Here is a 144,179-nt window from a genome sequence, read left to right as displayed (position 1 = left end):
ATCCATTCTAACAGTACCCATTCTAACAGTATCCATCCTAACAGTACCCATTCTAACAGTACCCATTCTAACAGTACCCATTCTAACAGTACCCATTCTAACAGTACCCATTCTAACAGTACCCATTCTAACAGTATCCATCCTAACAGTACCCATTCTAACAGTACCCATTCTAACAGTACCCATTCTAAAAGTATCCATTCTAACTACCCATTCTAACAGTATCCATTCTAACAGTACCCATTCTAACAGTACCCATTCTAACAGTATCCATTCTAACAGTACCCATTCCAACAGTATCCAGTATCCATTCTAACCGTATCCATTCTAACAGTATCCAGTATCCATTCTAACTGTAACCATTCCAACAGTAACCTAACAGTTTCCATTCCAACAGTTTCTAACAGTATCCCAACAGTATCCATTCTAACAGTATCCAGTAACCCTTCTAACAGTATCCATTCTAACAGTATCCATTCTAACAGTATCCATTCTAACAGTATCCATTCTAACAGTATCCATTCTAACCCTGTCTGTTCTGTTGGTCTGTGCTGCAGATACTGGAAGACCAAGCAGCTGTCACCGAAGCGTCTGAGCACAGGGATCCTCATGTACACTCTGGCCTCGTCCATGTGTGAGGAGATCCACCTGTACGGCTTCTGGCCCTTTGGCTGGGACCCCAACACGGGCAAGGAGCTGCCCTATCACTATTATGACAAGAAGGGTACCAAGTTCACCACCAAGTGGCAGGAGTCCCACCAGTTGCCAGCAGAGTTCAAACTGCTCTATAGGATGCACACAGAGGGACTTATCAAACTAACGCTCTCACATTGTGCCTAAACCTGACTGGACTGGACCGAACCAGACAGGACCGGACCGACCTGGACTGGACTGGACCGACCTGACTGGACTGGACCGAACCAGAGTGGACCGGACCGACCTGACTGGACGAACCAGACTGGACCGGACTGACCTGACTGGACCGGACCGACCTGACTGGACCGGACCGACCTGACTGGACTGGACCGAACCAGACTGGACCGGACCGACCTGGACTGGACTGGACCGAACCAGACTGGACCGGACCGACCTGACTGGACTGGACCGAACCAGACTGGACCGGACCGACCTGGACTGGACTGGACCGAACCAGACTGGACCGGACCGACCTGACTGGACCGGACCGACCTGACTGGACTGGACCGAACCAGACTGGACCGGACCGACCTGGACTGGACTGGACCGAACCAGACTGGACCGGACCGACCTGACTGAACTGGACCGAACCAGACTGGACCGGACCCGACCTGGACCGGACCCGACCTGGACCAGACTGGACCGAACCAGACCGGACCAGACTGGACCAAACCAGACCGGACCAGACTAGCATGGACTAGATCAGGCTAAAAGTTATCTGATTGTAAACTGGTTTTCTGGTTACGAAGGTGCTATTTAACCAGATTACAACCAACTGGTCTCTGTTACTGTACAACCAAGTGGAAAGGTAACGTCTGTTTCATGACAACATCAATAAATATTTTGGGTTGTTGTCTAGTTAGATAGACTTATTTTCTGCTTGATTAGAAAAAGGGGTTTCCGAAAGGGTTCTTCGGCTGTCCCAGTAGGAGAACCCTTTTTGGTTCCAGGTACCTGGGTTCTTTCTACCTGCAACCAAAAAAAGGGTTCTTAAGTAAGTATTTCACGGTAAGGTCTACAACCTGTTGTATTTAGCGCATGTAGACAGATAAAGTTTGATTTGAGTTTTCCTATGGCGACTGCTGAAGAACCCTTTGGTTCTAGATAACACTTTTTTTATTTTTTCGAAGTGTACAACCTTGACCATGACGTCATAAAATATGTCATTGCAAACAATTTTGCCCGCTGCGGATGAGTGCGTGAGAGCAATAGGCACCTAGCCCCTGTGCTATCTGATCCGAGATGGCTGCCCAAGATGGCTGTCCAAAATGGCTGCCCAAGATGGCTGCCCAAGATGGCTGCCCAAGATGGCTGCCATGTTGCTGCCTGCTAGTGCTACGCTTTGATACAGATAAACTACAGCAGATAAACTACAGCAGATAAACTACAAGACAGTAATATCAGCCTATATCTTTATAACCTGAGCTCATCAGTCTTTATCAGAGCTATGGTTAACTTATGGCACAATAGAAACAACAGAAATAGAAACGACAGAAATTCCTGTATTTATATTATACACGTGCAGGGGCCAGTTATATTGTGATTATTCAGTTTTTTATTATTCTGGATATCTATCCTGAAATAGAACTGGTTCTAAGAGGATACTGTGTGCTGTTCATTCAAATTCTGAGTTATTATTATATACAAATGAGACTAACTAATTGTTGTTGAACAAACACAACTATTTTTGTAATCTAAACTAATTTCAAATAGCTATTTTTCTCCTGGTCTTACAGAGTTTCCGTGGCTTTTGTTTTTCCTTGTTGAAAGTTACTTGCTCCTTATCTGTGGATTAATTACATGAATAATCAGATATTGTATGTATATTGATATACTGTACATATATCTATGACACTTGTTTTTTTTTCAATATGTCAACTTGAAATAATGACATAGAAATGAATTTTATTGGAGGATATTGGGCAGGTTGGTTATTTTTTTGTATGTTGTTTCCTCGATGCCAATGATGATGATTATTTTTTTATCATGTTACCATTTTTATGACATAATTTACTCTTTGACTTGCAGATTGATCAATTCTTACAGCCATGGAATAATGCTATTAATATTATCTGTTAATTAATTGTACCTTTATTTAACTAGGCAAGTCAGTTAAGAACAAATTCTTATTTTCAATGACAGCCTAGTGGGTTTAACTGCCTGTTCAGGGGCAGAACGACAGATTTGTACCTTGTCAGCTCGGGGGTTTGAACTTGCAACCTTCCGGTTACCGCTCTAACCACTAGGCTACCCTTAATACTCAAAGCTCCTGCAAAGCTACAGCACAAAGCTACAAGACATTTGATATATCCTGAGACACATAGAGTCATTAACATTTTTAAAAAAAACTTTATTTAACTAGGCAAGTCAGTTAACAACAAATTCTTATTTACAATGACGGCCTACCGGGGAACAGTGGGTTAAATGCCTTGTTCAGGGGTAGAACGGCAGATTATCTTTTACCTTGTCAGCTCGGGGATTTGATCGAGCAAACCTTTCGGTTACTAGCCCAACGCTCTAACCACTAGGCTAATTTAAGGGCGAATCGCTGAAGAATTTTAATTTTATAAGGAAAATTGCTAGCATCATCTATAAAGTGGATGTATGTCAACAACATGGCTACTGTAATGTCATCTTATTGTACACCAAAGACTACAGAGATTAGATTTATTGCAAAACAGCCTTAACAAGCTAATGGAAACTCCTCCATCGTAGCCGCTTGAGAACTCTTATATAGCTGCAATGCTACAATACAGCCACAATGCTACAATACAGCTACAATGCTACAATACAGCTACAATGCTACAATACAGCTACAATGCTACAATACAGCCACAATGCTACAATACAGCTACAATGCTACAATACAGCTACAATGCTACAATATAGCTACAATGCTACAATGCTACAATGCTACAATATAGCTACAAAGTCATTTTGTATTTGAACCAAGAACAAGAGTCATAGCCTCTGAAATGAATGAAAAAGTAGTATTATGTCAAGTATTTCAAGTATAATAAAGTATAATAAAAGTAGTATTATCTATCCGTAGAACCAGACTACTACAGAACAGTGAAGGTATTGGTCCAGACTACTACAGAACAGTGAAGGTATTGGTCCAGACTACTACAGAACAGTGAAGGTATTGGTCCAGACTACTACAGAACAGTGAAGGTATTGGTCCAGACTACTACAGAACAGTGAAGGTATTGGTCCAGACTAATACAGAACAGTGAAGCTATTGGTCCAGACTACTACAGAACAGTGAAGCTATTGGTCCAGACTACTACAGAACAGTGAAGGTATTTGTCCAGACTACTACAGAACAGTGAAGGTATTGGTCCAGACTACTACAGAACAGTGAAGGTATTGGTCCAGACTACTACAGAACAGTGAAGGTATTGGTCCAGACTACTACAGAACAGTGAAGGTATTGGTCCAGACTACTACAGAACAGTGAAGGTATTGGTCCAGACTAGACAAGCTCAGTTGTTTTAAATTTACCTCACACATACAATACAGAGCATAACATAAGCAAGCCCCCCCCCCCCTCTCTCTCTCTCTGTCTCCCTCTCTCTCCTTTCGATCTCTTCTGTCACATTCTCTCTCTTTTCTCTCATTTTCTTTCCTCTCTCTCCCTACTTCTCTCCTTTCTCTCTCTCTCTGTCTCCCTCTCTCTCCTTTCGATCTCTTCTGTCTCTCTCTCTCTGTCTCTCTGTCTCGCTCTCTCTTTTTCTCTCCTGTCTCTCTCTTTTCTCTTTCTCCTTATCTCCTTTCTCTCTCTCTCTCTCTCTCTCTCTCTCTCTCTCTCTCTCTCCTTTCGATCTCTTCTGTCTATCTCTCTCTCCCTGCCTCTCTCTCTCTCCCTGCCTCTCTCTCTCTCCCTGCCTCTCTCTCTCTCTTTTCTCTCATTTTCTCTCCTCTCTCTCGCTACTTCTCTCTGTCTCGCTCTCTCTCTCTCTCTCTGTCTCCCTCTCTCTCCTTTCGATCTCTTCTGTCTCTCTCTCTCTCTCTCTCTGTCTCTCTGTCTCTGTCTCTCTCTCTCTCCGTCTCTGTCTCGCTCTCGCTCTCCCTCCCTCCCTCCTGTCTCTCTCTTTCTCCCCCCCCCCCCTCTCTCTCTCTCTCTCTCTCTCTCTCTCCGTCTGTCTGTTTATTCACCACCTCTGACTCTCACCACATGGCTTCTGTCCACAGTCCAATACACACAATCATTAAAGGCTGCTTCATTGACTTTCCTTTGGAAATCAATTATTTTGTATTCCGTCTGTCTTCCAGCCCTTGACTGAAGAGCTTTTAGGCTTTCCAAAGCTCACGGGTTATAAAGTCCTCCTTTTCTACTCTCTCATCTTCTTCTATGGTTTTCTGCAATGACCCTTTATTCTCCTCCTTGAAAGCAAATGCATCAGACCTATATCATATAGCAAAAAGGCCTCTATGTGAATCCCATACGAGTGCTGTTGGTGTTGTTATAACACGTTAGATCAATTAGCTGCTTTTTCTGGTTTATGCTGGTTTATGTACGAGCCAATGTTTGTATATTTGCCCCTGTTACTCGAAGAATGATAGCACTTGATGACTTTGACAGTCATAGATTGTAAAATCATGTGTAATTTTTGTGTGTGTGTTCGTGCATGCGTGCGTGTGTGTATGTAGGTGTGTGTGTGCGTGCGCGTGTGCGTGCGTGCGCGTGTGTGTGTGTGTTTCAGTCACAACATTTCCCCTTTTGTGAGCCGTTTCCAGGTCTGTTTCAATATTTGATTAAATGAGAGTTTATGACTTTATTATTTTTGGAACAAAACAATGTGTGCATATCATTGTGTTTGGATGTTTGAATGAGCATATGACTTGGTGACGGAGGTATACATGATTTACGTGTATGTTTATGACTCCTTTAAAGCTATAGGATACAGAGGAATCACAACCTAGTCTATAGAAACAACTGAATGATCATGTACGGAATGTGATTGGTCTGATGATGCGTCCGTCAGGAGAAGGCATCCTCCTGTCCTCCAGTCTTGTGAATGTAAAAAACACACCGTTGTGATTACTGTGTCTCACACACCAGGAATACTCTGATGCAGAGTGCTGTGACAAATACATTTCAAGTTTATCAATAAAAGTGTAATTTATTTACATGTACACGTGTCTTAAGTCTGATAAGAGGTTTAATATAAGTTTAATGATGTTATGATGTTGGACCCCTCAAATAATCATAATATACTGTACAGGACATATTGTAAATATTAGATTTAATATTACACATACAGGAGGTAATGTAAATATTAGATTTAATATTACACATACAGGAGGTAATGTAAATATTAGATTTAATATTGCACATACAGGAGGTAATGTAAATAGGCAAATGTAGCAATTCAAATGTTAGTAGAAATGGACTAATGGAAAGGCTTATTATAATATTATAATAGAGGGTCCTTTTCACAGCTGATCAGTCATATATACATGTGGTGTGGAGAAACTGGAGCCCCCCTTTAATTTAACCTTTATTTAACTAGGCCCTCTAGGCCAGAAGTCCGCTTGAGTCAGGCCTTCCCCAGCTTGAGTCAGGCCTTCCCCAGCTTGAGTCAGGCCTTCCCCAGCTTGAGTCAGGCCTTCCCCAGCTTGAGTCTGGCCTTCCCCAGCAGAAGTCTGCTTGAGTCAGGCCTTCCCCAGCTTGAGTCAGGCCCTCCCCAGCAGGAGTCTGCTTGAGTCAGGCCCTCCCCAGCAGGAGTCTGCTTGAGTCAGGCCTTCCCCAGCTTGAGTCAGGCCCTCCCCAGCAGGAGTCTGCTTGAGTCAGGCCTTCCCCAGCTTGAGTCAGGCCCTCCCCAGCTTGAGTCAGGCCCTCCCCAGCAGGAGTCAGCTTGAGTCAGGCCCTCCCCAGCAGAAGTCTGCTTGAGTCAGGCCCTCCCCAGCAGAAGTCTGCTTGAGTCAGGACTTCCCTAGCAGAAGTCTGCTTGAGTCAGGCCCTCCCCAGCAGAAGTCTGCTTGAGTCAGGCCCTCCCCAGCAGGAGTCTGCTTGAGTCAGGCCCTCCCCAGCTTGAGTCTGCTTGAGTCAGTCTCTTCCCAAGCAGGAGTCTGCTTGAGTCAGGCCTTCCCCAGCTTGAGTCAGGCCCTCCCCAGCTTGAGTCAGGCCCTCCCCAGCAGAAGTCCGCTTGAGTCAGGCCCTCCCCAGCAGGAATCTGCTTGAGTCAGGCCTTCCCCAGCTTGAGTCTGCTTGAGTCAGGCCCTCCCCAGCAGAAGTCTGCTTGAGTCAGGCCTTCCCCAGCATGAGTCTGCTTGAGTCAGGCCCTCCCCAGCAGAAGTCTGCTTGAGTCAGGCCCTCCCAAGCAGGAGTCAGCTTGAGTCAGGCCCTCCCCAGCAGAAGTCTGCTTGAGTCAGGCCCTCCCCAGCAGAAGTCTGCTTGAGTCAGGCCTTCCCTAGCAGAAGTCTGCTTGAGTCAGGCCCTCCCCAGCAGGAGTCTGCTTGAGCCAGGCCCTCCCCAGCTTGAGTCAGGCCCTCCCCAGCAGAAGTCTGCTTGAGTCAGGCCTTCCCTAGCAGAAGTCTGCTTGAGTCAGGCCCTCCCCAGCAGAAGTCTGCTTGAGTCAGGCCCTCCCCAGCAGAAGTCTGCTTGAGTCAGGCCCTCCCCAGCAGAAGTCTGCTTGAGTCAGGCCCTCCCCAGCAGAAGTCTTCTTGAGTCAGGCCTTCCCTAGCAGAAGTCTGCTTGAGTCAGGCCCTCCCCAGCAGGAGTCTGCTTGACTCAGGCCCTCCCCAGCAGGAGTCTGCTTGAGTCAGGCCCTCCCCAGCTTGAGTCTGCAGGTCTCTTCCCCAGCAGGAGTCTGCTTGAGTCAGTCTCTTCCCCAGCAGGAGTCTGCTTGAGTCAGGCCCTCCCCAGCAGCAGTCTGCTTGAGTCAGGCCTTCCCCAGCTTGAGTCAGGCCCTCCCCAGCTTGAGTCAGGCCCACCCCAGCTTGAGTCAGGCCCTCCCCAGCAGAAGTCCGCTTGAGTCAGACCCTCCCCAGCAGGAGTCTGCTTGAGTCAGGCCCTCCCCAGCAGAAGTCTGCTTGAGTCAGGCCCTCCCCAGCAGAAGTCTGCTTGAGTCAGGCCCTCCCCAGCAGAAGTCTGCTTGAGTCAGGCCTTCCCTAGCAGAAGTCTGCTTGAGTCAGGCCCTCCCCAGCAGGAGTCTGCTTGAGGCAGGCCCTCCCCAGCTTGAGTCAGGCCCTCCCCAGCTTGAGTCTGCTTGAGTCAGTCTCTTCCCCATCAGGAGTCTGCTTTAGTCAGGCCTTCCCCAGCTTGAGTCAGGCCCTCCCCAGCTTGAGTCAGGCCCTCCCCAGCAGAAGTCCGCTTGAGTCAGGCCCTCCCCAGCAGGAGTCTGCTTGAGTCAGGCCTTCCCCAGCTTGAGTCTGCTTGAGTCAGGCCCTCCCCAGCATAAGTCTGCTTGAGTCAGGCCCTCCCCAGCAGAAGTCTGCTTGAGTCAGGCTCTTTCCCAGCAGAAGTCTGCTTGAGTCAGGCCCTCCCCAGCAGAAAGTCAGGCCCTGCATAAGTCTGCTTGAGTCAGGCCCTCCCCAGCAGAAGTTTGCTTGAGTCAGGCTCTTTCAGGAGTCCAGCAGAAGTCAGGCCCTGCTTGAGTCAGGCCCTCCCCAGCAGAAGTCCGCTTGAGTCAGGCCCTCCCCAGCAGGAGTCTGCTTGAGTCAGGCCTTCCCCAGCTTGAGTCTGCTTGAGTCAGGCCCTCCCCAGCATAAGTCTGCTTGAGTCAGGCCCTCCCCAGCAGAAGTTTGCTTGAGTCAGGCTCTTTCCCAGCAGAAGTCTGCTTGAGTCAGGCCCTCCCCAGCAGAAGTCTGCTTGAGTCAGGCTCTTTCCCAGCAGAAGTCTGCTTGAGTCAGGCCCTCCCCAGCTTGAGTCGATTAGGACTCTTAGTCTCATAACAAAAGCTACAAACCAGAACCTCAGTTTATACCCAGAGGCAGGAGAAAACACGGTGGGTATCTGTTGCTGTTTGATGGAAAACATGATCCATCATTGCTTTTATTATACATTGTGTATATATGTCACACAATCAAACATATTACATACCACAATATTCTACTTTTACACTGGATCAGAATTACATTGTATATGTATATTTAAGTTATTTGCCAGTTATTATCCAGAGCAACTTACAGTCAGGACATTCATCTCAAGACGGCTCAGACAACCACATTACAGTCAGACGGCTCAGACAACCACATTACAGTCAGACGGCTCAGACAACCACATTACAGTCAGACGGCTCAGACAACCACATTACAGTCAGACGGCTCAGACAACCACATTACAGTCATAGTCAACACAATAGCAGCTGTCAGAACAGTCAGTCTTAGTAAGACAAGTACCAGTGTGCCTACAAGAACACTAAGCAAATTATGTCTGGCTTTATTTTAAAGGTTATTTCACATTTATATAAGGGTTTGTCAGCACTCTGTTTATAATAAATGACATAAATTCACCCATCAGACATTCTGGAACAACACAATATAAATCTTCATCTTCAAATAAACCATTTTTGCAGGAATCTCCTTGCGAATGATTTTGTCGGAGAGTGTACAGTGGGGCAAAAAAGCATTTAGTCAGCCACCAATTATTTTCCACCATAATTTGCAAATAAATTCATTAAAAATCCTACAATGTGATTTTCTGGATTTTTTTTTCTCATTTTGCCTGTCATAGTTGAAGTGGTACCTATGATGAAAATTACAGGCCTCTCTAATTTTTTTTAAGTGGGAGAACTTGCACATTTGGTGTCTGACTAAATAATTTTTTGCCCCACTCTATCTCTGCCGGGCTGGGCAACCTGAGCTTTTGCTATCTCATTCGCCATGACGCTATCTCATTCGCCATGACGCTATCTCATTCGCCATGACGCTATCTCATTCGCCATGACGCTATCTCATTCGCCATGATGCTATCTCATTCGCCATGACGCTATCTCATTCGCCATGACGCTATCTCATTCGCCATGACGCTATCTCATTCGCCATGACGCTATCTCATTCGCCATGACGCTATCTCATTCGCCATGACGCTATCTCATTCGCCATGACGCTATCTCATTCGCCATGACGCTATCTCATTCGCCATGACGCTATCTCATTCGCCATGACGCTATCTCATTCGCCATGACGCTATCTCATTCGCCATGACGCTATCTCATTCGCCATGACGCTATCTCATTCGCCATGACGCTATCTCATTCGCCATGACGCTATCTCATTCGCCATGACGCTATCTCATTCGCCATGACGCTATCTCATTCGCCATGACGCTATCTCATTCGCCATGACGCTATCTCATTCGCCATGACGCTATCTCATTCGCCATGACGCTATCTCATTCGCCATGACGCTATCTCATTCGCCATGACGCTATCTCGATGATCATTTGAACTGTTTTTGTTTCCTCAAGTCATCCATTTACTAAAATAGTCAATGTTGCTATTCTTTAGGTGTTATTTTTCCTTACCTTTTTCCCTTACCTAATACATTCTGGAACTACACAATATAGAGGATCGACCGTATGATGACTAACTTCCATCACCAATCGGGGAGGAAGTACCCTCCCTCTGTGTTATAGAAGAAGACACAGAGTGTGTGTGTTTGTGTGTGTGTGTGTGTGCGTGCGTGCGTGCACCTCAGTCACTGTCTTTGGTTGTCAATTGTTAACATCAAACTCACTGTTGTAAAATAAAGATGACAACGAGGCTGGATGTGTTAGGACCACATTTAACTCACAGAATGGACACAGTTTGTTTCTATTAGATAACAGTCACTGTTGGAGCAGGTCAGACCCTGATGACCCAGTCACTGTTGGAGCAGGTCAGACCCTGATGATCCAGTCACAGTTGGAGCAGGTCAGACCCTGATGAAACAGTCACTGTTGGAGCAGGTCAGACCCTGATGACCCAGTCACTGTTGGAGCAGGTCAGACCCTGATGATCCAGTCACAGTTGGAGCAGGTCAGACCCTGATGATCCAGTCACTGTTGGAGCAGGTCAGACTCTGATGACCAGGTCACTGTTGGAGCAGGTCAGACCCTGATGATCCAGTCACTGTTGGAGCAGGTCAGACCCTGATGATCCAGTCACTGTTGGAGCAGGTCAGACCATGATGAAACAGTCACTGTTGGAGCAGGTCAGACCCTGGTGATCCAGTCACTGTTGGAGCAGGTCAGACCCTGCTGATCCAGTCACTGTTGGAGCAGGTCAGACCCTGAACCCATACTGAAGGGCATTGAACCCATACTGAAGGATATTAAACCCATACTGAAGTACATTGAACCCATACTGAATCACATTGAACCCATACTGAAGGGCATTGATCCCACACTGAAGGATATTAAACCCATACTGAAGTACAGTGAACCCATACTGAAGTACATTGAACCCATACTGAAGGACATTGAAGCCATACTGACTCACATTGAACCCATACTGAAGGACATTGAACCCATACTGAAGGACATTGAACCCATAATGAAGGACATTGAACCCATACTGAATAACATTGCACCCATACTAAAGGACATTGAAATCATACTGAAGAACATTGAACCCATACTGAAGAACATTGTACCCATACTGAAGGGCATTGAACCCATACTGAAGGACAATTAACCCATACTGAAGGACAATGAACCCATACTGAAGGGCATTGCACCCATACTGAAGGACATTGAACCCATACTGAAGGACGTTGAACCCATACTGAAGGGCATTGAATCCATACTGAAGGATATTGAACCCATACTGAAGTACATTGAACTCATAATGAAGCACATTCAAACCATGCTGATGCACATTGAACCCATACTGAAGAACATTGAACCCATACTGAAGGACATTGAACCCATAATGAAGGACATTGAACCCATACTGAAGGACATTGAACCCATACTGCAGGGCATTGAACGCATACTGAAGGGCATTGAACCCATACTGAATTACATTAAAACCATACTGAAGGACATTGAACCAATACTGAAGAACATTGTACCCATACTGAAGGACATTGAACCCATACTAAAGCACATTGAACCCATACTGAAGAACATTGAACCCATACTGAATGACATTGAACCAATACTGAAGAACATTGAACCCATACTGAAGGACGTTGAACCCATACTGAAGAACATTGAACCCATACTGAATAACATTGAACCCATACTGAAGGACATTGAACCCATGCTGAATAACATTGAACCTATACTGAAGGACATTGAACCCATACTGAAGAACATTGAACCCATACTGAAAAACATTGAACCCATACTGAAGAACATTGAACCCATACTGAAAAACATTGAACCCATAATGAAGGGCATTGAACCCATACTGAATAACATTGAACCCATACTGAAAAACATTGAACCCATACTGAAGGACATTGAACCCATAATGAAGGGCATTGAACCCATACTGAATAACATTGCACCCATACTAAAGGACATTGAAATCATACTGAAGAACATTGAACCCATACTGAAGAACATTGAACCCATACTGAAGGATATTTAACCCATACTGAAGGACATTGAACCCATACCGAAGAACATTGAAATCATACTGAAGAACATTGAACCCATACTGAAGAACATTGAACCCATACTGAAGGATATTTAACCCATACTGAAGGACATTGAACCCATACCGAAGAACATTGAAATTATACTGAAGAACATTGAACCCATACTGAAGAACATTGAACCCATACTGAAGGATATTTAACCCATACTGAAGGACATTGAACCCATACCGAAGAACATTGAACCCATACTGAAGGATATTTAACCCATACTGAAGGACATTGAACCCATACCGAAGAATATTGAACCCATACTGAAGAACATTGAACCCATACTGAAGGACATTGAACCTATAATGAAGGACATTGAACCCATACTGAAGGAAAATGAAACCATACCGAAGGGCATTGAACCCATACTGAATGACATTGAACCCCTACTGAAACATTGAACCCATACTGAAGTACATTGAACCCATACTGAAGGACATTGAACCCATACTGAAGAACATTGTACCCATACTGAAGGACATTGAACCCATACTAAAGCACATTGAACCCATACTGAAGAACATTGAACCCATACTGAAGAACATTGAACCCATACTGAATGACATTTAACCTATACTGAAGGACATTGAACCCATACTGAAGGACATTGAACCCATAATGAAGGACATTGAACCCATACTGAATAACATTGCACCCATACTAAAGGACATTGAAATCATACTGAAGAACATTGAACCCATACTGAAGAACATTGTACCCATACTGAAGGGCATTGAACCCATACTGAAGGACAATTAACCCATACTGAAGGACAATGAACCCATACTGAAGGGCATTGCACCCATACTGAAGGACATTGAACCCATACTGAAGGACGTTGAACCCATACTGAAGGGCATTGAATCCATACTGAAGGATATTGAACCCATACTGAAGTACATTGAACTCATAATGAAGCACATTCAAACCATGCTGATGCACATTGAACCCATACTGAAGAACATTGAACCCATACTGAAGGACATTGAACCCATAATGAAGGACATTGAACCCATACTGAAGGACATTGAACCCATACTGCAGGGCATTGAACGCATACTGAAGGGCATTGAACCCATACTGAATTACATTAAAACCATACTGAAGGACATTGAACCAATACTGAAGAACATTGTACCCATACTGAAGGACATTGAACCCATACTAAAGCACATTGAACCCATACTGAAGAACATTGAACCCATACTGAATGACATTGAACCAATACTGAAGAACATTGAACCCATACTGAAGGACGTTGAACCCATACTGAAGAACATTGAACCCATACTGAATAACATTGAACCCATACTGAAGGACATTGAACCCATGCTGAATAACATTGAACCTATACTGAAGGACATTGAACCCATACTGAAGAACATTGAACCCATACTGAAAAACATTGAACCCATACTGAAGAACATTGAACCCATACTGAAAAACATTGAACCCATAATGAAGGGCATTGAACCCATACTGAATAACATTGAACCCATACTGAAAAACATTGAACCCATACTGAAGGACATTGAACCCATAATGAAGGGCATTGAACCCATACTGAATAACATTGCACCCATACTAAAGGACATTGAAATCATACTGAAGAACATTGAACCCATACTGAAGAACATTGAACCCATACTGAAGGATATTTAACCCATACTGAAGGACATTGAACCCATACCGAAGAACATTGAAATCATACTGAAGAACATTGAACCCATACTGAAGAACATTGAACCCATACTGAAGGATATTTAACCCATACTGAAGGACATTGAACCCATACCGAAGAACATTGAAATTATACTGAAGAACATTGAACCCATACTGAAGAACATTGAACCCATACTGAAGGATATTTAACCCATACTGAAGGACATTGAACCCATACCGAAGAACATTGAACCCATACTGAAGGATATTTAACCCATACTGAAGGACATTGAACCCATACCGAAGAATATTGAACCCATACTGAAGAACATTGAACCCATACTGAAGGACATTGAACCTATAATGAAGGACATTGAACCCATACTGAAGGAAAATGAAACCATACCGAAGGGCATTGAACCCATACTGAATGACATTGAACCCCTACTGAAACATTGAACCCATACTGAAGTACATTGAACCCATACTGAAGGACATTGAACCCATACTGAAGAACATTGTACCCATACTGAAGGACATTGAACCCATACTAAAGCACATTGAACCCATACTGAAGAACATTGAACCCATACTGAAGAACATTGAACCCATACTGAATGACATTTAACCTATACTGAAGGACATTGAACCCATACTGAAGGACATTGAACCCATGCTGAAGAACATTGAACCCATACTGAAGCACATTGAACCCATACCAAAGAACATTGAACCCATACTGAAGAACATTGAAGCCCTACTGAAGGAAATTGAACCCATATTGAAGGACATTAAACCCATAATGAAGAACATTGAACCCATACTGAAGGACATTGAACCCACACTAAAGTACATTGAACCCATACTGAATGACATTGAACCCATTCCGAAGGACATTGAACCCATACTGAAGGACATTGAACCCATACCGAAGAACATTGAACCCATACTGAAGGACATTGAACCCATACTGAAGGACATTGAACCCATACCGAAGAACATTGAACCCATACTGAAGGACATTGAACCCATACTGAAGGACATTGAACCCATACCGAAAAACATTGATCTCATACTGAAGGACATTGAACCCATACCGAAGGACATTGAACCGATACCGAATAACATTGAACCCATACTGAAGGACATTGAACCCATACCGAAGGACATTGAACCCATACCGAAGGACATTGAACCCATACCGAAAAACATTGAACCCATACTGAAGGACATTGAACCCATACCGAAAAACATTGAACCCATACTGAAGGACATTGAACCCATACCGAAGGACATTGAACCGATACCGAATAACATTGAACCCATACTGAAGGACATTGAACCCATACTGAAGGACATTGAACCCATACCGAAGGACATTGAACCCATACCGAAAAACATTGATCTCATACTGAAGGACATTGAACCCATACCGAAGGACATTGAACCGATACCGAATAACATTGAACCCATACTGAAGGACATTGAACCCATACCGAAGGACATTGAACCCATACCGAAAAACATTGAACCCATACTGAAGGACATTGAACCCATACCGAAAAACATTGATCTCATACTGAAGGACATTGAACCCATACCGAAGGACATTGAACCCATACCGAAAAACATTGAACCCATACTGAAGGACATTGAACCCATACCGAAGGACATTGAACCCATACCGAAGGACATTGAACCCATACTGAAATTAGCACACGTACTTATTTAATTTCAAGCCTGAAGATTTGCCATTATTTCTATTTATTTTTATTGTGAGTTCATATACCAATTCTAATAGGATCTGGTTTCAAATGTAACTTGATATCTGTAGGCTATTTGTAGAACACATGATATTGTCTATAATTTATTCTGTAATTGTCATCAATGAGAAGCCCAATAAGAGTAAATGAGTACAATAATGATAATGATATCTTACTGAAAAATAGTATGACTACAATAACAATTCCTATTTATATAGGCAGGTTTAGTACATATAAATGGTATGTAGTTTAATAAACATAACTGTTGAGGTGGATGTACTATGTCTTCTATGTTCTATGTTTTGTATGTGTTATGTCTTCTATGTTCTATGTTCTGTGTCTTCTATGTTCTATGTTCTTTGCTCTATGTCTTCTATGTTCTATGAATTATATGTGCTCTATGTTCTATGTCTTCTATGTCCTATATTCTATGTATTCTATGTATTTTATGACTTCTATGTTATATGCATTCTATGTCTTCTATCTGTTCTATGTTTTCTATGTTCTATGTCTTCTATAATCTATGTCTTCTATGTTCTATGTGTTCTATGTCTTCTGTGTTTTATGTTCTATGTATATGTGTTCTTTGTCTTCTATGTTATATGTATTCTATGTCTTCTATGTTCTGTCTTCTATGTATTCTATGTTCTATGTATTATATGTTCTATATTCTATGTTCTATGTCTTCTGTATCCTATGTTCTATATTCTATGTGTTCTATGTATTCTATGTTATATGTGTTCTATGTTCTATGTCTTCTACATTCTATGTATTGTGTATTCTATGTTCTATGCATTCTATGTGTTCTATGTTCTATGTATTCTATGTCTTCTATGTTCTGTCTTCTATGTACTATGTCTTCTATGTTCTATGTATTCTATGTTCTATGTCTTCTATGTTCTATGTCTTCTATGTTCTATGTGTTAAATAAGAGGCCTGAGTGGTCGTCTTGTCTTGTCTTGTCCTGTCCTGTCCTGTGCTGTCCTGTCCTGTCCTGTCCTGTCCTGTCCTGTTGTGTGGCTGTGCCAGGTCAGGAGGCAGCTTGGTGGTCTGTGTGATAGAGGGGGTTAAATATCAAAGGTCAGGAGTCACGAGGAGAGTGTTTATATTTGCCTGCTGAGACTAGGTACAACAACCCTGGGAGAGGTTAGGTACAACACTGTGAACCTACAGAGTGAGAGGCCCTTTGCACACAGTTAGTTTAAAACTGAAAAAGATAGAAAACATTGATGAATAGAGTAGTTGAATCTATAACAAAATTATAGATGTTTCTATACAAGGGAAGCTAAAACCATGTACAGCGTTGGAGAAGAAACAACACAAAATTAAACAGAACTTCGGTATTATACTTGTATCGCAAAGAGAACACGTCGACTGGGTGTTGAAAAGGCTAGCTAACACAATTATAAATATTTATATGCAAGGGGAAAAAAAGAAAAAAAAAATGGAGTGAGAGAAGATTGTCAGAATACACTATATTCAGAAGAGACACATACATATATACATCAGGTGATAACTAGCATTGGTAGTAGTTTAGCCAAACTTCTGAACAAAGGCTTCTCCACTCAAAATGGTTTGACTCAAAATTGTAGCTTTAAACTAATGTGGATAGATACACAGTTGTCTTTAAAAGCTGGTGAATGGATAACATCTCTATCATATAATAATAATAATAATAATAATAATAATAATAATAATAATAATAATAATAATAATAATAATAAAGACAATATTTGTTTTACTTCCCAAAGTGTTTCTTGATTTCTGAAATAAATAATAATTCATACATTAATGTAAATCATTTTTTAATTTCTAGTCTTTATAAAGTATTACAATAATTTGTTATTTGCTAGTTTCTTTATATATTAAATCCAATAATGTATTACTTTATTCTAGTAGAAATGTCGACTTGATCTAAATATTTACAATTAGAATAGTAATTCACTTCGAATGTTTTGTTGCTATATAAAAAATAAAAATTCTTCCGTCGAAAAAGCGAGTCATCCCAACAGGATATAATATGCAAATGAGAGGGGTCAGATGGCTCGAGCTGAGGGCCTGACCTCTGATCTCTGATGACCGCTCATTCTTGTCTCCTAATGTCCCGTGCTTGTAAAGAGGCCCTAAGACAGAATGCCCTTCAAAAGCATCATGCTGAAAACAACCGGTCATTGAGGATGGAAATTCTAAATGTTGAGAAGAAGATTTTGTAAAGCCAGCATTTATATATATATATATATATATATATATAGGCTTTACTTTACTCGTGACCTGTTGGCGGCAAACTAGTATAACCAAGACGCATATATTTAAACGTTAACGTTATTAGTCAGACTTGCATGAAAAAGAATAGTTGATCATTATTGAAGTTGACTACAAAGTATAACAAACAAGGTGCATTTTTAAAAACGTATACTTTTTTTCCCTAACGTTATTCTACTGTCGCAACTACGTATAGGCTATAGTGTTCTATTCGTTTCATGTCAGTTGTCATTATAACCTAATTGTATAGGCGTCATGCTGCACACGTTTAGGACAGTCACATACCTGAATGTGAAGGTTAAATGTATAATGTATAATATTACATGCATAATAAGCTCCAAAGGGATGAAGTGTACATATTTTGTTCTAATTGTTGCTGTCTTACTACACGTCAATCAATAATTCAATAAAATGTTGTGATTAAAAGACCGCGCGCGCCTGAGGACATTAAATAATCATGGCGTTGAGATAGAAGACTCCTTCTTTCCTCTCCTATAAATGACGACTCCTGTATGTAGCTGTGTGTATCTGTATGTATCTGTGTCTATCTGTGTGTATCTGTGTGTGTCTGTGTCTATCGGTGTCTATCTGTTGCGTTTCAAGTGCCGGGCTTTCCTGTATTAAATTATTCACAATCACCATACCGGGATGTTAATTAAAATCATCGTTAATATTACACGAAAGGGTCAACAACAAAATACCACAATTATGGACATTTCTGAATCGTTAATGTTTTCAATCTGACTGACTGTAAATGACCAATGAAAGTATTTCTGCAACTAACAACTAATTACTCCGCATCCTATGTATTACCTTCCCTGCCTTAGCAGTCACATTCTACTTTTAAATATTGGAGTAAATTAATTTGTAATGTGTGTATTGTCAATAAATAAATATATGCAACATGTAAAAAAAAATATATTACAGAAACAAGAGTGATAAGCTATAATTAATTAACTATACCATGTTCGAAAATTAAAACGGTCAGAAAGATATCAGTGTAAGATAGTCTGAAAACCTGATAGTTAGCCTATAGTCCAAGCAACAATATATCTCCTCCTTGAGAACAGGGATGTGAATGGAGATGGCATGTGGCCACGCTCTGCGGTCAAAACATGAGTTGTGTTCATCTCTCCTTATTGACGAGTAAAACATCTTCTATTGTCCCCTTATTAAAACAGCTTTCACGCATAACATAGCACGAACAATGAGGCCGCATGTCAAAGTTTGGACTGAGAGAAAGAGAAGAAGAAGAATGGGGCGGCATTTCCTTTCAGTACCTAGAAACGAATAAAGTGTCAGAAAGTTGTTGTTAATGTCTAACTATCTAAAATGGTAGAGCTGTATGCCGAGGTGTATGCTACAATATATATAATATATATATATATATATATATATATATATATATATATATATATATATATATATATATATATATATATAAGATGGGTGAAGGATGAGGCCCACGTGTATCCTGTTGAAAATAGGTTATTTGCGTTTTTATTTTATTTTTTATTTGCAGTAATAAAGACAATTCAATAATTTCACTAACCGGCTGTAGGCCTACCAGATATTATTAGTAGCCTATGCATACACTAACATGTCTGGTTGATTAACGCAATGTAATAATAATACCAATAAATGCACAATAACAGTATTAATGATAATATTATTATAATGAATTACAATTATATTGGTAATATTAACATTAAGACATAAATCAACTTTTATCGTCTATTTTAAGACTTCAAGTTGCATAAATCATAGAGTAGCATTAATGCGTATTGTTTCGTGGTTCAAGCTAGGATTCGTTGGACACACACTTTAAGAGTAGCCTATTTGTGATTGAATGGAAATAACTATGGACTACTACAGTTCAACCAAGCCATTCTAATGATTCTCTCATTTTCTTTGGTATACAATTTTACCAACGACTTTAAATTGAAACAAATATATTTCGAGTATCAACTTGGTTTCTTCACACACATTAGGATACAGCACATGTTTCTGCATAGCCCACGGAGTGTGTGTCTCCCGGCCAGTCAGTCAGCACCGTCTGTAGAAAGATTCCCGGCCTACCTATCGCCCTCTCCCCTTCTCTCTCCCGTCACTAGTCTAGAGAAGCTTTCCCTTTTCTGAACCCTTTATTTAAGAGCCGCTCATTAAATGTTTAGTCCACGAATCCAATGACAGCAATAATCACAAGCAACAACCCAGGCTGGTAACAAAGGAATGTGGGCCACTTACCTAACGCCTCACCTGAAACAGGGAACAAGGCATGTAAGGACGCTGGGTAATGGACTCACATCGCGGCTAGCTATAGCAGCGTAGGGACAGATGAAAAGCACCAACTGATTGCCAGTAACGGTATAGATTAGCATGGGCTCTGCAGCACAATGATTCTAATCAATACTAGACTACTGCATTTGCTGAGCAGATGGCAGGAGAGACCAGGACGAACATGAAAGAAGAAAATAATAAATAAAAAATGTCGCAATCTCAACCCGGAATTATATATACTTTATCTTTGCGTTTTGGTTAAGAAAGTACCAGACTCGGAGAGACTTGTACATTATGTTTTATTTTTAGATGTTAAGGTTAATTTGTGAGGGGGATTGGATTTTAATTTGTGGCCGACGATATTTGCACCTATCTTGTTTTCAGACAGATTTTAGTGTGTCTCTGCATAGGCATCTAATATTAGACTACTTTATAGGCTAATCGTAATTCATTTTATTAATGTGTTTGGAAACTTGTGGCTTTACAGATTGCTAAAAATGTAATCTTTCGCTTCTTAAATTGATATAGACTCAGACTACAAATTTAGAGGAAAAAGTATCGTTTTCACAGACAATGTTACAAGACATGTTCAATTAGTTCAGTATTGTGATTTGTATATTAGCTATACATTACTGTACAGAGTAGTCAGCACACAACCCATTTTTTTGTCTCCATACATTGGGGGAAAATGTAGGCTACTCGGCCATATTAAATAGACTTAAGGCCCATATATAGAGTAGCTTAGAAACCATGTTGATTCGGACTCATTTTAGAATAGCCTACATTGATTTGTTGACTACTGGTAAACAATTTCCAGCAGTACGTATTTTGACGCATAGTCTAGGTTGGAGTCCCAACACGGAAATAATACAAAACCCACTCTCAAAAGAGGTGAAAGCAAAAGGAGCCTAAACGTTTGTTGATCATTCAATCATAATATCCGCGGAAGGTAATTGTGTCGGTGCAGTGCACCACGCGTTGTCCAAACGACCAACAAAGGGAGAAAAGCCCCACAGGTACAATACTGTTGTTCCCCCCCAATTTGCGGTCTCGTCTGCTGCTAGCTGGAAGTTTTAGAATAGGCCCGTGCTCGAAGGGACCCCCTGCTCCTCCTTTGACAGCTGATCAAAAGAAAAATAGGACACGCTTTTTCAGACTTCTGTCCTTCTTCCTTAATTACAGTGTCTTCAAACCAAAGCAACATCTGCGCGATTTCCAAACAAAATAGCCAACCGCGGCTTCCGAGAAATCTGTTACTTTTAAAGCTGTTCTGTTCAAACCAAATGTGACCAATGCTGTTTCTTTGTGCCGTCTCTCAGTGCTCTCAAAATACGTTTTTGTGTCACCCAATTATAATGGTGAATTTCGACATCATACCGAGTGTACAACTTGCCTGCCTGCCTTGAAAGACCAAAGAGACAAAGATGTGGATAATGTATAAGGGTAATCTTGAATAGGCCTGGGTAAGATGGAGAAGAGAGAACGTATAAAGGTGATATAGGGTAAACTATCACATGATAGGGTGTATGTGTTTCAAGTTTCAAGTTGTATTTGTGTGTGAGTGTTGATGTGTGAGAGTGGAGAAAAACAAAGAGAGAGAATGAGAGAGAGAGAGAGAGAGACAGAAAGAGAGAGAAAGAGAGAGAGAGAGAGAGAGGGAGACAGAGGAGAGAGAGAGACAGAGAGAGAGAGAGAGAGAGAGAGAGAGAGAGAGATAGAGAGAGAGAGAGAGAGAGAGAGAGAGAGAGAGAGAGAGAGAGAGAGAGAGAGAGAGACATGTTTACTGTAAAAACAAAATGTTTTATTCACATAGGTTTATTATCTACTTCACTTGCTTTGGCAACGTTAACATATGTTTCTCATGCCAATAAAGCCCCCGAGTTTGAATTGCATTGAGAGAGTTTGTTCTAGTTTTCAGAACCTGACCTTGAAAATGTGATGAAAAGTGAACAGAAGGCTATCCTGCACTTTGTTTTATCCAGTGGTGTAAAGTACTTCAAGTACAAATACTTTTAAGTACAACTTAAGTAGTTTTTGTGGGTATCTGTACTTTACTTTACTATTTAAATTTTTTGACAACTTTTACTTTTACTCCACTACGTTCCTAAAGAAAATAATATACTTTTTAACTACTTACATTTTCCTTGACACCTAAAAGTACTCGTTACATTTAGAATGCTCAAGCAGGACAGAATTATGGCACCTGTCAATATAACACTTTGTCATCCCTACTGCCTCTGATCTGGCAGACTCACTAAACACAAATACTGTGTTTGTAAATGATGTCTGAGTGTTGGTGGAGTGTGTCTCTGATCTGGCAGACTCACTAAACACAAATACTGTGTCTGTAAATTATGTCTGAGTGTTGGAGTGTGTCTCTGATCTGGCAGACTCACTAAACACAAATACTGTGTCTGTAAATTATGTCTGAGTGTTGGAGTGTGTCTCTGATCTGGCAGACTCACTAAACACAAATACTGTGTTTGTAAATGATGTCTGAGTGTTGGTGGAGTGTGTCTCTGATCTGGCAGACTCACTAAACACAAATACTGTGTCTGTAAATGATGTCTGAGTGTTGGTGGAGTGTGTCTCTGATCTGGCAGACTCACTAAACACAAATACTGTGTTTGTAAATGATGTCTGAGTGTTGGTGGAGTGTGTCTCTGATCTGGCAGACTCACTAAACACAAATACTGTGTCTGTAAATTATGTCTGAGTGTTGGAGTGTGTCTCTGATCTGGCAGACTCACTAAACACAAATACTGTGTCTGTAAATTATGTCTGAGTGTTGGAGTGTGTCTCTGATCTGGCAGACTCACTAAACACAAATACTGTGTCTGTAAATGATGTCTGAGTGTTGGTGGAGTGTGTCTCTGATCTGGCAGACTCACTAAACACAAATACTGTGTTTGTAAATGATGTCTGAGTGTTGGTGGAGTGTGTCTCTGATCTGGCAGACTCACTAAACACAAATACTGTGTTTGTAAATGATGTCTGAGTGTTGGTGGAGTGTGTCTCTGATCTGGCAGACTCACTAAACACAAATACTGTGTTTGTAAATGATGTCTGAGTGTTGGTGGAGTGTGTCTCTGATCTGGCAGACTCACTAAACACAAATACTGTGTTTGTAAATGATGTCTGAGTGTTGGTGGAGTGTGTCTCTGATCTGGCAGACTCACTAAACACAAATACTGTGTCTGTTAATTATGTCTAAGTGTTGGAGTGTGGCCCCTGTCTGTCTGTAATTAAAATTAATATACGAAAATAGTGCCTTCTCGTTCGCTTAATATCAGGAATTCGATGTATGGCATCTACTTTTACTTTGCATCAACTATTTAGTACTTTTTCTACCACTGTACTTAAGTACATGTAAAACCAAATACTTTTAGACTTTTTACTCAAGTAGTATTTTATTGGTTATCTTCCACTTTTACTCGAGTCATTTTCTGTGAATAAGGTATCTTTACTTTTACTCAAGTATGACAATTTAGTAATCCGCCCCCCCCCCCCCCCCCCCCCCCCCCCTGGATGCTACTCTTTATTACGTCATAACATGACCATTACTGCGACAGCTCATAATTCCATGTTGTATTTCTCTACATCTTTTGTCAAATTACCAAAAAGCAGTAGAAATGTGTACAGTATGACTCTAGCTCTATAAGGTTATGACTTTCTTAACATAACCTAACTAAAGCCCCACTGTAGGCTAGAACTGGTTTATAATTACAACATAAACCAAAACATGAATAATGAAAGTGCAATTTATTAATCGAATTATGCACCCACTGGTTATCCTGAGTAGCCGATTCTAAATTATGTTTGTTATTGTAGGCCTATACGCAAAATTATTTCAAATATATCTATTTTATTTTTTATTTTACCTTTATTTTACTAGGCAAGTCAGCTAAGAACAAATTTGTATTTTCAATGATGGCCTAGGAACAGTGGGTTAACTGCCTGTTCAGGGGCAGAACGACAGATTTGTACCTTGTCAGCTCGGGGATTCGATTTTGCAACCTTTCGGTTACTAGTCCAATGCTCTAACCAATAGGCTTCCTGCCTCCCCAGTTACAGAGAGGAGATACAGAGAGGAGACACCGAGAGGAGATACAGAGAGGAGTTACAGAGAGGAGAAACAGAGAGGAGATACAGAGCGGAGATACAGAGAGGAGATACAGAGAGGAAGTGGTCACAGAGAGGAGATACAGAGAGGAGATACAGAGAGGAGATACAGAGAGGAGACACAGAGAGGAGATACAGAGAGGAGATACAGAGAGGAGAAACAGAGAGGAGATACAGAGAGGAGATACAGAGAGGAAGTGGTTACAGAGAGGACATACAGAGAGGAGATACAGAGCGGAGATACAAAGAGGAGATACAGAGAGGAGATACAGAGAGGAGATACAGAGCGGAGATACAGAGAGGAGATACAGCGAGGTGATACAGAGAGGAGTTACAGAGAGGAGATACAGAGAGGAGATACAGAGAGGAGATACAGAGGGGAAGTGGTCACAGAGAGGAGATACAGAGAGGAAGTGGTCACAGAGAGGAGATACAGAGAGGAGATACAGAGAGGAGATACAGAGAGGAAGGGGTCACAGAGAGGAGATACAGAGAGGAGATACAGAGAGGAGATACAGAGAGGAGATACAGAGAGGAAGGGGTCACAGAGAGGAGATACAGAGAGGAGATACAGAGAGGAGATACCGAGAGGAGATACAGAGAGGAAGTGGTCACAGAGAGGAGATACAGAGAGGAGATACAGAGAGGAAGTGGTCACAGAGAGGAGATACAGAGAGGAGATACAGAGAGGACGTGGTCACAGAGAGGAGATACAGAGAGGAGATACAGAGAGGAAGAGGTCACAGAGAGGAGTTACAGAGAGGAGATACAGAGAGGAAGTGGTCACGGAGAGGAGATACAGAGAGGAGATACAGAGAGGAAGTGGTCACAGAGAGGAGATATAGAGAGGAGATACAGAGAGGAGATACAGAGAGGAGATACAGAGGGGAAGTGGTCACAGAGAGGAGATACAGAGAGGAGATACAGAAAGGAATAGGTCACAGAGAGGAGTTACAGAGAGGAGATACAGAGAGGAAGTGGTCACGGAGAGGAGATACAGAGAGGAGATACAGAGAGGAAGTGGTCACAGAGAGGAGATATAGAGAGGAGATACAGAGAGGAGATACAGAGGGGAAGTGGTCACAGAGAGGAGATACAGAGAGGAGATACAGAGAGGAGATACAGAGAGGAGATACAGAGAGGAGATACAGAGAGGAAGGGGTCACAGAGAGGAGATACAGAGAGGAGATACAGAGAGGAAGGGGTCACAGAGGAGAGATACAGAGATGAGATACCGAGAGGAGATACCGAGAGGAGATACAGAGAGGAAGTGGTCACAGAAAGGAGATACAGAGAGGAGATACAGAGAGGAAGTGGTCACAGAGAGGAGATACAGAGAAGAGATACAGAGAGGAGATACAGAGAGGAAGTGGTCACAGAGAGGAGATACAGAGAGGAGATACAGAGAGGAAGTGGTCACAGAGAGGAGATACAGAGAGGAGATACAGAGAGGAGATACAGAGTGGAAGTGGTCACAGAGAGGAGTTACAGAGAGGAGATACAGAGAGGAAGTGGTCACAGAGAGGAGATACAGAGAGGAGATACAGAGAGGAGATACAGAGAGGAAGTGGTCACAGAGAGGAGTTACAGAGAGGAGATACAGAGAGGAAGTGGTCACAGAGAGGAGATACAGAGAGGAGATACAGAGAGGAGATACAGAGAGGAAGTGGTTACAGAGAGGAGATACAGAGAGGAGATACAGAGAGGAGATACAGAGAGGAGTTACAGAGAGGAGATACAGAGAGGAGATACAGAGAGGAGTTGAGAAGACATTTAGACATTCTGACATTACACTCCAAATGCAAGAGATGCGTCTAAATCTCTACCAACCCTTATATCTGACTGGCACTCTACCCAGTAAACATGGATATGGGAGAGGCAGCCAATGAAATGCCTTTGTTTAAACCAAAGAGCGACTGTGGGTGGTCAGATCAGCCGTCCTTAACAAAGAGCCCTCCCCTGCCAGCGCGTTAGGCTGTCCGTTCAGCAAGCCCATCCTGGACAGCTCCAGTGTCCTAAACAGAATACGTAGGAGGAGGAGAGGGCTCGGACATGGATCTAGGAAGACTCAGCACTGGCCCGTCTGATAGAGATCGGTAAAAAAAAAAAAAAAAGATTTATATTTAAAATTTAAAAAACCGAGAGGCCTTAGAAAAAAGAAACCGAAGGAATTAGCAAAACCCATCCCGGCACAAAATATTAAATAGATCAATGGACTGAATGAGGGCTGAATGAAGACTGCCTATAACGCCTATCGATGCCTGTCCAAGGATCTGGATGCCTACGCCATGAACCCAGAGATGACAATGGACAGCATTGGCAATCTGCATGGCGGACTGAGCCATGACCAGGACTTGATGAACAGCCACAGCCCCCATCACAACCGGAACGCGGGGGCTTCTGTGCGGTTACATCAGGATCTGGCTGCTGCATCGTCGCGGTCCGCCATGGTGTCCAGCATGGCAACGATTCTGGACGGAGCCGGAGAGTACCGACCAGAATTGTCTCTCCCGCTCCATCACGCTATGAGCATGCCGTGTGATACATCCCCGCCGGGGATGGGTATGAACGGCACATACACCACGTTAACTCCACTTCAACCTTTACCCCCAATTTCAACCGTTTCGGACAAATTCCACCATCCGCATCACCATCACCATCACCACCAGCGTCTCTCTGGGAACGTAAGCGGGAGTTTCACGCTGATGCGGGACGAGAGGTGTTTACCAGCAATGAACAACCTCTACAGTCCCTATCATAAGGACATGACCGGGATGGGTCAGAGTTTATCCCCCCTGGCCAGCAGCCCTCTTGGCAATGGCTTGGGTTCTCTTCATAATACACAGCAAAACCTCCATAACTATGGCACTCATGGGCACGACAAGATGCTAAGCTCCAACTTCGATGCCCACACTGCCATGCTGTCCAGGGGTGATCAACACCTCTCACGAGGCCTCGGTGGCCCCACGGCAGGTATGATGCCGCATTTGAACGGGATGCACCACAGTGGGCACCCGGGCCACCCTCAATCCCACGGGCCTGTGTTGGCTTCCAACCGGGACAGACCGCCCTCCTCCTCGGCACAACAAGGTAACAACTCGGGGCAGCTTGAAGAGATCAACACCAAAGAAGTGGCACAAAGGATCACAGCTGAACTGAAGCGGTATAGCATCCCCCAGGCTATATTCGCTCAGAGGGTGCTGTGTCGCTCGCAAGGCACCCTTTCAGACCTCTTAAGGAACCCCAAACCTTGGAGTAAACTTAAATCTGGAAGGGAGACCTTTCGAAGAATGTGGAAGTGGCTGCAGGAACCCGAGTTTCAGAGGATGTCAGCCCTACGGCTTGCAGGTAAGACAAGGTATCCTCAATAAAACATAACCGTCTCTGCTGATGTTTGTTGTCTGTCTGCCTGCCTGCCTCTCTGCTAGTAGTCAGGCTATAGCCCTGCACTAAAATACAGTTCAGTATCTATCTATCTATCTATCTATCTATCTATCTATCTATCTATCTATCTATCTATCTATCTATGTATCTATCTATCTATCTATCTATCTCACTGCTGACAAGCTTAGATGAATGAATTTCGTCCAAATTACAGTAGTAGTATTGTTATCATTGATTCATAATAACAATCGATATCAATGACAAGGTCAATTTATCTGTCTAAAATTATTTCTCTATTTAATAATGAGCTATTTATGTTATTAATATTCTGTGTTTATTGTAGCCTAAACCTTTTGGGGGGGAATTCTCTTTTAGTGACGAGCAAGTTCTTCTGATGAAATATTACTTGTGGTAATATTTTCATTTTTATATGATATTATTATAATCATACCACCAGTCCCTTAATTTGAAATACCCCTCAAAATTGTATGTTGATGTTGGATTTTATGGGGGAGGCATATTAATGAATTTATTTTAAATTGTATTGTATTTGTTTATTTATTGAATAGACATATTTACACCTGGAGTAAAGCAGTTTAAGGACTATTGTGTAAATATATTGCTTGGACTTTTTCTGTGGCTGTTCGGTCAAGGAGAGGGAGAGAAAGAGAGAGAAAAAAGAGACAGGGGACCGTTTCAGACAGAGAATGCCAAAATGCTGTTGAGTGTGAGGAGCTTTTTTCCAATCAAAGCCAGAGAATGCGTTGAAAACAGGCCAAATATATCTAAGGCTATAGGGTCTATAGTAAGGCTGGTGCCCCCTCTAGCGAGAACGCGTAGAACGACTAGAACGGCTTTCTTTTGTTCGGGCAATGCGAAAAAATGAACCGTTGGTTTCCTTTCAGAATTGATTGTGGATTGTTTTTACTAAGGTTTCTCGTTTTATTTTAGTTCACTATTCTCACGATCCTCAAAAAAATATTGTTTAAATATGTAGTAGACAAACATTTTCTATTATTTCAGTAAATGCTATTTATTTATTCTTCACTGATTAATAACTTGATATAGCTACGTAATCCTAAATGTAAACTATCACAGGCGTATAGGCTGTATATTGATGTTTACAAGTATAGTGTGGAAAGTTGACTGTTTTGACTAAAACCGAAGGGGATACTGCCTAATTGAGATGAGATTTAGAGAGGAAGACAGACCAGCGGCGAATAGTGGATCAATATTTCAAAATTGTGCGCATTTTCTAACAAGGCATTATCAAAAAAATCCAGCCTGCTATACTGTAAGACCCAAACAACTACAACATTAGATTTCATTTATATATAAATTCTTAATGTATTGGCGATAATGACATTTGACGAGGCTATAATGCAGTAACTGAGCACATTTGAGTAATTTAACAGATGCTCTTATCCAGAGCGAATTACACTACTGAGTATATATATTTTCATTCGTGCTTGTCCCCGATGGGAATCGAACCCAAAAGCCTGGCGTCCTAAAAGCCATGCTCTACCAACTGAGCCACACGGGAAAACATACTGTTGAAATGGAAAGATATTAGGTTGCTCCACATGCTCTCTGTCATATATATATATATATGTCCCTTCTATGATCAGTAAATTGCCTGGACCGGAATCCGGTGAATATTGAATCAGGCCGTTTTAAAACAAATATATATATTCGTATTAGTTATGGAACGATTGTAAAATAATTGGCACCATTAAATTATCACCAAATATAGCCTATCACTGGTAGCCTATTTGACAGAGGAAATGCCTTCCCTTCTTCCCCGCAGCAGAATACTATAGTTTACAGATGGCCGTAACTCTGCGGCCATGCAGCTCCGGGCTTTGGGGGAAGGTATTATGTGATCGGCTCGCGAGGCAGCAGCCAGGGAATTGAATAGAAGAACAGAAGCTGCAGCGCGCGGGGCTCAATGAATTATTGATAGAAATCTCTGCGTGACCAACAGCTTGAGCACAAAAAACGTCAGCTTGTCGCGGGTTAACCAGCTAGGCAAAATGTGGAGACAGGGCGCCCAGGCTTTTGTTCGTTGTTCGTTGTGCTGCAGGTGTAATGACGTAAATAAATATCACTGATTGAAAATAAAATTATGTGAAAGATGTGGTTGTAATACAATTCGAAATGCGGCATGTTTTTACTGTCCAGTGAATCACCTTATATAAAATAAATGTATATAGTATGCTTACAGGCGTATTAATAGGGATATAACCATTAACAACCATTACAGTAGCTGTTGGTCGTATACTAATTATTTGATACAACAGTTTCTACTGGAGGAAATAGAAAATCTCCAGGTGTCCTTTTCACTGCAGGGTCTCAGCACAGGGAAAATGGACCCTTCGCCAATTTATTAGTCTGGTCAAATCAAACGTGACACTTGACTCAAGCTTATTCCGCGCGCACTCACATTGCCGCATGCAATCAGGCTGTCCTGGTCCTGCCTGACACCTTGAGGTGCCTGCCACGGACCCGATAACATTCCCTGTTACAGTTAGCCTAGCCTACATCATTGACATGCAACTCACAAGTCCAGCTGAACTAACTTTACCAAATAAAGAATCACACGGGATAGTCGTCATGATTGAATTATGGACGGTTGAGATCGACCATGTGGACCTTATAGCCTCCTTAAGAATGAAGGAACGAGTGGATATATATAGTCACAATAAACAAATTAATAGGCCTATAGAGACATAAGAAAACCAACGTTTTATAATAATGCACCACTAGACTATCGAACATTTCCTTGTTTATATTTATGTATACTCTAGGCTAAGGCTTTTATTTAGATGTTTAAATAAAATGTCAGATATATTGAGATTTAGTGAACATTAGCTATGTCATAACCCTAGAACAATTCTTACAATAGAAACATGATCAGTAGGTCAATATCTTACCAAATGTCGTGAAAACATCAAAAGCGCCAATAGGCCACGTTTCATAATGTTTCACAATATTCCTCTGGCATCATTGTGAAGTTAGACACAAACTAAAAAGAGTTATTCAAAATCACATGTAACATTAAATGACATAGTTACATCTTTACTGAAGTAAAATTATGTTAATGTTATATATATATATATATATGGACACAGAAAACAAATGGAAACATGATTAACGAACAGAAACACAAGACCAAGCTCAGAATTAAGACAACACACATTCTTGTTTACTGTCACTCCTGTCTTTCAGTTCAGACATGTTAATGTCACTTTTTCAAACAAATCTGTTAGGCAGTGGATCAATGGCGATAATCCCCACAAGATTAAAAGGGCATTAATGCTGACAACAATAACATAAACGTGTGGACCCAGATCGCATTGATCTACAGAACCTGATCCGAAGCCGTTCCAGTAATGCTGACGAATCAGGCGGGGTGATACCCTCTTCCCATCACTGGGGCTATCTCTGCAGCGTCTCCTCTCCTAACACCCACATCAACCTATCCTCAGACCGAAGAATGTCTTGTTGGATTGACAGTGCACTTTGAGAAAGACTGAATTTAAACGTGTGTGTAAAGAGTATTATTGCAGCCTAAAATAACATGTTTTAAATGTGATTTTCCTTGTATTTAATGCATAAATTAAGAGTGACAGTGTGTGTGTGTGTGTGTGTGGGGGGGGGGGGGTTCCAACTCGGACCTGTTAGTTAGGCTCGATGTTTGCATATATTCGTATAAGGTGCTCTCATCCAGAAATGGGGACATTATTAATCAATTAATATTCAACATGTTCTCCTGTTTTATTGATTTTTGATATTTTAAAATCTACATTGAAGAGTGAAGTACACTATATATGTGTGTGTGTCGTTTCTATCTCATGTACACTGAAGCGGGAAATCCTTAATAATGACATTACAAATGCAGAGTAATAATAAATTAGTGTGTATTTATTCCTAATGTTGTAGTCGGCTAAACAAACAGCGGCCAGAGAACAGATCACCACACCAAGCCTTTTCCCTGTGTGCCTCCTCCCTTACAGGTACCAGTAGAGAGCACGCCATGATTGGGTCAAATGGGATGCATTGTCAGACACTGACAACATTGTGCACAGGGACTCAAAACTATGGTATGTCAAAAAACAATAAAGTAAATATGTAGTAATGCTCAACAGATACACATATACCTAGTATTATATACCTAGTATTATATACCTAGTATTATGTACCTAGTATTATATACCTAGTATTATATACCTAGTATTATATACCTAGTATTATATACCTAGTATTATGTACCTAGTATTATATACCTAGTATTATATACCTAGTATTATATACCTAGTATTATATACCTAGTATTATGTGTAGTTAGTAGTTGTGTGTTTAGTATGAAATCCCACTTGAATTGATTTAATGGGATTATTGGATTCATTTTATAAAGAATATATCCGGTGTTTAAATAAATGTTATGTTGTATTGGAAAGATCCAATTGTGGATAATAATCTTTAATCTGTGGTTTAAGGCCATTTTAAGGTAAACTAGACCTACTTATGATGAAAACACAACCGTTATTAACCCAGACATTTATCAGATAAAAAATGACGAGAGGGTTGTTTAGAAAAGTAAAGATTTATTTTTATTTTTATTTATTTTTGTCAGTAGGTAACGTGTGCATGGGTTCTTTGACAGTGCTAAGTTATCCAATGAGTTGACGAGTTCACGTTGCTTTGACATTAGCCAATTTTATAAACTACAACATAAAGATGAGTTTTTACTGAGCAACATGTGTTCTCTCTAACACAGTGTGTTTTCCAACCCCAAGTCTAAGATAACAGAAGGCTGAGTAGCAGTATTTCTCCTCTCCAGTTAAAGCAGTAGCTATTAGATCATCTGCTAGCCTGGTCTGACTGGCCACACAGTCCAACAGTGACCCTCTGTATCGCCTTGTCATCTTCCTGCTACACAGCTTGTGTAAAAAGGGCAAAGTTGATCCCCCCCCTGCTCTCTTCTAAAACCAAAAGTACACTGACTCACTCACTCTTGGTCACATGCAACCCCTGTCTGTCTATAGACAAAACCACTGAACCAAAACCATGCTTGGACATGTGAATTATGTAGTCATCAAACAAATGATGCTTTTCAGAATCTTACTGGCTTTGTGATTTTTTATTAATTAGGATATATCTGTCGGTCATATTCGACTTTGAAGCAACCGAAATGCTGGACACTTATATGTGGTCGATACAGGTCTTTAATGCGTCTGAAGTATCAGTTATTTCTGTATTATAAGTAGTATTGTAAAGAGTAATATAAGGAGTATCGTGAGAAGTATTATAAGGAGTATTACAATGAGTAATATACATAGTATTTTAGGCAGTATTATAAGGAGTATTATAATGAGTAATATACATAGTATTTTAGGCAGTATTATAAGGAGTATTATAATGAGTAATATACATAGTATTTTAGGCAGTATTATAAGGAGTATTACAATGAGTAATATACATAGTATTTTAGGCAGTATTATAAGGAGTATTATAATTGGTATTACATGGAGTACTATAATTAGCATTATACGTAGTAATATAAGGAGTATTATACAGAGTAATATAATGAGTAATATACAGAGTATTATACAGAGTATTATAATGAGTAATATACAGAGTATTATAAGGAGTATTAGGAGCATCATTTTAAGGATTATAATAAGTAATATTATAAGGAGTGTTATAAGGAGTATTGTGGGAAGTGTTATAAGGAGTGTTATAAGGAGTATTATGAGAAGTGTTATAAGGAGTATTATGAGAAGTGTTATAAGGGGTGTTATAAGGAGTATTATGAGAAGTGTTATAAGGGGTGTTATAAGGAGTGTTATAAGGAGTGTTATAATTAGTATTGTGAGGAGTATTATAATTAGTATTATGAGGAGTGTTATCAGGGGTGTTATAAGGGGTGTTATAAGGAGTATTATAATTAGTATTATGCGGAGTGTTATAAGGAGTGTTATAATTAGTATTATGAGGAGTATTATAATTAGTATTATGAGGAGTGTTATAAGGGGTGTTATAAGGGGTGTTATAAGGAGTATTATAATTAGTATTATGAGGAGTGTTATAAGGGGTGTTATAATTAGTATTATGAGGAGTATTATAATTAGTATTATGAGGAGTGTTATAAGGGGTGTTATAAGGGGTGTTATAAGGAGTATTATAATTAGTATTATGAGGAGTGTTATAAGGGGTGTTATAAGGGGTGTTATAAGGGGTGTTATAAGGAGTATTATAATTAGTATTATGAGGAGTGTTATAAGGGGTGTTATATGAGGAGTATTATGTTAGTATTATGAGGGTGTTATAAGGAGTGTTATAATTAGTATTATGAGGAGTATTATAATTAGTATTATGAGGAGTGTTATAAGGGGTGTTATAAGGGGTGTTATAAGGGGTGTTATAAGGAGTATTATAATTAGTATTATGAGGAGTGTTATAAGGGGTGTTATAATTAGTATTATGAGGAGTATTATAATTAGTATTATGAGGAGTGTTATAAGGGGTGTTATAATTAGTATTATGAGGAGTATTATAATTAGTATTATGAGGAGTGTTATAAGGGGTGTTATAAGGGGTGTTATAAGGAGTATTATAATTAGTATTATGAGGAGTGTTATAAGGGGTGTTATAAGGGGTGTTATAAGGGGTGTTATAAGGAGTATTATAATTAGTATTATGAGGAGTGTTATAAGGGGTGTTATAAGGGGTGTTATAAGGAGTGTTATAATTAGTATTATGAGGAGTGTTATAAGGAGTGTTATAAGGGGTGTTATAAGGGGTGTTATAAGGAGTATTATAATTAGTATTATGAGGAGTATTTCTCATAGAAAAGCTCAAAACGCTTCATCTTTTTGGGTCTGAGTTTATCCTGATGTGTGTGTGTGTATGTGTATGTGATGTGTGTGCGTGCGTGTGTGTGTGCGTGTTTGGTGTGTGTGTGTGTATGTGATGTGTGTGCGTGCTTGCGTACGTGTGTGTGTGTGTGCGCGTGTGGAACAGGATTTTATTCCCCCAAATCCCTCTGAGACTATTTCCTTATCAGTACAGTGACATCACTAAAAGTCAATGAGAGGGAGCTGTGATTGGTTGTTTCACAGAGCTAATAAATAAGTCTGGTTACGAACCTTTGGACTGTTGGCTGTGTGGACACTGTGATTCCTTGATAGGCTGCCGGGCTCCAACCATTATCCTGTTGATTAGAGAAAGAGGGAGACACTGTGTGTGTATTTTGTGTGTGTGTGTGTGTGTGTGTGTGTGTGTGTGTGTGTGTGTGTGTGTGTGCCTGCGTGCTTGCGTGTGAGGTAAACAACCTCACTATCCATCCTCAGTCTTTGATATGGTTGAATGCAGTGAAATGATGTCAGTTAGACTCTTTATGCAAATGTAAAAACTGAGTAGGAACTGTCTGCCTGTCTGTTGTTACAGGAAGGGTGTACCTGTCTGTTGTTACAGGAAGTGTCTGCCTGTCTGTTGTTACAGGAAGTGTCTGCCTGTCTGTTAGCAGGGACTGTCTGCCTGTCTGTTAGCAGGAACTGTCTGCCTGTCTGTTGTTAGCAGGAAGTGTCTGCCTGTCTGTTGTTACAGGAACTGTCTGCCTGTCTGTTGTTACAGGAAGGGTCTACCTGTCTGTTGTTAGCAGGAAGGGTCTACCTGTCTGTTGTTAGCAGGAAGGGTCTACCTGTCTGTTAGCAGGAAGTGTCTGCCTGTCTGTTGTTACCAGGAACTGTCTACCTGTCTGTTGTTACAGGAAGTGTCTGCCTGTCTGTTGTTACAGGAAGTGTCTGCCTGTCTGTTGTTAGCAGGAAGGGTCTACCTGTCTGTTGTTAGCAGGACGTGTCTGCCTGTCTGTTAGCAGGGACTGTCTGCCTGTCTGTTAGCAGGAACTGTCTGCCTGTCTGTTGTTAGCAGGAAGTGTCTACCTGTCTGTTGTTAGCAGGAAGTGTCTACCTGTCTGTTGTTAGCAGGAAGGGTCTACCTGTCTGTTGTTAGCAGGAAGTGTCTGCCTGTCTGTTAGCAGGAAGTGTCTGCCTGTCTGTTGTTACCAGGAACTGTCTACCTGTCTGTTGTTAGCAGGAACTGTCTGCCTGTCTGTTGTTAGCAGGAAGTGTCTGCCTGTCTGTTAGCAGGGACTGTCTGCCTGTCTGTTAGCAGGAACTGTCTGCCTGTCTGTTGTTAGCAGGAAGTGTCTACCTGTCTGTTGTTAGCAGGAAGTGTCTACCTGTCTGTTGTTAGCAGGAAGGGTCTACCTGTCTGTTGTTAGCAGGAAGTGTCTGCCTGTCTGTTAGCAGGAACTGTCTGCCTGTCTGTTGTTAGCAGGAAGGGTCTGCCTGTCTTTTGTTAGCAGGAAGTGTCTACCTGTCTGTTGTTAGCAGGAAGGGTCTACCTGTCTGTTGTTAGCAGGAAGGGTCTACCTGTCTGTTGTTAGCAGGAACTGTCTACCTGTCTGTTGTTAGCAGGAAGTGTCTGCCTGTCTAGCCTGTCTGTTGTTAGCAGGAAGTGTCTTCCTGTCTGTTAGCAGCAAGTGTGTTCCTATCTGTTGTTAGCAGGAAGTGTCTTCCTGTCTGTTAGCAGCAAGTGTGTTCCTATCTGTTGTTAGCAGGAAGTGTCTACCTGTCTTTTGTTAGTGCAGGAGCAAGTGTGTTCCTATCTGTTGTTAGCAGGAAGTGTCTGCCTGTCTGTTGTTAGCAGGAAGTGTCTACCTGTCTGTTGTTAGCAGGAAGTGTCTACCTGTCTGTTGTTAGCGGGAAAGGTCTACCTGTCTGTTGTTAGCAGGAAGTGTCTGCCTGTCTGTTAGCAGGAAGTGTCTGCCTGTCTGTTGTTAGCAGGAAGGGCCTACCTGTCTGTTGTTAGCAGGAAGGGTCTACCTGTCTGTTGTTAGCAGGAAGTGTCTGCCTGTCTGTTAGCAGGAAGTGTCTGCCTGTCTGTTGTTAGCAGGAAGTGTCTACCTGTCTGTTGTTAGCAGGAAGTGTCTACCTGTCTGTTGTTAGCAGGAAGTGTCTACCTGTCTGTTGTTAGCAGGAAGTGTCTACCTGTCTGTTGTTAGCAGGAAGGGTCTACCTGTCTGTTGTTAGCAGGAACTGTCTGCCTGTCTGTTGTTAGCAGGAAGTGTCTACCTGTCTGTTGTTAGCAGGAAGTGTCTTCCTGTCTGTTAACAGCAAGTGTGTTCCTATCTGTTGTTAGCAGGAAGTGTCTTCCTGTCTGTTAGCAGCAAGTGTGTTCCTATCTGTTGTTAGCAGGAAGTGTCTGCCTGTCTGTTAGCAGGAAGTGTCTGCCTGTCTGTTGTTAGCAGGAAGTGTCTACCTGTCTTTTGTTAGCAGGAAGTGTCTGCCTGTCTGTTAGCAGGAAGTGTCTGCCTGTCTGTTGTTAGCAGGAAGTGTCTGCCTGTCTTTTGTTGGTCAGTCAATCTCATCTAAGAGCTAGGAACTGCAGTACATTAAGGACATCTGCTAGCTAGCTAGGCTGGAGAGCTAAGAGCTACAGTACATTAAGGACATCTGCTAGCTAGCTAGGCCGGAGAGCTAAGAGCAGCAACATTATGCACTGACTGTGTTATTGGCATTCAGTACAGAGTACAGCAATGTCGAACTATTTCTCTGAAGGAATGTGTAAAACTACATATATTTGTATTTATTATGGATCCCCATTAGCTGTTGCCAAAGCAGCAGCTACTCTTCATGAGGTCCAGCAAAATTAATGAATTTTATACAATTTTAAAACATTACAATACATTCACAGGTTTTACAACACACTGTGTGCCCTCAGGCACCTACTCCACCACTACCACATTATCTACAGTACTAAATCCATGTGTATGTATAGTGCGTATGCTATCGTATGTGTGTGTGTGTGTGTGTGCGTGTGCATGTGTCTTTGCCAATGTTTGTGTTGCTTCACAGTCCCCGCTGTTCCATAAGGTGTTTTTTAATCTGTTTTTTTAAATCAAATTTTACTGCTGCATCAGTTACTTGATGTGGAATAGAGTTCCATGTTGTCATGGCTCTATGTAGTACTGTGTGCCTCCCATAGTCTGTTCTGGACTTGGGGACTGTGAAGAGACCTCTTGTGGCATGTCTTGTGCGGTATGCATGGGTGTCTGAGCTGTGTGCCAGTAGTTTAGACAGCTCGGTGCATTCAACTTGTCAATACCTCTCATAAATAAAAGTAGTGATGAAGTCAATCTCTCCTCCACTTTCAGCCAGGAGAGACTGACATGCATATTATTAATATTAGCTCTCTGTGTACATCCAAGGGCCAGCCGCGCTGCCCTGTTCTGAGCCAATTGCAATTTTTCGAAGTCCTTTTTTGTGGCACCTGACCACACGACTGGACAGTAGTCAAGGTGCGACAAAACTAGGGCCTGTAGGAGCTGCCTTGTTGATAGTGTTGTTAAGATGTAGTTGAGGTTTAGGGTTTAGTGAATGTTTTGTTCCATATACAATGCTTTTAGTTTTAGAAATATGTAGGGCTAACTTATTCCTTGCCACCAACTTTGAAACTAGCTGCAGCTCTTTGTTGAGTGTTGCAGTCATTTCAGTCGCTGTAGTAGCTGACGTGTAATAGTGTTGAGTCATCCGCATACATAGACACTCAGGCTTTACTCAAAGTCAGTGGCATGTCGTTAGTAAAAGTTGAAAAAAACCCAGGGGCCTAAACAGCTGCCCTGGGGAATTCCTGATTCTAACTGGGTTATATTTGATAGGCTTCCATTAAAGAACCCCCTCTGTGTTCTGTTAGACAAGTAACTCTTTATCCACATTATAGCAGGGGGTGTAAAGCCATAACACGTATGTTTTTCCAGAAACAGACGATGATCGATAATGTCAAAAGCTGCACTGAAGTCTAACAAGACAGCCCCCACAGTCATTTGATCATCGATTTCTCCTCAGCCAATCATCAGTCATTTTTATAAGTGCTATGCTTGTTGACTATTCTTTCACTCAAATATATTTCTGGAATTTACAGTATAGTAAACAGCCTTTAAGCGATATACAGTATACAGATGTTTTGAAATCAGAGGCCAGTGTCTTTTAGAGACATATTTTATTTCTCCTCTGGAATTTACAGAAACGGCCTTTTAAGGAATATAAAGTGATGCTTTAAAATCAGAGAGAAAAAGCGAGTGCTAGCCAGAAGTTTTTTTTTAGATAAGCTATGTATTGTCTTCTTAAAGCTTTCCTGATGTATAAAAGCTGATAAACGTGACCCTGCTGTGTTGTGTAACTACGCCTGGTCGGTTTTGTGTCTCTCTGTGTGTCCGTGTGTCTGTGAACAAGAGCAGACATCATTACTGCTTATGTTTCGTGGTAGAATATTGATCTATCTCCAGGACACCCTCCATCCTCCATGTCACTACTCTAGCCATCCTCTCCTTTATGAACTTATTGATTGCGTCCTCTAATGGCACCCTACTCCCTATTTAGTACACTTATTTTGACCAGGGCCAATAGGGCTTAGGGGCTTTGGTCAAAATTAGTGCACCGTATAAGACCGTAAAAGGGTACCACTTGGGAAGCAACCATACAGCTGATATCAGGCCTATTAGCTGACTTTACATTGCTGAATGTTAATTGGAATGTCATGTGAAGTAACTCTGACATGCTGTACTGATAACATGTTTTTATTGTTCTGTTCATCTTACTGTATATAGTTTTAAGGGTCCATGTTGAATCTAAGCATTATGTTAATTTGGGAGTAATTCTGAAAATACAGTGTCTTGTTGATGGTCTGAGAACAATAGAGGGATTCTCTCTCTTGTAGCTTGGTAGTAAGATAGACCTTATGAAAGGATAGCATGTCAATTCAAATCAATTTATATAGCCCTTCGTACATCAGCTGATATCTCAAAGTGCTGTACAGAAACCCAGCCTAAAACCTCAAACAGCAAGCAATGCAGGTGTAGAAGCACGGTGGCTAGGAAAAACTCCCTAGAAAGGCCAAAACCTAGGAAGAAACCTAGAAAGGAACCAGGCTATGAGGGGTGGCCAGTCCTCTTCTGGCTGTGCCGGGTGGAGATTATAACAGAACATGGCCAAGATGTTCAAATGTTCATAAATGACCAGCATGGTCAAATAATAATAATCACAGTAGTTGTCGAGGGTGCAGCAACTCAGCACCTCAGGAGTAAATGTCAGTTGGCTTTTCATAGCCGATCATTAAGAGTATCTCTACCACTCCTGCTGTCTCTAGAGAGTTGAAAACAGCAGGCCTGGGACAGGTAGCACGTCCGGTGAACAGGTCAGGATTCCATAGCCGCAGGCAGAACAGTTGAAACTGGAGCAGCAGCACGGCCAGGTGGACTGGGGACAGCAAGGAGTCATCATGCCAGGTAGTCCTGAGGCATGGTCCTAGGGCTCAGGTCCTCCGAGAGAGAGAAAGAAAGAGAGAAAGTGAGAATTAGAGAGAGCATACTTAAATTCACACAGGACATCGGATAAGGCAGGAGAAGTACTCCAGATATAACAAACTGACCCTAGCCCCCTGACACAAACTACTGCAGCATAAATACTGGAGGCTGAGACAGGAGGGGTCAGGAGACACTGTGGCCCCATCTGATGATACCCCTGGACAGGGCCAAACAGGAAGGATATAACCCCTCCTAGGGACGGCATGAAAGTGCACCAATAAGCCAGTGACTCAGCCCCTGTAATAGGGTTAGAGGCAGAGAATCCCAGTGGAGAGAAGGGAACCGGCCAGGCAGAGACAGCAAGGTCGGTTCGTTGCTTCAGAGCCTTTCCGTTCACCTTCACACTCCTGGGCCAGACTACACTCAATCATATGACCCACTGAAGAGATGAGTCTTCAGTAAAGACTTAAAGGTTGAGACCAAGTCTGCGTCTCTCACATGGGTAGGCAGACCATTCCATTAAAATGGAGCTCTATAGGAGAAAGCCCTGCCTCCAGCTGTTTGCTTAGAAATTCTAGGGACAATTAGGAGGCCTGCGTCTTGTGACCGTAGCGTACGTGTAGGTATGTACGACAGGACCAAATCAGAGAGATAGGTAGGAGCAAGCCCATGTAATGCTTTGTAGGTTAGCAGTAAAACCTTGAAATCAGCCCTTGCCTTAACAGGAAGCCAGTGTAGGGAGGCTAGCACTGGAGTAATATGAGGTTCTTGTCAGGATTCTAGCAGCCGTATTTAGCAATAACTGAAGTTTATTTAGTGCTTTATCCGGGTAGCCGGAAAGTAGAGCATTGCAGTAGTCTAACCTAGAAGTAACAAAAGCATGGATTCATTTTTCTGCATCATTTTTGGACAGAAAGTTTCTGATTTTTGTAATGTTACGTAGATGGGGAAAAAGCTGTCCTTGAAACAGTCTTGATATGTTCGTCAAAAGAGAGATCAGGGTCCAGAGTAACGCCGAGGTCCTTCACAGATTTATTTGAGACGACTGTACAACCATCAAGATGAATTGTCAGATTAAGATCTCATATAATCACTTTGCTGACCAGGGCAATGTTAATGCTGGGGAAAAAATGCAACCATTTAATGTGGTGAGCCAAACAAACAGTCCTTTCTGTTCTCGTTTATACATAAACACTCTTACTTGACATATAATAATATGTCATTACAGGCTCTAAAACATGTGGTTTACACTACAGTATGTAATGTCAGGCTCTAAAACATGTGGTTTACACTACAGTATGTAATTACAGGCTCTAAAACATGTGATTTACACTACAGTATGTAATGTCAGGCTCTAAAACATGTGGTTTACACTACAGTATGTCATTACAGGCTCTAAAACATGTGGTTTACACTACAGTATGTAATGTCAGGCTCTAAAACATGTGGTTTACACTACAGTATGTAATTACAGGCTCTAAAACATGTGATTTACACTACAGTATGTAATGTCAGGCTCTAAAACATGTGGTTTACACTACAGTATGTCATTACAGGCTCTAAAACATGTGGTTTACACTACAGTATGTAATGTCAGGCTCTAAATCATGTGGTTTAAACTACAGTATGTCATGTCAGGCTCTAAAACATGTGGTTTACACTACAGTATGTAATTACAGGCTCTAAAACATGTGATTTACACTACAGTATGTAATGTCAGGCTCTAAAACATGTGGTTTACACTACAGTATGTCATTACAGGCTCTAAAACATGTGGTTTACACTACAGTATGTAATGTCAGGCTCTAAATCATGTGGTTTACACTACAGTATGTCATGTCAGGCTCTAAAACATGTGGTTTACACTACAGTATGTAATTACAGGCTCTAAAACATGTGATTTACACTGCAGTATGTAATGTCAGGCTCTAAAACATGTGGTTTACACTACAGTATGTCATTACAGGCTCTAAAACATGTGGTTTACACTACAGTATGTAATGTCAGGCTCTAAATCATGTGGTTTACACTACAGTATGTCATGTCAGGCTCTAAAACATGTGGTTTACACTACAGTATGTAATTACAGGCTCTAAAACATGTGATTTACACTACAGTATGTCATTACAGGCTCTAAAACATGTGGTTTACACTACAGTATGTAATGTCAGGCTCTAAATCATGTGGTTTACACTACAGTATGTCATGTCAGGCTCTAAAACATGTGGTTTACACTACAGTATGTAATTACAGGCTCTAAAACATGTGATTTACACTACAGTATGTAATGTCAGGCTCTAAAACATGTGGTTTACACTACAGTATGTCATTACAGGCTCTAAAACATGTGGTTTACACTACAGTATGTAATGTCAGGCTCTAAAACATGTGGTTTACACTACAGTATGTAATGTCAGGCTCTAAAACATGTGGTTTACACTACAGTATGTAATTACAGGCTCTAAAACATGTGGTTTACACTACAGTATGTAATGTCAGGCTCTAAAACATGTGGTTTACACTACAGTATGTAATTACAGGCTCTAAAACATGTGATTTACACTACAGTATGTCATTACACAGGCTCTAAAACATGTGGTTTACACTACAGTATGTAATGACAGGCTCTAAAACATGTGGTTTACACTACAGTATGTAATTACAGGCTCTAAAACATGTGATTTACACTACAGTATGTAATGTCAGGCTCTAAAACATGTGGTTTACACTACAGTATGTCATTACAGGCTCTAAAACATGTGGTTTACACTACAGTATGTAATGTCAGGCTCTAAAACATGTGGTTTACACTACAGTATGTAATTACAGGCTCTAAAACATGTGATTTACACTACAGTATGTAATGTCAGGCTCTAAAACATGTGGTTTACACTACAGTATGTAATGTCAGGCTCTAAAACATGTGGTTTACACTACAGTATGTATGTCATCTAAAACAGGCTCTAAAACATGTGATTTACACTACAGTATGTCATTACAGGCTCTAAAACATGTGGTTTACACTACAGTATGTAATGTCAGGCTCTAAATCATGTGGTTTACACTACAGTATGTCATGTCAGGCTCTAAAACATGTGGTTTACACTACAGTATGTAATTACAGGCTCTAAAACATGTGATTTACACTACAGTATGTAATGTCAGGCTCTAAAACATGTGGTTTACACTACAGTATGTCATTACAGGCTCTAAAACATGTGGTTTACACTACAGTATGTAATTTCAGGCTCTAAAACATGTGGTTTACACTACAGTATGTCATGTCAGGCTCTAAAACATGTGGTTTACACTACAGTATGTAATTACAGGCTCTAAAACATGTGATTTACACTGCAGTATGTAATGTCAGGCTCTAAAACATGTGGTTTACACTACAGTATGTCATTACAGGCTCTAAAACATGTGGTTTACACTACAGTATGTAATGTCAGGCTCTAAATCATGTGGTTTACACTACAGTATGTAATGTCAGGCTCTAAAACATGTGGTTTACACTACAGTATGTAATGTCAGGCTCTAAAACATGTGGTTTACACTACAGTATGTAATTACAGGCTCTAAAACATGTGGTTTACACTACAGTATGTGATATCAGACTCTAAAACATGTGGTTTACACTACAGTATGTAATTACAGGCTCTAAAACATGTGATTTACACTACAGTATGTCATCAGGCACTACACACTACTAAATCATGTGGTTTACACTACAGTATGTAATGTCAGGCTCTAAAACATGTGGTTTACACTACAGTATGTAATGTCAGGCTCTAAAACATGTGGTTTACACTACAGTATGTAATTACAGGCTCTAAAACATGTGGTTTACACTACAGTATGTAATGTCAGGCTCTAAAACATGTGGTTTACACTACAGTATGTAATTACAGGCTCTAAAACATGTGATTTACACTACGGTATGTCATTACACACTCTAAATCATGTGGTTTACACTACAGTATGTAATGGCAGGCTCTAAAACATGTGATTTACACTACAGTATGTAATGTCAGGCTCTAAAACATGTGGTTTACACTACAGTATGTAATGTCAGGCTCTAAAACATGTGGTTTACACTACAGTATGTCATGTCAGGCTCTAAAACATGTGGTTTACACTACAGTATGTCATTACAGGCTCTAAATCATGTGGTTTACACTACAGTATGTAATTACAGGCTCTAAAACGTAGTTTACACTACAGTATGTAATGTCAGGCTCTAAATCATGTGGTTTACACTACAGTATGTAATTACAGGCTCTAGAACATGTGGTTTACACTACAGTATGTCATTACAGGCTCTAAAACATGTGGTTTACACTACAGTATGTCATTACAGGCTCTAAAACATGTGATTTACACTACAGTATGTAATGTCAGGCTCTAAAACATGTGGTTTACACTACAGTATGTAATGTCAGGCTCTAAAACATGTGATTTACACTACAGTATGTAATGTCAGGCTCTAAAACATGTGGTTTACACTACAGTATGTACATTACAGGCTCTAAATCATGTGGTTTACACTACAGTATGTCATTACAGGCTCTAAAACATGTGATTTACACTACAGTATGTAATGTGCTCTAAAACATGTGGTTTACACTACAGTATGTAATGTCAGGCTCTAAAACATGTGATTTACACTACAGTATGTAATGTCAGGCTCTAAAACATGTGATTTACACTACAGTATGTAATGTCAGGCTCTAAAACATGTGATTTACACTACAGTATGTAATGTCAGGCTCTAAAACATGTGGTTTACACTACAGTATGTAATTACAGGCTCTAAAACATGTGGTTTACACTACAGTATGTAATGTCAGGCTCTAAAACATGTTCGGACCAGACCAAAAATCAATGTCCGTGGACATGGAAATCAAGGATGGTTCGGACCAGACCAAAAATAGACGTCCAAAAGGCGTAGGCGTCGGTCCGTGCTTAATGAGGTGTAGCCTACCGTGTTGCCTAACTTTTCATTGTATGAATGCCCCAGTCTACGTGGTGGGCCTCGTATTTGTAAAACAGGCCGTTGTATTGACTTTATCAGTCCTGATTCCCGTGACTAATCATTGTGTCTATTTAAGCTCTGAATACCAGCTAACCAACTTTATCAGGAGGTATCGTGACTCTATTTGTAATGTGTTTACACAGCGGGAAATGTAGAAGTTTTTTTTTTTTTTTGTTGCTGTGATCAGCTTTGTCAAAAAAATGTATAGGATTCACACTTGAAACCACTGATCATAACCATTTAGCGCACGGGATGAATTTCCTGGACAGCAGTTGTAAGTAGACTGATTCCATATTAAAACCACTAGTAGACTGATTCCATATTAAAACCACTAGTAGACTGATTCCATATTAAAACCACTAGTAGACTGATTCCATATTAAAACCACTAGTAGACTGATTCCATATTAAAACCACTAGTAGACTGATTCCATATTAAAACCACTAGTAGACTGATTCCATATTAAAACCACTAGTAGACTGATTCCATATTAAAACCACCAGTAGACTGATTCCATATTAAAACCACTAGTAGACTGATTCTATATTAAAACCACTAGTAGACTGATTCCATATTAAAACCACCAGTAGACTGATTCCATATTAAAACCACTAGTAGACTGATTCCATATTAAAACCACTAGTAGACTGATTCCATATTAAAACCACTAGTAGACTGATTCCATATTAAAACCACTAGTAGACTGATTCCATGTTGTCCATTTCATTTTGACCTGTTGTGTTTTTAGGACATGTTGTTTGTTAACATGGCTATATGATTGGCCACCATTCAGGATAGGCTATTTGATTGGCCACCATTCAGGTTAGGCTATTTGATTGGCCAGCATTCAGGTTAGGCTATTTGATTGGCCACCATTCAGGTCAGGCTATTTGATTGGCCACCATCCAGGTTAGGCTATATGATTGGCCACCATTCAGGTTAGGCTATTTGATTGGCCACCATTCCGGTTAGGCTATATGATTGGCCACCATTCAGGTTAGGCTATATGATTGGCCACGATCCAGGTTAGGCTATTTGATTGGCCACCATTCAGGTTAGGCTATATGATTGGCCACCATTCAGGTTAGGCTATTTGATTGGCCACCATCCAGGTTAGGCTATTTGATTGGCCAGCATTCAGGTTAGACTATTTGATTGGCCACCATTCAGGTTAGGCTATTTGATTGGCCACCATTCAGGTTAGGCTATATGATTGGCCACCATCCAGGTTAGGCTATATGATTGGCCACCATTCAGGTTAGGCTATTTGATTGGCCACCATCCAGGTTAGGCTACATGATTGGCCACCATTCAGGTTAGGCTATATGATTGGAGAAACCTGCATGATGTAAAATGCATGATGTGTCCATCTCATTCCATTGTCATCCATTTTATCTCCAGCCTGAAGGCTACAGAAAAGGCCACCTAGTCTTTCTACCACATCCTGTATCTGCTACATGATTGATGTTAGATGATATTATTTTGACGGACTGTTAGTGGAGCGCAGCAGCGATGTATCCCTCCAATAGCACAGATGCATGCTGGGAATGGACAAGATTCGTATTTTGTGTCCCTTTGCCTTTGACTAAGTGGGCACTGCTTACCACAGGGCGGCATTAGTGCTCAACTAAAAAGCCCATATGGTTGAGATAAATTATTATTTTGGGTCCCTTTGACTAAGTGGGCACTGCTTACCACAGGGCGGCATTAGTGCTCACCTAAAAAGCCCATATGGTTGAGATAAATTATTATTTTGGGTCCCTTTGACAAAGTGGGCACTGCTTACCACAAGGCGGCATTAGTGCTCACCTAAAAAGCCCATATGGTTGAGATAAATTATTATAGTTAATAGGTTATATGTGTTTTTTTGGAGGTGTGTCTTGGTTCAGTTCAGCTCAGAAAATGTCGCCCTCGTCATTCTGCCACTGTAGGCAGCCGCCTAATCCTGACTAATAATGCCGTTCCAACTTCAACCGGTGGATCTCCCTATGCGCTTGGCAGTGTGCCAGTAGAAATGCATCACATCCTGATATACACTGGGTGTACGAAACCTTAGCAACACCTGCTCTGTCCATGTTATAGACAGACCAGTTGAATCCAGGTTAAAGCTATGATCCCTTAATTGATGTCGCGTGTTAAAACCACTTCAATCCATGTAGGTGAAAGAGAGGAGACTAAAAGGTTAAAGAAGGATTGTAGCCTAAGCATAATAGAATAATTTCATCATCATACAAAGGTGTTGGCCTTGGTGTTGTGGTTATATCGGGAAGCCTTGTTGATCAGTAATCTGAAGGAAACCTAGACAACAGTAGCCTATTGTGACATCATTTACGGCCATGACATGTAAATTGAGATTTGTTTTGATGCGATAGTCAGAATAGCAATAACAAATAGGCCAGGCTCCCATTTCTAGTACTCAAGATGAATCACAAAGACGAAAGTTTGCATCCACAGTGTGAATAGCCTTAGTAAAAAGGAATTGAAAGCCTTGACACTCGTGAGGCAGTTGCGTTCCAAAAAAAACTGCCCAAGAAAATTTTTTAAATACATAAAATAATTTATCTTTCGACCTGTCTGTATTTGATCATTTTCCTTCAATTTGCAAGTGGCTGAATGTATCTCTACCGGAGAAAGCATCCGTGCGAGCGAAACAGCGCCCCCCTCTGTCTCAATATGTGTAGGACATCTATCTGATGCTGTCTGGTCCAAAAGAGTAGGAAATTGTTGCCGCCCGTAACATTGAAGGCAAGGAAAGCCAGCGAGCATCTGGCCTCCCTTGATAAAAAAAAGTATAAAACATTTGCCAATCAGCATTGAGCTAGCTAAACTGTCCCTTTCCTGAATTAGCCATGGTTGGAGATAGGGATTTGGACTTGGGTTTTACTTAATTCTCCACACTGGCCAATGATTATAACGGAGATTTTGATCCAACCATTAATTCATACATTGTTGTGCCCCTGACCTGAGAGGATGGAAGTTCAATATGTAACTAGATGTAAAAGGCTAATGTTAACTAGCTAACGTTGCCCGTTAATGGAAGTTAGGCTAGCGATCAAACATTTTATCCAAGTGGCCTAGGACAAATAAAAGGATGTACTGTATGACAGAGGGATAGACTGTTTCCTCAACATGAAAGAGAGGAGGAAGGAATTGGCGTTTTTCTACATGTTTTTTACTTGCCTGAACTTGCACAGACACACACACACACACACACACACACACACACACACACACACACACACACACACACACACACACACACACACACACACACACACAGAAATCAGAACCACGGACAGCCACATCATATTTAGCTTACGTTGATTGGACTAAATCGTTTTGAGTGTATTTTTAATGGTCACTGTATTAGACTAAGCACAGGTGATTTGATGATGTCGAAATGTTGCTGGAATAAGTGATGTTTTCTTTGCGACTTGCAGTAACTCTCTGCGGTTCGAAATCAATAGTTGTTTAGTGGTCCGAAAATGTCTGAACCAGTAACTTGTTTGACCACGCTGTAGATCATGTTACTGTCTGTTACTGTACATGCAATATGCCTTGTGGACTTCACTGGACAGAGGTTGCTATCCGGTTTTGTCAGAAAACAAAAGGTGCGGTTGAATTCATTCTGCCACTCTGTTTTCCTATTGTCTCGGCCTTTAGGCCTATAGTACATATATATATATATATATATATCACTGTCGAAAGGCAAATGAATTAGTAGGTTAAAGAGAAAACCATGCAATTATCACAACACATACAGAATGCAAAGAGGGTGCAAAGCTGTCGTCAAGGCAAAGGGTGGATACTTTGAAGAATCTCCAATATAAAATATATTTTTTATTTATTTAACACTTTTCTGGTTACTACATGACTCCATATGTTTTATTTCATAGTTTTGATGTTTTCACTATTATTCTACAATGTAGAAAATTGTTTTTAAAAAATAAAGAAAAACCCTGGAATGAGAAGGTGTGTCCAAACTTTTCACTGGTACTGTAGACTGTAATATGTCTTATTTTTTATTTAATATTTTTTCTGGGGGGGGGGGGTACCCACGCACCGCTACTGTTGTCATGTTATGTGGCGCTTTATACAAATATATACAAAAGGATGTAGATTGAACACAACAATTAAAGACAACAATCACTGAAACAAGCTTAACACTGCAGCAAGCTTAACAATGAAACAAGCTTAACACTGTAACAAGCTTAACACTGCAACAAGCTTAACACTGTAACAAGCTTAACACTGCAACAAGCTTAACACTGTGACAAGCTTAACACTGTGACAAGCTTAACACTGCAACAAGCTTAACACTGCAACAAGCTTAACACTGTGACAAGCTTAACACTGTGACAAGCTTAACACTGCAACAAGCTTAACACTGCAACAAGCTTAACACTATGACAAGCTTAACACTGCAACAAGCTTAACAGATGTAACAAGCTTAACACTGCAACAAGCTTAATAGATGTAACAAGCTTAACACTGTAACAAGCTTAACACTGAAACAAGCTTAACACTGCAACAAGCTTAATAGATGTAACAAGCTTAACACTGTAACAAGCTTAACACTGTAACAAGCTTAACACTGAAACAAGCTTAACTCTGTGACAAGCTTAACACTGTGACAAGCTTAACATTGCAACAAGCTTAGTAGATGTAACAAGCTTAACACTGTAACAAGCTTAACACTGCAACAAGCTTAACACTGTAACAAGCTTAACACTGTAACAAGCTTAACACTGTAACAAGCTTAACACTGTAACAAGCTTAACACTGTAACAAGCTTAACACTGTAACACGCTTAACACTGTAACAAGCTTAACACTGCAACAAGCTTAACACTGCAACAAGCTTAACACTGCAACAAGCTTAACACTGTAACAAGCTTAACACTGTAACAAGCTTAACACTGCAACAAGCTTAACACTGCAACAAGCTTAACACTGTGACAAGCTTAACACTGTAACAAGCTTAACACTGCAACAAGCTTAACACTGAAACAAGCTTAACACTGCAACAAGCTTAACACTGTAACAAGCTTAACACTGTAACAAGCTTAACACTGCAACAAGCTTAACACTGCAACAAGCTTAACACTGCAACAAGCTTAACACTGAAACAAGCTTAACACTGTGATAAGCTTAACACTGCAACAAGCTTAACACTGCAACAAGCTTAACACTGCAACAAGCTTAACACTGTAACAAGCTTAACACTGTAACAAGCTTAACACTGCAACAAGCTTAACACTGTGACAAGCTTAACACTGCGACAAGCTTAACACTGCAACAAGCTTAACACTGAAACAAGCTTAACACTGTGACAAGCTTAACACTGTAACAAGCTTAACACTGTAACAAGCTTAACACTGCAACAAGCTTAACACTGCAACAAGCTTAACACTGCAACAAGCTTAACACTGAAACAAGCTTAACACTGTGACAAGCTTAACACTGCAACAAGCTTAACACTGCAACAAGCTTAATACTGCAACAAGCTTAACACTGAAACAAGCTTAACACTGTGACAAGCTTAACACTGAAACAAGCTTAACACTGTGACAAGCTTAACACTGTAACAAGCTTAACACTGTAACAAGCTTAGCACTGTAACAAGCTTAACACTGTAACAAGCTTAACACTGCAACACGCTTAACACTGTAACAAGCTTAACGCTGTGACAAGCTTAACACTGTAACAAGCTTAACACTGTAACAAGCTTAACACTGCAACAAGCTTAACACTGCAACAAGCTTAACACTGCAACAAGCTTAACACTGTGACAAGCTTAACACTGCAACAAGCTTAACACTGCAACAAGCTTAACACTGCAACAAGCTTAACACTGCAACAAGCTTAACACTGTAACAAGCTTAACACTGTAACAAGCTTAACACTGCAACAAGCTTAACACTGTGACAAGCTTAACACTGCGACAAGCTTAACACTGCAACAAGCTTAACACTGAAACAAGCTTAACACTGTGACAAGCTTAACACTGTAACAAGCTTAACACTGTAACAAGCTTAACACTGCAACAAGCTTAACAGTGCAACAAGCTTAACACTGCAACAAGCTTAACACTGAAACAAGCTTAACACTGTGACAAGCTTAACACTGCAACAAGCTTAACACTGCAACAAGCTTAATACTGCAACAAGCTTAACACTGAAACAAGCTTAACACTGTGACAAGCTTAACACTGAAACAAGCTTAACACTGTGACAAGCTTAACACTGTAACAAGCTTAACACTGTAACAAGCTTAGCACTGTAACAAGCTTAACACTGTAACAAGCTTAACACTGCAACACGCTTAACACTGTAACAAGCTTAACGCTGTGACAAGCTTAACACTGTAACAAGCTTAACACTGTAACAAGCTTAACACTGCAACACGCTTAACACTGCAACAAGCTTAATTTTTATGCACTGTTAAATATGTCAGTTTCTATATCCTGATAATATATATTGTCTGAACATGATCATTATTATTGCCTTTTTTCCCCCTAATAACTGGCCTAGGCTACCTACTGTTGTGTTATTGTGAAACATGAACGCTGTCTAATGATTGTGAAATAATCTATCATATCCAGATGGAATGGGGCGTTGTTTTTGAATCTGTTTTAATGAAGCCCTTTAGGTAAAAGACCCAGTTAGCAAGAAGACACTCACTATTGCCATTACAAGCATATCAGTGGTGTCACTCTGAGAGCATATTGTCAGTGAATACTGCCACCTTCTGGTAGAATCTTGTAAGTTCTGTTTTCTTTTGTTTGTTTCACATTTCACAGCAAGAGTGATGGGAGAGCTCGGTGGTGACAGAGAGAGAGAGCTCGTTGGTGACAGAGAGAGAGCTCGGTGGTGAGAGAGAGAGAGCTCGGTGGTGACAGAGAGAGAGAGCTCGGTGGTGAGAGAGAGAGAGCTCGGTGGTGACAGAGAGAGAGCTCGGTGGCGACAGAGAGAGAGAGCTCGGTGGTGACAGAGAGAGAGAGCTCGGTGGTGACAGAGAGAGAGAGCTCGGTGGTGAGAGAGAGAGAGCTCGGTGGTGACAGAGAGAGAGAGCTCAGTGGCGACAGAGAGAGAGAGCTCGGTGGCGACAGAGAGAGAGAGCTCGGTGGTGACAGAGAGAGAGAGCTCGGTGGTGACAGAGAGAGAGAGCTCGGTGGTGAGAGAGAGAGAGAGCTCGGTGGTGAGAGAGAGAGAGCTCGGTGGTGACAGAGAGAGAGAGAGCTCGGTGGTGAGAGAGAGAGAGCTCGGTGGTGACAGAGAGTGAGAGCTCGGTGGTGACAGAGAGAGAGAGCTCAGTGGTGACAGAGAGAGATAGCTCGGTGGTGACAGAGAGAGGGAGCTCGGTGGTGACAGAGAGAGAGAGCTCGGTGGTGACAGAGAGAGCCCGGTTGTGTCTGTCATAAAGAATCAACATACAAATGCGTTTTTCTATGAAAGGTGTAATACGCTATCCTTTCTAGGTTAACTGATGTCATGCTGTCGTTTCTTCATCTTTAGTCACACGAGGTTAACTCAGAACTAAGATGTGTTGCACATTAAGAACCTACAGTACAGAAAGAAGTCTGAATCCAATAGGTGCTCAATGGATGCCTTTTTTCTCAGCACCATGGACAGAGCCCACAGCATTCTGAATGGGCCGATGTTACCTGACGAGTTTTCTACTAAAGAAAGACTCAGAAATATTAACATTCGCAGATATGAATGTAGTCTACATGATCGTGTCACGGAAGCGAAGAGGCTGGTGGATAGTATATTATAGCAATGCCATGTTGTCAATGTCTTGTTTTTTAGGCTGTTAATTAACTTGTGTTCATTCTTCAAAAAAATGTGAGAATTTAACAAGAGAGAAAGAGGTAGAAAAATGATCCTGTTTCTATTCTATAAGGATCTTGGGCAGTCTCCCTATGTGTTGGCGATAAGGATCAGAGGATAGGAGATGCCTGGATAGACCTTGTGTTTATTGCAAAATAGTTTTGTACTCAATTGAGTTCTAAACCTGATTCATATTGATCTCTCTCGGTCTCAATTGTGCATACTTAATTCAGGGAGGTAATCAAATCAACCCAGGCCGGCGGTGATGAGTGACAGGGATACAGTGCCAGGGATACAGATACAGGGATACATATACAGGGATACAGATACAGGGATACATATACAGGGATACAGATACAGGGATACAGATACAGGGATACAGATACAGGGATACAGTGACAGGGATACAGATACAGGGATACATATACAGGGATACAGATACAGGGATACAGATACAGGGATACAGATACAGGGATACAGTGACAGGGATACAGATACAGGGATACATATACAGGGATACAGTGACAGGGATACAGATACAGGGATACAGTGACAGGGATACAGATACAGGGATACAGATAGAGGGATACAGTGACAGGGATACAGTAACAGGGATACAGTGACAGGGATACAGATACAGGGATACAGATACAGGGATACAGTGCCAGGGATACAGTGCCAGGGATACAGTGACAGGGATACAGTGACAGGGATACAGATACAGGGATACATATACAGGGATACAGATACAGGGATACAGATACAGTGATACATATACAGGGATACAGTGACAGGGATACAGATACAGGGATACAGATACATACAGGGATACAGATACAGGGATACAGATACAGGGATACAGTGATACCAGGGATACAGTGCCAGGGATACAGCAGTGCCAGGGATACAGTACCAGGGATACAGTGCCGGGGATACAGTGACAGGGATACAGTGACAAGGATACAGTGCCAGGGATACAGTGACAGGGATACAGTAACAGGGATACAGTGGCAGGGATACAGTGACAGGGATACAGATACATGGATACAGTAACAGGGATACAGATTCAGGGATACAGTGGCAGGGATACAGTGACAGGGATACAGTGCCAGGGATACAGATACAGGGATACAGTGGCAGGGATACAGTGGCAGGGATACAGTGACAGGGATATAGTGCCAAGGATACAGATACAGGGATACAGTGGCAGGGATACAGTGGCAGGGATACATTGACAGGGATACGGTGCCAAGGATACAGTGACAGGGATACAGATACAGGGATACAGATACAGGGATACAGTGACAGGGATACAGTTGCAGGGATATAGTGACAGGGATACAGTGCCAGGGATACAGATACAGGGATACAGTGGCAGGGATACAGTGACAGGGATACAGATACAGGGATACAGTTGCAGGGATATAGTGACAGGGATACAGTGCCAAGGATACAGTTACAGGGATACAGATACAGGGATACAGTGGCAGGGATACAGTGACAGGGATACAGTGATGGTTATATACAGAATAATGGTTATATAGAAAATAATATGCATAATAATGGTCATATACAGTGGATGCAGATGCCAAGGATACAAGGATCTTTGGAAAACCAAGGATTGATTGAAGGGCTAAAAGGACGGATAAAAGATATGATTCATTCATGTCAGCCGGTATATTAATAAAAAACAGAAAATACTACATTTAAATGATTTATTCCATATGAAGGGTTGTGATTTCAGGCAGTATATTTCATTGTCTTTTGATCACGGCACATTATGAGTAATGCTACGTGTGTTTTTTCTTGTGTCAGTCCGTCGGCTTGTTTGCTAGTCTGTGTGTGTACTTTTGTGTGGGAGGCATGGCAACCATCTTGCAACGGAATGTTGACATTTGATGACATACTTCCTCTGTCAACAAAGAGAAGCTATTTCTTTATCCTTTATCTTCAACCGCATTCCTAGCCCACAGACTGAAGACTACTGTATGGGTAGTGTTGGGTTGTAGCCTGCTGACTGAAGACTACTGTAGGGGTAGTGTTGGGTTGTAAACCCACAGACTGAAGACTACTGTATGGGTAGTGTTGGGTTGTAGCCTGCTGACTGAAGACTACTGTAGGGGTAGTGTTGGGTTGTAGCCCACAGACTGAAGACTACTGTATGGGTAGTGTTAGCCTGCTGACTGAAGACTACTGTAGGGGTAGTGTTGGGTTGTAGCCTGCTGGGTTGTAGCTGTATGGGTAGTGTTGGGTTGTAGCCCACATACTGAAGACTACTGTATGGGTAGTGTTGGGTTGTAGCCTGCTGACTGAAGACTACTGTATGGGTAGTTTTGGGTTGTAGCTCACAGACTGAAGACTACTGTATGGGTAGTGTTGGGTTGTAGCCTGCTGACTGAAGACTACTGTATGGGTAGTGTTGGGTTGTAGCCCACAGACTGAAGACTACTGTATGGGTAGTGTTGGGTTGTAGCCCACAGACTGAAGACTACTGTATGGGTAGTGTTGGGTTGTAAACCCACAGACTGAAGACTACTGTATGGGTAGTATTGGGTTATAAACCCACAGACTGAAGACTACTGTATGGGTAGTGTTGGGTTGTAGCCCACAGACTGAAGACTACTGTATGGGTAGTGTTGGGTTGTAGCCCACAGACTGAAGACTGCTGTATGGGTAGTGTTGGGTTGTAGCCCACAGACTGAAGACTACTGTATGGGTAGTGTTGGGTTGTAGCCCACAGACTGAAGACTACTGCATGGGTAGTGTTGGGTTGTAGCCTGCTGACTGAAGACTACTGTATGGGTAGTGTTGGGTTGTAGCCCACAGACTGAAGACTACTGTATGGGTAGTGTTGGGTTGTAGCTCACAGACTGAAGACTACTGTATGGGTAGTGTTGGGTTGTAGCCAACAGACTGAAGACTACTGTATGGGTAGTGTTGGGTTGTAGCCCACATACTGAAGACTACTGTATGGGTAGTGTTGGGTTGTAGCCTGCTGACTGAAGACTACTGTATGGGTAGTGTTGGGTTGTAGCCTGCTGACTGAAGACTACTGTATGGGTAGTGTTGGTTTGTAGCCCACAGACTGAAGACTACTGTATGGGTAGTGTTGGGTTGTAGCCTGCAGACTGAAGACTACTGTATGGGTAGTGTTGGGTTGTAGCCTGCTGACTGAAGACTACTGTAGGGGTAGTGTTGGGTTGTAGCCCACAGACTGAAGACTACTGTATGGGTAGTGTTGGGTTGTAGCCCACAGACTGAAGACTACTGTATGGGTAGTGTTGGGTTGTAGCCCACAGACTGAAGACTACTGTATGGGTAGTGTTGGGTTGTAGCCTGCTGACTGAAGACTACTGTAGGGGTAGTGTTGGATTGTAGCCCACAGACTGAAGACTACTGTATGGGTAGTGTTGGGTTGTAGCCCACATACTGAAGACTACTGTATGGGTAGTGTTGGGTTGTAGCCTGCTGACTGAAGACTACTGTATGGGTAGTGTTGGGTTGTAGCCTGCTGACTGAAGACTACTGTATGGGTAGTGTTGGGTTGTAGCCTGCTGACTGAAGACTACTGTATGGGTAGTGTTGGGTTGTAGCCTGCTGACTGAAGACTACTGTAGGGGTAGTGTTGGGTTGTAGCCCACAGACTGAAGACTACTGTATGGGTAGTGTTGGGTTGTAGCCCACATACTGAAGACTACTGTATGGGTAGTGTTGGGTTGTAGCCTGCTGACTGAAGACTACTGTATGGGTAGTGTTGGGTTGTAGCCTGCTGACTGAAGACTACTGTATGGGTAGTGTTGGGTTGTAGCCTGCTGACTGAAGACTACTGTATGGGTAGTGTTGGGTTGTAGCCTGCTGACTGAAGACTACTGTATGGGTAGTGTTGGGTTGTAGCCTGCTGACTGAAGACTACTGTATGGGTAGTGTTGGGTTGTAGCCTGCTGACTGAAGACTGCTGTATGGGTAGTGTTGGGTTGTAGCCTGCTGACTGAAGACTACTGTATGGGTAGTGTTGGGTTGTAGCCTGCTGACTGAAGACTGCTGTATGGGTAGTGTTGGGTTGTAGCCTGCTGACTGAAGACTACTGTATGGGTAGTGTTGGGTTGTAGCCTGCTGACTGAAGACTACTGTATGGGTAGTGTTGGGTTGTAGCCCGCAGACTGAAGACTACTGTATGGGTAGTGTTGGGTTGTAGCCTGCTGACTGAAGACTACTGTATGGGTAGTGTTGGGTTGTAGCCCACAGACTGAAGACTACTGTACCCACAGACTGAAGACTACTGTATGGGTAGTGTTGGGTTGTAGCCCACAGACTGAAGACTACTGTCTGGGTAGTGTTGGGTTGTAGCCTGCTGACTGAAGACTACTGTATGGGTAGTGTTGGGTTGTAGCCTGCTGACTGAAGACTACTGTATGGGTAGTGTTGGGTTGTAGCCTGCTGACTGAAGACTACTGTATGGGTAGTGTTGGGTTGTAGCTCACAGACTGAAGACTACTGTATGGGTAGTGTTGGGTTGTAGCCCACAGACTGAAGACTACTGTATGGGTAGTGTTGGGTTGTAGCCTGCTGACTGAAGACTACTGTATGGGTAGTGTTGGGTTGTAGCCTGCTGACTGAAGACTACTGTATGGGTAGTGTTGGGTTGTAGCCTGCTGACTGAAGACTACTGTATGGGTAGTGTTGGGTTGTAGCCTGCTGACTGAAGACTACTGTATGGGTAGTGTTGGGTTGTAGCTCACAGACTGAAGACTACTGTATGGGTAGTGTTGGGTTGTAGCCTCACAGACTGAAGACTACTGTATGGGTAGTGTTGGGTTGTAGCCTGCTGACTGAAGACTACTGTATGGGTAGTGTTGGGTTGTAGCCTGCTGACTGAAGACTACTGTATGGGTAGTGTTGGGTTGTAGCCTGCTGACTGAAGACTACTGTATGGGTAGTGTTGGGTTGTAGCTCACAGACTGAAGACTACTGTATGGGTAGTGTTGGGTTGTAGCCCACAGACTGAAGACTACTGTATGGGTAGTGTTGGGTTGTAGCCTGCTGACTGAAGACTACTGTATGGGTAGTGTTGGGTTGTAGCCTGCTGACTGAAGACTACTGTATGGGTAGTGTTGGGTTGTAGCCTGCTGACTGAAGACTACTGTATGGGTAGTGTTGGGTTGTAGCCTGCTGACTGAAGACTACTGTATGGGTAGTGTTGGGTTGTAGCTCACAGACTGAAGACTACTGTATGGGTAGTGTTGGGTTGTAGCTCACAGACTGAAGACTACTGTATGGGTAGTGTTGGGTTGTAAACCCACAGACTGAAGACTACTGTATGGGTAGTGTTGGGTTGTAGCCTGCTGACTGAAGACTACTGTAGGGGTAGTGTTGGGTTGTAGCCTGCTGACTGAAGACTACTGTATGGGTAGTGTGAGTGGCTTTTCCACAATACATCTTGCAACCCAAACAAATGGTTGCTCTGAAATTGTCTGGACACATGGTAGAATGAGGTAAAATATGTTGTTGTTGGTGTGTACTACATTTAAAGGGGATTTTGACTTCAGATTTAATAATGATAGAAATCTACGATTTATTTTGACTCTGCAGGTTTTACGTCAATAATCATGTTGCTCTTTATAGCACATACAGTTCATTCAGAAAGTATTCAGACCCCTTGAATTTTCCCACATTTTATTACGTTACAACCTTATTCTAAAATGGATTAAATCGTTTTTTTTCCCCACAACACCCCATAATGACAAAGCAAATAAAAAACATTTACATAAGTATTCAGGCCCTTTACTAGGTACTTTGTTGAAGCACCTTTGGCAGCGATTACTGCCTCCAGTCTTCTTGGGTATGACGCTACAAGCTTGGCACACCTGTATTTGGGGAGTTTCTCCCATTCTTCTCTGCAGATCCTCTCATGCTCTGTCAGGTTGGATGGGGAGCGTCACTGCACAGCTATTTTGAGGTCTCTCCAGAGATGTTCGATCAGATTCAAGTCTGGGCTCTGGCTGGGCCACTCAAGGACATTCATAGACTTGTCCTGAAGCCACTCCTGCGTTGTCATGGCTGTGTGCTTAGGGTTGTTGTCCTGTTGGAAGGTGAACCTTCACCCCAGTCTGAGGTCCTGAGTGCACTGAAGCAGGTTTTAATCAAGGATCTCTCTGTACTTTGCTCTGTAGATCTTTCCCTCGATCCTGACTAGTCTCCCAGTCCCTGTCGCTGAAAAACTTCCCCACAGCATGATGCTGCAACCACCATGCTTCACCGTAGAGATGGTGCCAGGTTTTCTCCAGACAGGACGCTTGGCATTCAGGACAAAGAGTTCTTGTTTCTCATGGTCTGAAAGTCCTTTAGGTGCCTTTTGGCAAATTCCAAGCGGGCTGTCATGTGCCTTTTACTGAGGAGTGGCTTCCATCTGGCCACTCTACCATAAAGGCCTGATTGGTGGAGTGCTGCAGAGGTGGTTGTCCTTCTGGAAGGTTCTCCAGTCTCCACAGAGGAACTCTGGAGCTCTGTCAGAGTGACCATCGGTTCTTGGTCACATCCCTGACCAAGGCCCTTCTTCCCCGATTGCTCAGTTTGGACCGGGCGGACAGCTCTAGGAAGACTCTTGGTGCTCCCAAACTTCTTCCATTTAAGAATGATGGAGGCCACTGTGTTCTTGGAGACCTACAATGCTGCAGACATATTTTGTTACCCTTCCCTAGATCTGTGCCTCAACACAATCCTGTCTCAGAGCTCTACGGATAATTCCTTCGACCTCATGGCTTGGTTTTTCCTCTGACATGCACTGTCAATTGTGGGACCTTATATAGACAGGTGTATGGCTTTCCAAATCATGTCCAATCAATTGAATTTAGCACAGGTGGACTCCAATCAAGTTGTTGAAACATCTCAAGGATGATCAATGGAAACAGGATGCACCTGAGCTCAATTTCGAGTCTCATAGCAAAAGGTCTGAATACTTATCTAAATAAGGTGTTTCTGTTTTTTAAATATATTTGCAAAAATTCTAAAAAACAGTTTTCTCTCTGTCATTATGGGGTATTGTGATGTCATTATGGGGTATTGTGATGTCATTATGGGGTATTGTGATGTCATCATGGGGTATTGTGATGTCATCATGGGGTATTGTGATGTCATCATGGGGTATTGTGTGTAGATTGATATGAACAGAAATGCATAAGGCTGTAATGTAACAAATTGTGGAAAAAGTCAAAGGGCCTGAATACTTTTCGAATGAACTGTAGAAATGCTTGACTTGCATGAAGCAAATTATATAAACATGCAGAAAACGTTAACACACGCACACACACACACACACACACACACACACACACACACACACACACACACGCACACACACGCACACACACGCACACACACACTAGTCATATAGGGTCTGTTATAAGTTTATACGATTGTTATAAGTTTATTGAGACTTACCTAAGACATGTCTGTTCTACCTCACCCAAGATCACATCTTCATCTCTCTCTCTCTGTAGGATCATTCCTACATATGACTACTAATATATTCTATCTCTTCTTCCTCTTCTTCTTCTTCTTCCTCACACCCTACCCTGTGTTTTGTCTTCCCTTCCCTCCCTTCCCTCCTAAAGCGTGCAAAAGAAAAGAACAAGACCCAAGCAAGGAAAGGAACAATACACCAAAGAAATCCCGGCTGGTTTTTACTGACCTGCAACGTCGCACCCTGCTGGCCATCTTCAAGGAGAACAAGCGTCCGTCCAAAGAGATGCAGATGACCATCTCTCAGCAGCTGGGACTGGAACTCACCACCGTCAGCAACTTCTTCATGAACGCCCGCAGGCGCAGCCTGGACAAATGGATGGACGAGGGGAGTCCGGGAGGAGCCTCCACAGCCTCCAGCTCTTGTACCAAAGTGTGATGGATGGGTTCGGGGACGGTTAGGTGAGGGTTGGGGTTGATGGGTGGGGTGAGGGGCTGAGGGGGGGAGGGGGCACCGCTGGGAAAACCAAAACGTTTTACATTTGATTTTTGAGGTTAAAAAAAGGAAAGGGGTTGTTTACTGGCTGATTTAGCAAAAAATAAATCAGATCCATTTATAAAACATCGATGAAGCACTATAGAGTAATATAGAGTAATCCCCCCCCCCCCCACCCTCCTTGCACACTGCCTGAATGATACCACCAGTCCAAGGCTATTCCTGACTAATGTCTATCTATAGCTTTATTATAATGAAACACAGTTAATCTGCCCTATTCTAGTTTTTTTTTTTTTATCTCACTCAAAACATTAGCCCATAAAAACCAAAGACCAAGTATAATATGCTAACATATATATTATGTAAATTATCTATATGTAATATTGGATTGAAACCACAGGGTTAGCTAACCCACCAAAGACAGAATGTCCTAGCCATCTCCCGGTAAAGGACTTCTTTGAGATCGTCATATAGAATACTTATATTAAGAAAAGAATCATAATAATTGCCTCCAAATACCTAGTATTATCTCCAATGATGGAGACAAGTTCTGATATGTTTTGGATGAATGTTGTTGACACAAGTCAAGGTAAACAAAATGCCAAAAGCAGAAAAGACTGACTTACCCATGTCAATGGAATAATAATTTGTTTAGCCAGCTTTACAATTTAGTTGTGCAATCCTTTCCCCAGGAACTGAGAACAGAGGGCAGAGAAATCCTGTATAGATGTGGTCTACCTCTAGTTAGCCTGCTATTTCCCTGGAGGTTTTTCCCCCCCCAGAAAACCCAGAATTAAACAGGAAATCCGAAACCCTCTATCCATGATTTCTGGGAAAACCTGATAATTTTGAGAAAGTAGCCCTAGTGTGATTTCATAACTTGAGAACAGACCAATAGACAGCAAGTAGAGAGAGGCATGATGTTAGAGAGGATGGCTGAGACGTCATCAACATCATCAGAGAATCTTCTGAGGGGAGAGGAAGGTTTAGGACTTAGAGACATTTCCACAGCCAGCTACTGGCAAGTATGCAAGCACAACACATGACCAACACACACACGACCGACACACACACACACACACACACACACACACACACACACACACACACACACACACCATTGACTCTTTACACTGTAGCTCTCCCTCAACATATGTAGTGGTCTGTGACGTATGTGAGCACAATCTTGAAGCACATTTTATTTGCAATAGAACTGGAGCTGCAGCTCAATGTAGAATGTTCTTCACATATTAGAAAACTCAGGATGCCATTTCTAAACAGCGGCTGAAGAACACTGACTACTACTACTAATACTACTAATACTACTAATACTACAACTACTACTATACTACTAATACTACAACTACTACAACTACTACTAATACTACAATGACTACTAATACTACAACAACAACTACTAATACTACTAATACTACAACTACTATTAATACTACAACAACAACTACTAATACTACAACAACAACTACTACAACTACTACTATACGACCCACTCTTGCACACACACAGTATAGTACTATACTCTCTATAGTATAATCACAACAGACCACACATGTCCAAATAAACACTAAGTAGGACAGTAGGCCACAACCCTGAGGAGCCATTTCCCCTGTTTCCTAACTTTGTATTATAGAAGCTTTCTGGTAAGACTAAAGTTATTATTCTACCCTGGCATAACATGGTTTATCTCAACATAGTAACCATCAATTCTATTTTAATGACAATATCAATCAACTGCTCTAACCTCCACTAGTCTCCACTAGTCTTCACTAACATCCACTAGTCTCCACTAACCTCTACTAGCCTCTACTAGCCTCTACTAGTCTCCACTAGTCTCCACTAACCTCCACTAGTCTCCACTAATCTCCACTAGTCTCCACTAACCTCCACTAGTCTCCACTAACATCCACTAGTCTCCACTAACCTCTACTAGCCTCTACTAGCCTCCGCTAGTCTCCACTAACCTCCACTAATCTCCACTAATCTCCACTAGTCTCCACTAGTCTCCACTAGTCTTCACTAACATCCACTAGTCTCCACTAACCTCTACTAGCCTCTACTAGTCTCCACTAGTCTCCACTAGTCTCCACTAACCTCTACTAGTCTCCACTAGTCTCCACTGGACTTTACTAGTCTCCACTAGTCTCCACTGGACTCTACTAGTCTCTACTGGACTCTACTAGTCTCTACTGGACTCTACTAGTCTCTACTGGACTCTACTAGTCTCCACTAGTCTCCACTGGACTCTACTAGTCTTCACTAGTCTCCACTAAACTATACTAGTCTCCACTAGTCTCCACTAGTCTCCACTGGACTTTACTAGTCTCCACTAGTCTCCACTGGACTCTACTAGTCTCTACTGGACTCTACTAGTCTCCACTAGTCTCCACTGGACTCTACTAGTCTTCACTAGTCTCCACTAAACTCTACTAGTCTCCACTAGTCTCCACTGGACTCTACTAGTCTTGTAGAGGCAACACCCTGGGCGCCAGGCTAAGAAAGAAACAGACCAAGAAACAAACCGGGAAGAGTGTGTCTGTGCCCCAAATGGCACCCTATACCCTATATAGTGTATTACTTTTAGTGCACTATGTAGGGAATAGGGTGCAATTTGGGACGCAGGCCCAAGAGTCTGCTTCTTAACTGCTGTGCTGATACTCCACCTGTATGATACACCAATGATTATTGTCCACTTAACACAGTAGCAATCATTCATTATATTACACATTCTGTAAATATATACAACCTCCTACTTTTCTAGTCAACCCCACACATAAGATCTTTAGAGTTCAATCATGTCAAACTCGTCTATCCTTCTATCAGCCATCGATGAAACAACCAAAGCATAAAGTCCGGTAAGCAGCCCCTTGTCCAGTAGAACACAGGTTTTTCGTGATATATAAAGTGAGCCGAAGGCTTGACGGACCAGAAATGGACACTTGAGACTTTTTTCTATTTATTGACAAATCAAAACCAAAGAAACTTTTTCTGCACCTAACTGTTCTACAACAAAACTGTTCTAAAGAGGATGATAATTATAAATGTGAGCAGCGATGATGATGATGATGATGAAGAAGAAGAGGAATAGGAGGAGGACAGACATCAGGGGGAACGGAGAAGTAGCTTTGTTCTGTTCTGATTGGTCAGGACATTTTAAGGGGAAGCAGGATGAGACTGAAAGGGTTTAAAACACGCGGGGGGAAACCACGCCGCTGCGGCAGCTGTTTCCTAAGGCAGAATGACGCGTCTCTGAAAGTTGGAAGGTTGTCTTTAACGTGTGCCTATGCAGTTTTTCAAGAAAAATGGAAAAGAACAACGAAAACCTCATCAGCTACAAAACCAAAGATTCATAATTATTCCTACAGAGGTTTTCCCCCAAAGTTTATTTTCCTGACAATGTCGACCACACATACAGCCACATACGTATACATGCATGCACACTGTATAGCTAGCGCTACCCAGTACATGCATGCATATTAGTACATGTATGTGTGATTTTAAGGGTACGCTCCTTCTTCAACATGACACTGTGTGATTCAGTAGGCATGATACATCCTCTCCATCACTCCCCTTCACTGGACACTGACTACCTCGGTTTCTCCGTCTGTCCAGTCCACTAGGGAACATCATGCCCGGAGGATTCAGGTGTATCTGTCACTGCAGTATGTAGAGAAACATGATTCTGTGAAACTATGTGAAACTACAGTACACACCAAAGTTAACTGGTGTACAGCACACCACAATTCTTCCAGTTCCACTAACTACCGTGCTGTTGTACTCAGACTCACATGTGGTAGACTACACACATCTCTCTCTCTCTCTCTCTCTCTTTCTCTCTCTCTCCCTCCCTCTCCCTTTCCCTCTCTCTCATCTATTCAACTCACTCTCCAGTCCACTGCTGAATCACAGCGTCCGTGTTAGTGAAGGAGGGTACAGTAGGGGACAGAGGGGTTGGGTGCTCATAGGCACATCCTGTATGACTTCAGTTCTTTTTGGGGAAAACAAACTCTACTACTCCACACGTTCACAATAAGCAAAACCAAAAATACAAAACAGACTAGTAGTTCAACCTTTTGAGAGAAACTGCTCAAATATCGGTCAAATAGCTTTATCCTTTCCTAGTTGTCTCTCTGTGAGGCTTCTGGTACAAAGATGCTCCGCCACGGCCCTAGCTCTCCTGGTCCTGGTCCTGGCCCTGAGGCTCGGAGCCTGGCGGAGTCCACTTTCATACTCAGTCTGGTCTTGAGGAACATGTACCAACCATGGGTATGAAACTAAAATCCAAAGAGGTTTTCATTGCTTGTCTTTAGTGCTTACGTTCATTTGCCAATGCCTAATGTACAATTATGTTGTCTCTCTTAGGTTTATGTAATATATGATTTTATTTATGTAATTTATATTTGTTTTTAATTAATTGAGAATTCATTTAAAATTGCCAAATCTCACTTGGAACCCTTTACCCTGATAAGTTTGCCAAGGTTTACATTGTTTGTCCTGTTTTCTTTTGCTGACACTGTCAAACTATTTATGAGGTGTGTTAGTACACATGATAGTTTTTTACTTAATTATTTAATGTTATTTAATTAGATGTAATTTGTTTTGGGGGGGGTGAATATTTATGGTTAGAGAATCAAAGATGCAGTGCTATGTCCTACCCACGTTAATTTATTATTAGTGAGTTTACTTTAAAAAGCAACAGAGGGTGTTCAATTGTTTAGTGAATAATGACAGAACAATATTTAAAAAATGTAGTAATGTCAGGGTAGTTGTAATGATGAATGTCACCATTATATTATTATAAAACACATTTAGCTCAATCTTTTTCCTAATATAGATTTTTTTTTCCATTAACTTTATTCTTCCTGATGAAAACAATCTGTTGATTTAAAAGATAATGAATGAGCACTGCATTGTTTTTTTTGAAAATCCTTCTGTGATTTATGATTAATTAATTAATTTGTTTTTCATTTGCGAGTCCTTTTGCATTAATTTTGTTTACCAGTGACGGACAAGCAATGAATTTCAGACTGATGTTTGTGCCACTGATAGAGGAGGGTAACACGTTGATTGAGACAAGTCAGACTCACCAAAGATAACTGGAACACTTGAGAGGTTGGTCGTTGTTTCACTTGATAGAGAAGGAAAACTAGCTGCTTCCAAGACTGGCTTGTAAAAAAAAAAAAAAGAAAAAGTAAAAAAAACACAAAAAAAACTATTTCTAAAGTGAGAACCAAAAAGGCTACCTCACTGACTTTCCCATTTGTCATTTGAATCGTGTTGATGAAACCAAAGATACCAAAGATTTGTTTTCTCTAGTACGGTCTGCGCTTGGCCCATGCTTTCATTTTGATATTATCTCTCTTTCTCCTTTCTCCTTTCTCTCTCGAACACATGCCTTCTCCTACCCTAAAATAATAGGGACGAAGGGGGAAGGGTTAGGGTTAGGGTTAGGGAAGATGAGGGTGTATGTTTTGGGGTTAGGGAAGGTGAGGGTGTGTGTTAGGGTTAGGGAAGGTGAGGGTGTGTGTTTTGGGGTTAGGGAAGGTGAGGGTGTGTGTGTTTTGGGGTTAGGGAAGATGAGGGTGTGTGTTTTGGGGTTAGGGAAGATGAGGGTGTGTGTGTTTTGGGGTTAGGGAAGATGAGGGTGTGTGTTTTGGGGTTAGGGAAGGTGAGGGTGTGTGTGTTTTGGGGTTAGGGAAGATGAGGGTGTGTGTTTTGGGGTTAGGGAAGATGAGGGTGTGTGTTTTGGGGTTAGGGAAGATGAGGGTGTGTGTTAGGGTTAGGGAAGATGAGGGTGTGTGTTAGGGATATATGCTGGATTTCAGAAAGCCCTTCACCAGATCACAGTACACATTGTGTCTAAACCACACATTGAGTTGTTGTGACAAACCCCCAAGTCAACGCCGTTTTTGCACTGAAGCATTGAGACAACCTAGAGGCTGGATAAAATACATCCACATACTCTATATAAAGAACGTATATATACTAATATAATTCCCAGACTTTTCTCCTTGATTTAAAAAAAAACCAAACTTTTATTTTTATTGTTTTCAATGTAACGACCAAACAAGCAGTGGTGAGTTTTGGAAATCTACAAACACAGGAGAATGATTAGCCCCCGAAAAAACCCCAGTGTCCATTTTTATCAAACTGCCATTATAGTAGCTGTCTTTTTACTCGTGCCTGTGCAAAGAAGGCCACAGTCAATACATTAGAAAATGCTTCCCTCAATCCCCCCCCCCCAGGTATCACTCCTAAACAATCAGACTTAATGGAAATAAAAACAACGGACAATATACTGTCAATGGACTTAAAAAGCCACAGTCATCCTCCCTGCCTAGTGTTCCAGTGCAACGTTGTGATTTAAACCAAACCAAAGAAAACCTCAACACAAAGAAACCAAAGGCACTGGTGAAAAGGCCTCTCTGAAAGACACATATCAGAATGTAACCCTGATATATTCTGGTTCGGACCAAACAGAACAGCTGTAAACATTATAATAGCAGTAGTGTACTCCTTGGGACTAATTGCTGTGTTCGTAACCAAGTGGGAGGTGGGAATTTACCAGTTGTGAAGTCGTAAATACCAGTTTGGATGCTTTCACGTGCTTTGAACTCGTTGAGAAACACAGATTGGCTAAAAAGGTCAACAAGCTACTTAACCACGGACTAAAAGTACAACAAACATGCTCATTCACAAATTATAGTGTTCACAAAACCATATGAATAGATTGCTTTTTATAAGTAATGTTTTGTTGTTGTATTTAACTGCTGGAAATGTTGTTATAGAGGCCATTCTCTTAGTAGGGAGCCACTGGGGCTCCCGAGTGGCGCAGCGGTCTAAGGCACTGCACTGCATCTGGTTCAAATCCAGGCTGTATCACAACCGGCTGTGATTGGGATTCCCATAAGGGCGGCGTACAATTGGCCCATCGTCGTCCGGGTTTGCCCGGTGTAGGCCGTCATTGTAAATAAGAATTTGTTCTTAACTGACTTGCCTAGTTAAATAAAAAATTTTTTTTTAAGTAGGTGATGTCAAAGGTCAGCATGTGGGAGAAGTGGGAGGGACGAGTTTCCCACAAGTAATTTACCAGTTGGAGGGGCCTTCAACGGGATTTTTTCCACATTTACATGTGAGAAATTCCCACTTCCCACTTGGTTACGAACACATCATTATACTAATCATTCTCTAGCTCCTGTTTGGAAAGGTAATATGGAGACCATTGTCATTTATGAAAGTACGGGATTTCATCACGTGTTGCCACCTTCATCTACGCCTATACAAATTAGCATATAATACATTATGCAAATATACTTAAGATATGGGAGTGGCAACAGTTGATGTGAGACTCCTGGAACCATATGACAATACTGACTCCAATGGATTCTCTCTCTAGAGCTGATATGATAGGCTTTTAGGCCTATATTACTAATAGGGTTAGAGGCCTATATTACTAATATAAAGGCCTATATCACTAATAGGGTTAAAGGCCTATATCACTAATAGGGTTAAAGGCCTATATCACTAATAGGGTTAAAGGCCTATATTACTAATATAAAGGCCTATATCACTAATAGGGTTAGAGGCCTATATTACTAATAGGGTTAGAGGCCTATATTACTAATAGGGTTAGAGGCCTATATCACTAATAGGGTTAGAGGCCTATATCACTAATAGGGTTAGAGGCCTATATCACTAATAGGGTTAGAGGCCTATATCACTAATAGGGTTAGAGGCCTATATTACTAATAGGGTTAAAGGCCTATATCACTAATGGGGTTAAAGGCCTATATTCAGCCAGCTATATTACTTTTCCACTGGGGCGGCTTTAACAAAGACGTAAACAGCTCTTTTGTTGCAAAGTATGAGATAACCATGGGACGAGTGCCTTGCTTGAACCAAAGCAAAGTGGAGACCTCTCTGTACTTACCTCAGCTTCTAGCCCGTCGTCACGGTGATGACAATGTATTAGTCTGGCTCTGTGGTGCTTTGCAATGCAATCACTAAGCAAACAACTAAGAGAAATGATTACCAAAGGCTTTCCAAATATATCTGTTTCCTCTCCTCTTCTTATTCTACCAAATGGTTGCAAAGCTTTACATTTAAAAAAATAAATTAAAAAAATTAAAAAGATGTGGCATGTTAACAGCGCAGACCGTGCTCTCCTTAATGTTCTCAGATATACCTCAGAGATACTAGTGGTTAGGGTAATGTTATTCTAGCGTATGTAATAAATTATTATTTTGGTAACTGTGACTTTACGAAACAAAAACAACAAAAAAAAATCTTTATACATCTTAAGTTGTGATTTCTGTAATAGTTGAAGAGGTGCGCTTACCAAAAACAAATGCTTGTCTTTTTGTGGTTTGGGTTTTTAATGATTGTTTCTGCTTTTATTTTGTTGTTGTTGGAGGGGCTCTGGTTATTCACTCAGCTTTCTGGAATGAGGATAGTTGCAGATTAAGCCCACAGTTTACATGACACAATGAAGAAAAGAAAAAAATACCAAAAAAATGGACAAACTGTTCTTCTGTTCTAGTTTCTGACCACCATTTTGTAAATGTTTCCTTCTTTTGTCTTATGACCTAGTTTCTGACCACCATTTTGTAATTGTTTCCTTCTTTTGTCTTATGACCTAGTTTCTGACCACCATTTTGTAAATGTTTCCTTCTTTTGTCTTATGACCTAGTTTCTGACCACCATTTTGTAATTGTTTCCTTCTTTTGTCTTATGACCTAGTTTCTGACCACCATTTTGTAATTGTTTCCTTCTTTTGTCTTATGACCTAGTTTCTGACCACCATTTTGTAAATGTTTCCTTCTTTTGTCTTATGACCTATTCTTCTGTGTTGAAGTGTAGCATTATGTTTAGCAACTGCCAAACAACAGTGCTATAGCCCAGACTTTATGCATGAGTATATTTACAATTAGCTAGCAGAGTAATGCATTGTGACTTCATTACTTTTTAAGTTCAGAATCCGTACCACTCTATGGACTGCATGTGGTTACTGAGAGTGTGGCTCAGTTGTGTATATATTGGCCCTCCACTGTCATAGTGCACCCTCTGGGTAATAAGTGAATTAGCCGAAGGGTCCATATTCCGAGTAGAAGGTTATGAACACAAGGCTAACTGTTAACATACTGCACAAGGCTAGCACAAGGCTAACTGTTAACATCCTGTAAAAGAGTGACAGATGAGATATTTATAGAATGAGTAAAAAAATAAAAAAAACTGTTCCTGAGGCCTATTTGAGACAGTAGTCCACAACTTTGATATAGCCTTCGTATAGTAACTTACACAGCGCAGAATTTGACATCGATGGACAAACCACGTAGTATTTTAATTAACCACAATAGACCTGAAAACACAGTAGAATAAATAATCTTTCAAAGAATATTACTGAAAAAGCCCTCAACCTAACGACGTCACAGAAGGTACTGTGCCTGACAATCTATGCCTCTCTTTTATCTTCCACTTAGCTAGCCGACAAATAAACCCCTATTATTAGACAACAGCACCCAATCAGTGTCTGATGAAAACACAACAAATGAGTTTAGGATGAAGTGATTGTACTGTACTCTGGTCCTTACTGGGTTAATAATAATTAAAACGTTAAAAAAAACACACAAAAAAACAACACAAAGAGATCTACAGCCAGGCCACTAGCCTACCTCAGGGGGTCGGAGGTGAAGCGTCAGACAGTCTGACGACCACAGGGGGTTAGAGGTCAGAGGTCAGTGTGATGATAACCAAAACAAACTTGATGAATCAAATCACTCATTCATTCATTTAGTAGAACATGAGAATATTGAATAATAATTGAATTTTGCATCCATCAATCTCACTCTCCACAGTTTGGATTATCTTTATGTATCTATGCTTGATGGTGACGTAAACAGTAAGGGTCTTATATAAGCCTTTTCACACAACTGAGCCGAACCGAACTGAGCCGAGCTGTACTGACCCGGTTTGTTCAGGTCGGCATGACAGTGTGAAAGGGCTACTTAGAGAGGAGTGTGTTGAAACCAAAGGCAAAAATGGTGTTACAATCTGATGACCTCACGAGAGGTGGTTTAGAAACCTGGTCCCAGATCTGTTTGTGACGACCACCATAGGAGTTAGATGCACAGCACAAAACAGATCTGGGATCAGGTTAGACTGTGTGATAGTGGTTGAATATTCTAAGCAAAAGCTTCATTCCAAAGACGAAAACAAAGCCAATATGCTGTCTATCCCAAAGTACAATTATACATTTACCATTATCTGTAGATTTTTACTGATTTGTTTCTGTTGATGTTTTTTGTTTTTGTAAAAGAAAAACATGATTTTTCTTTATTTTCATTAGTTGGAACACAAATGGAAGCTGGTATTAAAGTGTGGTGTTGTATTGGAATCGTATGGATAAACCTATTGATAAAGCAATTAAATTATGATCAAAATGAAGGAAATATTCAGAGTTAATGTTGTTTCGCTTACCCTGTCTATGTAAAGACAAAATAAACCCTGTCTGTGTAAAGACAATAAATTTGTCCTCATGACTTGAAAACCCCCCAAAAAATGCATTTTTTTTCAGATGAAAATGATTGTATAGCTCTTTATTTGTTCCATGTCTCAAATAGACTGAAATATTGCACTTCTGCATTTTATTTCTTAAAACAAGGAGGGGGGAAATAACACCATTTAAAATAATGCATTTAAAGTTTATTTCCTTTGAATCGAAGCATTTTGAACAAAGAGATAGTAACAATGTATCTATCGGGGCCTGAATCACCCCGACTACCGTAGAACAATTAAACGGCTTTTAAAACACATAATCTCTCACTTTACCCGTGTCAATGAGACCACAGCATTTATAATAACCTGGGGTCGTGATACTGACAGATTGCTGGGTAGTGAGTGTCCTACTGCCTAATATTGCTAGAAGTGATTTCTGAAGTGGGAAATAAAGACTGGATTCCGTGATCTCAAATCCATGACCTTTGAACCTTTGAAACAGTATGTCCCAATGTAAAAGCAACAACTAATGTGTAGCCTAAATGTGCATTGCCGGGGTAATATTTTTTGTTTTATACATAAACCTTTATTTTACCAGGTAAGACTGGGATGAGTCAATGTGATGAATACCAACAACAACAACAACAACAACAACAACAACAACAACGACAACGACGACGACACTGACATACATTATGGCTAAATCCCCTGAGCTGACAAGTCACAAATCTGTCCTTCTGCCCCCCTGAACAAGGCAGTTAACCCACTGTTCCCCGGTAGGCCGTCATTGAAAATAAGATTTTGTTCTTAACTGACTTGCCTAGTTAAATAAAGGTTCAATAAAAAATGTTTTTTTTTAATTCATATGGAACCAGGCTGGAAGGTAACAGTACAGCTATCGTCACATTAACCCACAGATACACATTAACCCACAGATATACATTAACCCACAGATACACATTAACCCACAGATACACATTAACCCACAGATACACATTAACCTACAGACACACATTAACCCACATATACAGAGAGAGAAACCCTCCTGTAGGTTTTAACTCCAACCCTAGTCTAGAACACCTGATGCTAATAATTAGTTGATAAACTGAATCAGGTTAGTTACAACTGGGGTTGGAGTTAAAACCTACAGGAGGGTGGATCTCCAGGAACAGGGTTGGAGTTAAAACCTACAGGAGCGTTTCTCTCCAGGAACATGGTTGGAGTTAAAACCTACAGGAGGGTTTCTCTCCAGGAACAGGGTTGGAGTTAAAACCTACAGGAGGGTTTCTCTCCAGGAACATGGTTGGAGTTAAAACCTACAGGGGGGTAGCTCTCCAGGAACAGGGTTAGAGTTAAAACCTACAGGAGGGTATCTCTCCAGGAACAGGGTTGGAGTTAAAACATACAGGAGGGTATCTCTCCAGGAACAGGGTTGGAGTTAAAACCTACAGGAGGGTATCTCTCCAGGAACAGGGTTGGAGTTAAAACCTACAGGAGGGTATCTCTCCAGGAACAGGGTTGGAGTTAAAACCTACAGGAGGGTTTCTCTCCAGGATCAGAGTTGGAGTTAAAACCTACAGGAGGGTGGATCTCCAGGAACAGGGTTGGAGTTAAAAACTTACAGGAGGGTTTCTCTCCAGGAACAGGGTTGGAGTTAAAACCTACAGGAGGGTATCTCTCCAGGAACAGGGTTGGAGTTAAAACCTACAGGAGGGTTTCTCTCCAGGAACAGGGTTGGAGTTAAAACCTACAGGAGGGTGGATCTCCAGGAACAGGGTTTGAGTTAAAACCTACAGGAGGGTATCTCTCCAGGAACAGGGTTGGAGTTAAAACCTACAGGAGGGTGGATCTCCAGGAACAGGGTTGGAGTTAAAACCTACAGGAGGGTTTCTCTCCAGGAACAGGGTTGGAGTTAAAACCTACAGGGGGGTAGCTCTCCAGGAACAGGGTTAGAGTTAAAACCTACAGGAGGGTATCTCTCCAGGAACAGGGTTGGAGTTAAAACATACAGGAGGGTATCTCTCCAGGAACAGGGTTGGAGTTAAAACCTACAGGAGGGTATCTCTCCAGGAACAGGGTTGGAGTTAAAACCTACAGGAGGGTATCTCTCCAGGAACAGGGTTGGAGTTAAAACCTACAGGAGGGTTTCTCTCCAGGATCAGAGTTGGAGTTAAAACCTACAGGAGGGTGGATCTCCAGGAACAGGGTTGGAGTTAAAAACTTACAGGAGGGTTTCTCTCCAGGAACAGGGTTGGAGTTAAAACCTACAGGAGGGTATCTCTCCAGGAACAGGGTTGGAGTTAAAACCTACAGGAGGGTTTCTCTCCAGGAACAGGGTTGGAGTTAAAACCTACAGGAGGGTGGATCTCCAGGAACAGGGTTTGAGTTAAAACCTACAGGAGGGTATCTCTCCAGGAACAGGGTTGGAGTTAAAACCTACAGGAGGGTGGATCTCCAGGAACAGGGTTGGAGTTAAAACCTACAGGAGGGTTTCTCTCCAGGAACAGGGTTGGAGTTAAAACCTACAGGAGGGTATCTCTCCAGGAACAGGGTTGGAGTTAAAACCTACAGGAGGGTTTCTCTCCAGGAACAGGGTTGGCGTTAAAAGCGACTTACAGTCGTGTGCATAGATTTTATATATGGGTAGTCCTGCGAATCAAACCTTCTCCCTATCTCTCTCTCCCCTCTCTGTACCGCACCTGCTTTCTAGACCTCTGAATGCTCGGCTATGAAAAGCCAACTGACATTTACTCCTGAGGTACTGACCTGTTGCACCCTCTACAACCACTGATTATTATATGACCCTGTTGGTCATCTATGAACATTTTAACATCTTGAAGAAAGATCTGGCCTTAAATGGCCATGTAATTCTTATAATCTCCACCTGGCACAGCCAGAAAAGGACTGGCTACCCCCCAGAGCCTGGTTCCTCTCTAGGTTTCTTCCTAGGTTCCTGCCATTCTAGGGAGTATTTTCCTAGCCACCGTGCTTCTACACCTGCATTGCTTGCTGTTTGGGGCTTTAGGCTGGGTTTCTGTATAAGCACTTGGTGTCATCTGTTGATGTAATATAATAATATATTCTATTTAGCAGACACTTTTATGAGCATAGATTGTATGTAGGGGTAGTCCTGGGAATCAAACCCACTGTCATTGTGTTGCAAAGCCAGAGAGAGAGATACCGTCCTGTTGGTTTTAACTCCAAACCCAGTTGTAACTAACCTGATTCAGCTCTACCAACAGAAGGCTACGTAAAAAGGGATTTATAAATACATTTGACTGATTGATCTGCATTAAACCTGCTATTTTATTTTTCTCTATGCACACTCACAACATGCAAACACCCACACAGTCATACTGACTCTACACCCACTTACATACAATCATCATACTGCTACTCTGTTCATCATATATCCTGATGTCTAGTCACCTTACCCCTATACAAACCGACTCAGAACTAGTTAAGATCAACTTGTTGCTGTCCTAGGTTATCTGTTATACCATCTGGTATTGCTAGACGCTAGCTAGCTAAAGTAGCAAGATAATTGAGGCTATTTTTTGTTGTTGCTGTACTTGTCCACAACAAGTCCGTTCATATGGAACAGCCTACCTGTTGGTCGATCACTGTGGTCTACTCTTTCATTTAAACAACACCGTCCATATGGAACAGCCTACCTGTTGGTCGATCACTGTGGTCTACTCTTTCATTTAAACAAGTCCGTTCATATGGAACAGCCTACCTGTTGGTCGATCACTGTGGTCTACTCTTTCTCATTTAAACAAGTCCGTTCATATGGAACAGCCTACCTGTTGGTCGATCACTGTGGTCTACTCTTTCTCATTTAAACAAGTCCGTTCATATGGAACAGCCTACCTGTTGGTCGATCACTGTGGTCAACTCTTTCTCATTTAAACAAGTCCGTTCAAATGGAACAGCCTACCTGTTGGTCGATCACTGTGGTCTACTCTTTCTCATTTAAACAAGTCCGTTCATATGGAACAGCCTACCTGTTGGTCGATCACTGTGGTCTACTCTTTCATTTAAACAAGTCCGTTCTTCCATCACTCCAGTATCCCTGCACATTGTTAATATGGTAATGGAACTGACTCCGTATATTGCTTACCTACTTTCTCATGTTCTTCTGAATTCAATTTATTGTGTTGTTCTACTTGACTTTGCTCTTTCCCAACAATGCAGTAATTAATAACAATCAAAAAAGGCATTACACTATACTAAACGCACGTGACAAAAACTAGAAACATTTGACAAATGCATCCAACATTTATTTTTCAACTAACATATTCAATGAATGTCTACATACGGACCGATACATCCATCACAGTAACTGAACAAAATGTTAGCCCTGCCTTCTTCCTCCACGTTGGCGCAGTCTGTACACAGAGAAGGATCCAACAGTCTCCGATCTGGCTACGTCCCTCCTCCCGCTATTTCACCGTCGGAAAAAAAAAAACCTCCCAAGAGAACGTTGGAACAATTAGAGAAGCAGTTCTCTGTTAACTATGAAGTCTTTATATGGACCAATCCCTTACGGTTTTCCAAGGATACACCAGCTCCTAAATCTGGACAGGTCAACAGCGATACTAGCATCTGTTGAAGACTATGGAAGTCCTACTGAATACGGGTACAATATACATACACCGCTCGGACGCTTGTGTCTCAGCCGTCAAGAGTGATGGTGAGTTCAGTGGTGACGAACCACTTCAAATAGTACAGAGGACAGCGTCATCTTTTAACTCTGGTCCAGGTGGTTGATGTGCAGCTCAGCATCGGAAAGCCATGGACCAGAGCTAGACCCTTGTTGCATAAAAGGTGTCTGATGTTATTACATACATTCGATCTGTCACGAAGAATCAAACATCACATATTAATGGGTGAAACGGAGAACCATGAACTGCATGTCTGGCACATCTTCTCCCTGTTTTAACTCCTTAAATCTCCCTCTCGGCCGGGCCCACCAACCCGTTTTCTACAATCTCACCTTCAGTCAATTCACTCTGGCCTGGACACACTCATTCTCTCATTTCATTCCTCCTCACCTCTCAGTACCCTGCTGCTGAACACACTTCCTCCTCATCCACCTGTCCCCCCCCACCAGCCAAACTGTACACCCTCCTCTCTTCATCCCCCTCCTTCAAGAAATCAATGGAGAAAAGCTCCAGCTTTTCAATTACCAGGAGGTTCCAGCTGCTGTGCCAACCCCCCCTCCCTCTCCCATAGCCCCTCCCTCCCCAGAGATAGGACTGGGTTGTTGAAGATCTGATGAAATGATGCAAAATGTTTTTAATGTTGTCCATTTTTATTAGATGTCGTGGAAGACTTGTTAATGTTGTATTCCAGTAAAAATTATTTAACACATTTTGAACAGCAGAGCAGGTGGTGTTTTATGACAGACAGAAATAAATATACCTATTAAAAATGACAACGATGTAACATGAAGCCGCATCTCTTCACTATACACACACACACATCATATATGTAAGGGATAATCAATGAGGGCTGTGTGTTCTATGGAAAATAATTAACGACGTGAAAAAGTGCGTTCCCACGACGTGCTAGCAGAGTGGACTTAATGCAATTCCGTGGGAGGTTAATTTCCAGAGAACACATATAGCCCCCCCCCCCCGAGTTGATTATCCCTTCGATACCGTGGCTGTAATTGAACACATTTGCCGGTAGAAATTGTGTTCAACGTCCACTGAAGAAGCTAGCAAGTTGACCGGATAGCTACAGTAGTTGCTGTGGTAACCAAAACAGACAAGACTTGCTAGTTTAACGAACCAAACTATCAGTCCTAGTTTGCTATGATGAAAATTGAATTCAACACTGCCAATACTGTTCTCAATTTGACTTTTGATTTCAAAAGCACCTTAAAACCAAACATGTAAGAGTGAACGAAAGTCATTGAATTCAACCGTGCTGATATACCATGCGTTATAGGGAAGTAATGCACGCTCTAGAATTCTCTTCAAACCCAATCAGAAACGACTATTCAACAATGAGATGGTATGTCTTATTAAACTATAGTATCCACACATCCAAGATTCTTCAACATGATTTACAGATGACTTCTTAAATACATTAGAAAATGGGGATTGTGTTCAGCAGGCACGTAACAGAAGAAAACGGCTGAAAACAGAGAGTCTCCAACTTGTCCAATAAGAAACGCTCATTTACTTTTTTTTGTTGGGGGGGGGGGGGGGGGGGTTTACGAAATGATTTAAAACGTTTAGTTACGGTGTGCCCCGATGAACACGACCCTGGTAAATTTTCACATTTGAGTATATTACATGTAAAAATAAAAGCACAGAGTTGAAGCAATGTTCAAAGAGCAAGTGTAAAAAAGGCACGTTATGTCATGTTACTCCGACCGACCGAGGACAACGGGAGAAGCACGTCAACGCTGCTCGTCGCTAAGAATGCGTCTGTCTGTCTAAACAGCAGCAGCTACAACACAGCTCAGGTTAGATGGATGAGGCCATGGAGCCCATAGTTAGACCGGTAACAGGTTCAGAGCTGAGGGAGGTGAGAGGTCAGCCGGGGAGAGAGACAGGGATGGGGGAGGTGAGAGGTCAGCCGGGATAGACAGGGATGGGGGACACTGAAGCAGGGAGGTGAGAGGTCAGCCGGGGAAGACAGGGATGGGGGAGGTGAGAGGTCAGCCGGGGAGAGAGACAGGGATGGGAGAGGTGAGAGGTCAGCCGGGGAGAGAGACAGGGATGGGGGAGGTGAGAGGCCAGCCGGGGAGAGAGACAGGGATGGGGGACACTGAAGCAGGGAGGTGAGAGGCCAGCCGGGGAGAGAGACAGGGATGGGGGACACTGAAGCAGGGAGGTGAGAGGTCAGCCGGGGAGAGAGACAGGGATGGGGGAGGTGAGAGGTAGCCTGGGAGAGACAGGGATGGGGGAGGTGAGAGGTCAGCCGGGAGAGACAGGGATGGGGGAGGTGAGAGGTTGACCAGGGAGAGACGGATGGGGGAGGTGAGAGGTCAGCCAGGGAGAGACAGGGATGGGGGACACTGCAGCAGGGAGGTGCAAGGTCAGCCGGGGAGAGACAGGGATGGGGGAGGTGAGAGGTTGACCGGGGAGAGACGGATAGGGGAGGTGAGAGGTCAGCCAGGGAGAGACAGGGATGGGGGACACTGCAGCAGGGAGGTGCAAGGTCAGCCGGGGAGAGACAGGGATGGGGGAGGTGAGAGGTTGACCGGGGAGAGACGGATGGGGGAGGTGAGAGGTCAGCCAGGGAGAGACAGGGATGGGGGACACTGCAGCAGGGAGGTGCAAGGTCAGCCGGGGAGAGACAGGGATGGGGGAGGTGAGAGGTTGACCGGGGAGAGACGGATAGGGGAGGTGAGAGGTCAGCCAGGGAGAGACAGGGATGGGGGACACTGCAGCAGGGAGGTGAGAGGTCAGCCGGGGAGAGACAGGGACTCATGCAGGGGCAAGATGTGCATCAGCACTTTGTGGAAGTTTAACCAGGGATTATGGTTCCCTATAACAGATTAGAGGTCAGCGGAGAGGTGAGAGGTCAGAGGAGGCTGCTGGGTGGGAAAGTTAAGAGCATCGACTCTGGATGAGCAGTGCCTCTACAAAGATGGAAGCAGGGATTCTCTAGAGGCCGAGAGGAGATAGAGGGTCTCAAAGCAGGGGACAGTCCAACAGGCTTCAGAGAGGTTCTCAAAGCAGGGGACAGTCCACCAGGCTTCAGAGAGGTTCTCAAAGCAGGGGACAGTCCACCAGGCTTCAGAGAGGTTCTCAAAGCAGGGGACAGTCCACCAGGCTTTAGAGAGGTTCTCAAAGCAGGGGACAGTCCACCAGGCTTCAGAGAGGTTCTCAAAGAGACACTGTGGATGACATACCAGAATGGGGTGGGGGGGGGGGGGGGGGGGACACACACGCTTCACCACTGTCCCTGAGCATGACGTACAAACCAACTGGACAAGCACCAGGTGAGAAAGGATACAGTCCAGTTTATCTTCCTGGAAAGAGGATGGAGGGATGAATGGACAGGACAAGTTTTCCAGGGATTCAACAGATGGAATGTGAGTGGCGGGGGGACGGGGGAGGGGCTGGGGGAGGGGACGGGGGGGAGGGGACGGGGGAGGGGACGTCCCCGGGGGAGGGGACGGGGGACGGGGGAGGGGACAGGGGAGGGGACAGGGGAGGGGACAGGGGAGGGGACGGGGCAAAATAAGTGCAACTCTACTTGTCTTATAGCTTTAATGCGATGCGTATAGACAGCTTCTTTCCTAGTTTGTCTGCTTCTTCTTCTTCTGGTAGTTACTTGGAAACGTGTGCTCTGTCCCGTAGTAACAGATGGGTAGAAGGTAGGTGACTCTCAGAATTCCCAGCTGTTCTAGAAATCCCGATTGGAAGTATCCAGGAATCAGGAAGAAATAAGTAGGAAGTCCGGAATCCTTCAAATAGGATTTCAGGGAAATCAGGACTTTTTTTTGAGGGTGGGGGGGGGATAGTTATCTGCAGTTTGCAACACTAGAAAACGGTTGAGGAGGAAGAGGGTCATTTCTGATTAGCGAAGAAGGCCTTGGTTTCTCCGCAGGTGGGGTTGGTACACAGTGGGCAGCGCAGGGTGAGCTGACGGGAGCAGGACTCGCCTGACCTCAGGTGGGTTTGGACCAGGTCTGCCAGAGCCTGAGAGAGGAGGGTCAAGGGTCAAAGTTCAGTTGTCATATATATACATATATATAAAAATAAATGCTTACCCATAAGCAACCTCACCATAAACAAAATGAACACCTCAAAAAATAAATACATAGTACGCAGAGGAGCCCGAGTGAAGGTGAGGGGGCCGAGTGAAGGTGAGGGGGCCGAGTGAAGGTGAGGGGGCCGAGTGAAGGTGAGGGGGCCGAGTGAAGGTGAGGGGGCCGAGTGAAGGTGAGGGGGCCGAGTGATGGTGAGGGGGCCGAGTGAAGGTGAGGGGGCCGAGTGAAGGTGAGGGGGCCGAGTGAAGGTGAGGGGGCCGAGTGAAGGTGAGGGGGCCGAGTGAAGGTGAGGGGGCCGAGTGAAGGTGAGGGGGCCGAGTGAAGGTGAGGGGGCCGAGTGAAGGTGAGGGGGCCGAGTGAGGGTGAGGGGCCCGAGTGAAGGTGAGGGGGCCGAGTGAAGGTGAGGGGGCCGAGTGAAGGTGAGGGGGCCGAGTGAAGGGGGCCGAGTGAAGGGGGCCGAGTGAAGGTGAGGGGGCCGAGTGAAGGTGAGGGGGCCGAGTGAAGGTGAGGGGGCCGAGTGAGGGGCCCGAGTGAAGGTGAGGGGGCCGAGTGAAGGTGAGGGGGCCGAGTGAAGGTGAGGGGGCCGAGTGAAGGTGAGGGGGCCGAGTGAAGGTGAGGGGGCCGAGTGAAGGTGAGGGGGCCGAGTGAAGGTGAGGGGGCCGAGTGAAGGTGAGGGGGCCGAGTGAAGGTGAGGGGGCCGAGTGAAGGTGAGGGGGCCGAGTGAAGGTGAGGGGGCCGAGTGAGGGGGCCGAGTGAGGGGGCCGAGTGAGGGGGCCGAGTGAGGGGGCCGAGTGAGGGGGCCGAGTGAGGGGGCCGAGTGAGGGGGCCGAGTGAAGGTGAGGGGGCCGAGTGAGGGGGCCGAGTGAAGGTGAGGGGGCCGAGTGAGGGGGCCGAGTGAAGGTGAGGGGGCCGAGTGAGGGGGCCGAGTGAAGGTGAGGGGGCCGAGTGAAGGTGAGGGGGCCGAGTGAAGGTGAGGGGGCCGAGTGAAGGTGAGGGGGCCGAGTGAAGGTGAGGGGGCCGAGTGAAGGTGAGGGGGCCGAGTGAAGGTGAGGGGGCCGAGTGAAGGTGAGGGGGCCGAGTGAAGGTGAGGGGGCCGAGTGAAGGTGAGGGGGCCGAGTGAAGGTGAGGGGGCCGAGTGAAGGTGAGGGGGCCGAGTGAAGGTGAGGGGGCCGAGTGAAGGTGAGGGGGCCGAGTGAAGGTGAGGGGGCCGAGTGAAGGTGAGGGGGCCGAGTGAAGGTGAGGGGGCCGAGTGAAGGTGAGGGGGCCGAGTGAAGGTGAGGGGGCCGAGTGAAGGTGAGGGGGCCGAGTGAAGGTGAGGGGGCCGAGTGAAGGTGAGGGGGCCGAGTGAAGGTGAGGGGGCCGAGTGAGGGGGTAGTGAGCCAGAAAGAGAGAGAGACGGCCTTTTAGGAGGGCTGAGCGTGGCCGGAGGGAGGGAGGGAGGGATGGAGAAGAGGGATAGACCAATCCCTTTGTTGACCAGCTGTTCCCTAGGGCTTTCTTCCCAGCTCAGCTAGCTAGCTGGGGTCTGCGTAGCACTACCCACGGTGCCTCTCTCCCTCCCTCTCCAAACGAACCCCTCACAGATAAGAGGTCATGGAGGGGCTGCTGTTTCATAACGGCTCTCTGAACATCTTTGATTCCAGCACTACTGTTTAAAGTCTCGCCATCTCTCGGAGTCAGAGCGAGAAGCCGTACGTGCCCAGTATTTGCTTGGTACTGGGGATATTGAATGATTAACAGTGACGGGGTGCTTTATCCAACGCTCGGGCTGTCTACACATCCATGTAACACACATTGCTAAAGTCATTTTTGATGGTCAGAAAGAAAATGTATGGACATTTTGGCTGATTTATGAGACGCATAGAAAATGTAGAAAACATGATTATTATTGTGAGAGGAATGTATGTAAACTTCATTATGTTAAATATGTAAATGAGTAGCCTTTTATTGATGCTATTGTGACACTTGGTGTTTCCTTTATGGAATGGTCTGGCTAGCCATGTGAGAGACACAGACCTCCATCTTAATGGAATGGTCTGGCTAGCCATGTGAGAGACACAAACCTCCATCTTAATGGAATGGTACAGCACTTTGAGATATCAGCTGATGTACGAAGGGCTATATAAATAAATTTGATTTGATTGATTGGAAACATACGGTTTCCCTGTAAGAACAGAGAATGAAGGGTTATGGGTAAAGATGTCGTCATTAACTAACAGCTGGATTGAGCTGATGGAAGACACCTATAAGTAGAGAGACAGTTTTCCATCCTTTCTTTTGGATTTCATTTGCACGTTGCCAGTCGTCATTTTGTACTTTAGGACCATATCACCTGGAACATGTTTAGCCTCATCTGGAATTACAATGTCATATTTTAACCACTTGAATCTGTGGGACACACAATTTAGGCTTTACAGAGGAGAAACTCTTACAGTCACTAACACACGTTAGCTAACGATGCTACAAAACACTTCAACAGTTTCTAATCTGAAGGCAGCAGCGTTTACAATGAATAAATAATCGGAGACTTTAAAAACGCCTGGAATAGTTTCCACGGAACAAGATTTACGTGTGTAAAACAAGGCAGGGCAAGTACACAAAATGTAAGTTGGCGCTTTTGCTAAGGACGACATATGACCCCGTATGTATAAAGTGAAGAAAACAGTTCAAATATATATGCCAGTTGCCGGGAATGTCGTACCTGGAAAAATATTGGGTTTCCATTCAGAGACTCAGCCCTTCTGATGTTTTCTACGCCACACTGTGAGAGAACATAGGACTTGGTTAACTCTGCACCACAACAAGCAGTAACACAACAGCAAGACATCGAATTCTCCTGTACGGTCAGTAATATTCTGGAGACGTTAGACTGGTGGACGGGACAGTGTACTTTAAAACTTCAATAGTGGTAGACTGAGGGGAGTGAGAGAGAGAGAGATGGGGAGTGAGAGAGAGAGAGACGGGGAGTGAGAGAGAGAGAGACGGGGAGTGAGAGAGAGAGACGGGGAGTGAGAGAGAGAGACGGGGAGTGAGAGAGAGAGACGGGGAGTGAGAGAGAGACGGGGAGTGAGAGAGAGACGGGGAGTGAGAGAGAGAGACGGGGAGTGAGAGAGAGAGAGACGGGGAGTGAGAGAGAGAGACGGGGAGTGAGAGAGAGAGAGACGGGGAGTGAGAGAGAGAGACAGGGAGTGAGAGAGAGAGACGGAGAGTGAGAGAGAGAGACGGAGAGTGAGAGAGAGAGAGAGAGACGGGGAGTGAGAGAGAGAGAGACGGAGAGTGAGAGAGAGAGAGACGGAGAGTGAGAGAGAGACGGGGAGTGAGAGAGAGACGGGGAGTGAGAGAGAGACGGGGAGTGAGAGAGAGACGGGGAGTGAGAGAGAGAGACGGAGAGTGAGAGAGAGAGACGGAGAGTGAGAGAGAGAGACAGAGAGAGAGACAGAGACCCCTAACTGATCTGTGATTAGTATGGTGGCTATAGACCTGTCTCCCACACACGCTCTACTACTCTACTTCTCCGCCAGAATCCTTTGATGGAAGGACACTCCTTTTCTATAAAACATCTGTCGTGTATAATCTTCACTTCCCAGTTTTCCACATCATAATAAGTTATGAAAGTGTCTTGTTAGGTAAGTAGCTGTGTAAGGAACAGTCACTGACCTCTCCCATCAAGAGTACTCGATGTCCAGCTCACACAGACACGTACCTCCTCTCCCAGCACCTGAGAGTACTCGATGTCCAGCTCACACAAACACATACCTCCTCTCCCTGCACCTGAGAGTACTCGATGTCCAGCTCACACAAACACGTACCTCCTCTCCCAGCACCTGAGAGTACTCGATGTCCAGCTCACACAAACACGTACCTCCTCTCCCAGCACCTGAGAGTACTCGATGTCCAGCTCACACAGACACGTACCTCCTCTCCCATCAAGAGTACTCGATGTCCAGCTCCACACAGACACGTACCTCCTCTCCCAGAATCTGAGAGTACTCGATGTCCAGCTCACACAGACACGTACCTCCTCTCCCATCAAGAGTACTCGATGTCTAGCTCACACAGACACGTACCTCCTCTCCCAGCACCTGAGAGTACTCGATGTCCAGCTCACACAGACACGTACCTCCTCTCCCATCAAGAGTACTCGATGTCCAGCTCCACACAGACATGTACCTCCTCTCCCAGCACCTGAGAGTACTCGATGTCCAGCTCACACAGACACATACCTCCTCTCCCAGCACCTGAGAGTACTCGATGTCCAGCTCCACACAGACACATACCTCCTCTCCCAGCACCTGAGAGTACTCGATGTCCAGCTCACACAAACACATACCTCCTCTCCCTGCACCTGAGAGTACTCGATGACCAGCTCACACAGACACGTACCTCCTCTCCCAGCACCTGAGAGTACTCGATGTCCAGCTCACACAGACACGTACCTCCTCTCCCATCAAGAGTACTCGATGTCCAGCTCCACACAGACATGTACCTCCTCTCCCAGCACCTGAGAGTACTCGATGTCCAGCTCACACAAACACGTACCTCCTCTCCCTGCACCTGAGAGTACTCGATGACCAGCTCACACAGACACGTACCTCCTCTCCCAGCACCTGAGAGTACTCGATGTCCAGCTCACACAGACACGTACCTCCTCTCCCAGCACCTGAGAGTACTTGATGTCCAGCTCACACAGACACATACCTCCTCTCCCATCAAGAGTACTCGATGTCTAGCTCAGACACGTACCTCCTCTCCCAGCACCTGAGAGTACTCGATGTCCAGTTCATGCAGCGTTTCGATGTGGTCGCTGGTGAAGGCGATGGGGACCAGCAGCAGGTTTTTCTTCCCCCGTTCACACAGACCTTTGATGACATCATCTGTCTGAGGGCCCAGCCACGGCATAGGACCAACCTAGAGAGGACAGAGACACAATAATTTGTCTGAGAGCCCAGCCACGGCATAGGACCGACCTAGAGAGGACAGAGACACAATCATCTGTCTGAGGGCCCAGCCACGGCATAGGACCAACCTAGAGAGGACAGAGACACAATAATTTGTCTGAGGGCCCAGCCACGGCATAGGACCAACCTAGAGAGGACAGAGACACAATCATTTGTCTGAGAGCCCAGCCACGGCATAGGACAGACCTAGAGAGGACAGAGACACAATCATCTGTCTGAGGGCCCAGCCACGGCATAGGACCGACCTAGAGAGGACAGAGACACAATCATCTGTCTGAGGGCCCAGCCACGGCATAGGACAGACCTAGAGAGGACAGAGACACAATCATCTGTCTGAGGGCCCAGCCACGGCATAGGACCAACCTAGAGAGGACAGAGACACAATCATCTGTCTGAGAGGACAATGAAGTCCGATTTATTTTGAAAAGCTTCCGCACCAAGAAATTCTCTGAATTTCATATGTGGAAACGAGGTGACAAAATCTCCCCCACATCCCATTCCTCCACCACTCGGGCTCCGGGGCAGCGGTCTAAGGGCACTACATCTCAGTGCTAAGTGGCGTCACTACAGACCGGCCGTGATTGGGAGTCCCGCAAGGGCGGCATACAATTGTCCCATCGTCGTCCGGGATTGGCCGGTGTAGGCCGTTCTTAACTGACTTGCCTAGTTTTAAAAAAAAAGGTTAAATAAGGGTTGAAAAAAAGGTTAAATAAAGGTTGAACAAAATAAAATAAAAATGTAAACATGGGAGACTGATGCTTTAGCCTTGGTCTTCTGGTTTTGGCCCACAAGCTGGAAAAAAATATATTTTTTGTTATCGAAAAGATATTTCACAGCGATTTAGATGGTACAATGAATCCCCTCTATACTATTCAGTGTTTGTTTTCTCACATAAACAAAAATTGAGAGAAGTAAAAACAAATTTTGCAAATAGGAAATGACAGAGCGATTTCTACATTGGCCACTTGACTCGATTTCTACTAGACAAAAACACAGATGCCGCTCCTGCAGGAGAAATCAATAGGCGAATATCACAGCCAATCACAGCACTGGCAGGTTTGTAATACTGTGAAACACCATCATTCCCACTATTAACGCAGATATACCATGGACATTCTCTGAAATGGCAAGGCCAAAAAAATATACAACTTTTAAGTTCATTTCACATGAGTCATAAGACTCTCTACATCATTAAAAAGTGATTCAGGCTTTTCAAATTAAGACGGAGCATTAACTATGTGAATACATTAAGAGTTCTAACCAAATTGATACGACGATATTGTATTTAGAAGATCCATGGGTGTTAAACTGCAGACCCTGGTTCGAATCCAGGCTGTATCACATCCGGCCGTGATTGGGAGTACCACAGGGCGGCGCAGCGTCGTTCGAGGTTTGGCCGGTGTAGGCTGTCATTGTAAATTAACTGACTTGCCTAGTTAAATAAAAAGGTTAAATAACATATGCTGTGGCTGAACTAATTATTATGTGATGTGTCAGTCAAGGGTAGGGCCACCACAGTTTCTACCTCAATAAGATCAATGATCTCAGCCCTGTGTTTCTACCTCAATAAGACCAATGATCTCAGACCTGTGTTTCTACCTCAATTAGACCAATGATCTCAGCCCTGTGTTTCTACCTCAATAAGACCAATGACCTCAGCCCTGTGTTTCTACCTCAATTAGACCAATGATCTCAGCCCTGTGTTTCTACCTCAGCCCTGTGTTTCTACCTCAATAAGACCAATGAGCTCAGCCCTGTGACCACAGTGTACAGTGTTCAATTAAAAATGCATATTTTGACCAATGGGTAAAATGTTAAAATTGTGCAGATAATCCTCTAATAAAACCAATCCTCCAAACCGCATGTCTCTATCATGAGCCGTTCAATGGTTATTTAACATTTACACCCTCTTAGAGTGGCCCCAGTTTACACCCTCGTAGGGTGGCCCCAGTTTACACCCTCGTAGGGTGGCCCCAGTTTACACCCTCGTAGGGTGGCCCCAGTTTACACCCTCGTAGAGTGGCCCCAGTTTACACCCTCGTAGAGTGGCCCCAGTTTACACCCTCGTAGAGTGGCCCCAGTTTACACCCTCGCAGAGTGGCCCCAGTTTACACCCTCGCAGAGTGGCCCCAGTTTACACCCTCGTAGAGTGGCCCCAGTTTACACCCTCGTAGAGTGGCCCCAGTTTACACCCTCGTAGAGTGGCCCCAGTTTACACCCTCGTAGAGTGGCCCCAGTTTACACCCTCGTAGGGTGGCCCCAGTTTACACCCTCGTAGGGTGGCCCCAGTTGACACCCTCGTAGGGTGGCCCCAGTTTACACCCTCGTAGGGTGGCCCCAGTTTACACCCTCGTAGGGTGGCCCCAGTTTACACCCTCGTAGGGTGGCCCCAGTTTACACCCTCGTAGGGTGGCCCCAGTTTACACCCTCGTAGGGTGGCCACAGTTTACACCCTCGTAGGGTGGCCCCAGTTTACACCCTCGTAGGGTGGCCCCAGTTTACACCCTTGTAGGGTGGCCAGAACTAAGGTGAATAATTCAAATGGCCAGAGGAATAAAGTGGTCAATCTAGATTTTATTCTTGTTGTGTCAGCTCGTCTGGATGCTGTGTTATGGCTCCTGAATACCTGACAGGCTCACTTTCCCGTTGAAACTCGTCATCTTTCTTCTCAAATCCGCAGGACATAAAACAATATAGGAGGTCGGAGGTCATTCATTTTGTTTTGGCCCCTTTTTCGTGACATCCAATTGGTAGTTACAGAATTGTCCCATCGCTGCAACTCCCGTACGGACTCGGGAGAGGCGAAGGTCGAGAGCCGTGCTTCCTCTGAAACACGACACTGACAAGCCGCTCTGCTTCTTGACACACTGCTTGTTTAACCCGGGAAGCCAGCCGCACCAAGGTGTCAGAGGAAACACCGTTAACAGCTGGCGACCGAAGTCAGCTTGCAGCCGCCCGGCTCGCCACAAGGAGTCGCTAGAGCGCAATGGGAAAAGGAAATCCCGGCCGGCCAAACCCTCCCCGTAACCCAGACGACGCTGGGCCAAACCCTCCCCGTAACCCGGACAACGCTGGGCCACACACTCCCCGTAACCCGGACGACGCTGGGCCAAACACTCCCCGTAACCCGGACGACGCTGGGCCAAACCCTCCCCGTAACCCGGACGACGCTGGGCCAAACACTCCCCGTAACCCGGACGACGCTGGGCCAAACACTCCCCGTAACCCGGACGACGCTGGGCCAAACACTCCCCGTAACCCGGACGACGCTGGGCCAAACACTCCCCGTAACCCGGACGACGCTGGGCCAAACCCTCCCCGTAACCCGGACGACGTTGGGCCAAACCCTCCCCGTAACCCGGACGACGCTGGGCCAAACCCTCCCCGTAACCCGGACGACGCTGGGCCAAACCCTCCCTGTAACCCGGACGACGCTGGGCCAAACACTCCCCGTAACCCGGACGACGCTGGGCCAAACCCTCCCCGTAACCCGGACGACGCTGGGCCAAACCCTCCCCGTAACCCGGACGACGCTGGGCCAAACCCTCCCCGTAACCCGGACGACGCTGGGCCAAACCCTCCCCGTAACCCGGACGACGCTGGGCCAAACCCTCCCCGTAACCCGGACGACGCTGGGCCAAACACTCCCCGTAACCCGGACGACGCTGGGCCAAACCCTCCCCGTAACCCGGACGACGCTGGGCCAAACCCTCCCCGTAACCCGGACGACGCTGGGCCAAACCCTCCCCGTAACCCGGACGACGCTGGGCCAATTGTGCGCCGCCTCATGGATCTCCCGATCACGGCCGGCTGTGACAGCCCTGGGAACGAACCCGGACACTGCAGAGTCTGAGGGATACTTGATTTTGAGACAACATTTTTCATATATTTTTTTTGTAGACGATTTTCATACGAATTAAAAACTCCTGATCTTTTTTTAACGATGATTTCACACACAAAAACAAGCGTATCTCTGTGAAAATGTCAACGGAGCGCTGAACGTACACTAATCTTTTATTTTCAAAGCCTTTTACATTTAATGCAGCTTGTGGCTAATTTAGCTTTTATTTTCGACTCATCGGAAAACAACTTTTGAAGACTACAACTACAAAATCGAACATTTGTCTTGGTAAAAAAAAGTGTATTTTATAACAAAAGGAAGTGCGATTTCATCACCACTCATTCTGGGGTAGAGTGGACCGCCTTCACCGTATTGCATCAGCCCTGATGGAGAAACCCTTTCACCACCAGACCACTACAGAACAACAACACAGTCCTGAAAAATACTATTTAACGAGTGGCTCTGGGCGTTGACCCTGAACTAGAAACGTGGAGAGGTAACCATGAGTGTAGAAGTCATCTAAGTTGAGGCTGTAATTCTCTCTGCACCACAGATGAAAGACAACATAGCATGTGTGTGTGTGTGTGTGTGTGTGTGGTCCTTACCCTGGACTGCCAGACCAGGCGGTAAGGATTACAGTGCCCTAGTCTCTCCATGACTCTCTGCACAGTGGCCCCAACCTCCTGAGGGTACGGATCTCCCCTGTTCACCACCTGCAGAGAGACAACAATGAGACAACACAGACAACACTGGAAACTCGCCTGGTTACCCATCTTGACAGACAACACTCACCCCTTCTTTCTCATTAAACTTTTTCCCTAGCAAAATGTAATACAAATCAAACAGATTTATATAACCCTTTTCACGTCAACATAAAGTGCTTTAGTTACCAATGTTTATTTTTGGTAAAACATGTATCATGAGTCTTCAATGAAATCCTCAATTAGTAACGTCCTGATAACGTCTCAGAGGGATATGTATCTATGAATACTATACTCACAGATCCATAGTGTACAACACTGAAACGTCACACATCCCTACTAGAAAAGGTAGCCATGTTTCATTTCCACTGATAATGTCTGGCATGTAAGTAGCTCCCCCCCCCCCACCACTGTAGGTCTAGCGTACAACACATGCCGATGTCATGACGATTAGAATGCGTGTCCTTAGCAACAGTCCTGTACTCACAGACAAGGGTAGCGAGTGAGCTGAGAACAGGATAACCACATCGTCCCTCTTCTCTGAGGGAAACTTCTGCAGCTCGTTGAGGACATGCTGGGAGAAACACTACAGAGAAAATACAGATATATTATAAGGACATGTCATAATCAATAAAACAAAGAGGGGGGGGGTGCAAGGAGACCCCCAGCTCCGCTAAACCATTGAAAACTACAGCTGAAGTCGCAAGTTTACATACACTTTAGCCAAATACATTTAAAAAAACTCAGTTTTTCACACAATTCCTGACATTTAATCCTAGTAAAAATTCCCTGTCTTGGGGTCAGTTAGGATCACCACTTTATTTTAAGAATGTGAAATGTCAGAATAATAGTAGAGAGAAGGATTTATTTCAGCCTTTATTTCTTTCATCACATTCCCAGTGGGTCAATTAGTATTTGGTAGCATTGCCTTTAAATTGTTTAACTTGGGTCAAACGTTTCGGGTAGCCTTCTACAAGCTTCCCACAATAAGTTAGGTGAACTTTGTCCCATTCCTCCTGACAGAGCTGGTGCAACTGAGTCAGGTTTGTAGGCCTCCTTGCTCGCACACACTTTTTCAATTCTGCAATGGGATTGGAGGTCAGGGCTTTGTGATGGCCACTCCAATACCTTGACTTTGTTGTTCTTAAGCCATTTTGCCACAACTTTGGAAGTATGCTTGGGGTCATTGTCCATTTGGAAGACCCATTTGAGACCAAGCTTTTAACTTCCTGACTGATGTCTTGAGATGTTACTCCAATATATCCACATAATTTTCCTGCCTCATGATTCCATCTATTTTGTGAAGTGCACCAGTCCCTCCTGCAGCAAAGCACCCCCACAACATGATGCTGCCACCCCCGTGCTTCACGGTTGGGATGGTGTTTGTCGGCTTGCAAGCCTCCCCCTTTTCCTCCAAACATAACGATGGTCATTATGGCTAAACAGTTCTATTTTTGTTTCATCAGACCAGAGGACATTTCTCCAAAAAGTACGATCTTTGCCCCCATGTGCAGTTGCAAACTGTAGTCAGGCTTTTTTATGGTGGTATAGGAGCAGTGGCTTTTTCCTTGCTGAGCGGCCTTTCAGGTTGTCGATATAGGACTGTGGATATAGATACGTTTGTACTTGTTTCTTCCAGCATCTTCACAAGGTCCTTTGCTGTTGTTCTGGGATTGATTTGCGCTTTTCGCACCAAAGTACGTTCACCTCTAGGAGACAGAACGTCTCTTGAGCGGTATGATGGCTGCGTGGTCCCATGGTGTTTATACTCGCGTACAATTGTTTGTACAAATGAAAGTGGGACCTTCAGGTGTTTGGAAATTGCTCCCAAGGATGAACCAGACTTGTGGAGGTCTTTTTCTGAGGTCTTGGCTGATTTCATTTGATTTTACCATGATGTCAAGCAAAAAGGCACTGAGCTTGAAGGAAGGCCTTGAAATACATCCACAGGTACACCTCCAATTGACTCAAATAATGTCAATTAGCCTATCAGAAGCTTCTAAAGCCATGACATCATTTTCTGGAATTTTCCAAGCTGTTTAAAGGCACAGTCAACTTAGTGTATGTAAACTTCTGACCCACTGGAATTGTGATACAGTGAATTATAAGTGAAATAATCTGTAAACAATTGTTGGAAAAATTACGTGTCATGTACAAAGTAGATGTCCTAACCGACTTGCCAAAACTATAGTTTGTTAACAAGAAAAGTGTGGAGTGGTTGAAAAACGAGTTTTAATGACTGCAACCTAAGTGTATGTAAACTTTCGACTTAGTTGTGACTCTGCTCTTGAAGAGGTGATGACATAACAACCAAATAGCTATAACATTTATTTACCAATCCAAGTCAATGATTATAGAGGAGCTGCGGGTCTCCCCCCCCCCCCAAATCGAACACTCTGCACCGTACCGTTACGTTTTATTGATGGTGACCTACACCATGACTCACTGCAGAGACAACACAGATATTATTAGGCAGACATTTACACCATGACTCAACATTCAGTCTGCTCTTTGCGCGGAGGGATTGTCTGTGTCGGTTTTTATCAGTGCACACCGTACCAAAACGTTTTGCAAAGGGAGAACCAACAACGACAACAACAAAAAGAGCTTTTCTAGTAGTCCCCTCCTTGGTTTAGTCTATTTTCTTCCATTTGGTGCCCTAATGAACACAACACTGACGTAGGACGACATGTCCTAGAGATGTTCTCTTCGTACTCAGTTTTCACTTTAAATTTCCCACTGGAACAGGGGATGGAAAAGGTAAACAAAGTCACTCTGGGAACTCCCCAACGAACGACTCCCCAACGAACGACTCCCCAACGAACGACTCCACAACGAACAACTCCTAGGACTGAAGAAACAATGAACAGGGGCCTCCCGGGTGGCTCAGTGGTCTAAGGCTGTGCCACCAGAGATTCTGGGTTCGAACCCAGGCTCTGTCGCAGCCGGGCCCTCGACCGGGAGCTCCGTGGGGCGACGCACATTTGGTCCAGCGTCTCCCAGGTTAGGGGAGGGTTTGGCAAGAAGCAGATTGGCTCGGTTGGGTCGTGTATCGGAGGACGCATGGCTCTCGACCGTCGCCTCTCCCTAGTCCGTACGGGACTTGTAGCGATGAGACAAGACTGTAACTACCAATTGCATACCACGAAATTAGGGAGAAAAAAGGGGTAATTCCCCCCCCCCACTGGAACAGAAATGGAGTGAGTGAAAAGGAGTGCACTACGTAATAGAATAGGGCTCCTTTTCAGACACAGCCAATGACAGCCCTGATATATCCATGACATCATGTTCTGTTGTTGCCTTAAAACGCTTCTTTAACCATGACTACAGTTCAATTTAACCTAGAGTAACATCACCTCCTCTTCAAATGAGGGTCATGGGCGACTCCAGAAATAGCAATGGGTATTCCCTTTTTGGGGTTAACCCCCGACTAAAGTCAGTTATTGTCCTTTCTTAACCTCAACAGACTATAACAATCTGATAATGTGAGTGGATTTGCCATCTAGGTGAAAAAAAACATTGAGGTTATCAGAGGGAATTGAGACCCCCCGTAACTTACGTGCTGAATCATTTTGACTGTAGACAGTAAGGTAGTCTCACCTCGACCAATAGGGGGTGTGTGGGCCAGCGGTCGATGACACTCCACCTCATCTTAGGCCTGTCTCCTCTGCTGCTGTAGTATCGGTAGATAGCGTTCAGACTGCTGCCTTGTTTTCAACAACAAAACGACACCATTAAAAAAACAACATGACATTTACTGTGACCATTTATTTATATTTATTATTTTTTTACCCCGTTTTCTCCCCAATTTCCTGGTAGCTACTAGCTACTAGCTTGTCTCATCGCTACAACTCCCGTACGGGCTCGGGAGAGACGAAGGTTGAAAGTCATGCGTCCTCCGATACACAACCCAACCAAGCCGCACTGCTTCTTTAACACAGCGCCATCCAACCCGGTAGCCAGCCGCACCAATGTGTCAGAGGAAACACCGTGCGACCTTGGTTAGCGCGCACTGCGCCCGGCCCGCCACAGGAGTCTCTGGTGCGCAATGAGACAAGGACATCCCTACCGGCCAATCCCTCCCTAACCCGGGCGACGCTGGGCCAATTGTGCGTCGCCCCACGGACCTCCTGGTCGCGGCCAGTTACGACAGAGCCTGGGCGCGAACCCAGAGTCTCTGATGGCACAGCTGGCGCTGCAGTACAGCGCCCTTAACCACTGCGCCACCCGGGAAGCCCCTGTGACCATCGTTTAACTGCGACCACGTCAGAGAGCGAGGTAACGGTGTAGAGAAACATCGGTTGAGAATTCAAATCGCGGTATACACTGTCGTTCTAAAGTTGGGGGGGGGGGTCCACTTAGAAATGTCCTTGTTTTTGGAAGAAAAGCACATTTTTTTTGTCCATTAAGATAACATCAAATTGATCAGAAATACAGTGGAGACATTGTCAATGTTGTTCATGACTACGGTAGCTGGAAAACGGCAGATGTTGAATGGGATATCAAATCAGGGTTCTAACAATTAGCCTTTTTTAAATGCTAAACTTGGATCGGCTAACACAACGTGCCATTGGAGCACAGGAGTGATGGTTGCTGATAAATGGGCCTCTGTACGCCTACGTAGATATTATGTAGATATTATGTAGGTATTATGTAGATATTACGTAGATATTACGTAGATATTACGTAGATATTACGTAGATATTACGTAGATATTATGTAGATATTACGTAGATATTATGTAGATATTACGTAGATATTACGTAGATATTACGTAGATATTACGTAGATATTATGTAGATATTACGTAGATGTTACGTAGATGTTACGTAGATGTTACGTAGATGTTATGTAGATGTTACGTAGATGTTACGTAGATATTACGTAGATATTACGTAGATATTATGTAGATATTATGTAGATATTACGTAGATATTACGTAGATATTACGTAGATATTACGTAGATATTATGTAGATATTACGTAGATATTACGTAGATATTACGTAGATATTATGTAGATATTATGTAGATATTATGTAGATATTACGTAGATATTACGTAGATATTACGTAGATATTATGTAGATATTATGTAGATATTATGTAGATATTATGTAGATATTACGTAGATATTATGTAGGTATTATGTAGGTATTACGTAGATATTACGTAGATATTATGTAGATATTATGTAGATATTCCATTAACAAAATAAATAGTAATACATCTACATTGTATTTCTGATTAATTTTGTTGATGTTATTTTTAAATTGACAACAAAACAAAAAAAATAACAAGGACATTTCTAAGTCCCCCCCCCCCCCCCCCCCCCCCGCCAAAAAAAACTTTTGAACAGTAATGTGTATACATAGCCCTTCAACAGTTTTACACAGTTCTTTACAAAAGCACTAGTAAGAGGATGGGATGTAGGGTGTGGCGTATTAAGTCTCCCTGTGTCGATAAGAGCAAGATTAAGTCCGCTTATCAGTAACTCCCAGGCCAAGACTAACTCTACTCATTATAACTTTGTTTTTTTAAAGACACAAGATGTGAGTGGGCGACGGGGGCAGAACAGGGACAGTAGTGGACGAGGGGCGTTACAATGTGAAGCACTATGAGGACATTGGAAAACGTACATCAACCTTCTATTAGGGAACGTGGGAAAGAAAAATGGGGGATACCTAAGATTTTTTACCTTGTCAGCTCGACCCCAGTTCTACCTGTTGTAGAGCAGCTGTACTGTACTGGGGGTACCTGTTGTAGAACAGCTGTATTGTGGGTACTGGGTCTACCTGTTGTAGAACAGCTGTATTGTGGGTACTGGGTCAACCTGTTGTAGAACAGCTGTACTGTAGTGGGCCTACCTGTGGTAGAACAGCTGTATTGTGGGTACTGTGTGAAAGCCACTGCTCTCTCTACTCCATCCTTCTCCATCTCCTCAATAGCCTCCTCCGTCAGAGGATGCACGTAGCGGAACCCGATGTAGAACTTATGAGGCGCTGTAAGACGTAAAACAGAAACGTGAGAACTGTAAAGCTGAGTAATAAAATGGTATTTCTCACTTCACATCTATCTAAAGCATTAGTAAATGGATATTAACAAGTATATACTTAGGGAATATAATTGAATTAGGCCATCTACACACTCTCCAAGTTAGGCCAAACACAGAGTGGTCTTATGTAAGACGGGCCCACGTAAAGCTAAAACACACCCCCCCCCCCCCCCCCCCCGTTATCAGTAAAGTGTGGTGTAGGGGTGTGGGAACAAAACACTCCTCGACTATCTCCCCACCACACCCAGCCAGTGTCAACGACCGTTACAACACGACAGCGGTGAAACATTCAGCCTGTTTGTTTTGGCGACTGTGGCATCTTGTGTGGCCCAGTGTTCGTGCTGCTGCCTAAAGCATATAGTAACCAGTGTGTGACACGCTCTCCTTCCACTCACACCTATCTGCAGGCACATTATGGAACAGGCCAGGTCATCATCAATTATGAAAATATATATTTGTTTAATTATACAATACATATTTTGTAAAGGGTGCGACCAATCAGCCTGGGTATATGGCTCTGCCAAGCATTTTTTATTTATTTCCTTCATCACGGTGCTTTTAAAATTAGGCATATTCTGTTGTATTTATTCAGCCTTAACAAACCACTAAAGAGCCGAGATGTTGATAGGAGTCAACCAGGAAATAGGTCTTAGGTCTCTCTTTATGAAGGAAATAAATTAAAAATGAATAAAAATGCTTGGCAGAGCCATATACCCAGGCTGATTGGTCGCAACCTTTACAAAAAAAAAAAAAAAACATGTATTGTATAATTAAACAAATATATATTTTCATAATTGATGACCTGGCCTGTTCCGTAATTGTCGTGATGTGTGTTTTGCCCTATATTTTTAATCCCAGACCCACATCCCGGCAGGAGGACTGTTCCTAGGCCGTCATTGTAAATAAGATTTTGTTCTTAACTGATGTGCCTAGTTAAATAAAAGGTTATAAAAATAAAAATAGATGATAGCTTGTTTGATTCAAAGAAAGACAACCCATAAACCCATGCAGCAGCAACGGAGACATTTTGTTTTTTTATAAAGGCTATTGTTTAAAAAAAAAACAAGAAGGAGTCTATAAGTATTTTAACAGTGCTAATGTTGTCGATCAACTGTAACATGTGAGTGTAACAGAGCCAGTTACAACCGAAGTATCGGGTCATCAATAGATTAGAGAGAAGAAGCAGCTTTTAGCCACATTTTATCAGGCAGGTCCTTGGCCTCCGTTGGCCAAGTTCTGAGCAAATTTTTATTTATTTTTTTAAACCTTCAATTATATTTTATATTTATTTATTTTATTGTTGGATATAAGAGTGTAAAACACCAGGAAATCATCTCCAAGTGATTTTAAATTTTGTAAATCTGTTAAAGTATTCTCACACGTAATAGAGCAATATGTGATCACACGCGAATGATAAACAAGGTATGAAAAGATTTACGTTTTAGTCAAACGTTATATCTATTTGTGCTTCTTGCGGGTCAATTTGCAGTCTGTAAATTCTATGTAAATGTGTTCCGGGCCCTACGACCATCCCCTCAAGGAGAGACAATTGGCCCGCGGCTGAATCTCGTTGATGATTCCTGGCCCATGACATTGGTTGGTTCCTTGTTAAAGCCTCTTACGATAGCTTCACTTCAAAAGAAACAAAAATGGTACATAGTCGCTAAAGAAAAATGGGGTTGTTTTAATAAATAATATATATTTTTAAACAAAACAATGTATGGAGCTAAATTTGGAGAGGCAGTTAGTTTTCCTGTGAAGAGCAAAGGGAAAAGGCATTGACAGTCGGACCCATCCGTGACACAAACCCATCCGTGACAAATTAGTGGGATTTCCAAATGCAGAACTCCACTCACATAGTCTGGACCAAATCATGTGCTGGTGCCACCAACTGAAAAGGTTACTGGCACCAGTACCATCAGGGGAAAAAGGTATTATTACCAGTACCATCAGGGGAAAAAGTTACTATCACCAGTACCATCAGGGGAAAAAGTTACTATCACCAGTACCATCAGGGGAAAAAGTTACTATCACCAGTACCATCAGGGGAAAAAGTTACTATCACCAGTACCATCAGGGGAAAAAGTTCACCAGTGCAGAACCCAGGTAATGTTTGGGCTCACCAGTACCATGAGTGTTATGTCTGGGCTATGAAGTGTTATGTCTGGGCTATGAAGTGTTACGTCTGGGCTATGAAGTGTTACGTCTGGGCTATGAAGTGTTACGTCTGGGCTATGAAGTGTTACGTCTGGGCTATGAAGTGTTACGTCTGGGCTATGAAGTGTTACGGTCTGACCTGTTTCCGGACACATCTCATCCAGCAGTTTGACCATGCCCTCCCCCTGCATGGTGGTCCAGGCCTTGATAGGAGAGCCTCCTCCGATCCGGCTGTACTGCTCCTGGATCTTAGGGGTGCGCCGCTTCGCTATGAAGGGCCCAAGTCGACTGAGGAGGAAAAGAGATTCACAGCGTCATGTCAACTTCCGGAGTAATAAAACGTAGCTTGGTCCCAAGATCATTCGGAAAGTATTCAAAGTAATAAAACTAAAAGTATTCAGACGCCATGACCTTTCACCCCCCAAAATGTTCTTACATTACAGCCTTGTTTTAAAATGGATTAAATTTAAATTTTCCCTCTTCATCCAATCTACACATAATACCAAAGCCCGAAACAGTTGTCTTATCTTTTCTCTGTACCCCACAGATACAATTATTTGCAAGGTCCCTCAATAATCAAGTATTGAATTTAAGGGCACCTATTCGTAATGTTTTTTTTAAAAACAGAACAGACGCTGAATATCCCTTTGAGCATGGTAAAGTTATTAATTAGGCTTTGGATGGTGTATCAATACACCCAGTCACTGCAAGGATACAGGCGTCCTTCCTAACTCAGTTGCTGGAGAGGAAGGAAACTGTTCAGGGATTTAACCATGAGGCCACTGGAGACTTTAAAAAAGAGTTTAATGTCCAGGATATGAAAAAAAAAACAGGGATGTAAACAAATTTGTCCACATCATTTGAGAGAAATAAGCTTTTTGTGCGTATGGAACATTTCTGGGATCTTTTATTTCAGCTCATGAAATCAAAACTTTACATATTGCTGTTCAGTGAAATCTACTTATGGCAAGACGGCACGAACCGATCTTGGGCCTGGCAAACATAAATGTACCTTGTCCTTGTTGTAACGGTTTTGACTTGAGGTTATTGTTTGTAGGGGTGTCAGGTAGGTTGAAAATATTGATTTCTCCCTTTTTTGTTTGGGAGGGAATGAGTCCCATCTGGTCAGTCAAGTCGACACCAATACAAAGGACTCATGTAAAAGTCAATATGTAAATACTCTTTTCATAAACCCTTAAAACACTGGAAATAACTCCCGAGCCATCACAGTGTGAGTGCGAGAACACTTACTTCTGAACAGGAAGCTTCATCAGATCGGTGTCGGAGAAGAGGCGCAGCAGGAAATCGTGAACATCGTCCAGTTTCTCAGGTCCTCCCATGTTCATCATTAGGATCCCCGTTTTGGGCTTTCTGCAAGGATAAGTACAGTGCTACATTAATACTGTATCATTATTTACAATTGTAACTCAAGACGTCTAAGCAAGTATCCAAGTATTTAGGTTTCTGTGTGGATATGTACAGTAGTACTGTGCTATTCAGAACTGAAACAGCCAAGCAGATATCCCTTGTCTAGACATGTATCCAGAAAGAGCTGCCATTGAAACACATGGAGCGAGGTCGTACGAGGGCTCTACCAACTACATAACCAACTGGCACGCATCCGCCCCCCCCTCAAATTAGGCCTATACTACTGTACTATACTGTGGACAGTAGGTATTTATCCAGGCCCTGTATTGAAGGAAGTGATGCCACACAAAAAAAACAATAGTTTGTTGCTTGCTCAGTCTTACATGTAATGAACCCACTGAAGCTCGGCGTGGTCCTACATTTTGGCCGCGGCCTTTTTTAGAGACCCCATCTCTTTATTGAACTTCAGTCTGCAATACTTTTTTTGGGGGCGTGTGTGAGCAACACAGCTCACATTACACAGCTTCATGTATCTACATTTGTTTCACTTGGACCTCAATTTAGTCCTTTTCATCAACATAGAAGTACAGGGTAGTGTCCACACGCAGTTTCTCACTCAACACATTTCGGTATGAATGACGACAGGGTAAAAGAGAACTTGAATCAAAGGGATATTTAATTCCCTCTCTCTAGTCTATTGTACCGGACCTGTTTTCTACCGCTTCTGGGGTCGCTGTGGAGGCTGGCTGGGCGAAGGCTGCAACGGTTGCACTACTAGACTGTCTTCTGAGAGGTGTCGAAACACTCAGGCTTACGGCGTTACTGCACCTGGCAACTGAAGGGAGAGAGAGAGAGAGATAAGATTAAAGTCAAAATCAGACATTTAAATTGATATACTTCCTTCTAAGCCGATGACTAAAACACATAGGGGAAAAATATATATTTTATAATCATTCTGAAAGCAAAACTTCAATTATTATTTCAAGGCATTACCAACATGTATTACCAGTCAAGCTTGGGAGTGGCAACTTTAGTATTTGTTATTAAGAATAGTTTAGTAGACTAGTAGTAGTTGCCAAACACACACACACATATACATACATACATATATACATATATATATATATATATATATATCTATCTAATTGGCTGCAGTAGCAATCAGTGAACACTAAGCGGCGCACGATTATTATGCAAGTTGAACAAAATGTCAGTTGTGTAACTTTGAGTTGCATTAGCTAAATAAAACCTCAATTTTAGCTTAAGTAGCTATTTTTTTTCTCTCCACAGTTTCATTTAACTCATGGAAGAGCTCAATAATATGACATAGAGCAGTTTGACAAAAGGTTTAGTAAACATTAGTATGTTTGTGGTTAGTCCTTCGAACAAACCAGCTAGAAGAAATACTTGCTAGTTTAGCTTTTGGCATATTATTGCGATTATAATTCAAACTGAAATATTTACGAGAATATAATGCTATAATATTGAGGCATCGGTGAAGTCCGGTCTCTCACGAAATACCTTATTCACAACCTGAAGGTTAAAAAGACAATGCTAACTAGCTAGCGAGTGTGGTAAAAGGCTTGGTGGTGGGCAATATAAACTAGCATTTGGCTATTAGCTAACTAGCCATCCAGCAAATACATGTCAAAGATACAGTTAACTTCTGTGTTCATGTTCTTGTGCTGCTGCTAACTTGCTAACTAACCAGCTATCTGTACAGCTAGCTCGCTAACATTAGCACAAAGTAGCTACCCATCCACTTACATTGAATGAGCCGAGTCGCCCTTCCTAATACAGACATCATGTTTCAACGGAGGATTTCTATACTTCTAGGAGTGATTTGGTCCAGTCGGCGGATCCTATCTGTCTTTATAACAAATAGCGTGGTCGACCAGCTAAATTCCCCCCAGCCTCTAACACCCGAGGAGTGACACTGACAGAAAGCACACGAACAGCACTTGTCACGTGTGTTTACAAGCCATGCCTGTGCTCTGATGTAGGAAGCTGTGCACTCCCCTAGCCTGGTAGGAAGCTGTGCACTCCCCTAGCCTGGTCATCCAGGAAGTAGCCCATGGTGTCCCAGGTGCTGTTCTGTTCCATAAAACCACCAAAAACACATACACAGTGAGTTTTGGAGATATATATATTTTTTGTACAGATGTATGTACAAAAAAAAAATATTGTTTTTGGTGGTTTTACATCTAGAGAAGGAAGTTACTCAAGAAAATATCTGCCAAATTCTAACCCTTGTTTTTGACTTTATGTTTAACAGGATTATTGCAACAGCAGTGGACCAGTCATTTGCCACAATACACAAGAGATGAAACAGAATGCATGTCTCCACAGAACATTCCAGAAAGATATTGTAGCGTATGCAGTATACATTTATTGGCAGACAAATAGTATTCGCTAGACAGCATTAATTTCTTGTTTGAAAACACATTTCAAATCTTACATTTGCAGGGATTTGTTAGTGTAATTAATTGTTCTCGTCTTAGATCTCGAGCCTTGTATGTTGGCCTTTTGCAATGCAGTAAGATGGGGCTTTCGTCCCAAACGGAGCTCTATTCTCTATATAGTGCACTACCTTTGGTCCTGGTAAAAAATAAGGGCCCTATACAGGGATAGCGCGCTGTTAAAAAAAATAGCACTATATAGGGAATAGATTGCCATTTGGGATGAACATCTTGTTCTCTTGAAGCGCAGTGTGATCCATCTCCAGCAGGGGGCAGGGTAGTTGTTTAGTTTAGGGTCGACAGCGCTGGATGAAGCGAGGGTAGAGACACACGTCTCTGATGTGGTGTCTGTTCAGCAGCCAGGTTAGAAACCTCTCTAGGCCGAGCCCGTAGCCACCGTGGGGACAGGTACCATACTTCCTCTAGAAGACACAATGTTGACGTTATTAAGGAAACACACCATCAAAATAGTCTAACAGATTCTCTGTTCATAAAACAGTTAGTTCCGGGAAACACGAGGGTGTCTAACCTATGACCCCAGCAGCCATACTAAAATCGCAATGAAGCACGCCCCCTTGTGTTTTATTGCTTAAATTAATAAGATCTATAGGTCTGATTTTCTCTTCCTGGCTGAGTACATACCTGGTCAGTGTACCAGTAGTAAGGGGTAGATGTACGTACCTGGTCAGTGTACCAGTAGTAAGGGGTAGATGTACATACCTGGTCAGTGTACCAGTAGTAAGGGGTAGATGTACATACCTGGTCAGTGTACCAGTATTAGAGGGTTGGGTTGATGTACGTACCTGGTCAGTGTACCAGTAGTAAGGGGTAGATGTACGTACCTGGTCAGTGTACCAGTAGTAAGGGGTAGATGTACGTACCTGGTCAGTGTACCAGTAGTAAGGGGTAGATGTACATACCTGGTCAGTGTACCAGTAGTAAGGGGTAGATGTACATACCTGGTCAGTGTACCAGTATTAGAGGGTTGGGTAGATGTACGTACCTGGTCAGTGTACCAGTAGTAAGGGGTAGATGTACGTACCTGGTCAGTGTACCAGTAGTAAGGGGTTGGGTCAATGCCCTCCCTCTTGTATCCCTCCAGCAGTTCCTCAGCATCCCAGATCCTCATAGACCCTCCAACTATCTCTCCAACATTAGGCATCAGCACATCCACCTGGGGAGAGGAACAGCAGGGACAACAATGAGGATGTCTTTCAGGGCCCATATTCAAAAAGCCTCTCAGAGAATCAAATCAAATGTATTTATATAGCCCTTCGTACATCAGCTGATATCTCAAAGTGCTGTACAGAAACCCAGCCTAAAACCCCAAACAGCAAGCAATGCAGGTGTAGAAGCACGGTGGCTAGGAAAAACTCCCTAGAAAGGCCATGTGTGGGGTGGCCAGTCCTCTTCTGGCTGTGCCGGGTGGAGATTATAACAAAACATGGTCAAGATGTTCAAATGTTCATAGATGACCAGCATGGTCGAATAATAATAAGGCAGAATAGTTGAAACTGGAGCAGCAGCACAGTCAGGTGGACTGGGGACAGCAAGGAGTCATCATGTCAGGTATTCCTGGGGCATGGTCCTAGGGCTCAGGTCAGTTGAAACTGGAGCAGCAGCACAGCCACAGCCAGAGAAGGAGTCCTGATCTAGAATCAGCTCCCCCCTGTCCATATTCTTATTCATTATTATCTAATAGGACAAAACTGATATTGGATCAGAACCCAGAGACATGTTTGAATCAGGCCCTGGATAAGGTTCATGATGGCTTCTCTGAGATGTGGTTTTTCAGGTCATGGTTTCCGGTGACGTAAGCTCTCTGCTGGTCGGGGACTCACCGACTCGGTGAGGCGTCGGTCCTCAGGACAGCGCTGCATGTAGAAGGACTTGATCTCAGCCGGGAAGCGGCACAGCAGGATGGTCTCACCGATGGCATCAGTCATCAGCCTCTCTGGGGCCTCTGGGATGTCCTGAAACCAAGGAGGGAGAGGGTTTTATAACATCACCATAACAGGAGCTGGACGAAGAGAAGATCCACTGGTGGAGTAGCTAAACACTGAGCGGACATTCCGTGTCTCTCTTCACGTCAGTTTCCTGGACCCAGACTAAGTTATGGACTCAACAGATTATTAGTTATGGACTCAAAGCAGTTATGGACTCAAAGCTGGTTCAACAGATTCTCCATTGAAAGTCATATGTAGTCCAGGACTTGGCTAAATCTGTCCTGGATACCAGCCCTAAAAATGTCCTAAATGTCTTCAAAACAACCACAGATCGACACGGTCCAAATATTATTTCTGAGGGAGATAGTAATTAGGAGTGATTATAATTGACAGTGGTACTTGTCGACCATAAAACCATTTATCAAATGGAATTTATTCAGTCAAATGTACCTCTCCAAACTCATAGTATGTCCCATCATCTTTTTTGATGTCGTGCTCCTTCAGCCAGATGATGGCCTCAGAGTAGTTCATCCTCTTGAAGGGCCTCTTGGGGGGCTTGAAGTCCTGGGGAGGATGGAAAGGAAAAAGACAGGCCACATTAGCACTGTGCTATCCTCATGTTTAGCCTTTCACCACCATACCAGGATTCTAAAAGATCAAGGAAACCTGAATCTCAAAAAGGAAACATTATTTCAAGACAAACATTTAAGAATATATCCATCTCAGTGAACAAGACCACGAGACAGAGATAAACACATACAGCTAGAGACAGACAGACAGACATACAGCTAGAGACAGACAGACAGACAGACATACAGCTAGAGACAGACAGACAGACATACAGCTAGAGACAGACAGACAGACATACAGCTAGAGACAGACAGACAGACATACAGCTAGAGACAGACATACAGCTAGAGACAGACATTCAGCTAGAGACAGACAGACATTCAGCTAGAGACAGACAGACATACAGCTAGAGACAGACAGACAGACAGACATACAGCTAGAGACAGACAGACAGACAGACATACAGCTAGAGACAGACATACAGCTAGAGACAGACATACAGCTAGAGACAGACATACAGCTAGAGACAGACAGACAGACATACAGCTAGAGACAGACAGACAGACAGACATACAGCTAGAGACAGACAGACAGACAGACATACAGCTAGAGACAGACAGACAGACAGACATACAGCTAGAGACAGACAGACAGACAGACATACAGCTAGAGACAGACAGACAGACAGACATACAGCTAGAGACAGACAGACAGACAGACAGACATACAGCTAGAGACAGACAGACAGACAGACATACAGCTAGAGACAGACAGACAGACAGAGACATACAGCTAGAGACAGACAGACAGACAGACATACAGCTAGAGACAGACAGACAGACAGACATACAGCTAGAGACAGACAGACAGACAGACATACAGCTAGAGACAGACAGACAGACAGACATACAGCTAGAGACAGACAGACAGACATACAGCTAGAGACAGACAGACAGACAGACATACAGCTAGAGACAGACATACAGCTAGAGACAGACAGACATACAGCTAGAGACAGACAGACATACAGCTAGAGACAGACATACAGCTAGAGACAGACATACAGACAGACATACAGCTAGAGACAGACAGACAGACAGAGACATACAGCTAGAGACAGACAGACAGACAGACATACAGCTAGAGACAGACAGACAGACAGACATACAGCTAGAGACAGACAGACAGACAGACATACAGCTAGAGAAAGACAGACAGACAGACATACAGCTAGAGACAGACAGACAGACAGACATACAGCTAGAGACAGACAGACAGACAGACATACAGCTAGAGACAGACAGACAGACAGACATACAGCTAGAGACAGACAGACAGACAGACATACAGCTAGAGACAGACAGACAGACAGACATACAGCTAGAGACAGACAGACAGACAGACATACAGCTAGAGACAGACAGACAGACAGACATACAGCTAGAGACAGACAGACAGACAGACATACAGCTAGAGACAGACAGACAGACAGACATACAGCTAGAGACAGACAGACAGACAGACATACAGCTAGAGACAGACAGACAGACAGACATACAGCTAGAGACAGACAGACAGACAGACATACAGCTAGAGACAGACAGACAGACATACAGCTAGAGACAGACAGACAGACATACAGACATACAGCTAGAGACAGACATACAGCTAGAGACAGACATACAGACAGACATACAGCTAGAGACAGACATACAGCTAGAGACAGACAGACAGACAGAGACATACAGCTAGAGACAGACAGACAGACAGACATACAGCTAGAGACAGACAGACAGACAGACAGACATACAGCTAGAGACAGACAGACAGACAGACAGACATACAGCTAGAGACAGACAGACAGACAGACATACATACAGCTAGAGACAGACAGACAGACAGACAGACATACAGCTAGAGACAGACAGACAGACAGACAGACATACAGCTAGAGACAGACAGACAGACAGACATACAGCTAGAGACAGACAGACAGACAGACATACAGCTAGAGACAGACAGACAGACAGACATACAGCTAGAGACAGACAGACAGACAGACATACAGCTAGAGACAGACAGACAGACAGACATACAGCTAGAGACAGACAGACAGACAGACATACAGCTAGAGACAGACAGACAGACATACAGCTAGAGACAGACAGACAGACATACAGCTAGAGACAGACAGACAGACATACAGCTAGAGACAGACAGACATACAGCTAGAGACAGACAGACATACAGCTAGAGACAGACAGACATACAGCTAGAGACAGACAGACAGACATACAGCTAGAGACAGACAGACAGACAGCTAGAGACAGACAGACATACAGCTAGAGACAGACAGACATACAGCTAGAGACAGACAGACATACAGCTAGAGACAGACAGACAGACAGACAGCTAGAGACAGACAGACAGACAGCTAGAGACAGACAGACAGACAGCTAGAGACAGACAGACAGACAGCTAGAGACAGACAGACAGACAGCTAGAGACAGACAGACAGACAGCTAGAGACAGACAGACAGACAGCTAGAGACAGACAGACAGACAGCTAGAGACAGACAGACATACAGCTAGAGACAGACAGACATACAGCTAGAGACAGACAGACATACAGCTAGAGACAGACAGACATACAGCTAGAGACAGACAGACATACAGCTAGAGACAGACAGACAGACAGCTAGAGACAGACAGACAGACAGCTAGAGACAGACAGACATACAGCTAGAGACAGACAGACATACAGCTAGAGACAGACAGACATACAGCTAGAGACAGACAGACAGCTAGAGACAGACAGACATACAGCTAGAGACAGACAGACATACAGCTAGAGACAGACAGACATACAGCTAGAGACAGACATACAGCTAGAGACAGACAGACATACAGCTAGAGACAGACAGACATACAGCTAGAGACAGACAGACATACAGCTAGAGACAGACAGACAGACAGCTAGAGACAGACATACAGCTAGAGACAGACATACAGACATACAGCTAGAGACAGACATACAGACATACAGCTAGAGACAGACAGACAGACAGACAGACATACAGCTAGAGACAGACAGACAGACAGACAGACATACAGCTAGAGACAGACAGACAGACATACATACAGCTAGAGACAGACAGACAGACAGACATACATACAGCTAGAGACAGACAGACATACAGCTAGAGACAGACAGACATACAGCTAGAGACAGACATTCAGCTAGAGACAGACAGACAGACAGACATACAGCAAGAGACAGACAGACAGACAGACATACAGCTAGAGACAGACATACAGCTAGAGACAGACAGACAGACAGACATACAGCTAGAGACAGACAGACAGACAGCTAGAGACAGACATACAGACATACAGCTAGAGACAGACATACAGACATACAGCTAGAGACAGACATACAGACATACAGCTAGAGACAGACAGACAGCCAGACAGACATACAGCTAGAGACAGACAGACAGACAGACATACAGCTAGAGACAGACAGACAGACATACAGCTAGAGACAGACAGACATACAGCTAGAGACAGACAGACATACAGCTAGAGACAGACAGACAGACAGCTAGAGACAGACAGACAGACAGCTAGAGACAGACAGACAGACATACAGCTAGAGACAGACAGACAGACATACAGCTAGAGACACAGACAGACAGCTAGAGACAGACAGACAGACATACAGCTAGAGACAGACAGACAGCTAGAGACAGACAGACAGACAGCTAGAGACAGACAGACAGACAGCTAGAGACAGACAGACATACAGCTAGAGACAGACAGACATACAGCTAGAGACAGACAGACAGACAGCTAGAGACAGACAGACAGACAGCTAGAGACAGACAGACAGACAGCTAGAGACAGACAGACAGACAGCTAGAGACAGACAGACAGACAGCTAGAGACACAGACAGACAGCTAGAGACAGACAGACAGACAGCTAGAGACACAGACAGACAGCTAGAGACAGACAGACAGACAGCTAGAGACAGACAGACAGACAGCTAGAGACAGACAGACAGACAGCTAGAGACAGACAGACAGCTAGAGACAGACAGACAGCTAGAGACAGACAGACAGACAGACAGACAGCTAGAGACAGACAGACAGACAGCTAGAGACAGACAGACAGACAGCTAGAGACAGACAGACAGACAGCTAGAGACAGACAGACAGACAGCTAGAGACAGACAGACAGACAGCTAGAGACACAGACAGACAGCTAGAGACAGACAGACAGACAGCTAGAGACAGACAGACATACAGCTAGAGACAGACAGACATACAGCTAGAGACAGACAGACATACAGCTAGAGACAGACAGACAGACAGCTAGAGACAGACAGACAGACAGCTAGAGACAGACAGAGACAGCTAGAGACAGACAGAGACAGCTAGAGACAGACAGACAGCTAGAGACAGACAGACAGACAGACAGCTAGAGACAGACAGACAGACAGCTAGAGACAGACAGACAGACAGCTAGAGACAGACAGACAGACAGCTAGAGACAGACAGACAGACAGCTAGAGACAGACAGAGACAGCTAGAGACAGACAGAGACAGCTAGAGACAGACAGACAGCTAGAGACAGACAGACAGACAGACAGCTAGAGACAGACAGACAGACAGCTAGAGACAGACAGACAGACAGCTAGAGACAGACAGACAGACAGCTAGAGACAGACAGACAGACAGCTAGAGACAGACAGACATACAGCTAGAGACAGACAGACATACAGCTAGAGACAGACAGACATACAGCTAGAGACAGACAGACAGACAGCTAGAGACAGACAGACAGACAGCTAGAGACAGACAGACATACAGCTAGAGACAGACAGACATACAGCTAGAGACAGACAGACATACAGCTAGAGACAGACAGACATACAGCTAGAGACAGACAGACATACAGCTAGAGACAGACAGACATACAGCTAGAGACAGACAGACATACAGCTAGAGACAGACAGACATACAGCTAGAGACAGACAGACATACAGCTAGAGACAGACAGACATACAGCTAGAGACAGACATACAGCTAGAGACAGACAGACATACAGCTAGAGACAGACAGACATACAGCTAGAGACAGACAGACATACAGCTAGAGACAGACAGACATACAGCTAGAGACAGACAGACATACAGCTAGAGACAGACAGACATACAGCTAGAGACAGACAGACAGCTAGAGACAGACAGACAGCTAGAGACAGACAGACAGCTAGAGACAGACATACAGACATACAGCTAGAGACAGACAGACAGACAGACATACAGCTAGAGACAGACAGACAGACAGACATACAGCTAGAGACAGACAGACAGACATACATACAGCTAGAGACAGACAGACAGACATACATACAGCTAGAGACAGACAGACAGACATACATACAGCTAGAGACAGACAGACAGACATACAGCTAGAGACAGACATTCAGCTAGAGACAGACAGACATACAGCTAGAGACAGACAGACAGACATACAGCAAGAGACAGACAGACAGACAGACAGACATACAGCTAGAGACAGACATACAGCTAGAGACAGACATACAGCTAGAGACAGACAGACAGACATACAGCTAGAGACAGACATACAGCTAGAGACAGACATACAGCTAGAGACAGACAGACAGACATACAGCTAGAGACAGACATACAGCTAGAGACAGACAGACAGCTAGAGACAGACAGACAGCTAGAGACAGACAGACAGCTAGAGACAGACAGACATACAGCTAGAGACAGACAGACATACAGCTAGAGACAGACAGACATACAGCTAGAGACAGACAGACAGACAGCTAGAGACAGACAGACATACAGCTAGAGACAGACAGACATACAGCTAGAGACAGACAGACATACAGCTAGAGACAGACATACAGACATACAGCTAGAGAGAAAAAGGGGGGGGGGGGGGGGGAGAGAGAACTAATAGCTGCCAATAAAACATCAGACGTACAGGGTTGACTTGGTAGAGTAGAGAAGCAGCAGGTGACTTCAGGACTCTGTCCACCACGTCACACACCAGATCCTCCAGTCTGCTCAGTAGGTCCTCATAGGTCATGAAGGGGCACTCTGCCTCTATGTGAGTGTACCTACAGAGGGAGGGCACATAGTATAACTACATAACCCATGTTAACCGCTAAGGGATCGATGTGTCCCCCGCGAGACGGTTGAGCTAACGTAGGCTAATGTGATTAGCATGAGGTTGTCAGTAACAACAAACAAAAAAATCCCAGGACATAGGCATGTCTGATATGGGCAGAAAGCTTAAATTCTTGTTAATCTAACTGGACTGTCCATTTAACAGTAGCTATTACAGTGAAAGAATACCATGCTATTATTTGAGGAGAGTGAACAATTATGAACTAGAAAATGTATTAATAAACCAATTAGGCACAGTTGGGCAGTCTTGATACAACATTTTGAACAGAAATGCAATGGTTCATTGGATCAGTAAAAAGCGTTGCACGTACACTGCTGCCATCTAGTGGCCAAAATCTAAATTGCACCCGGGCTGGAATAATACATTATGGCCTTTCTCTTGCATTTTAAAGATGGTACAAAAAAATATTTTTTTTCTTTGCAGGAACTTTTAAATCAGATCTAATGTGTTATATTCTCCTACATTAATTTAACATTTCTACAAACTTCAAAGTGTTTCCTCTCAAATGGTATCGAGAATATACATATCCTTGCTTCAGGTCCTGAGCTACGGGCAGTTAGATTTGGGCATGTCATTTTAGGTGAAAATTGAAAAGAAGGGTTTTATCCTTATTAATTAAACACTAGAAAGTGTCTGTTGAAGAATAAGTCGTCAGTGAAACTAACCTGTATAAATAAAAAGGTCAATACCCAATAGATAGGAATAGAATAGGAATATGAATAGAATAGGTAGGAATAGGAATAGAATAGGTATCCTAAGGTCATGTTTTGCTATCAGAATGACTCCAATATGAAACAGCAAAGGAAAACAACAATTCCAGTACTCACTCAGACAGGTGCCTGCGAGTGCGGGACTGCTCTGCGCGGTAGGACTGAGCGATACAGAAGGTGTCTCCCAGAGCAGGGATGCAGGTCTCCAGGTAGAGCTGAGAGGACTGGGTCAGGAACGCCTCCTCCCCAAAGTAGTTCAGGTTGAACAGGGTGGAACCTCCCTCCACCTGGGTCTGCACCAGAGTGGGTGGGGTGATCTTTGGGGGAACAAATACAAAAAAAAAAAAACAGATTTAGACAAGAAGTGTCGACATACAAGGCTGAAAATATACAATTCAAGATTCAAAGCTTTCATCACTAACCACGTTTCCATCCACTTTGTGAATCAAGTCATTAAATAAACATGAAATAAAACACAACAGCTGTGATGGAAGCAGGTACGTTTCAGTACAATTTTATAAATCCAACAGATAATTTGTTAGTTCGACATGGTGGGATCTTTTTGTGTCTGTAAAATTAATTTTGTGAGAAATTGAAGTGGAAACGTCTTTATGCTGAAATACTGATATTAACCATTAAAACAACATAAACTTGAGTCACACCATGATATGGCGTGCGGTCCTCCCACTAGGACTCAGGAAAACCATGCAATTTATTAGGCTACAGATGAAATAATTTAGAAACGTCACAGGGTGGTGAAAGTGCAGTGATCTTGATGCTCCTTTCCAATAAATATTGAGGGTCTTATTCTGGTGACATGATGATTGATGCTTGACTGCCGTTTTGACAAATAAAACCATTCTCTCTTATCCATAATGTCATCATGTAGACTAGCCTTCCTGCACTGTATCTGCCAGCTGTTGTCTAGAGCTCCCCTGTCAAGACCAGAGTAGGCCTGTGTCAAGACCAGAGTAGGCCTGTGTCAAGACCAGAGTAGGCCTGTGTCAAGACCAGAGTAGGCCTGTGTCAAGACCAGAGTAGGCCTGTGTCAAGACCAGAGTAGGCCTGTGTCAAGACCAGAGTAGGCCTGTGTCAAGACCAGAGTAGGCCTGTGACAAGACCAGAGTAGGCCTGTGACAAGACCAGAGTAGGCCTGTGACAAGACCAGAGTAGGCCTGTGACAAAACCAGAGTAGGCCTGTGTCAAGACCAGAGTAGGCCTGTGTCAAGACCAGAGTAGGCCTGTGTCAAAACCATCGGTAGAGATGGAAACTTTTGATTCTTATTCAGTACATGAAAAAGTACATTGTGTCATAACACACTGAATTATATTTGCAACAAGTCTGGTGGAAACACACCACTGGCATATTTTATTTAATGTTAATTACAGAACATTAGCATGAATATCTGTGGCCAGTTGGATGGAAACCTAGCTAATGATGTCATCAACAAATACAACAAGCAAATATGGAGGTGATGAGGCTTTTCGATACAGTGGTGCTCCAATATATTGGCATCCTTGTCCTTTACAATGGAGTCCAATGGAGCACAAAGGTCTTTCTATTCAAAACTGGTTGAATGGCTATTTTTTACCCTGTAGGCACCTGCAACTTACCACAGATGAGATAAATGACACATTAAACGAGAATCATCTGACCATATGACATTCTCCCAATCTTCTTCTGGATCATCCAAATGCTCTCTAGCAAACTTCAGACGGACCTGGACATGTACTGGCCTAAGCAAGGGGACACGTCTGGCACTGCAGGATTTGAGTCCCTGGCGGCGTAGTGTGTTACTGATGGTAGGCTTTGTTACTTTGGTCCCAGCTCTCTGCAGGTTCTGGGATTTTTGCTCACCGTTCTTGTGATCATTTTGACCCCACGAAGGTGAGATCTTGCATGGAGCCCCAGATCGAGGGAGATTATCAGTGGTCTTGTATGTCTTCCATTTCCTAATAATTGCTCCCACAGTTGATTTCTCAAAACCAAGCTGCTTACCTATTGCAGATTCAGTCTTTCCAGCCTGGTGCAGGTCTACAATTGTGTTTCTGGTGTCCTTTGACAGCTCTTTGGCCACAGTGGAGTTTGGAGTGTGACTGTTTGAGGTTGTGGACAGGTGTCTTTTATACTGATAACAAGTTCAAACAGGTGCCATTAATACAGGTAATGAGTGGAGGACAGAGGAGCCTCTTAAAGAAGAAGTTACAGGTCTGTGAGAGCCAGAAATCTTGCTTGTTTGTAGGTGACCAAATACTTATTTCCCACCATAATTTGCAAATAAATTCATTAAAAATCCTACAATGTGATTTTCTGGATTTTTTTTCCTCATTTTGTCTGTCATAGTTGCAGTGTACCTATGATGAAAATACAGGCTTCTCTCATCTTTTTAAGTGGGAGAACTCACACAATTGGTGGCTGACTAAATACTTTTTTGCTCCACTGTGTGTGTGTATATATAGATATATATAGATATATATATATATATATATATATATATATACAAATAAAAAAAGACTAGCTTGCTGGCCTTACCTTTATTTTACTAGGCAAGTCAGTTAAGAACAAATTCTTATTTACAATGACGGCCTAGGAACAGTGGGTTAACTGCCATGTTCAGGGGCAGAACGACACCTTGTCAGCTCGGGGGTTTGAACTTGCAACCTTCCAGTTACTAGTCCAACACTCTAACCACTAGGCTACCCTGCCGCCCCACATTAGCCCGAGCTATTTAGGAGGGATATCACATCTGGCACAAATGATTGTCTAGTTGTGTTTTTCATGCTGAGCGGTGCCCTATACCTGCACCCAGAGGAGACTAGTTCAAAGTCCAGGTACGGGGGTGGCTTGGGCCTAAAATTATTTTGTGAGCCTTACGGAGGGCCCCGACCTTAAAGATCACCTCCAGGCCTGTCTGTTTGACTCCTAGTACCTTGGGGAGGGCCCCCGACCTTAAAGATCACCTCCAGGCCTGTCTGTTTGACTCCTAGTACCTTGGGGAGGGCCCTGATCTTAAAGAGCTCATCCAGGCCTGTCTGTTTGACTCCAAGTACCTTGCCTGCTGTGGTAATAATCCTTCTCAACATATTGTTACCTCATAGTATCCGCGGGCGAAGAAGTGATCCCTGAAACACTGTGTGACAGTGGAGCGGACCCGGAGTATCTTGGACACGTTCTCCCCACGGATCATCATGTGTCTGTTGTTGAGCTGAACGTCAACATCAGACTCCTCATTCAGCAGGTTGTCAGCTCCTCCAGCCGGCGCCAGACCCACCAGCTCCCAGAAGTCACAGTGCAGCTCATGACCACCAGGGGCCTGGAGAAGGAGGAAGAGAGGACATCCTAGTCAGTCATAGCTCTAATAACAAAATAACAAACCATCTAATTACAGTTAAAAGGGACAGTTTTCCCCGAACCAGATTGGGCCTAGTCCTGGTCTAAAAAAAAAAGAAGGTTTGATTGAAAATATGACAGTTTAATCTGGGTAATTAAAGTAAGTAAGTGAAGAATCTGTACCTGCTTTCCCTCAGGTACTTGCTTCACTGTCCCATACAGAGCCACTGTGCTTTCAGTGGACAGCACCAGGGCATTGTAGCACTGACACTATAATAGAGACAAAAACAACTAATTTTACAAATAAAAGAAAGCATATTATTCCATTTTGTAATAAAAAAAGAACATTTAAGACAACAAAATATATATATATTTTTTTACCAATTTATTGTTGAGAACACACTGCAGGAAACCAGTTCCATCTCTCAGCACAATGAACAGCAGGTTCTTTCCTAGCAAGAGAATGACAATGGGTTCAGTCAACTTACCGGGGTAAAATAGAAAATAAAGAGAATTATAAATCTACTACGAGCCATGAAGCCCCTCTCTCCTCTCATCCAGCTCCCCCCCCCCAGGTAGTTTTTGGGGGGAGCTTCCATTGTTGGACATAAACGGCTGGACAAAACACCCTGCATTACAATCCTGAGAATATACTGTTAAAAAAACAACCTGCATGTTATCAGCTAGTTACGGTGCTGACATTAGACACACATTAACCAACGTTCTACAATCCTCACCTTGTTTTCTCATTCGATGCACCCAACCAAACACCTTCACTCTCTCCCCTCGGAGAGGCTCCAGCTGATAGATTTTGACCTGTTGGGAAAAGGTTGATTACATTTCAACACAATGGAAGATAAACATGTTATTCTTATTTCCAAACATGTATTTGTATTTGTTTAAATCCCTTTTAAAACAATACAAAACATAGTAAGATGAGTTAGACAGGATACTGACTAAAGAGAATATAGTGGATCTGACCGTTTTGGGCTCTGGAAGGCTGGAGTCATTCTCAATGGTGATTTTCTTAGCTTCTTCTAGGTTCTTCTCTCGTCTCTCAGAATCCTCTGCCTTTAAATCAAAGTTGAAAATAACTTACATAAATAGCAGCTCACATGGGCTACTGCTGCCTGTGAATATTTTAACCGATAGCCACAACTGTTTATGGCCAAATACAAGACTGTGTGAATAATTGTAATAGTGGCATCCCAAAAGGCATCCTATTCCCTACATAGAGCACTACTTTTGACCAAAAGTATAGGGAATAGGATTCCTATATAGGGAATGGGGTTCCATTTGGGATAAACATGCCCCAGACTATTTCCCCACACTGCCGCCTCTCCCACGTACCTCCTTTTTGTCTTTGGAGTCGCTCTTCATCTGCTCTCTAGCAAATAACTTGATCACATTTTTCATCTGCGTCTTGGAGATCACTGCCCAACGCTGGAGTAATAGGGGAGATGAAATCAGAACGGGGAGACGAAATCAGAACAGGGGAACCAAATGAAAGTGAAACCAAACGACTTATTTTTCAAATGCTTCTAACTGTGTACCTCTCCTTCCTTCTGAGAGTCCACATAGATGGTTGGGAATGGCTCCTTTCCAGCAAATGTCAAAGCCTTTGAAATTAAATAGTTGTTGTTATAGCAATGCACTTAACTGTGTTTGATTCAAAGATACGTAGACACATCAGTTATGTTGGATGGAGTCATAATTAAACACAAAACATGGCACACAACACTGATTAATCTTACCCTCAATGAGGTCTTGAAAGGCTTCCTCTCTGTTCCGTCACCATCCTGGTCATTTCCTTCTTTGTCAGACACATACAACTCACCTGGAAGAAGTGGAAACACTCAACACTTGATTCTGAATGTATGTTAGTTCAGCGAACTAATGCATGACAGTGATTATGCTAGCTAGGCAAGATGCTCGTTGGCTAGATAACAGGTGCGTGACACAGACATTTTACCACATGTTTGGGTACAGGGAAAAACAAAAGCAGAGCTCACACCGATGCGTAGTAATTTAGCTAGCTTGTTTTAGCTAACTAGACAGTCAAGATAAGCTTGAGCTATGCAATGATTTATATACATCACTTGTGCTATGAAAGCTAGCTAGCAACACCGGTCTGATGCAACACATCGCATGCTTTCAACATTGCTACAAGGGCTGTAAATTAGCTAGACATGTTATCAACTTACCCACTGAGAGTTCGCCTGTGGTTTTCGTTACCTCCTCTGCCATACCCACGTACAAATTGTATCAAATGTGTATATTTTAACGGTTTTACTAGCGAGCTAATAATAATACGAAAATGAATCGGCCCTCGTTGGGGTTTGTGCGCATGCGTACGGTGAATACAATTTCCGGATAGTTCGTGAATGGTGACTGGTTGCAGTAAATTTCACGTGGATTCGTTCCCAGTCCCTGTAGTTAATTGAAGTTCCACCCTGAAATGACGAAAGTACCATTATGTTGTGGTTTATGGATGGAGAGATGTGGCTAGATATGATTCATGCTTATTTCAACCCATTGCATCATGTAAAGAGCTCGCAAGTTAAGCATTTCACTGTACTGTTTAACACAATTACAAAAGGTAAACGTTGTTTCCATTTTTAATCAATACAAAATTAAATAACGCTTGAAATATTATAGAACCAATCTTCCAATGGAAAAATGCCTCCGTGGCTGTGAATAATAAATGAATCTCATAATTCATCCGAACTCGATGAATACAACAACACTGAGAAGTTGAGAAGTTCACATTTTAAGTATGGGTCTCGTTCATTTCCAAGTCTTCAGTCGTGTGATCAGTGGGCTGTGGTTCAACTTTACCCCTGTGCAGTTTCTCATACAACTGTATCACAAAAAGAAGAGTAGAGAAGATGCATCAGATCAAGTATGTATTTGTTTTTTGTAAAACCTCCAGAAATAAACTCCGAATTTCAGTCAAATACATGTTCCCCTTATCGAGCCAACTGTTATCATGAATAAAACATCAAAACTGCATACATTAAGAATAAGTACTTACAGTGACCCAAATGGGTAAATGTAGTATTCCATACACTACAACAAGGCAAAATAAGAATGTTTCGATGTAGATGGTGTTTTCAAAGAGCGCAGAGTATGTCAGGGGCATTTCATCTTTGTACTGAAATTTTGAAAAAAGTCAACCAACGTTTTAATGCATTAGCAAGTGCTTACAGAGTTTTCATAAAGGTATCAGTTCAAAAGGCAGTCACACATCTGAGCCATCTTTTTTTGCAGGTGCATGGAAACAGTTGAAAAAGATGAGAAAAAACCCTGCATACTGCTCTGTCCTAGTATCACTGCTAGTATCACTGCTCTGTCCTAGTATCACTGCTCAGGCTAGTACCACTGCTCTGGTTAGTACCACTGCTAGTATCACTGCTCTGGCTAGAATCACTGCTCTGGATAGTATCACTGCTAGTATCACTGCTCTGGTTAGTATCACTGCTAGTATCACTGCTCTGGTTAGTATCACTGCTAGTATCACTGCTCTGGCTAGTACCACTGCTAGTATCACTGCTCTGGTTAGTACCACTGCTAGTATCACTGCTCTGGTTAGTATCACTGCTAGTATCACTGCTCTGGTTAGTATCACTGCTAGTATCACTGCTCTGGCTAGTACCACTGCTCTGGTTAGTATCACTGCTCTGGATAGTACCACTGCTAGTATCGCAGCTCTGGCTAGTATCACTGCTCTGGTTAGTACCACTGCTCTGGCTAGTATCACTGCTCTGGTTAGTACCACTGCTCTGGTTAGTATCACTGCTCTGGTTAGTATCACTGCTCTGGTTAGTACCACTGCTCTGGTTAGTATCACTGCTCTGGCTAGTACCACTGCTCTGGCTAGTATCACTGCTCTGGTTAGTATCACTGCTCTGGTTAGTATCACTGCTCTGGTTAGTATCACTGCTCTGGTTAGTACCACTGCTCTGGTTAGTATCACTGCTAGTATCGCAGCTCTGGCTAGTACCACTGCTAGTATCACTGCTCTGGATAGTACCACTGCTCTGGTTAGTATCACTGCTCTGGTTAGAATCACTGCTCTGGATAGTACCACTGCTCTGGTTAGTATCACTGCTCTGGATAGAATCACTGCTCTGGTTAGTACCACTGCTAGTATCACTGCTCTGGTTAGTACCACTGCTCTGGTTAGTACCACTGCTCTGGTTAGTATCACTGCTCTGGTTAGTATCACTGCTCTGGTTAGTATCACTGCTCTGGCTAGTACCACTGCTCTGGCTAGTACCACTGCTCTGGCTAGTATCACTGCTCTGGTTAGTATCACTGCTCTGGTTAGTATCACTGTTCTGGTTAGTATCACTGCTCTGGTTAGTACCACTGCTCTGGCTAGTATCACTGCTCTGGTTAGTACCACTGCTCTGGCTAGTACCACTGCTCTGGCTAGTATCACTGCTCTGGTTAGTACCACTGCTAGTATCACTGCTCTGGCTAGTACCACTGCTCTGGTTAGTATCACTGCTCTGGTTAGTATCACTGCTCTGGCTAGTACCACTGCTCTGGCTAGTATCACTGCTCTGGTTAGTACCACTGCTAGTATCACTGCTCTGGCTAGTATCACTGCTCTGGTTAGTACCACTGCTAGTATCACTGCTCTGGTTAGTACCACTGCTCTGGCTAGTATCACTGCTCTGGCTAGTACCACTGCTAGTATCACTGCTCTGGCTAGTATCACTGCTCTGGCTAGTATCGCAGCTCTGGCTAGTATCACTGCTCTGGCTAGAATCACTGCTCTGGCTAGTATCACTGCTCTGGTTAGTATCACTGCTCTGGCTAGTATCACTGCTCTGGTTAGTATCACTGCTCTGGTTAGTATCACTGCTCTGGTTAGTATCACTGCTCTGGTTAGTATCACTGCTCTGGTTAGTACCACTGCTCTGGTTAGTATCACTGCTCTGGTTAGTATCACTGCTCTGGTTAGTATCACTGCTCTGGTTAGTATCACTGCTCTGGTTAGTACCACTGCTCTGGTTAGTACCACTGCTAGTATCACTGCTCTGGTTAGTATCACTGCTCTGGTTAGTACCACTGCTCTGGTTAGTACCACTGCTAGTATCACTGCTCTGGTTAGTACCACTGCTCTGGTTAGTATCACTGCTCTGGTTAGTATCACTGCTCTGGTTAGTATCACTGCTCTGGTTAGTATCACTGCTCTGGTTAGTATCACTGCTAGTATCACTGCTCTGGCTAGTATCACTGCTCTGGTTAGTACCACTGCTCTGGCTAGTACCACTGCTCTGGCTAGTACCACTGCTCTGGTTAGTATCACTGCTCTGGTTAGTATCACTGCTCTGGTTAGTATCACTGCTCTGGTTAGTACCACTGCTCTGGTTAGTATCACTGCTCTGGTTAGTATCACTGCTCTGGTTAGTATCACTGCTCTGGTTAGTATCACTGCTCTGGCTAGTATCACTGCTCTGGTTAGTATCACTGCTCTGGCTAGTACCACTGCTCTGGCTAGTACCACTGCTCTGGCTAGTATCACTGCTCTGGTTAGTACCACTGCTAGTATCACTGCTCTGGCTAGTACCACTGCTCTGGTTAGTATCACTGCTCTGGTTAGTATCACTGCTCTGGCTAGTATCACTGCTCTGGTTAGTACCACTGCTCTGGTTAGTATCACTGCTCTGGTTAGTATCACTGCTCTGGCTAGTATCACTGCTCTGGTTAGTACCACTGCTAGTATCACTGCTCTGGCTAGTATCACTGCTCTGGTTAGTACCACTGCTAGTATCACTGCTCTGGTTAGTACCACTGCTCTGGCTAGTATCACTGCTCTGGCTAGTACCACTGCTAGTATCACTGCTCTGGCTAGTATCACTGCTCTGGCTAGTATCGCAGCTCTTGCTAGTATCACTGCTCTGGCTAGAATCACTGCTCTGGCTAGTATCACTGCTCTGGCTAGAATCACTGCTCTGGTTAGTATCACTGCTCTGGCTAGAATCACTGCTCTGGCTAGTATCACTGCTCTGGTTAGTATCGCAGCTCTGGCTAGTATCACTGCTCTGGTTAGTATCACTGCTCTGGTTAGTATCACTGCTCTGGTTAGTATCACTGCTCTGGTTAGTATCACTGCTCTGGTTAGTATCACTGCTCTGGTTAGTACCACTGCTCTGGTTAGTATCACTGCTCTGGTTAGTATCACTGCTCTGGTTAGTATCACTGCTCTGGTTAGTATCACTGCTCTGGTTAGTACCACTGCTCTGGTTAGTACCACTGCTAGTATCACTGCTCTGGTTAGTATCACTGCTCTGGTTAGTACCACTGCTCTGGTTAGTACCACTGCTAGTATCACTGCTCTGGTTAGTACCACTGCTCTGGTTAGTATCACTGCTCTGGTTAGTATCACTGCTCTGGTTAGTACCACTGCTCTGGTTAGTACCACTGCTAGTATCACTGCTCTGGTTAGTATCACTGCTCTGGTTAGTATCACTGCTCTGGCTAGTATCACTGCTCTGGTTAGTATCACTGTTCTGGTTAGTATCACTGCTCTGGCTAGTATCACTGCTCTGGCTAGTATCACTGCTCTGGCTAGTATCACTGCTCTGGCTAGTATCACTGCTCTGGTTAGTATCACTGTTCTGGTTAGTATCACTGTTCTGGTTAGTATCACTGTTCTGGTTAGTATCACTGCTCTGGCTAGTATCACTGCTCTGGTTAGTATCACTGCTCTGGCTAGTATCACTGCTCTGGTTAGTACCACTGCTAGTATCACTGCTCTGGCTAGTATCACTGCTCTGGTTAGTATCACTGCTCTGGTTAGTACCACTGCTAGTACCACTGCTCTGGCTAGTACCACTGCTCTGGCTAGTATCACTGCCCTTTATTATGTATCGACCTCAAGGCCTTAGTCAGAGCTTTTGTGAGTTTAAAGCTTAATGTTTTATTAGCACCGTTATGCATACATAGCTCCACCCACATTCGTTCAATGTATCGAATGGGGGTTGGAGTCGAGGGAAAATAAGTAAGTGTAACCAAATATAACAATGTTCATTTCATAATGATTCAAATAAAGTGTGTACACAAAACGTATTAAATACGTCTGTAAAACCACAATGAGGACATCGACCCATCAAGCAAGTTTTTATAAATCATTGGGAACAGCGCAAGAAAAATGTCAAAGTAATCTGAAATGGTGGCATTAATTCATGTTCACATTTACAACATAACATACATAGGCGTTTCATCATTAAGACCTTTAGGAAATAATGTCAGGAGGGTGAAAATCCAAAAACATTTCCTTTAACTCAGAGTATTATTAATATCACCTCCCCATGTCTGATATCTTAACTTTCTTTATGCCACAAAATCTAAAGGTAGACATTTAATTTAATTTGGAATCGTTTCCTGTACGTGGGAGAAATATTCACACTTCATCATATTGTTGCACTGTGCGCAACCTCTGCATTTATAGCTACCATTCGGAAGAGGGCACGAAAGAGCCTGGCTCGTCTTCTTTTGTGGCTGGCAGTTGGCATGGACCAATTTATTGCGTAAATTGCGACCACTTATACGTAGAATAAATTGTGGATTCTTAAATTCAGCTGGCAAAGCTGGGTCCAATGATAAAACATACCAGGGTTTCTTGACAGCATCTCCCACTTTGCGCGAGTTCAATGTGTATGGGGTGGTGAACAAAGTCAACTCAACAATACACACGTGTTCTTTAGCTTTAGTGGGTATTCTTTTGTATCAGTTCATCTCGTGTTTTCCCTAATGCCAAATGAAGAGCTTCATTCACACATTGTGGAGAGTAGCCTCTTCTTAGAAACCTATTGCTCATCTCCGCTTCTTTTTCTAGATACTCCTCTGTGGAGTGGCATATACGGCTCAGTCTGAAAAACGGACTTCTTGGAAGTCCTCTTTTTAATGGCTCAGGGTGGAAGCTGTCCCCCTGGAATATAGTATTTCTGTTCGTTTCTATACACGTTATACAGACGTGTTTAATACTTTTTTGTTCACACTTTATAAGAATATTTATGAAATGCACATGGTTATATTTCGTTAAACGTAATAAAGAGCAGTGATAGTAGCAAGAGCAGTGTGCAGGTTTCTTATTTTTTCTTTCTCATAAATGTATCAGTAAAATCTAGTGAACCTGGCTAAGTAAGCCGCTAATCAGAGTGAGCAAAGACTACACATGAAGTGTGTATTGGGCCTAATTTGAAAAAGGGGGAAAAAACAAAGTGTTTTCTAAGTGATGAAGCATTTTAAAATGGTGATGCCCCATACTCAATGACAATATATGAAATCCCCAACCAGAATCATGTTTTATATAGCTTAATTCATAACAAAGATGCCCTACAAATAACTTACATCACTGGCTTGCTTTCCTTTTACATTAGTTGCAGGATCCTTTTTAAGAAAACAAGGGAATTTCAAAAACTCCTGTCTTTCTCCTTGCCACCTCTTCTTCAATTCTTGGACCCTTGAGTCTGTGAAACCAAAACTATGATGGATATTTGGTATGACACTGAACAACTTTTGAACAATGCAGGATGGTGACTGAAGGCATGCTCTTTAAAATTCTCCCTGTTGTTCATTGGTCATTCATTTCAATGTATGTGAAATATATACCACGAACATGAGACACTATTTAACCCTATCATGACCTCGAAAAGTCTCAAGGTCAGACCGAATTAGTTAAGGGCCTTTGATGGTCAAAATACATAGCTATCAGTGGAGGGTGGTGGGAGGTGCTATAGGAGGACAGGCTCATTAATGGTTGGAATGGTATCAAATAGATCAAACACATGGAAACCAAATGCTTGACTCCGTTCCATTGATTCCATTCCAGCTATTCCTATTGTTCCTCCCACCAGCCTCCACTAATAGCTAACTAGCCAGAGTCAAAAGTCAACTTACCACCTGAGTCTTTGGAGTCGGTTGTTTTCGGAGGATCTGTTAGAATAGAATTAGAATGCGTTGACATGGAAAGCTAATGTTAGCTTTGTCTTTGCAAAGACCCAAACATAGAAACAAAGATTCACCTCAACTAACACTATTTCACACGTCAAATAAACTTGTTGACCAATCAGGAACTGAATGACTGCGCTTCATCATTTTTTTAATGTAGTTAAAAACATAAATATTTGTGCAAAAATAAACACTTGTCTCTCAAAGACATCATTACAGTTTTTTTTTTTTTTTATGACAGAAAGTTAGCTAGTTGGCTATGTCTACTTACCCATTGCTCTCAAATTCACGAAAACATTTGTTAAAAATACAAGTGAAATTAGTATTTTTGACACCTTCATCTTGGACAGTTATCAAAAGCCACTGTAGAGATGTGTTGTTGCAGCTTAGCTTTTAAGCTAACTAGGTTAACTGGCTATGCTATGCTATGGGAAGAAATACAGTTGCTCAGCTGGCTGTGTTGACTGAGAGACTAGGAAATAACAAAAAATATCAAAAAAATATCAAAAATAATATCAAATAAATAACAAAAATTGAAATTAAAAATCCATTAATCCGTTCATTTTTGAATGACAAGTCTCGTGTGGGACATTCTATCTGAATGTTTTCTCTAAATGTTGTGTCGATATTCAATGCGTTTCTGGGTCAGATGGAATGTAAAATATGTCATCGTTAAACTACCCTTTAAGGTTTTTAAACCAGACCTTGGATCAGTACTCATTTGAGCTGTGGAGTCAAGTTGACCACACCCTGCTTGGTTTTCATTGGTTACTGGCCAACTTTCGTCAAGGAACTCAGGAAAGTGTTTTGATTCGAGAGAGGAGTTGAGTTTTGGACAGTGTCTACACAGTGTGACACTGTTTTCTATATAATCGGAAGTAAATAAAATACTATATTTACAGTTGTATTCTGTAAAAATGGTCGGGGTAAAAGTAATCGGGAATGATTCAGAATTTCAACCTGAGTTAACAGCCGCCGGTTCGAGACTTGCCGTAGTGAAGTTCACAATGGCAGGGTAAGGTTCAAAATATATTCCCAGGCCTTGGCTAGCATGCTAGACCGGATCTAAACTGAAGTGGGTGATCCAATTTCATTGGCAAATGTATAATTACCTAGTAGGTCAACTGGTTTCGGGTTTTCGTAGTGTATCGGGAATACTTTCAAAGAAGCTACTTAAAAGCGTGATAAAATAACTCAGGACAACACCACGCTGTTAGCTACGCCAACGTTGGCTAACTAGCTAACGGTGGTTAGCTTTAGCCAGCTATGACTTAGCAATATCAGACAGGCTAAGATAGCATGTTAAGCTAACTCCACAGAGTAGCTGCGGTACTTGGCAACCCAGTAGTCTGACAATTACTTTGCAATAGAGTGAAATGTTTTCTGTATAATTTGTGGTACAACAATGCTAGCTATCTGTTGGTTTTGATAGGCATCTACAATGAATTTCCCAGTGAAAGGGGTACACACATCTTTTAACTAGCGGGGTGTATTCATTCCGCCAAAACAGTTGCAAACGGAAACGATAGTTTATATTGGACAAATTCAGGGGTGTATTCATTCACGCACATTCTGCGAAAAAAAAATCCTCTGTTCCAAAACGTGCAACAGACACCGTTTACTCCAAACGGAAAACGCAAAAAACAAGAGTTTATATTGGATAAAATCACGTAGGCCCCTCCACGTATTGTTCTGTTTGTTTCCCGTAAACAGAACAAAACGTAATGAATACACCTCAGGTAGGCACGTTTTGTTTGTTTCCGTTTAAGAAACGTTTTGCAACCAAAAAAGCCAGAAGGAATACACCCCGGGATGAAGAACACGTACCTAGCTACTATTTTAGCTTTAGTTAATCCACGTGTATGGCTTACAACTTTTTAGTTCTAGTTTGGTTCATAAACAGCCCGTTTTGATGATCGCTAACGTCAAAAATAACAACAACAACAGTAGTCGCGACAATACCAGCTTCCTAATAAACTCCTTCTCTCCCCAGGTGTCGACCCTGTGTCAGAATATCCCCCGCTTTCAACATGTTGAGTAACAAGTACCCACACGTGGTTTTTCTTGAAGTCGATGTACACGTCTGTCAGGTGAGGTTATTTTTTAGTTTTAATAATACACCCTACTGTATCGTAATCAAAACACCAGGTACTCCATTATGTTGTTGTTGTTGTTGTCGTCATAGGAGATACTGTAAACATAAAAAAAAAAAAAAAGATTTATAGCCTCAAACATGTCAACCTCCTCATGTCATTCATTGAGCAATACAGATGAAGAAATCTAGTGTGTGTGGGGTTAGGCATGTGACTTCAATGTCAATCTCCCCTCGTTTTTTTTCTCTCTCTCAGGCAACGGCTGCCGCCAACAACATCTCTGCCACGCCAACGTTTTTGTTTTTCCGTAACAAAGTGCGCGTCGACCTCTATCAGGGTGCCGATGCCTCAGGACTAGAGGAGAAGATCAAGCAGCATGTAGAAAACGACCCTGGAAGCAACGAGGACTCGGACATTCCCAAGGGATATGTGAGTATATGATGAATTGGTATCACTCGGACATTCCCAAGGGATATGTGAGTATATGATGAATTGGTATCACTCAGACATTCCCAAGGGATATGTGAGTATATGATGAATTGGTATCACTCAGACATTCCCAAGGGATATGTGAGTATATGATGAATTGGTATCACTCAGACATTCCCAAGGGATATGTGAGTATATGATGAATTGGTATCACTCAGACATTCCCAAGGGATATGTGAGTATATGATGAATTGGTATCACTCAGACATTCCCAAGGGATATGTGAGTATATGATGAATTGATATCACTCAGACATTTTTTTTGTCTATTTTAAACTTCTGTGAATGACTGAAGCAAGGGGTCAAAGTTGTCAGTCACTGCAACAGATTTCCGTCTTATGCATTCTGGAGAGATTCGTTTTTGAGTTCAGAGTAGCAATTCACATCTCCAGGGGGTCTGACTGGTTTGGAGATGGCATAGCCTTATACATATACTTTCCAAATTAATAAATATATTAAAATCAAATCAAACTTTATTAGTCACATGCGCCGAATACAACAAGTGTAGAACCTTACTGTGAAATGCTTTACTTACAAGCCCTTAACCAACAGTGCAGTTCAAGAAGAGTTACGAAAATATTTACCAAATAAACTAAAGTAAAAAAAATAGTGGCAAAGTATACTAAACAAAAATGCAACATGCAACAATTTCACAGAGTTACAGTTCATATAAGGAACTCAATCAATTGAAATAAATTCATTAGGCCATAATCTATGGATTTCACATGACTGGGCCATGGTGGAGCCATGGGTGGGACTGGGAGGGCATAGACCCACCCACTTGGGAGCCAGGCCCGCCCTCTGGGTAGCCTGGACCAGCCAATCAGAATGACTTTTTTCCCCAGAAAAGGGCTTTATTACAGACAGAAATACTCCTCAGTTTCATCAGCTGTCCAGGTGGCTGGTCTCAGACGATCAGGTGAAGAAGCTGGATGTGGAGGTCCCGGGCTGGCGTGGTTACACGTGGTCTGCGGTTGTGAGACTGGTTGGACATACTGCCATGTTCTCTAAAACAACGTTGGAGGTTTAACGTAGAGAAATTAACATTCAGTTATCTGGCAAAAGCTCATTCATATAGTCAGCAGGCCAATTGCACTCTCCCTCAACTTGAGACATCTGTGGCATTGTGTGACAAAACTGCACACTTAGTGGCCTTCTTCCCAGCACAAGGTGCACCTGTGCAATAATCATGCTGTTTTAATCAGCTTCTTGATATCCCACACCTGTCAGGTGGATGGATTACTTACAAGTGCTACTATTTTTATAATGTTATTAAAACAAAATCAGACAACCTCGTAGTAAAATAGTTAATTTATATACCTAGTTGGCTTGTTGTTGTGTTCAATGCAAGGTAAATAATATACTCTTTTAAATATTCCTCTCCACGCACATTCAAGTTGTGAGACCCATAGCGTGGGAGACACGTGTTCTCACCAGCAGTCAATGCACAACAATTGTTAAAGCAATTACGGGAAAAACTCTTTTGAAATCAGTTTTGGTTCCCAGTTTTCCATTTCTATCACGTTTATTTCTCTACTCCTTCAATTCTGGGATCATCTTACAAAAATACAATGACAACCAGAGTTTCAAGAATGTCTTAGAGGCAACATTGCTGGTCATTTTTTTTTTTTTGTGGTGAACGTCAGGAACCCGAATCACGTTCATTTGGCTCCCTCATCCGCATTCTGTTACTAATGCTTTATGTGCTCCAGACAGAGATGATCTGTAGATATATTACAAAAAACATTCTCTGAAGACGGTAATTCCTGTGAAGGAACAATATAGTATTTCTTTCTGTGCGTTTTTAAAATTGAAAAACCATTTTTGCAGGCCATCTAATCATTTGGTTAGATAAAAAATGTGTTTGAACTTGTGTTTCATGATCTGACGTCTTAGGCTTTAATTAAAGCTGAAATATGTGTACCCCTTTTTTTGGGGGGGTTGACCTGACCAAATTCACATAGAAATGTGTGTTTTATAGATCTGTCATTCTCATTGAAAAGCAAGTCTAAGAACCTCGTCGGTTGCGTTCTGTGAGCTTCTGTGGCCTACTACTTCGTGGCTGAGCTGTTGTTGCTCCTATTTTTTTATTTTATTGATTTATTTCACCTTTATTTAACCAGGTAGGCCAGATCACCTTTATTTAACCAGGTAGGCCAGATCACCTTTATTTAACCAGGTAGGCCAGTTGAGAACAAGTTCTCATTTACAACTGCGACCTCTGGTCAAGATAAAGCAAAGCAGTTTGACACATACAACAACACAGAGTTACACGTGGGATAAACAATATTTTAAGAAAATTATTGTAAAATTATTATTTTTTTAAACCAGTATGTTTTTGGGCTCATTACTGGAGGTGGAAATTATATTTTATATACTTTTTTTCTCAATTCATTTTTTAGAGTAGAATGTACTTTTTTAAAAAGTCACCAGAACTAAGCTTTTCAGTCCTTCTACAAATAAATTATCCCGTCGAGGACCAGGGGCAGATTTTTTTACCTTGTCAGCTTGGGGGTTTCATCCAGCAACTAGTTCCAAGGCTCCTACCCGCCAGGTTACACAGGTGAAAGCTAAGATCCCTTATTGATGTCACCTGTTAAATCCACTTCAAGCAATGTAGATTCATTTATTTTTTACCTTAATTTAACTAGGCAAGTCAGTTACGAACAAATTCTTATTTTTAACTGCCTTTGTTCAGGGGCAGAACGACAGATTTGTACCTTGTCAGCTCGGGGATTCGATCTTGCAACCTTTCGGTTACTAGTCCAACACTCTAACCACTAGGCTACAATGCCGCCTCCCCAGATGAAGGGGAATTGGTCCAGTGCTGCAAGGATAGACCTAGTTAAGCTGCAGCTGGTCCAGAAAAGAGAGGCACATTTAGCTCTTAATTGTAATCAGAGGGCTGATATAAATACTATACAGTCAGTCTCTCTTGGCTAAGAGTTGAGGAGAGACTGACTGCATCACTTCTTCTTTTTAGAAGAAACATTCATGTGTTGAAAATCCCAAAATGTTTGCATAGTCAACTTACACACAGCTCTGACACACACACTTACCTCACCAGACATGCCACCAGGGTCTTTTCACAGTCCCCAAATCCAGAACAAATTCAAGAAAACATACAGTATTAAATAGAGCCCTTATTGAAGGGAACTTCCTTCCATCTCATATTGCTCAAATAAACAGCAATCCTGGTTTCAAAAAAACTGATAAAAGAACACCTCTCCCCCATGTGACCTAGATAGTTTGTGTGTAAACATTGGTATGTAGGCTACGTGCACTTTCTTTAAATGTATGTCGTTCTGTCCTTGATCTGTTCTTGTCTATTGATGTTCTGTATAATGTCATTCTGTATTATGTTTCATGTTTTGTGTGGAACCCAGGAAGAGTAGCTGCTGCTACTGCAACAACTAATGGGGATCCTAATAAAATACCAACAGCCAATGGGGATCCTAATAACACACCAACAGCCAATGGGGATCCTAATAACACACCAACAGCCAATGGGGATCCTAATAACATACCAACAGCCAATGGGGATCCTAATAAAATACCAAAAGCCAATGGTTATCCTAATAACATACCAACAGCCAATGGGGATCCTAATAACATACCAACAGCCAATGGGGATCCTAATAAAACACCAACAGCCAATGGGGATCCTAATAAAATACCAACAGCCAATGGGGATCCTAATAAAACACCAACAGCCAATGGGGATCCTAATAAAATACCAACAGCCAATGGGGATCCTAATAACATACCAACAGCCAATGGGGATCCTAATAAAATACCAAATTGAGACATGGATTGTGTATATGTGCCATTCAGAGGGTGAATGGACAAGATAAAATATTTAAGTGCCCTTTGAACAGGTGATGGTAGTAGGCTCCCAGGCACACCGGTTTGTGTCAAGAACTGCAACGCTGCTGGGTTTTTCACGCTCAACAGTTTCCCATCTGTATCAAGAATGGTCCACCACCCAAAGGACATCCAGCCAACTCGACACAACTGTGGGAAGCATTGGAGTCAAAATGGGCCAGCATCCCTGTGGAACTCTTTCGACACCTTGTAGAGTCCTTGCCCAGAATTAAGGCTGTTCTGAGGGGAGAGGGGGGGGGGTTGAACTCAATATCAGGGAGGTGTTCCTAATGCTTAGTATACTCAGTGTATAAGGGGGGCAATTCCACTGTAAAATAATGATGCCGAGACTCCGAATGTTCCTATAATAAGTTACAATTTATTCACTTAGCAGACGCTCTTATCGATAGCGACTCACAGTAGAAATTAGGTTTCAGTGTCTGAACATCGACAGACTATTCACCCAGTCGGCTTGGTGATTAGTTTCGGCATCATTCTGTTTCCAGTGGAATTGCCCCATAACAGAGCGGGTTCCTTTCCCCGTTGTCCCGAGACGGGACGCCAAACTCAGAAGCTCCTGGACCGTACCACAGCGTACTGCGGAAGTTTTGTGAATACGACTGACCAAGCCAAGCCAATTCTGGGTCCAGTATGGCAGTACTTTGGGACAGGCCTCTGACTAGCTCTGATTTTGCTGATAGTTACTTCATTGAGGAAACGTGTCGTTTCTATTAGAGCTGGGATTATACCAGTATCGCTGTACAAAACAGATTTCACTTCTTTAGGAGAATACCGTGTTGGAAACAAACGTCACTATGTTGTCAGAGAGAGTCTTATTTATTTATCCGAGCTATAGCACAATATTTTACGTACAGCAGGTTTTTTTAAAGGACTAAAGAGTTTGGTCTGTTTTGTGTTTTCATTTTTTTGCCAGTAAAAAAAAAAAAAAAAAGACATTGAGATTATGGTATCGTCCCGACTCTAATCGCTATGACTTAGCTAGGTGGGACAACCACATGTCTATCTTTTTAAGATGAATTCTCTTAAAAAAAACGTCAGTCGCTCTGCTAAATGACTCAAATCTAAACATCTCAGAAGAGACAGAAGCAGAGCTAACCGGCCACTACAAAAGGATACTGCGTTTAAAGCTCAAAAGGATACTGCGTTTCTCTAAAGCAAAGTCAACATTTCAGGCGGCGCTGCTGCACGCTGTGAAGCTGCTCTTGTGTTTGTAATGTGGCCTTAACACGGCCTTGTAATGTGGCCTTAACACGGCCTTGTAATGTGGCCTTAACATGGCCTTGTAATGTGGCCATAACATGGCCTTGTAATGTGGCCTTAACATGGCCTTGTAATGTGGCCTTAACATGGCCTTGTAATGTGGCCTTAACATGGCCTTGTAATGTGGCCTTAACACGGCCTTGTAATGTGGACTTAACATGGCCTTGTAATGTGAACTTAACATGGCCTTGTAATGTGGCCTTAACACGGCCTTGTAATGTGGCCTTAACACGGCCTTGTAATGTGGCCTTAACATGGCCTTGTAATGTGGCCTTAACATGGCCTTGTAATGTGGCCTTAACATGGCCTTGTAATGTGGCCTTAACATGGCCTTGTAATGTGGCCTTAACACGGCCTTGTAATGTGGACTTAACACGGCCTTGTAATGTGGACTTAACACGGCCTTGTAATGTGGACTTAACACGGCCTTGTAATGTGGCCTTAACATGGCCTTAACACGGCCTTGTAATGTGGACTTAACACGGCCTTGTAATGTGGACTTAACTTAACATGGCCTTGTAATGTGGCCTTAACATGGCCTTGTAATGTGGCCTTAACATGGCCTTGTAATGTGGCCTTAACATGGCCTTGTAATGTGAACTTAACATGGCCTTGTAATGTGGACTTAACACGGCCTTGTAATGTGGCCTTAACATGGCCTTGTAATGTGGCCTTAACATGGCCTTGTAATGTGGCCTTAACATGGCCTTGTAATGTGGCCTTAACATGGCCTTGTAATGTGGCCTTAACATGGCCTTGTAATGTGGACTTAACACGGCCTTGTAATGTGGACTTAACACGGCCTTGTAATGTGGCCTTAACACGGCCTTGTAATGTGGCCTTAACACGGCCTTGTAATGTGGCCTTAACACGGGCTTGCCTTGTCTGAATAATTTTGATTCTGTGTGTTCAGATGGACCTGATGCCGTTTGTGAACAAAGCTGGCTGCGAGTGCCTAAACGAGAGCGACGAGAGCGGCTTTGACAACTGCTTAGTCAAGGACACCACCTACCTGGAGTCTGACTGCGATGAGCAGGTGAGTCTGAGGATGGGATCGCCGTCAGCGTCTCCTTCGTTAGTTCAGAGCGGTCTGAATGTGCTGAAATTGTTCACCTCCAGTGTGGCTACTTTCTAGTAGACTTTACAGGTGACAGGCTACTTTCTAGTAGACTTTACAGGTGACAGGCTACTTTCTAGTAGACTTTACAGGTGAGAACTTGGCATCTGTTGTCCTTTTTCTATATTAACGAGGATAAAAATATCACTCACCTGGTGAAAAACAATGTCTTGTCTGTTGGGTTACTTTTTCATATGTATGCTTCTCCTGACTGGTGTTACCTTCTGTTACCTCAGGCCAACCTGCAGGCTAAACCGTCTTCCTGACTGGTGTTACCTCAGGCCAACCTGCAGGCTAAACCGTCTTCCTGACTGGTGTTACCTCAGGCCAACCTGCAGGCTAAACCGTCTTCCTGACTGGTGTTACCTTCTGTTACCTCAGGCCAACCTGCAGGCTAAACCGTCTTCCTGACTGGTGTTACCTCAGGCCAACCTGCAGGCTAAACCGTCTTCCTGACTGGTGTTACCTCAGGCCAACCTGCAGGCTAAACAGTCTTCCTGACTGGTGTTACCTCAGGCCAACCTGCAGGCTAAACCGTCTTCCTGACTGGTGTTACCTCAGGCCAACCTGCAGGCTAAACCGTCTTCCTGACTGGTGTTACCTCAGGCCAACCTGCAGGCTAAACCGTCTTCCTGACTGGTGTTACCTCAGGCCAACCTGCAGGCTAAACCGTCTTCCTGACTGTGTTACCTCAGGCCAACCTGCAGGCTAAACGTCTTCCTGACTGGTGTGTTACCTCAGGCCAACCTGCAGGCTAAACCGTCTTCCTGACTGGTGTTACCTCAGGCCAACCTGCAGGCTAAACCGTCTTCCTGACTGGTGTTACCTCAGGCCAACCTGCAGGCTAAACCGTCTTCCTGACTGGTGTTACCTTCTGTTACCTCAGGCCAACCTGCAGGCTAAACCGTCTTCCTGACTGGTGTTACCTTCTGTGTTACCTCAGGCCAACCTGCAGGCTAAACCGTCTTCCTGACTGGTGTTACCTCAGGCCAACCTGCAGGCTAAACCGTCTTCCTGACTGGTGTTACCTCAGGCCAACCTGCAGGCTAAACCGTCTTCCTGACTGGTGTTACCTCAGGCCAACCTGCAGGCTAAACCGTCTTCCTGACTGGTGTTACCTCAGGCCAACCTGCAGGCTAAACCGTCTTCCTGACTGGTGTTACCTTCTGTTACCTCAGGCCAACCTGCAGGCTAAACCGTCTTAGTAGATTTAGGTGTCAGTGTGTAGTTTACACTCCTCAGTTAACCCATATTTTCACCCCCTTCAGCTCCTCGTTACGATGGCCTTTAACCAACCTGTCAAGCTGTACTCCATGAAGCTGCAGACCTCTGACTTCGGTGAGTCCTTCCTCTCCCCGGGTGTTTCATAAATGTTTATCCGTTTCCCTAGTAAAACACCCGTACTAGTCTAATTTTATTCAGGAAAAGCCTTTGAAATATCATCCTTTGCCCATTGAGTAGTTAGATGTTGGCGTTTTATTGGAACGATCACAGTCATGTGTTGTGTTGAGTTTCCCCATGCCAGCTTGGGTTGCCTTGTTGTCTCATACGTCCCATTTGTCCCTCCCCAACAGCCCAGGCACCAAAGTGTGTGAAGATCTTCATTAACCTTCCTCGCTCCATGGACTTTGACGATGCCGAGCGGAGCGAGGCCACCCAGACCCTGGACCTGGCCGAGGAGGACTTCAAGGACGACGGGTTGATTCCGCTGAGATACGTCAAGTTCCAGAACGTTCAGAGCGTCACCGTAAGTAGGTCGATGCGCTGCTCGTTCATAAAGAGAACTGACTACTTCGATATCATTTATTGTTGTGTTTTATGTTGTCTCCCAGTGTAACTAATATATATACACTGCTCAAAAATAACACATCCTAGATCACATCCTAGATCACATCCTAGATCACATCCTAGATCACATCCTAGATCACATCCTAGATCTTTATTTTTTTGAGCAGTGTATATTCTACTTTCTCACTTGAAAAAGAGACAGATAAATAACAGATGAATAAAAATGTAATAAGAGAGATTCTTTATATCACAGCTAGAGCGTAATAAACTGCAGTTGAACAGGAGAGTACCTGAAAGGCTTAAAGTTAAAAGAAGTTTCCTGAAAGGCTTAAACTATATATATATAGTTTAAGCCTTTCAGGAAACTCCTTTTAACTCTGTTTTTGATGGAGGAGAGGGAGAAAGCCACATTTAACTATTGAGATGTTGCCCAGGTGTAATTAGTTATGTAAATATAGGACAATGCTGCCATCTAGTGGCAAAACGTGGTACTCTCCTGTTCAACTGCAGTTTATTACGCTCTAGCTGTGATATAAAGAATCTCTCTTATTGCATATAGTGAGTTTCAATACTTCTTGATTTGCAATTTAGGTTCCAACCAAACCTGTGTGAATTGAAATCCTTTCGTTTCTACTGGCTGTGTCCCCTTGTAATGATATAATCTGTGGTTCTTCCGGTTTTTTGTTCTAACAGATGTTTGTGAAGAACAATCAAGGGGATGAAGAGACGACTAAAATCAATTACCTTACTTTTATCGGGACCCCTGTACAGGCAACGAACATGAACGATTTCAAAAGGGTAAGATCTGGCGTTTCTGCCAACAGTATCGGGAGTATTCCACGTTAGATGGAACCTGTCTACTACCGTATGTTCACAACGTCCTTGTCGAGATTGTACGAGATCTGCAATGATATATATATATATATACAAAACACAAATACAAAATACTGTGACTATAACCGCGTAGTGTTTTTCTGAGAGTAAAGTAATTCTGTATAAATAAAAATCACGATGTCTGTGATGAAAACGGGTAGTTTTCGGTCCAATTTGATAAACGCTGACAGATCATTTGTTCATTCGACGTGGTGGATGTTTTTTGTGTCTGTAAAAATTAATTATGCGAGAAATGGTGGTGAAATGCCTTTTTTTAATGTGAAAATGTTCATACAATTAACCATCATATGGACGTAAACTTGGAGTCACGCCATGATATGGTGTGTGATCCTCCCACTAGGACTCAGGAAAACCCTGCAGTTTATTAGGCTACAGAATAAATAATTTAGAAACGTCACAGGGTGGTGAAAGTGCAGTGATCTTGATGCTCCTTTCCAATAAATATCGAGGGTCTTATTCCGGTGACATGACGTTCGATGCTTGACTGCCGTTTTGACAAATAAAACCGTTCTCTCTCTTATCCATAATGTCATCATGTAGACTAGCCTTCCTGCACTGTATCTGCCAGCTGTTGTCTAGAGCTCCCCTGTCAAGACCAGAGTAGGCCCGTGACAAGCCCAGAGTAGGCCCGTGACCAGACCAGAGTAGGCCCGTGACAAGCCCAGAGTAGGCCCGTGACAAGACCAGAGTAGGCCCGTGACAAGCCCAGAGTAGGCCCGTGACAAGACCAGAGTAGGCCCGTGACAAGACCAGAGTAGGCCCGTGACAAGACCAGAGTAGGCCCGTGACAAGACCAGAGTAGGCCCGTGACAAGACCAGAGTAGGCCCGTGACAAGACCAGAGTAGGCCCGTGACAAGACCAGAGTAGGCCCGTGACAAGACCAGAGTAGGCCCGTGTCAAGACCAGAGTAGGCCCGTGACAAGACCAGAGTAGGCCCGTGACAAGACCAGAGTAGGCCCGTGACAAGACCAGAGTAGTCGCATTTACTATTTAACGTCAGTTTTATTTGCTTATTTATTGTTATTCGGTACGTGTGAACTTCAGCGAAAAGTTAATTTTGTCGGCACTACCTCATCACATACTGCAACACGTCTGTTTGTTGGAAACACACTGGTGTGAATTTAATATATATATTTATATGAAAATCTCTAGAACAATTGGATGGAAACGTATAGTTTTAATTGTTTGCATTTTTCTTCTTTTCTCCACACGGTTTGTGTTTTTATTTGACCAGGTTGTGGGCAAGAAAGGAGAGAGTCACTGAGGCGGCGGAGAGGAGAAGAATGGCCATATTTGCTGTGGTGTTCGCTGTCTGTCTGCCAAGGCTGCTGGCTGGGTCCGGCTCAGAGTCAGCTCTACTGTAATACAGCACTGACCAACAACCATGTGTCCCAAATGGCAACATATTCCCTTTCATAGTGCACTGCTTTTGGACCCTTTTTTTATAGTACAATACTTGTTTTGGACCTGGTATCCCATCCTGAAGTTAGGGCTTTGATTCGGGATCCAAAGACATGTCTGAGGTCTAAAGTAGTGCACTATATAGGGGAATAGGGTGCCATTTTGGATGTGAAGTCTATGAGCTGTCGTCCATGTCCGCCAGTGAAATCACCAAGATGAGGCATCTCAAACAATTCATTCAAGCATTTTTATTGTAATTCAGACAAACACTGTAAATAAAAACACAAACAAAAATGCATATATTGGTATTTGATGTCTCTTGAATAAAAAAATGAAATAAAAAGTAAGGTTGCTCCGCACCACCTCCCAAAGACAAGGAGAAGAGATCTCCGACACCCAAAGACAAGGAGAAGAGATCTCCGACACCCAAAGACAAGGAGAAGAGATCTCTTGACACCCAAAGACAAGGGAAAGAGATCTCCGACACCCAAAGACAAGGAGAAGAGATCTCTTGACACCCAAAGACAAGGGAAAGAGATCTCCGACACCCAAAGACAAGGAGAAGAGATCTCTGACACCCAAAGACAAGGAGAAGAGATCTCCGACACCCAAAGACAAGGAGAAGAGATCTCTTGACACCCAAAGACAAGGGAAAGAGATCTCCGACACCCAAAGACAAGGAGAAGAGATCTCTGACACCCAAAGACAAGGAGAAGAGATCTCCGACACCCAAAGACAAGGAGAAGAGATCTCTTGACACCCAAAGACAAGGAGAAGAGATCTCTTGACACCCAAAGACAAGGGAAAGAGATCTCCGACACCCAAAGACAAGGAGAAGAGATCTCCGACACCCAAAGACAAGGAGAAGAGATCTCCGACACCCAAAGACAAGGAGAAGAGATCTCTGTCACCCGAAGACAAGGAAAAGAGATCTCCACGACACCCAAAGACAAGGGAAAGAGATCTCCACGACACCCAAAGACAAGGGAAAGAGATCTCCGACACCCAAGGAAAAGAGATCTCCGACACCCAAGGAAAAGAGATCTCCGACACCCAAGGAAAAGAGATCTCCGACACCCAAGGAAAAGAGATATCTGACACCCAAAGACAAGGAAAAGAGATCTCCGACACCCAAAGAAAAGAGATCTCCGACACCCAAGGAAAAGAGATCTCCGACACCCAATGTTCCCTCAAATTTTCAGCACTGACCAAATTTCAGGTCTGCTGAGTCAAACTTGGAACGTTGTGAAAATTTTGTGCAACTTCCAGGGCACGTCTACTGTGAACACAGAAACTACCTGCTCTAAGGTACCGTTTTAACAGTGGCCAAGTGGATGCTGTGACTATTTGATCGTAATGTAGTAGACCTATCAGAGTGGCCTACCATCAAAAACAAAGGAGAAAAGGCATCCCATAATATTTTAACATGGAAATAGCTGTTCTATCATTCAGACTACAGTAGCAGCCATTGTGTGGTGCTTTAGTGTAGGCCTACAGTAGCAGCCAATGTGTGGTGTTCAGTGTAGGCCTACAGTAGCAGCCATTGTGTGGTGTTCAGTGTAGGCCTACAGTAGCAGCCAATGTGTGGTGTTCAGTGTAGGCCTACAGTAGCAGCCATTGTGTGGTGTTCAGTGTAGGCCTACAGTAGCAGCCAATGTGTGGTGTTCAGTGTAGGCCTACAGTAGAAGCCATTGTGTGGTGTTCAGTGTAGGCCTACAGTAGCAGCCATTGTGTGGAATTCAGTGTAGGCCTACAGTAGCAGCCAATGTGTGGTGTTTTAGTGTAGGCCTACAGTAGCAGCCATTGTGTGGTGTTCAGTGTAGGCCTACAGTAGCAGCCAATGTGTGGTGTTCAGTGTAGGCCTACAGTAGAAGCCATTGTGTGGTGTTCAGTGTAGGCCTACAGTAGCAGCCAATGTGTGGTGTTCAGTGTAGGCCTACAGTAGCAGCCAATGTGTGGTGTTCAGTGTAGGCCTACAGTAGAAGCCATTGTGTGGTGTTCAGTGTAGGCCTACAGTAGCAGCCAATGTGTGGTGTTTTAGTGTAGGCCTACAGTAGCAGCCATTGTGTGGTGTTCAGTGTAGGCCTACAGTAGCAGCCAATGTGTGGTGTTTTAGTGTAGGCCTACAGTAGCAGCCAATGTGTGGTGTTTTAGTGTAGGCCTACAGTAGAAGCCAATGTGTGGTGTTCAGTGTAGGCCTACAGTAGCAGCCATTGTGTGGTGTTCAGTGTAGGCCTACAGTAGAAGCCATTGTGTGGTGTTCAGTGTAGGCCTACAGTAGCAGCCAATGTGTGGTGTTTTAGTGTAGGCCTACAGTAGCAGCCATTGTGTGGTGTTCAGTGTAGGCCTACAGTAGCAGCCAATGTGTGGTGTTTTAGTGTAGGCCTACAGTAGCAGCCAATGTGTGGTGTTTTAGTGTAGGCCTACAGTAGCAGCCATTGTGTGGTGTTCAGTGTAGGCCTACAGTAGCAGCCAATGTGTGGTGTTCAGTGTAGGCCTACAGTAGCAGCCAATGTGTGGTGTTCAGTGTAGGCCTACAGTAGCAGCCAATGTGTGGTGTTCAGTGTAGACCTACAGTAGCAGCCAATGTGTGGTGTTCAGTGTAGGCCTACAGTAGCAGCCAATGTGTGGTGTTCAGTGTAGGCCTACAGTAGAAGCCATTGTGTGGTGTTCAGTGTAGGCCTACAGTAGCAGCCATTGTGTGGAATTCAGTGTAGGCCTACAGTAGCAGCCAATGTGTGGTGTTTTAGTGTAGGCCTACAGTAGCAGCCATTGTGTGGTGTTCAGTGTAGGCCTACAGTAGCAGCCAATGTGTGGTGTTCAGTGTAGGCCTACAGTAGAAGCCATTGTTTGGTGTTCAGTGTAGGCCTACAGTAGCAGCCAATGTGTGGTGTTCAGTGTAGGCCTACAGTAGCAGCCATTGTGTGGTGTTCAGTGTAGGCCTACAGTAGAAGCCATTGTGTGGTGTTCAGTGTAGGCCTACAGTAGCAGCCAATGTGTGGTGTTTTAGTGTAGGCCTACAGTAGCAGCCATTGTGTGGTGTTCAGTGTAGGCCTACAGTAGCAGCCAATGTGTGGTGTTTTAGTGTAGGCCTACAGTAGCAGCCAATGTGTGGTGTTTTAGTGTAGGCCTACAGTAGCAGCCATTGTGTGGTGTTCAGTGTAGGCCTACAGTAGCAGCCAATGTGTGGTGTTCAGTGTAGGCCTACAGTAGCAGCCAATGTGTGGTGTTCAGTGTAGGCCTACAGTAGCAGCCATTGTGTGGTGTTCAGTGTAGGCCTACAGTAGCAGCCAATGTGTGGTGTTCAGTGTAGGCTTACAGTATCAGCCAATGTGTGGTGTTCAGTGTAGGCCTACAGTAGCAGCCAATGTTTGGTGTTCAGTGTAGGCCTACAGTAGCAGCCAATGTGTGGTGTTTTAGTGTAGGCCTACAGTAGCAGCCAATGTGTGGTGTTCAGTGTAGGCCTACAGTAGCAGCCAATGTGTGGTGTTCAGTGTAGGCCTACAGTAGCAGCCAATGTGTGGTGTTCAGTGTAGGCCTACAGTAGCAGCCATTGTGTGGTGTTCAGTGTAGGCCTACAGTAGCAGCCAATGTGTGGTGTTTTAGTGTAGGCCTACAGTAGCAGCCAATGTGTGGTGTTCAGTGTAGGCCTACAGTAGCAGCCATTGTGTGGTGTTCAGTGTAGGCCTACAGTAGCAGCCATTGTGTGGTGTTCAGTGTAGGCCTACAGTAGCAGCCAATGTGTGGTGTTCAGTGTAGGCCTACAGTAGCAGCCAATGTGTGGTGTTCAGTGTAGGCCTACAGTAGCAGCCATTGTGTGGTGTTCAGTGTAGGCCTACAGTAGCAGCCAATGTGTGGTGTTCAGTGTAGGCTTACAGTATCAGCCAATGTGTGGTGTTCAGTGTAGGCCTACAGTAGCAGCCAATGTGTGGTGTTCAGTGTAGGCCTACAGTAGCAGCCAATGTGTGGTGTTTTAGTGTAGGCCTACAGTAGCAGCCAATGTGTGGTGTTCAGTGTAGGCCTACAGTAGCAGCCAATGTGTGGTGTTTTAGTGTAGGCCTACAGTAGCAGCCAATGTGTGGTGTTCAGTGTAGGCCTACAGTAGCAGCCAATGTGTGGTGTTTTAGTGTAGGCCTACAGTAGCAGCCATTGTGTGGTGTTCAGTGTAGGCCTACAGTAGCAGCCATTGTGTGGTGTTCAGTGTAGGCCTACAGTAGCAGCCAATGTGTGGTGTTCAGTGTAGGCCTACAGTAGCAGCCAATGTGTGGTGTTCAGTGTAGGCCTACAGTAGCAGCCATTGTGTGGTGTTCAGTGTAGGCCTACAGTAGCAGCCAATGTGTGGTGTTTTAGTGTAGGCCTACAGTAGCAGCCAATGTGTGGTGTTCAGTGTAGGCCTACAGTAGCAGCCATTGTGTGGTGTTCAGTGTAGGCCTACAGTAGCAGCCAATGTGTGGTGTTCAGTGTAGGCCTACAGTAGTGTAGGCCTACATTCCATCAGACTTCTGAAGAAAAACAACATGCACGGCTTCACATTAAACCTGTTTATCCACTTCAGACAAGGATGTAACTGAAAATGTTCTGTTGTTTGATGCAAGAAACCACTTTCACAGAATAAAATGCAGTATTCCCATACCGTTATTACAGAGAATGAGCCACATTATTCTACCCTCTGCCTATTGGCTACTTAGATTTGAATAAGCTGTCTCAAAATACAACACTGCCACTTTAAGACAAAAAATAAAGCTCTTGGCTTTTCAAAGATGTCTAGAAATGTACACGTTTTTGTGCTCTTGTAATTCAAATAAAACTTTATTAGTCACATGCGCCGAATACAACAAGTGTCGATCTTACAGTGGAATGTTTACTTACAAGAGCTTAACCAACAGAGCAGTTCAAGAAGAGTTAAGGAAATATTTACCAAATAAAAAAAATTAAAAAAAGTATAAATAATTATAATAAAAAGTAAAACAATAACAACAATAATGAGGCTATATACAGGGTGTACCGGTTCAGTGTGGAAGCTATATACAGGGGGGTACCAGTACCGAGTGACTGTAAGAGGGTACAGGTTAGTTGAGGTAATTTGTACATGTAGGTAGGGGTGAAGTGACTATGCATAGATAATAAACAGCGAGTAGTAGCAGTGTTCAAAACAAATGGAGGGGTCAATGTAATAGTTCGGTGGCCTATTATATAGGTCCTGGATTGCAGGATGCTTGGCCCCAGTGATGTACTGGGCTGTACGCACTACCCTCTGTAGCGCCTTACGATTGGAAGCCAAGCAGTTGCAATACCAGGCTGTGATGCAACCGATCAGGATGCTCTCGATGGTGCAGCTGTAGAACCTTTTGATGATCTGGGGACCCATGCCAAATCTTTTCAGTCTCCTGAGGGGGAAAAGGTTTTGTCATGCCCTCTTCACAAGTGTCTTGGTGTGTTTGAACCATGATTGTTCGTTGGTGATGTGGACACCAAGGAACTTGAAACTCTCGACCCGCTCCACTACAGCCCCGTTGATGTTAATGGGGGTCTGTTCGGACCGCCATTTCCTGTAGTCCACGATCAGCTCCTTTGTCTTGCTCACATTGAGACACAGGTTGTTGACTTGGCACCACACCGCCAGTTCTCTGACCTCCCTATAGGCTGTCTCATCATTGTCGGTGATCAGGCCTTCCACTGTTGTGTCGTCAGCAAACTTAATGATGGTGTTGGAGTCGTTTGGCCACGCAGTCGTGGGTGAACAGGGAGTACAGGAGGAGACAAAGTACACACCCCTGAGGGGCCCCCGTGTTGAGGATCAGCGTGGCAGATGTGTTGTTGCCTACCCTTACCATCTGGTAGCAGCCTGTCAAAAAGTCCAGGATCCAGTTGCAGAGGGAGGTGTTTAGTCCCAGGATCCTTAGCTTAAGTGATTAGCTTTGTGGGCACCATGACTACAACTCAGTATTTAACAGTAATGAATAGCATTTCTACATGGGTATTCCTTTTCTCCAGGTGGGAAAGGGCAGTGTGGAGTGCGATTGAGATTACAATATCTGTGGATCTCTTGCGGAGGTATGCAAATTGGAGTGGGTCTAGGGTATCTAAGAGGATGCTGTTGATGTGAGCCATGACCAGCCTTTCAAAGCTCTTCATGGCTACCGACGTGCTACGGGTCAGTAATTATTTAGGCAGGTTTCCTTCGCTTCCTTGGGAACAGGGACCATGGTGGTCTGCTTGAAACATGAAGGTATTACAGACTCAGTCAGGGAGAGGTTGATAATGTCAGTGAAGATACTTGCCAGTTTGTCCACGCATGCTTAGAGTACCAGTCCTGGTAATCCGTCTGGCCCTGCGGCTTTGTGAATGTTGACCTGTTTAAAAGTCTTGCTCACATCAGCTACCAAGAGCATTGTCACACAGTCATCCGGAACAGCTGGTGCACTCGTGCATGCTTCAGTGTTGCTCGCCTCGAAGCGAGCATAAAAGGCATTTAGCTCGTCTGGTAGGCTCGCGTCACTGGGCAGCTCTCGGCTGGGTTTCCCTTTGGAGTTTCCAAGCCCTGCCACATCCGACGAGCGTCAGAGCCGGTGTCGTTGGATTCAATATTAATCCTGTTTTGACTCTTTGCTTGTTGGATGGTTCGTCTGGGGGCATAGCGGGATTTCTTCTAAGTGTCCGGATTAGTGTCCTGCTCCTTGAAAGTGGCAGCTCTAGCCTTTAGCTCGATGTGGATGTTGCCTGTAATCCATGGCTTCTGGTTGGGATATGTACATTGTGGGGATGACGTCTTGATGCACATATTGATGAAGCCGATTGACTGAGGTGGTATACTCCTCAATGCCTTTGGATGAATCCCGGAACATATACCAGTCTGTCATCTGACCTCTTCCGTATTGAGCTGAGTCACTGGTACTTCCTGCTTTAGATTTAGCTTGTAAGCAGGAATCAAGAGGATAGAATTTTGGTCAGATTTGCCAAATGGAGGGCTTGGGAGAGCTTTGTATGCATCTCTGTGTGTGGAGAAAAGGTGGTCTATAGTTTAATTTCCCCCTCTGGTTGCACATGTGACATACTGGTAAAACTGATTTAAGTTTGCCTGCATTAAAGTCCCCGACCACTAGGGGGCGCCGCTTCCAGATGAGCATTTTCTTGTTTGCTTATGGCCTTATAGAGTTGGTTGAGTGTGGTCTTAGTGCCAGCATCGGTTTGTGGTGGTAAATAGACGGCTATGAATAATACAGATGAGAACTCTCTTGGTAGATAGTGTGGTCTACAGCTTATCATTAGGTACTCTACCTCAGGTGAGCAATACCTCGAGACTTCTTTAATATTAGACGTCGCGCACCAGCTGTTATTGACAAAAAGACACACCCCCACCCCTCGTCTTGCCAGACGTAGCATCTCTGTTCTGCCGGTGCATGGAAAATCCCTCCAGCTCTATATTATCCGTGTCGCCGTTCAGCCACGACTCTGTGAAACATTAGATATTACAGTTCTTAATGACCCGTAAGTAGGACCTACGTAATCGTAGGTCATCAATTTTATTTTGCAATGATTGCATGTTACCAAGTAGGACGGATGGCAGTGGGAGTTTACTCGCTCACCTATGGTTTCTCAGAAGGCAGCCCGACCTGCGTCCTCTTTTCCTCCATCTTTTCTTCACACAAATGACGGGGATTTGAACTTGTTCCCGGGAGAGCAGTATATCCTTCTCGTCTGACTCATTAAAGGAAAAAGCTTCTTCCAGTTCGTGGTGAGTAATCACAGTTCTGATGTCCAGAAGTTAT

The 144,179-nt window shown here is 43.3% G+C and overlaps 6 protein-coding genes and 1 long non-coding RNA gene across 10 annotated transcripts in view; 4 read left to right on the top strand and 3 right to left on the bottom strand.

Annotated features, from left to right (window-relative positions):
- LOC139409831 (alpha-N-acetylneuraminate alpha-2,8-sialyltransferase ST8SIA3-like) overlaps positions 1–840 on the top strand; it is a 55,982-nt gene extending 55,142 nt beyond the window's left edge. Inside the window, exon 5 of the mRNA XM_071155217.1 lies at positions 558–840. Within this exon, the coding sequence (XP_071011318.1) occupies positions 558–840 (283 nt within the window). The remainder of the gene's footprint in view (positions 1–557) is intronic.
- Positions 841–26,389: 25,549 nt separating this feature from the next.
- Positions 26,390–62,112, top strand: LOC139408270 (one cut domain family member 2-like). Of its 3 annotated transcripts, XM_071151966.1 has the most exons (3): positions 26,390–27,716; positions 31,769–31,855; positions 60,599–61,585. In XM_071151966.1, exons 1-3 carry the CDS (start codon positions 26,600–26,602, stop codon positions 60,883–60,885), a joined length of 1,491 nt encoding a protein of 496 aa, XP_071008067.1. In that variant the 5' UTR covers positions 26,390–26,599; the 3' UTR covers positions 60,886–61,585. The 3 variants fall into 3 exon arrangements, with proteins under 3 accessions (XP_071008067.1, XP_071008068.1, XP_071008069.1); XM_071151967.1 differs by lacking the exon at positions 31,769–31,855 and having other exon boundaries at positions 26,392–27,716; positions 60,599–62,112; XM_071151968.1 differs by lacking the exon at positions 31,769–31,855 and having other exon boundaries at positions 26,466–27,726; positions 60,599–60,774.
- A 17,633-nt stretch (positions 62,113–79,745) lies between these two features.
- On the bottom strand, positions 79,746–101,268 carry LOC139408268 (ferrochelatase). Of its 2 annotated transcripts, none has more exons than XM_071151955.1 (11): positions 101,040–101,268; positions 99,981–100,107; positions 99,156–99,275; positions 98,044–98,192; positions 95,560–95,694; positions 93,295–93,401; positions 90,182–90,280; positions 89,599–89,706; positions 84,938–85,102; positions 82,896–82,955; positions 79,746–80,123 (listed from the first exon to the last, which is right to left on the bottom strand). In XM_071151955.1, exons 1-11 carry the CDS (start codon positions 101,077–101,079, stop codon positions 79,992–79,994), a joined length of 1,242 nt encoding a protein of 413 aa, XP_071008056.1. In that variant the 5' UTR covers positions 101,080–101,268; the 3' UTR covers positions 79,746–79,991. The 2 variants fall into 2 exon arrangements, with proteins under 2 accessions (XP_071008056.1, XP_071008057.1); XM_071151956.1 differs by having other exon boundaries at positions 79,943–80,123; positions 84,953–85,102; positions 101,040–101,260.
- Positions 101,269–101,638: 370 nt separating this feature from the next.
- LOC139409830 (asparagine--tRNA ligase, cytoplasmic-like) lies at positions 101,639–116,905 on the bottom strand. The gene is made up of 15 exons (XM_071155216.1): positions 116,721–116,905; positions 116,271–116,353; positions 116,070–116,135; positions 115,867–115,959; positions 115,498–115,587; positions 115,254–115,332; positions 114,898–114,968; positions 114,700–114,786; positions 114,278–114,499; positions 111,303–111,502; positions 110,269–110,404; positions 104,128–104,241; positions 103,573–103,704; positions 102,774–102,905; positions 101,639–102,153 (listed from the first exon to the last, which is right to left on the bottom strand). Exons 1-15 carry the CDS (start codon positions 116,761–116,763, stop codon positions 102,022–102,024), a joined length of 1,680 nt encoding a protein of 559 aa, XP_071011317.1. The 5' UTR covers positions 116,764–116,905; the 3' UTR covers positions 101,639–102,021.
- A 364-nt stretch (positions 116,906–117,269) lies between these two features.
- Positions 117,270–123,646, bottom strand: LOC139409829 (uncharacterized). Its single transcript, XR_011634436.1, has 4 exons — positions 123,433–123,646; positions 122,884–123,002; positions 117,551–117,670; positions 117,270–117,376 (listed from the first exon to the last, which is right to left on the bottom strand). It is a non-coding gene; the product is annotated as an uncharacterized lncRNA (long non-coding RNA).
- A 607-nt stretch (positions 123,647–124,253) lies between these two features.
- On the top strand, positions 124,254–136,708 carry LOC139408266 (thioredoxin-like protein 1). Its single transcript, XM_071151954.1, has 8 exons — positions 124,254–124,498; positions 125,477–125,573; positions 125,832–126,005; positions 132,123–132,245; positions 133,595–133,664; positions 133,901–134,073; positions 134,808–134,912; positions 136,244–136,708. The coding sequence occupies exons 1-8, from the start codon at positions 124,401–124,403 to the stop codon at positions 136,271–136,273; spliced, it is 870 nt and encodes a 289-aa protein (XP_071008055.1). The 5' UTR covers positions 124,254–124,400; the 3' UTR covers positions 136,274–136,708.
- On the top strand, positions 136,293–137,638 carry LOC139409626 (nuclear speckle splicing regulatory protein 1-like). The gene is made up of 2 exons (XM_071155048.1): positions 136,293–136,319; positions 137,177–137,638. The coding sequence occupies exons 1-2, from the start codon at positions 136,293–136,295 to the stop codon at positions 137,636–137,638; spliced, it is 489 nt and encodes a 162-aa protein (XP_071011149.1).
- Positions 137,639–144,179: the final 6,541 nt, after the last annotated feature.

The sequence above is a fragment of the Oncorhynchus clarkii genome, chromosome 5 (assembly GCF_045791955.1).
Source record: "Oncorhynchus clarkii lewisi isolate Uvic-CL-2024 chromosome 5, UVic_Ocla_1.0, whole genome shotgun sequence".
In the NCBI taxonomy this organism is placed as follows: Eukaryota; Metazoa; Chordata; class Actinopteri; order Salmoniformes; family Salmonidae; genus Oncorhynchus; species Oncorhynchus clarkii.
The sequence above is the reverse complement of the archived record's forward strand: the minus strand, read 5'-3'. Positions and strand labels throughout refer to the sequence as shown.

Excerpts from the sequence above, each read along its gene's own strand:
- LOC139408270 (XM_071151966.1), top strand. The coding sequence starts at position 26,600 with ATGAAGACTGCCTATAACGCCTATCGATGCCTGTCCAAGGATCTGGAT. Across the intron at positions 27,717-31,768 it reads GTCAGCCCTACGGCTTGCAG|GTACCAGTAGAGAGCACGCC; the intron begins GTAAGACAAGGT and ends CCTCCCTTACAG. Across the intron at positions 31,856-60,598 it reads CACAGGGACTCAAAACTATG|CGTGCAAAAGAAAAGAACAA; the intron begins GTATGTCAAAAA and ends TCCCTCCTAAAG.
- LOC139408268 (XM_071151955.1), bottom strand. The coding sequence starts at position 101,079 with ATGATGTCTGTATTAGGAAGGGCGACTCGGCTCATTCAAT. Across the intron at positions 99,276-99,980 it reads CCAGAAGCGGTAGAAAACAG|AAAGCCCAAAACGGGGATCC; the intron begins GTCCGGTACAAT and ends TTATCCTTGCAG. Across the intron at positions 90,281-93,294 it reads CACACCCCCTATTGGTCGAG|TGTTTCTCCCAGCATGTCCT; the intron begins GTGAGACTACCT and ends TTTTCTCTGTAG.
- LOC139409830 (XM_071155216.1), bottom strand. The coding sequence starts at position 116,763 with ATGGCAGAGGAGGTAACGAAAACCACAGGCGAACTCTCAGTGG. Across the intron at positions 114,787-114,897 it reads GTGTTCTCAACAATAAATTG|TGTCAGTGCTACAATGCCCT; the intron begins GTAAAAAAATAT and ends TCTCTATTATAG. Across the intron at positions 114,500-114,699 it reads AAGTACCTGAGGGAAAGCAG|GCCCCTGGTGGTCATGAGCT; the intron begins GTACAGATTCTT and ends CTCCTTCTCCAG.
- LOC139408266 (XM_071151954.1), top strand. The coding sequence starts at position 124,401 with ATGGTCGGGGTAAAAGTAATCGGGAATGATTCAGAATTTCAACCTGAG. Across the intron at positions 125,574-125,831 it reads TCGATGTACACGTCTGTCAG|GCAACGGCTGCCGCCAACAA; the intron begins GTGAGGTTATTT and ends TCTCTCTCTCAG. Across the intron at positions 134,913-136,243 it reads ACATGAACGATTTCAAAAGG|GTTGTGGGCAAGAAAGGAGA; the intron begins GTAAGATCTGGC and ends TTATTTGACCAG.
- LOC139409626 (XM_071155048.1), top strand. The coding sequence starts at position 136,293 with ATGGCCATATTTGCTGTGGTGTTCGCT. Across the intron at positions 136,320-137,176 it reads TATTTGCTGTGGTGTTCGCT|ACAAGGAGAAGAGATCTCTT; the intron begins GTCTGTCTGCCA and ends TGACACCCAAAG.